This window comes from Ursus arctos, unplaced genomic scaffold (assembly GCF_023065955.2).
Source record: "Ursus arctos isolate Adak ecotype North America unplaced genomic scaffold, UrsArc2.0 scaffold_2, whole genome shotgun sequence".
NCBI lineage: Eukaryota > Metazoa > Chordata > Mammalia > Carnivora > Ursidae > Ursus > Ursus arctos.
In genome coordinates, this window is record NW_026622874.1 from 28111978 (window position 1) to 28256156 (window position 144179).

Genomic DNA, 144179 nt, shown 5'->3' on the forward strand with positions numbered 1-144179 from the left:
AGTATCTAGGACTGGCATTAATTACTTCATAGAACAATGACAGAGACGTCTCAGTCCTGACTCAGTTTCCATCTCACACTGGGGAGAGACTTGGCATTTCTTCAGCTAATGTCTTCTGTCTCCCAGCTCTTGTCCTCATTGTAGCCACACGTTTTCCGGGAGACATGCACTACAAGTGTGTCTTCAAATCTTTCCATATTACCATTTAGACTAGCAGCCTTTGCACATAATATTGGAGTATCGGCTGTCTTTGTTTCTGGTGCTGTGAAAGGTGAGTCCTGTCTAGCTGTGAGGAGGGGACCTGGGGGTGATCCCTGGAAGCATTTGATGAATCCAAAAGAAGGGTGGCATGGATGTCAAGCACATTATTGATGCTTCAGAGCCTTCACTATAACCCAGGAGTCTTACTTCTCCAGAAGCCCTGTAACTCCTTTTGAAATTGATTGCATTTATCTTTTTACTTGTTCTCTTACTTGGAGAGACATCCCTGCCCTTCCCTTACTCCTTCTCTGGTCTGACACTGCCTGGAGGGGGCAGAGGCCTGCTGGGAGCAAGGCCCCGGTGGCTCCTGTCAGTGTTTCCCTTGAGAAAAGCAGCAGGCCTCCAGGCAGCCTAGTTGTACCACTGCCAGCAGAGCAGGAGGCGGGCATCAACACACAGGCATGGGGGGGGGGGGTCCCGTTTCTTGGCAGAGTAGATGCTGTGATTTTTTTCAAGAGGCACGTGTCTTTAGGTGCTACCTGTCAGGTGAGGGGGTTGAGGACCTGGGGTATCAGGACTCTGTTTATCAGATGGAGCTGAGCTAACAAGTGAGGTCGGGGCAGGACGAGGGGTGGGTAAACCAGTTGCTGTATAGATTTGGTTGTTCACTTGAGGGTGTGAGGCAGGCACAGCCCTACAACTGCGCTAGGAGAGAGGGTCTGCCATGAGGGAGGCAGAGGGCCCTCACAGGATCAGTGAGGGAACAGAGCCTCAGGCTGTGACTTGATGACAGTTGGGGCAACTGTATTCCCTGAGTAGGCATGGAGATCCAGGGTCTTTCTCACTATGATGTCAGATGTCCCTAATGTTTGTTGATCGTGTGCTTATGGTATTCTTCAGAGCTTTGAGGAATCGGAGCTAAATCTTGACAGGAGTGAGGGTGAGGGCGGACCTCTCGCACGGTGGGTAGTAGCTCCTATGAGTCCTTTTCCAAAACTAAAATCTCAAAGATATTTGGCCGTTTCTCTTACCAGCTGTGTGAACTTTGAATCTACTTTAGTCCCTTTTGTACCTCAGTTTCCTCATCTGAATGTGATGATGACATTCATACCTGCTTCACAGAGCTGTTAGGATGAGGTAGACATGAGGTAGTTTATGTAAAAGAGCTTAGAATAGTGCTTGGTGCTTCGTAAGATCTTAGTGAAAGCCTGTGATTGTTTTTTATCATTCTTGGTGCACACGTGTGTGTGTGTGTGTGTGTGTGTGTGTATGGTTGTAATAACCAGCATCAAAGATTCCATAGTCCCTGCGTGAAGAACAAAGTCTTAATGCCTTGGATAGACAGAACGGAAGGAGAGAAATTGGCCCCTTGCTCTGAAATCCTCCATCCTGATGGGAAAAAGAGGTAGAAATTATCATATTTAAGGAAAGTGTTCCAAGAATGACAAACTCACACAGAAGCACAATCCTAGTCCCATATCATTCTTAAACTGTTGGCCCAGCTGGTCAATCACCAAGTGTCTATTGGGCTCTCACAGGGTATAGAGCTAAGGGCCTTGCACATTCATTCATCAATTCGGTCATTCATTTAACAAATATTTCTTGAGTGTCTACTATGTGCCAGACGCTAGGATAGGGCACCGAGCTAGCCAACAAAATCCTTGCCCTCAGAGAATTTAGATTCTTGTTGAAAGATAGTAAACACACCCGTGATTATATAATATGCTATCGTTTTGGTAAGCATATGAAATACAGCAGGGTGAAGGGATAAGTATTACCTGAGAATGGGATGGTCTGGGAAAGCCTTTCCAGAAGGGGCGATATGTGAATAGAGATGGGAATGAGTGGAGTGAGAGTGTTAGCAGAGGAAGTGGGATGTACAGAGGCCATGGTCTACATCTGAGTGAAGAAGGCAAAGGAGACAAAGGTAGAGTCTGGCAGAGGCCAGAAAATAGACAAGGTGAGGAGTTTAGATTTTGTTCTGGGTGTGATGGGAAGACACTGGAGGACTTGGAGAGGAGATGGTGGCATGACGCGACTAATGTTTTGGAAAGATCATGTGACTTCTGTCCAGAGAATAGATTATAGGGGGTCCACGAGGCAGAGCAGGAGCCAGGAGGGATGTCGTTACACCAATCTGGGCCACAGCCCCAGGAGGATCTGAGCGGGGGTGTGAGAAGGGAGCTAGCGCTAACTATAGCACGGGGGACAGAGAGAGGGAGTTCGACGACTGCACGGCTTTGATCCACACAATGGGAAGAGTGAAATTGTCCTGAGCAGAGACGGGGAAGACGGGAGAGGAGCCCACGTGTCAGGGGAAGCCCAGATCCCTGCTCTGAACTGCTTGGGTTCATTTTGAGATGCCAACTAGACACCGACGGGGAGGTGTCCAGTAGGCAGCTGGATAAGTGAATCCGGATCTCGAGGAGGTCAGGGGTGGAGTATTTGGGAGTTAGCACGGACATAACATTAAGTGCAACCATTGAAATAGCCATTTCATAGGTGAAAAGATTGAATATCTGATGTTTCTTATGATTCCACCTGATATTTAAATCTGTAAGTGAGAGAGATGGCAGGGAGAGGTGGAGTAATAGAGAAGAGGTCCAAAGGACTGAGCCCCAAGTTACGCCATCTATTAGGAATTAGAAGGAGAAGGATGACCCAGCAAAGGAGTGTCCTATAGAAAACCAGGAGCTTGTGGCCCTGGAAACCAAATAAAGAATGTGCTTCAAGCTTAGTCAGAGTATATATTGTGTCGGATGCTCCTGAGGGGTCCGGGGAGGGCACTGAGGGGATGATGAGACACTGGGTCCCCCAGTGAAAGTTCTTGACTTCAAGGCCCTGTCAGACCCACTTCCTGCAGCCAGCAGTTCATCGGTGCCTCAATGCAGCCTCAGTGCTTGGGTTCTGGAGAATGACAATTTATTAGGAGTGAGGCGGGAAACAAAGGCAGAAGAAAGTCATTACATTTCCTTACTGCCCACAGCCCACTGACAAGCCCTTGAAACAGGCACGGTGACCTTCCTCTAGGAACTCAGCTGCCTGGATGTCGATACTTCGCTAAGGGCAAAAGGCAACCTTAGCCCAACCCCCAGGACCCTATAAGTCCACTTGAACATATAAAAATTCCTTTGGAAATTTCCTTTATCTCTGCCCTCGCCCCCCAAGATAGATGTTGGCAATCATCCCCCAAGCATATGGCCCATGGATACTCATCTGTAGGGTCTCATGACTGAGTTTTTGAGAAACAGTAATAAACGCCCTTCACAACAATAGCTAGGCCCCTCAGGATCCTAGAAACCTTGTTTCCAAAAAACCTGGGACGCTTCCACTATCCCTAACCCCCTCTCAACTTGAAAGTATATAATCACTACTCCTCATGACCCCAGTGCAGCTCTTTCTGCCCACAGATCCTGTCCCCTGTGCTTTCATAAAACCACTATTTTGCACCAAAGACATTTCAGGAATTCTTTCTTGGCCATTGGCTTCGAAACCCAACGTCTTTCCTACATCAAGGAGCACTGCAAACCCATCATGAAGAGGCTTCTCCTCGAGGGACACTGAGTGCCTGTATCTATTTTTCCCAAATGAGTGTTACCATGAATGACGTTCTCCACTGACGGCAACCTCTCCCCAGCTCCTTGCTTTGAGTGCAGTGGCTGTCACCTCCATACCCGCCCACTCCTGTCTCCTGGAGCAGGGGCAGGTATGCATTTCCTGTTCTTGGACATTTTGCCTCCTAGGGGATGAACGATAAAGACAATGAGATCTGAGTGGCCCCGGGAACTGTGGCCTCACTAGCCTGCTGCCCTGGAAGTCTGAGCTGGGGGAGGAGGGTCTGGGGATGAGAAGCCAGAAGGGCAAGGTGTCTTCATAGGGTAGCAAGGCGCTGGTGACTGGCGCGGTTGTTTGGGTATGTGGGGGAAGGAGATTGCAGAGATGGACACAAGGAAGAAGGGGAGAAAATAAAGACGGAAACCTAGAGGCGGTCTCGAATGTTTTTACATAACAGACAGCAGATTTCCAGGCAAGTATGTGATTTTACCACATTGTCTGCCAACAGTTAGCGCAAACAAGAAATGCTACTATGGGGGGGGTTGGGGGGGAGCTTTGGGTAAAAGATTCACAGTCAGTGTTTTCTCTGCAGCGTCTGTTTCCTTCTGGGCTTCCTTAGGGGAAAGGAGGACTGGGACTGATGGGCCTGCTCCCCCTCACCCTCAGGGGTCCTCCCGGGCCATGGCTTTGCGTCCTTCATGCATCTGTCAGTCACTCCTCAGGCATGGATGGAGCCCAGGGTGTGCCCAGTACTGAGCTGGATTGCATGGGATTCAGAGAGGGAAAAAGTCCCAGGGAGCAGGTGACAAAGACAAATGAAGATCACCAAGGACAGCTGACTAAGAAGAACATTAAAGGGGGAGCATTCTGGAGAAAAAGTTAGAGCAAGATTGACCTCTGTTCCCTGTTCTTGCAGCCTTTTTCCCCATTGTGGTGCCCCTTCTGCCCATGGGGGATCCCAGGCGCTTGGGCCAGGGAGGAAGGCTAGGGATGAAGGTGTTGGGCCCGAACAGGAACAGTGGAGACAGAAATACTTGCTCCAGGGGACAGGGTTTGGGAGGAGGGGTTTCCAACGTCTGTCAGTTCCCACTAGGCAGGTAGCCGACGGCGTGGCTTGTGTACAAGGCGGCTCTCTGGAGTGATTTGCTCTCACCCCAAAATGCATTGAGGGATTCAAGTTTCCCAAGGAAGGGCCAAAGCATGACTCCTCTCACCTCGGCCTTGAGGGACACCTGCTCCCGTGCTCCTTGGTGTGGAAATGCTCAAGTTCCTCTCTCAGAGCACATTCCCCAAGAGGCCAGAACATACCCAAGATTGCCTGTGGGCTTCCTCCAGTCAGAAATTTGGTTTCATATGTCTTCTTGGCCAAAACCAAGTGTGGGAGGGAGGTGGCCTGGGAAAAATGACAGACTTCATGGAGGCTCTCCGATGAAGCTGAGCCCCTCAACCACAGGCAAGTAAGCCGTGTTGTCCTTGATGACACACAGTCACTCGTATTCCCCCGGGAGCCTCTGCGAAATTCTAAAAGGGAGGAGAGAGAGAGAATGAGAGAGGTCCACCACAGACCTTCTGTAGGACCTCTACTTTGTGCCATTTGTTTTCCTTCTGAGATTTGTTCTCCCTTTTCCCCCAGGGAGACCAGGGAAACAGCCCTAAGGCAACCTCAAGGCAGACTTTTTCCAGCAAGAAGCCAGAGGCCCCCTCCACCAAGCCAGGAGACCCGTTGGAGGCCGGCTCAGGTTCGGATACGCTTGCTTAAGGGCAGGGAGCATGGAGGGGTCAGGAGGACCCTGGGCATCACTGCGCAAGGGTTCTACCATCCTTGTCTACACCAGCGCTGTCTGCTGATGGTTTTTTGTACAGATCACATCAACTTAAAGCCAGTTCTCAGGAAGCCCCCCTTGGCTTATCTATCAACTGCCTGCCTTTCCCACCGTTAATCAGCGTCTGCTAATTAGAGAACAAACAGCCGCTTATCTACCAACACCCCACCCCACGGCAGCTAAATGAGTCACTCTTATTAATAAATGATTTGTTTATCAAATCCTATTTGTGTCTCTTTTATATCCCAATTTCCTATAGACTTGATGACTCCAAGTGGTAAGGTATTAGCTAGAGGAACTTATCCCTTGAGCAACGCAGAGCTTGGCTCTATTTCTGTGTTGAGACAACAGCAGCAGTAATGCTAATAATTCCAAACCTTACGGAGCGTGTTCTCTGTGCCAGGCACCATGCTCAGCACCTCGAATGTATCGTCTCATTGAATTCTCACAAAAATCCCTTCGAAGTAAATATTCTTATCTTCTTTTGCATTTAAGGAAACTAACAGTCAAGAAAGTTTAAGTCGAGCCACTGAGGTCACGCAGGTGGGGTAGGAGAGGCCTCTGCTGCCCGTCCTGTGTTCTTGTAGTCCAGCGTTCTTCATGGTGTGGCTTTGGACTTCTGAAATTAGAAGAAGCTGGGCACTTTTTAACCTTCAGATTCCAGGACCGTCTCTTAGACCCAGGGAATGGGAATCTCTGGATGTGGTCCTGGAATCCGCATTTTAAAACACATTCCCCAGGAGACTCATATAGACACCAAATTTTGAGAATGCCTACCTCTGGCTTTTGAGATGTTTTAAGCATCCTCGATGATGTCAGTGGCCAAGGAGTTGGACACTGGGGAGGGAGTGTGTGGCTAACCCTAGGAGCAGATCTGGCGTCCTCCAGCAGTGGGAACAACTGGAGGCAGACCTGAGTTTTATTCCTCAATTGAGCTTATGCTCTTTTTTCAATCTCTCTTGACTTCCAGTTCCTCATTTCTAAACCAGGCATGATACTCTTCTAGGTGGTGGTGAGCACTGAAGGAAAGGACGTACAGAAAGTAGAAGAAAACGTAGACATTGAAAGCTCCCTACAAACGCATGGGATGTTAATGGTGGGCTTGCAAGGGGCCTGGGGAGGCCACCAGGGTGCCGGGCACAGTGCTGGGTGCTTCGTGTGGAGATGGGGAAGGGGAGGGCAGAGAACTCTCCAGGAGCTGGATGATCTTAGGGATCTGTCCAACTGTCTTGGGAGGAACCACCTCCTCCACAACTCGGAAGACGTCACTCCTTTTTCGGCCAAGGAGGCACGTTTCTATCTGGTTCTGGCCCTCACTTACCGAGCTGTTTCACATGGGACCAAAGTGGGCTTTCTGCCTCAGTTTCCCCATCTGTTCAGGGAAGACAAAAGCACCTGCTCCTCCGGGTTGGTGCCATTTCCTTAAGCTGTAAGGATGCCCCGTTCGCTGCGTGCCAGGATTATCAGCATTTGTTCAATGCTCACAGTAGCGTTATGAAGTCTGTACCTCAGAGCCATTTATAGCCGAGGGGACGGACTCAGAGAGCTTGAGCGGTCTGCCCCAGCGAGTAAGTGGCGGAACCCCAGGACTCGTGTTCTCACCCTCTACACCAACCACACTCCCGGGAGAGGCGTGAGGAAAGGGTCGGGACTGCGAGCGTGTTCAGCTTTGAGCTGTTCTGAGGCCCCTGAAGGAACATGGGTGTTTGAAGCAAACTCCTTTCCCCTGCCCCTCTACAATGCTGCCGAAGTTATTCAATTAGGGAGCGGAATAATTGGCAGTGGAGAATGCCTCTAGCAGTGGTAATTACCTCCAGCGCCTTGTTGGAATAGTCAAGCTACATTTCAGTTTCTGCTGTAAAACCTTAATTATAATATAAACAGCTGCCCTTCAGCCCTCTGGGGCAGCCTCACCCCTCCCCCCTCCCTTCTCTGGCCTCCGAATGGTGCCTTTCTCATGAGTGGTCAGGGAGGGCCAGGAGTGGGAAGGGGCTTTCAGGAGGAGGGGGGCTAATACCTGTGTGTGTAATGGGGTTTGAAAGACTAAGCTACAGGGAGTCCCTATCAGGGCCTCATCTTCAAATGAGGAAACCAAAAACACATCCCCATCTCTGCATCGCTCCCTGAGAGTCTGCTCTGGACATGGGGCCCCAGAAGTTCGCAGATAGCTTAGTGCCATTTAGCTTGGATGGGGTTCAGCAAGACATGGTGGAGTTTGGAGGTCCTATTTCTTTCTGTTTACTCTCCTATAAGGGAAAGCAGTCTTCCCTTCTAGCTTCCGACTCCATGGCCACGGACAGAGCCATAGCAAGTGCCCAGAGCTCTCCAGGTATGGCGCTAGGCATGGTCAAAGTGATTCCCTATTTAAACTTCACAGAGGGATTAACATCCCTATTTAGCTGCTGGGGAAAATGAGCCTTTGAAAATTTAATCAGAGATAGGCTCGAAATGCAAATAACCCTGTGAAATACTTAAGTCCAGGTAGGTTGATGGAAATGAGGCATTTTTTGCTCAGGAAGGGAGAGGCAGAGGGAGGGGCGGTCACCACAGGGTATCTGAGAGAGCCCAGGAGCAGGGGGCTGCTGAGGGGAGGAGGGCACAGGAACAAGAGAGGCTGAAGGTGCTGCTTTGCTGGGCCCACAGGTTTGCCAATGACGGGTCCTGGTATCCCTCAAGGGGATGATTGGCTTTGGGGCTTAGCCTGCCAGGTAAGGAGTCAATGTGGTGAGGCAGGGTTGTCGGACAGGCTCACCAGGCACTTTAGTTTTTGTGGGCCACATGGAACCGTGTGAGTTCCAAAGTGGTCTTCAAAGTGGAGTTGACAAGACAACTCCATGAAGAGCAGGGATAATTATTTGAACTTCTGTTTTCTGTCATTCCTTCTTTGACATTTCTGATTTCCACATGTTTTATACTGGGCATATATACAATAGGACATTTATCTCAGTTATGCACAAATATACATATATATGTATATATATATGTATATATGTATCATCAGCTGTGTGACTTGGGGTGGATTACTCAGCCTTTCTGTGCCTCGGTGTCTTCATTTGTAGCATGCAGCTCACGGAGTCTTCACTGTAATGTGAAGATTACATGAGTGAATGCATGTTAAAGAGTTTCTGACCGTGCTTGACCCTGAGTAACCATCCAGTGACGTGGAGTAAGGAAAGATAAGGAAACAGAGATTCAGGGAGGTGAGTGCAAGAGCTGCCATCGTAGCTCCGTGTGGCTGATTCCAAAGCCCGGGTATGGGGACCCACGGTGGAAACTATTCTGAGTTTTTACCAACAACCAGATGGAGCTGAGAAGATATATCTGCTTGTGCTTCTGCGAATCTCTGACTGGGAACCTCCTAGCTGCCCCAGCCAGGGCAGAGGAAGGACAGTGGCACCTTTGAGTGCTGTCCTCTCGGGGCGGGGCGGGGGGGAGGAGCCCCGCAAGTCAGCCCTCACTGCCATCCACTCCAACGGGTGTGCTGCTCCATCTCTCTACACTCCTCCAGAACTCCCCAAATCGCTCCAGTGTCTTTGCTCCAAGGGTGGGATTCTAGAGCCTTCTGGAACAGCAGACAAGTAGGAGTGTTACTGAAAGGAAGGTGCTGCAAAGGAGTCGCGAAGAGTGTGCTCCCACTGGCACCCTGGGGAAGATGTCTGGGTGGAGGGACTGGTCTGGAACTCACATCAGTGCCTCTTCCTTCCACTGTTCCTTGACAATGCCTGAGTATGATGGCCATATGTTCGAATTCTGTATAAAATCCAGGAGCAGGATATTTTGCTATAAAGACCTTGAACAATTTGGGGAGGTTTTAGCGATTTAATGGGCATCTCAGGTGGCTCCAACCCTGGCCTCTTGCCCTGACAGCAGCTTCTGGGTGAGTCTGAGCTTCTTTCAACTTGTAAATCGCTTCAGATCCAGGGGAGAGGTGTTCATCATGGGGAGCAGAGGAGACTGTGGTGAGCTGGGCACCCTTTGCTTAGACGCCTAGAAACAAGCTTGCTGGGCACAGGCCAGCACTGCAGCCTCCCGTCCCTACCACCTTGGGGACTGGTTGTCCTGCTTCTTGCTTCCAGCATCATCTATTGCTCCTTCTCCCATAGACAGCGGAGAGCAGATTCCCTGCCTCCCTCCCCCTGAAGAACACAGACTTCAGGGGTCTTTCGAAGGGTGTTTAGTGTAAGTAGCCATCAGAAAGTAACAGTAAGTACAATTTTCAGAAATAAAGGGAAACTCGGAATGTTTCAAGACCCTGAAACGATGCACTTGAAACTAAAGTCTTGCATTAGGATTTAGATTAAACTCCTTGAGTGGCTTTTTGTAAATTTTTTTTTTAAATTTCATGTTAACTTGACTATAACTTTATCTTCTCCATCCACTTCTAAGAAGTCTTTTGTGCAGAGTGGAAGGAAGAAGCCTGTGCTCGCTTGGCGTGGGAAAGACTCGCCAGCTTCATCTCCCCGGTTATCTCTTGCGGCTGTTGGGACGAGGAAAGCCTTTCAAGAGACGATGAAAATGGTGTTTTAAGAAACCCTCCACCAATAAAAAGTTGCTTACAGACTTATAAAGCCTCTCTCTGTGTCAGTTTTTCTTAACCTCCTGATCTCAACTGTCCAATTATAGGTTTACAAACCCTCAGAGACTGCTGTATTAAGTAAATAGGAGAGGAACGGTTACATTCGGTGTGAACTAAAATCCCCAAGGCTAGTAGTAGGAAAAGGAGCTACCTATTAGGTCTTTCATAAAACCGGTCCCTAAAGTACAAAGAATAGTTCCCTCAAGACTTGCCCTCTGGACTCCCTTTCACGGGCTGGTTCATATCGATAAGCCAATTTGTCTGGAAATAAATCTCTTTAACACACTCAGCTAACTCTAAGAGGTGTGTCCCGGGAGGACCAATCTTCCTAAATGAACTGTCTCAGGAAGGCTTACAGCCGCTGCATTGTCAATAATGGAATTTCCAACTTCAGGGGGGAAAATAATATATATATATATATATATATATATAATTTATCTATGTATGTATATATGTATATCTACCAACCAGAGCCTGTTTGGAGACAGGGAACACACGGAGTTTAAGAAAGTGCCAAACTGAATCTGGACCCTAAAACAAACATCTTCATAGACCTGGGTAAGGAGATGGCAAGAACGCGATTTTTGTTACGTAAGCCTGAAGCTCAGTAATGGGCCATCTGACCTGAGATTCGTTTGGACAGACGTTCGCCCACCACAGCATCTTCCCATACGGCCAGAAAAGAGGGCGTCAAAATATGAGGTTTTCTTCCCTTCGTTCTCTCTTCCCTTCTCTTCTCTCCCTCTCTCCCTCCGCTCTACTCTCCCTCTCTTCCTCTCTCTCTCTCTCTCTGTTCACACGTGCGCGTGTGTGTGATTGAGTCTCTTTCTCTCTCTATCTCTAAGAATAAAAAAAGGGCATCCCACCAAAGTTAAAAATGAAGCTTCAGGAGAAAACAGTTTTTTGGATTTGGTTGGTTGTGTGTGTGTGTCTGTGTGTGTGTGTCTGTGTGTGTGTGTCTGTGTGTGTGTGTCTGTGTGTGTGTGTGTGTGTGTCTGTGTGTGTGTGTGTCTGTGTGTGGGTTTGAGCTTGTACAACCTCGCCTCAAAGCTGGACGTGTTTTTATTACCTATTTTTATTGAGATACATTAACATACATAAAGCTCTCTACTTTACAGGGTTGTTCTGAGTCTTAAGTGCCTTGTGCCAGGCTCAACATTGATTGGACTATAAATATGACACAACCACTGATGCCCCTTTTTTATTTAAAAACTCTCAATAGGGGCGCCCGAGTGGCTCAGTTGGTTAAGTGTCTGCCTTCAGCTCAGGTCATGATCCCAGGGTCCTGGATCGAGCCCCACATCAGGCTCCTTGCTCAACGGGGCGTCTGCTTCTCCCTCTGAGTCTGCCTGCCACTCCACCTGCTTGTGTTGTCTCTCGCTATCTCTCTCTCTGTCAAATAAATAAATAAATAAATAAAATCTTTAAAAAAGTCTCCCAATAACTCCTCATTTCCTACAGAACACCCTAAAATCTAAAGCTAAAAATTTACGGCTCCTAACAGCTCAGTTCCACTCTTCTTTCTAGTCTTGTTTGCTGCTACCAGCTCTGACACACACCACTCGTCCGATCAAACCAATGACAAGGAACTTCCCGGTCTCTCACATTTTCTCGTGCAGCCCCGTTCTGGCCTATCAATGCCCTGCCCATCCTTGGAGGTCAGAAGCCAGTTCTTCCATGGAGCCCTCCCGGAGCCCTCCCGACAGCCCCGCGGGTACTCATCTGCTTTGCTGGGTCCTATCTCCGTACACCGCGCTGTTTCTAAGGCAGTCGCTGCATGTTGCGTGCTCACGACTTGTGACTGGCTCCCCTCTCGCGTTGCGTGTGGATAAACAGTTATTCTTCAGCGTCTGTAATTCGTGGGCAGTGAGCTGGGCATGGGGAGGAGCTGGGCAGAGGCAGAGAGACGAGCGGCGCGGTATTTGCTCGGGGAAGAGTTCACGGCCAGGTGGGATCCTTGCGGCTGGAAGCCTCACCGTGCTCAGCTCCGTGCTGTGGTTCTAGCAGCGTCTAAAACATCCCATGCGTGCCAGATCCATTTGCTGGTAGAACCAAAGAGTGTTAAAGGTAAAAAAAAAGATGAGAGTGTTAAATGGAATTTCCTCATGTAGCTAAGGAGGAAATGAAGACTCGAGCAGGCTGAATAACGTGTCCCAGATCACCAATGACTCCAGAATTATGAGTAGAGGGCTGCAAAGAGGTACAACCAAACCGGGGCGAGTCCACGTGGGAAGATCAGGCATGCGGACTGGTGGTGGTGTTACCTTAAAATTTAGAAGAAATCTCTCGGTCACAAGAAGTCCATTTTTGCCCATGGAAATAAACATCATCTCCTTTGAGCTGCCACTGTTTGGCCAATACTCTCACATCAATACTCAGAAAGCAGCTATCTTCCAGACAAGCTAGCAGCTGATGTTTCTCTTCTTTTCTTTTTTAAATATTTTGTTTATTTATTTGACACAGAGAGAGAGAGAGAGAGAGTACACGTCGGCAGAGCGGCAGACAGAGGAAGAGAGAGAAGCAGGCTCTCCGCTGAGCAGGGAGCCCGACGCAAGGCTTAATCCCAGGACCCCGGGGATCATGACCTGAGCTGAACGCAGACGCTTAACCGGCTGAGCTACCCAGGCGCCGCTGGCAGCTGAAATTTCAAAACCACTTTCACCTCTACTTTTGTCAAGGGAGATGAAACAAACAAGGGAATATACTGGTAATGAGAATTTGTTAAGAAAGATTATTCTGGAGAATGTGTCAGGATGAAAGCAGATTCAGACCCGGCTTGTTTACCCTCCCTGTGCGCAGCCTTACTGTACCACGGTCTCTGGTGTATAGATTACTACGTTATAATGGAAAGATGGCCTAGATGCCTTCTGAATCCTCAAAACCACAAAAGATTATATTGCAGTGAGCATATTGAAAATCCAGCACTTATCTCTAGTTCCTTGAAAGTCAGTTATTTGTGAAGACACACAGCAACTTCAGCCGACTAGAATATTCAGTTGACCTGCATACTTGCACGATTCGAAGCTATGAGTTTATTGAGCTCTTCTATTTTATGCCAGCTCTTTGTTAGACAATCTGGGTAGCAATTTTTAACCTATGTCTGTGGAGTTCTGAGAGGGTTATGAAGAAGCTTCGGAAATATGTGAACCCCCTGAGCTCGTGTTTAAAATCCGGTATCTGTTCGTTTATGTTTCTTTTTCTACGAGAGTCCACAACCTCCATCAGCCCTGTGGTGAGTTATCAGTGGACCTTATGTCAGGACCCTAGATGAATAGATGTTTTCACCATGGCATGCGTCTCACGACCAGCCTGTCGCAGACTTTAAACATGGTCTGGAACATTAGCTACGTTTCTCCCAGAACATTATTAACCCCAGGGTGGATTTCTGGCTCCAACAACATCCCTCCAGAAGTGATTCTGTTCTTTTTGTTGTTGTTTTGTTTTATTTCGTGTGGAGAGAAAGCTCACTCAGACCCTGGAACGGTACAGCATCCCCATCCTCCCCCTCCCCCACCCCACAAATTCCTTTTCTCATTTTTTTCCTCCACCGCCTTAATTTTTTCCTTCCTCCTCTTTGACTCGTGTGGTCCAGATTCTCCCCGCCTACTCCCTCCCTTTGTTTCTCTCATTCCCTCTCAGTTCCTTCCCCCGCCCTTGGCTGCACCCCTGCTCTGTAATTCACAACAGAGCAGCTGGCGTTGGCTGGGCGAGCCAGGCTCCTTGGTTTTAGACGGCCGCGGAACAAGGCAAGGACTTTGGTCTCTGGGCTCCCCGGTAGACTGAAGAACAAAGCCGTGGTGAAAGAAGGTGTCTTCTAAGAAGTTCACATTACGGCCTGTAGTAAAAGAGAATGGTGATGTTGTTACAGCCGCCGGTTTCTTCCCATTGTCTTCCTTGTCAAAAACGTGCCCCCTCCAAAGGGATGGGATGCGTTTCAGTACAATTTGAGAATGTTCAGTAACCCAATATTATCTTCATTTCCCTCCTTGTTTCATGTTACTTTCTGATCCTTGAGTTCTCCCAAGTTCACAGCGGTCCATGACATTACGGTGACTCGCTAACTCTCCCATTATACTTACAGTCAATGGGAGAACAATAGATTGTGTTATTCTGTATTTCGCTTCCCTGTCACTCAGTGTTTTATCTCCGTTGATACCCCGGTACCAGACACAGAAACCAAAGTAGGTTGTCTTGTCTTCAGCGAATCTTGAATGCCTTTTGTTCAGAGAGGCGTTTTGTATTCATCAGTCAACTGAGGACTCATCCTGAGGAAGCTCTCGGTCAGCACACAGCCCCGAGTGAAAAAGGGATACTCGGGTTGTAAAATATTCATAGCAGAAAGTACCTCAATCAAGTTCACCTTTTGGCCCCCTGAGCCCTGAAGGATCGCCAACTGTAACCTGCAAATCTTGTGGACGTGAACATTTCCTGGATGAAAGAACCTGCCGCGTCTCATATCCACGTTTGATATTAAACCTATTCACACAGGCCCATTTATCTTCCTACTCGATCTGCCAACACGGCCGTGTCAAACAGTTTTAATAAAAGTCCAAAGGTGAAATGATAGTGATCAAAGTTTAGCCCGATTTCTTCCCCCTCACCTTCCAAAGAGGTAATAGCCTTTCTCCCCTCCCTTGACTGCCTCTTTAACTGCCTCTCTCGAGGTACTTAGAGACAGTACTGAGGCTGAGTTAAATGGCGTGTTGTTTATGTTTCTGAAGAAGAAAATCTTACCAAATCAATAAACTTATGTCCAAACAGAAAGTAACTGGAGAATATAATGGATGTTAATTGAATGCAATCACTTGATGACTATGAGGTGTTAAATTCAACCAGAAAATAGTCAAAAGAATCTATAGCAATGCCCAGAGACAGAGGGAAGAGAGGAGGCAGGGGGGCTGACGAGGCGGGGTCTGGGGGGTGGGTGGGACTTAAAATACCGCTTTCAATAAGATCTACTTTCTCAGCATTCCTGATAAAATAAGAGCTAAAATAGTCAAGATTCCAGGGAAGCTCTGTTTCTACGCAGATCTAGATTTCAATGGCGAGGAGGACCTACCTCCATGGTAAGGAATGTGGATGGGTTACAACAAGGAAAATAAAAGCTACCTATCCCATGCTCATCACTTTACTTAGTACCTGCTGTGGGCCACCTACTGCACGAGGCGTTCCACATGCAAACCCGCGAGGGTTCAACCAAGGTCCAAACCACGTATTCACAGATTGAACTTCAGGGCGCACTCGATCAACGCCTGCTCTCCGACGTATGAACATCCGAAGGAGACTCTGGTCAAGTCTTTCCGCACAGAAGACTTTACGAAATAGTTTGTTTCAACTTCCCAGTGTCTTTGGAAATGAGAAGGATTTAGAGGAAGAATGGCAAAGAGAATTCAACTCAGACCGACGCCCATGGCTGCCTTCAGCACCGTGATAAGAACGATTCTGAGACGGTGTCCAGACTCAGAAGGAAAAAACCAAACCAAACCAATCTATACTGACATCGCAACTTCTGCCAAGAGCACAGGTGGAAAAGCTGGTAGTCTTTGTCATCCTGAGCTTAGACCTGGCTGTTCTCTGTTTCTCAATCTGTTTAAACCACAGAGCACAAGAAAAGCTGCGAAGGATTACAAAGCAGTTGACTTTGTTAGGAAACGTTGATGCCAGCTTCGTCCTAGGCACCTAGAGCTCTCTAGAGAGAAGGCTTCTGCCAATGTAACGAATAGGTAAGATATAAATAAAGCTTCACCTAGTCCAAGCCTGTGAGCCCCAGAGAGACAGTGTGTTGGAACGCAGTGATGAAGATGCCTGGAGCTCTGGGCTGGACCCATCAGCGAGAGCGGGCTGCCTCAGTGCCCCGACTCCCAGGGCCTATCAGCAGCAAATCTGGCCCCAGAGAAGCAAATAATTAAGCAGGTCATTAGGAAGCCTATAAAAATACGGATGTGCAGCGACGCCCTGCCGTTAACTTCAAAAGGTGACCAAAAGGCAGAGATTCTTTGTAGCAAAGGAAAAAGCAATGGAAAAAGTGAAGTCTCGTGATATCCAAGAGCTACCCGGGTAGGACTTTATTCCACAAAAATCTACCGCCGCCCAAGCAGGCCAAGTGGCTTCCCTATTTGCTGGATCTGTGCTCTCAGAGCCCATCCAGGCTTCGGCTGGCACGGAGCTCTGCTCTGCCCCCTGCCTAGAGCAGGGCCTGGAGGTGGACAGGGTGCCGCGAGGAGGCCAGCAGCCCTGGGAGTCTCAGAGCGTGCCCTCTGGCCTTGGCCGAAGCAAAGCTGTGAAGTGCGCCTCTTTCATTTCCTTCCTTCGGGGCCCTTCCCACTTACATGCCCAGTGACCGAAAACTGCCTGGTGTCTCGTGTGGGCAGGAGGAGAATCAATTAAACTCCCTCACACTAGAATGTAGATGACCCAAATAGCCTCTCTAGGTTTATTCGCCATTTCAACAGTTCTCCAGAAAGAGGACAATCTTTAATGTTGGAATCGAAGGCTGCATGGCCCTTTTGTGGGGACAATGTTTGAGGCTCTTAGGAAGTCTATTTTTTCTCATCCCTCCAAATCATATTTCTCATTCAAACCGAGGTAAAGCTACTCTCATCTGCTCTGATGTAACATAGATGTACAGCCCAGGCCAGTGCCTGATTCTCTGGGCTTCTATGTTCTAGGCCGAAAATGGATTCTTCTGGTTAGGCTCTCGCACACTGGTCCCAGGACACCCTCTAGATTCTCTCAATTCTTATCTTGCCCCAGCTGGTTTGGAGATGGTAAAAAAAAAAAAAGAAAAAAGTAGAAGAAGAAGTTTCAAATATCAATAATTCAGAATGAATTTGGCTGGGGTAAGACTACTCTAAGTGTTCATTTGGGAATGTAGTCAGGATATTTTCATTAATTCTTCCTTCCCCTCTGTCCGCCCTCCTGCCATCAACTGGAAATAACATTTCATTGGGTACAGTTTTTCATTTTTAGAAGACGTGAGTTCCTTCACTACATTTATTTATCTAGTGGAGCCCTGATGTGATGTAATTTTGAGGAAGGACAACACCGAGTTGGTGTAATTATTTCTTAATATTTAAAAGCTCCCTTGGTTAATGTGTTTTCGGGAACAAGCTGTTAAATCATTAGGGATGGTGTTCTGTGGCCTTTTTCTAAGCAGCAGCTAATGTTGGCTGGATCTTCCGGGCTTCAAGACCACCCCGGCCTGAACTCCCCATTAGCACATTGGTAATGGGTTGGTCACCATCTAACAAGTCTGATTACTACGACTGTACTTGATGGATGTGATCATAATTGAAAATTTTTATTTAAAAAAAGAAAACTAAGGGAAGTTTTCCTGTCAGATTTTATGGTATGCTCCAGGAGCTGAGGGAAAGAGAGGCAACTTCTAGAAGCCCGAATCCATAGATGACCTAATCCATAGATGACATCTTTCAGATGTGCTCATTTGTTGCAAAGAAATAAATGGTGGCATGAGAGCAGTTTGAGGAAGAACAGGATAAAAATCATTCTATTGTGTTTTCAGAGAAAAGAACCAGGAGTAAGTTCTGATAAACATGGTAAGAGGACCTTCCACTCCATTTAAGGATACCATCTTTCTTTCTTTCTTTCTTTCTTTCTTTCTTTCTTTCTTTCTTTCTTTCTTTCTTTCTTTCTTTCTCTCTCTCTCTCTCTCTCTCTCTCTCTCTTTCCTTCCTTCCTTCCTTCCTTCCTTTCTTTCTTTCTTTCTTTCTTTCTTTCTTTCTTTCTTTCTTCTTCCTTTCTTTCTTTCTTTCTTTCTTTCTTTCTTTCTTTCTTTCTTTCCTTTTCTTTTTTTTTTTTTAGAGAGAGAGTGCACATGCACATGAGCCTGGGAGAGGGGCAGAGGGACAGGGAGAGAATCTTGAGCAGGCTCCCTGTCCAGTGCAGAGTCTGACACAGAACTCGATCTCATAATACTGAGATCATGACCTGAAATCAAAAGTGGGATGCTTAACTGTCTGAGCCAGCCAGGTGTCCCTAAGGATACCTTTCCTAATAGGACTACCAAAGGACAAAAGGAGGGGTCCTACAATAAGGAATTCCACACCATCAGTCATGTTCAAGAAGAGTCAGGAAGTGTATAGCTCTCGTGGAAGAAATTCCCATATCGAGTAGGAAGTGGGAATGGTTTATCTGCAAGTTCTTTTCCTCTCCTAATGGCCCCTTGAGTATTCTGTGATTCAATATGGGACTGGGAAAAATAGAAGCCATGGATTCAGGTTGAGTTATTGAGGAGGAAGGCTCACGATCATGGATGATGGACAAATCTGTGAATGGGAAAGGGGATCACAATCTCACTGTGCTATCCATATGTGGGTCATCTGGGTTCTGTGAGCAAAGACTAGTTCTCCTGGTGGGCTAGCGTGGCTGAAGAAGATGGGGACCACAAGCCCAGAAGAAACACTAGCCTGGTCATAAGTGTCTTCAGTCTTTCTTAACAGACAACTAAACCATTTCATAGTCTTCATTTTTTTTTCTTTTAATCGGGGAGCAGCAAATCTCCTTCAAAGATTCAGCCCCTGTGATGGTGGGAGGTAACGTCAACTTTTATTAAAGTTTTTCTTGTTTACCATCTCATTTTGATTAGAATTGAGCTAATGTCCTTCAAGACCAATGAGAGTGGACCTCAGCTGATGGGATATGGTGGTTTCATGAAACTCACAGTGAATCTCAGCCTGACTATTGCCCAAGGCTCTTCTCCCTCCCAGGTCTGGTATTCTGGCAGCCTCAGTCTCCACTCCCTTAATCTGAGGAACTAATGTGGGGGTGCAGGGGCTTCTGCTGAGTTGGGTCTCTCTCCATCACCTGGTTTCTCTCTTGAAATGGCTGTCATTTTGTCATCTTAGTGACATCTTAATGTAGCCCCATCTGAATGGACTGGTGACAATGATGTGCTTATGATATGCTTCCAAGAACTCAAATCATATCCACGGGACAAAGAAGGCAGCCTTAGTTTTAAAGAAATGTACACATACACAGCATAAGAAGCAAGTTTTTAAAATTTCAGTTTATTTTCCTTTTACCTCTTTTCTAAGACATGATTACAATTTTGCCTCCTCTTTCATATAATATTTTAAATGAAATCTTGATTATATTTATGACTTGATTATATTTATATATATAATATTACATATTATATATGTATCCAATATATATACATAATACATACAGATTACAAATTAAACATATGTAAATACACAGGAAGAAAGAAAAAAGCAAGGATGAAATTCACCAGAAATAACTTGCTTTGTTAAGGAACAGCAAAGGGCATGGGCATGTTGGTTAATCCTATGTGCTTGGGATTTTTGGAGCCCATCCTTGTATGGGACAGCCTTCTCTGAGCTGGGCCTGTAGGAAGACAATGGAACAAACTGGAGAGGGGAAAGGGCTTTTGGTTCAAGGCCACATGGTTAAGGTGCCATGTGTAAGGAAGTATGTCCTGAAGCCAACTGCCCAATAGATAACTTTTCCCAAATTCAATTTTCAAACAAGATATGTGACATGAACGAGAATGCTGCATGTGTTCAAGAGACAGTGAAGGAGGGAACACAAGCAGGGGGAGTGGGAGAGGGAGAAGCAGGCTTCCCGCTGAGCAGGGAGCCTGATGCGGGGCTAGATCCCAGGATCCTGGGATCATGACCTGAGCCGAAGGCTGATGCTTAACGACTGAGCCACCCGGGCTCCCCTGTGTTCAATGTCTTTTGTGATATTGCTGTCATAGTTATTTCGACAGACAGCACCAAGCTTCAAACTGGGAATTCGAATACAGAGTAACAAGAGGTGCTGCTTCTGCCTACAACTATTCTTAGCCTATAAAGCAGGACCCGTGGTACCCCTCCGACGTAGTCTAAGAAACACAAATAAGCAAATGAGTGGGAGAGATGAGTTGTGCACCAACTGTAGTGGGAATGGCCCCAATGGAACCGAGCATCCCAGGCATGGGGCAAGGAAACGCCAAATGAATTTAACTCCATTTAACGGCTGCCACTCTTTACATATTTTTAAATCATCTCCTACTGGAAAAAAGCAAACCCCATGCACTTAGAAAAAGAGTGCTAAGAAATCCAATCTGCTGTTGCTGAGTTGTGAAGCTAAACATAAGTGATTTTTAAACTACTTACTACTGAAGATGCCCTGTGCCGGGAAGCCCTCCAATGGTACTGGTGATAAAAAGTGGACTTGACCTCCTCGGTAGAGATACACCTTTCCCTATTGGGGAAAATGTGAGGGCTTGCCTCTCTGGCTGGCAGATCTGTTATCTCCTTTTTATGGCATAGATTTTTGTGTTCAGAGAGCATTCTTTGATATTTGTGAGGGGCAAATCTTTATCATGATGGTCTAGGAAAAGAAGGCATGTCCACAGTCTTCATAACAATGTAATACTTTCCCTCAAAAGATCTCAAAGATGTTTTGTTGATTCTACTTAAAAAACAGGATTTAGCCTCAGAAACATAGAATGTTGAGAGAGCATGCTGGCAACCTCCCCCACCCCCCGGATCTGTTTCCCGTGACGCTTGGAGTGTTAAGGGGTGGCCCAACCTCTGGTCTGCCATTCACTGCCATTATCTATGTCAGAAAGAGCTGGAGCGGTTTAGTTTGGTGAAGAGAGGATTCCAGAGAGACATGGTGACTGTCTCCACCGTGAGAGGAATTATGGAAGAGGGCAGTCAAGGGAGTTCACTTTTTCTGAGTAACTGCACGTGACAGGTGCTCTGTCAGGCATTTTGCCATATCTTACAGAGCCCTCACAACAACCTTCGGAGGCAAATCATTCAGATAAGGAAACTAAAAATCAGACTTGGTAATTGCCCAGCTAGTAGCTAAGTGGCAAAGCCAGACTTCATTCTGTAGGACTAAATCTCCTGAAGTCTGTCCATGACCTAAGATCATTCTGTACCATGTTATGGATAAAACTAGGACTGGTGGACAGAAATTGCAAAGCAGTGGATTTTAACCCATTCAGTATAAAGAGGCAATTCTGAATTTCAGAGTGGTCCAGAAATGGTAGGGTCAGGATGGTCGGGTGGAGGGCTGTCTTTCTAGAAGCTGTGCTGGATACCAGCTTGGTGTGGGTCATCATTCATTCCCCAATGTGTGTTCTGCAGAATACTCTGTTTGAGGAGTGCCAAAGGCATAGAGGAAGAATGGGCTAGAAAGAAGAAAGGGCCTGTGTGGTTGAATAAATGTTAAGTTAAAACCTGCCATTTCCCGGAGAATTTTTCTGAGGCTTTCACATGCTAATTGTGATTTTTGAAATCTACCAAATGAGATCTAGAAAATGTAGAACTTATTTCGCCTTGGAACTTGATTCTCCTGGAAAATCTTCAGGGACGAATGTTCCGAAGAGTGCAATCAGAAAACGCCATTGTGGAGTGTGCCAGAACACTGCACGAGAGTGGGGTCAAAGGACCTTCCAGCTTTCACCATTTCTTTCATGTCTGCATTCATTCTTTCGCAGACCAGGAATCACTGAGCATTTCCTGGGCGCCAGCCTCTGAGCCCGGCACGGGGGCACCAAGGTAAGAGCTCATCTTCAGTCTCTTCTATCTCCCAACCCTGGTGACCTCCCTCCGTTCCCCCCAAGCCATCACTTCACCCCAGCCACCGGGCCCCCTTCCTATTTATATCTATATAATATAGATATAAATTTTTAAGTTTTAAACATTATTTTGATATTCAACATATGTATCCAGGTACATACATATGTGTGTGTGTGTGTGTGTGTGTATGAATCTACTACTTGGATTGCTTGGAACATTATCTAAATTTTTGAAATTATTTTGATACTTAGATATGTACATATATTAACTTGGATATCGAAATAATTTCAAAAATTTAGATAATGTTCCAAGCAATCCAAGTAATAGATTCAAAAAATTTAAAAACTAGGTACTAAGGATCACTTGTGTGATATGGGGGCATTCCTGAACTTTCAATGTAATGCCCCTTTATGCCCAAACCTTGCTGACATTGTCACCAGAGTCTGGAAGATCCAAGTCTTTTCTAGAAGTGCATTTATCACCTATTTATACTTTAATAGTTGGGAGGTCAAAATCAGGTGGCAGTGAGTTCAGTCCTAAGAATTTCAGGATGCTCCTTACTCAAAGGTTTCAATTAAATATGTGAAAGATGCTATGACGTGACCATCATTTATATGCCTTTATATATGGACACGAGGCTTCTAGATCCATTCTCCCCAGGCAAAACAATCACATGCCACCTTCGAGGTACTGAAAGGACCCTAAAGGGTGTCATCAGAAGCAAATAAGACTTTACCCTGCCTTTTTGCCAACAGAGCCGTCTGCTTATACATTTCAGAAATCCACCCTTGGCATCAGACAGGCAAAAAAGGGGGGATTTTAAAACGGAATTTTTATTTAGACTAGTCTGGGTTTTGATACAGTAAAATTCCATTTCCCTTCTCTTCTAAGGAGGGGTAAAGCTGTGACTTGAGTTGCAAAATTGCTATTACACCTTGAACCCGTACCTGCTGAATGCCGACCGCCACCCAAAGCCCTTCTGGTTGAGCTGCCTGATTCCTGTCCTCTTAATGATTGTTCTCAGCTTCTGAGAAGAGAAAGGGCGGAGAGGTGAAGGTGTCATTCCAGATATGGGGGAAAGTCATGCATTGTGAGAAACAACACTCTCATTATTATTTTTACCTTTGTATTTATGGAACGCTTGTATTTTGTTTTATGTATACATGGCCATTTAAAAAAAAATGTTAAGGAACAGGCGTTGAGTGAATTAGAATACGTAATATGGGTTTTGAACTTCTGCCAGGAGTAGACTCCAAAGCCAGTTCTTCCTATTTGCATTGTTGCATTTATCCATTTCCAAACATTAGAAGATCCATCTATCAGATTCTGTGTAAATCCAGCACACAGATAATTTGTAAAAAAGCTTTCTTTCAAAATGTTCTGCGGTTTTTCTAATCTCGTCGCTTTTCTAATTTTCTGATCACATAACCTTGAAGTCGAAAGACACAGCCTGTGATAATCTGTGTACACTGTCTTCATTATTATCACAGACATTTCTGGAAAAAAAAAAAGAAAACACACACACACAACACACACACACACACACACAAACCCCTTTCCGTCCCCCACACATTCAAAGCCGCCTTTAAAGTCCCACTTTGGTCACAGTTCAATCAGATCCACATTAGTCCTACTCATCAGACAGAAAAGTGTTCATGAGCATAAGGGGGATATTGACTTTAAAAATTTACTGGCGAGGCGTTCAGAGCCTGCAGGAATGTCAAAACTCCAACCTGCATTTTGATGTTTTTGCCTCCGGTTAGTCTTGACTGACATGCTTGGAGCACTTTGGTCTGTGCTCTGGCATCCATTAACTGTCCTTGACTCAATGTTACACAGGCCGTTTCGGGCAGCTCGGCGCCTAATGGTTTCAGTGGATTAGACGCCCCAAGGTGTAAGGAAAACTCACGCCCCATTTTAAGGGATCACATTGGCTATTCTTGGCTTCATTAGGGGGGCATTGTTTGATCCTAAATAATGAGAGCCTGTTAATTATTATTCTGATAATTGGGCCTCATGTGGGAGCACGGCAGAGCGAGGTGTTTTACAAGGAAGCAAGTTTGGAAAAGGGAGAAAGAAATGTCAAGGTTGAGGTGTCTTTGAGAGGAGTTTGTTTATATGCAAAGTGTTTTCACCTAGGTGGGGACGCGGGTGGGTGGAGGAGAGGGAAGGAGGCTGCGTGGAACTCAGGTCTATACTTACTTCAGCTAGGGCGGATTACAAAATTACTACCTTGGGCGAGCCTTTCAAAAAGGCTCACCAATCCCAAGACCGAACCTGTAATTCCGCACAAAGAGATTGGGAATTGCTTTCTCTTGGAGGAGAGAGGTATCCCAGGGAGAAGAGGAGTCCTAGTTGAATCCCATCTGCTCTCTGGGGAGAACTGTGAGCTTGGTTTCTTTCTGTGCTGCTGGTTGTGGTTTTTTTCTCATCTATGAAATGACAACCAAGTCCATTAAGGGTGTCATGATAAGACTGAGGCCCGGTCAGACAGAAGGGGTGGCTGTCTGCCCAGGACGCACAAGTGTCAGGAGTGCCTGTGGTGGTGGGGAGCAGATGACCTCTGTATGGAAGGAGGTGGTGGTGATGGCGGGGGCGGGGGGGCAGGAATGACCCTGAGTAAGATGGTCTCAAATGAACCTCTAAGATGTTGTGAACATTTCGCTTTCTTCAGACAATCCATAAGTCAAAAGAAGCGCTTTACAGTATTAAATCTGGACTCGGTCTCTCTTTCCTTGGTGCGTGCTGGGTTATAGCAGGCACATTCATTTTTAATTATATTTATGTCACTCATGTGATTGTGGGAGAGAAAAATCCAGAATCTATGAATCCACACAATATTGTCTCTTTCCTGGAACCCAAATAAGAGCCCACATTGTTTCTGTTCACTTGAAGGAAGGGTGGGGTTTCAACCGGCGTCTCAATTTAAAAGGAGGCGGGAGAGTTTGGGGGAAGGTAAACTCGCATTGGAAGCTTTCACCTGGGTTTTTGTCAGACTTACACATACTTCAGGTAGAGCCGGCCAGCTGAGATGAGAGCTGGCCTGCCTGTCGACCAGGTGACGGTGACCGACAGGAAGAGAAGAAATAGAGAGAAGGACCATACTCATTTTGAGTTCCAGTGCTATGTTCACATGACTTCGCTTGGTTCTAAATCCCACTCTTCCAATTAAACTGGAGAGACTATCAGAAGTACGTGTTCAAAACAGTTACATAGCCTGGAGCTTTGGACTTGCCGGAGCCTTCTTCATACGGCTCTGTGATTCTCTTTTGTATGTGCGAATGTTCTTTGAGATGCACCATGGGAGTTAGAGCAGGAGGAAAGGGTGGGAGGGCCAGGGCCAGTGTTGGGGAATTGAAGAGTTAGTGGCCAAAACAGGTGATCCTGTCTGTGATCTCTCAGCTGTTCCTAACAGCTTCAATGCAGCTCATAGGTTCATCAAAATGACACTGCACTTCACTAGAACATGGCCTCCTAAGTGCACAGTTATTAGGAAGCAGAGCCATCTTGGATCCTGTACACAGGGAAGCATTAAAGTCAGACGTGGCCCATAGAGGTAGGCAGGTAGTGCCAACAAGCAAGTGGAGACCTAGACCTCCCTTGACCGCTCATTCATTAGGTGACCTTGAACTTAACGAATATTCTTGGTCTGATTCCTCACCTGTGAAATGAGGTTATTATATATGTCAGCCTTTGAAACTGATAGGGATGTAATGAAGCCGGAGTAAAGTTGTAATCACAAAGCAATTTGTAAAATACTATGGAAACATAAGGTATAACTTCCAGATAAGTTAGGACAGTAGGAACCCCTAACACCATCCTTTCCTTCCCTCTTTACCTCTCATCTTACTGCCTTTTTTTTTTTAAGTAGGCTCTATGCCCAACATGGGGCTCGAACTCAAGACCTCAAGATCAAGAGTTGCACGCTCTGCCCACTGAGCCAGCCAGGCACCCGCCTTCTTGCTGCTTTGCAGTCTCATCTTTTCATTGCTGAGAGGGTCAGGCCCCTATTGAAATGCCCATAAGAAGGTCAGAGATCCCGTCCATTGGAACGGACTACTGACATTTTAGAAATAGTACCTATTATAGTGGCCTACATACACATATCTGTTAGATTTAATGTAAATCATTGAAGCTAATGTTTTGTTGGTGTCTGAACACAGTGAGTTTGGCAGCAAAGAATATGCCACTTTTCTGTCCAAGATTTACCCTTCCAGGTGACGAACATAAGGCGGACTACACCAACTTTCCTTTAAACAAGGTTCTATGAGAGTTATTAAAGCTCTTTTTCTACCTCTTAAGATTTTCATCCCATATCATTTCTTGGAATTTCAAATTCTGGTTTTTATTTAGCCATTTTCTGTTTTTGCATATTTTATGTATTTATGAGAGAGAGAGAGAGAGAGAGCAAGTACATGAGCAGGGGAGCAACAGAGGGAGAAGCAGACTCTCCGCTGAGCAGGGAGTTCAAAGCAGAGCTCGATCCCAGGACCCTGAGATCATGACCTGAGCTGAAGGCAGATGCTTAACAGACTGAGCCACCCAGGTGCCCCTAGCCATTTTCTTTTTATCTGTCTTGGAAAAGTTGCTTCATGTTTCCATGAGGGACAATGAACCGTGTCTCCCTGAGATTGTTGATAGGTGTGACGTTATCCTAAATCTTTACATCTTATAGACTTACTACTGTGGTTCTCCAAGGCCTTGCCTTATCACATCTGAGGGCTCCTAAGCTCTTGGTTTGTTTTCCTGCAGAAGCTTCTCTCTCTCCTTTGCCTGAAGTTCCAATTGCCAGTTTTATGAGATGTTTTACTACCGTACAATTATTACAGAAACCACAGTGTCCCTCCGGAGAGCTCACAGTTTGCTAGAGTAGATGAATGATATACCATCGGGGGCCATGGGTCAGAGACACTCCTGGATGAAAACGCTATTTTTAAAAAGGAAGAAAGCTTGGTTTATCCCCAGAACTTTTCTATTCCAAATAGGAAATCTTCCTCGGGTTTACCAGTTTACAGTGATGTCATCTTCTGTCTTGACATTCACTAGGGCAGATGATTGCCAAGGTCTTTGGTGCCTTTGAACTTGTACAAATAGTTCCACTTCAGTGGCTGTGACTCAGAAGGCAATCTCACAGCTGCTGCCCTGTCCTCTGGATGGCAGGGCATTTGTGTTTCGTGGATGAACGCTGGATAGTGGATGTTATGGCAAAACATATATTCATATTCTCTCTCGTTCGCTCGCTTTCAAAATAATGCTTCCTCTACTTTTTAGTTGAGGTTACATTGGCAACTCTTCTAAACTTAGCATTTCCTGTCGCACAGAAAATATCTGTAGTTCAAAATAGCATGCTCTTTTCTGGCAGCGTGTTCCCTAAGAAAAGGACTTTGCCTTGTCTGTCAGGCCTCTCCTGCAGGTCCCTATGTCTTGCTCACTGATGATGATGGAGAGAAAGTCGTAAATACCATAGATCACAGCTTCTGTCGAGGTAAAGATCCCTCAACTGATCAAGTGACCATGGAGTGGAGTAAAATCTGAAGGAAGTATTTAGAATTAGGCATTTGAACTGAGTAGGAATCCAGGGTAAGTTAATGTGGAATGTGGTTTGGAACCACACCCAACCTCGCCTCACCTCTCCCATTGTCCATTTATGGGTTCACTGCTATGTAAATTATCTGCGGTGATTTGGGAATGCGGGGCGCTCATCCTTCCTAAACCCTTCTCCTCTCCTCTGCTTTGTATCCTGAGGAGCAGTGACGGAAGAACAAAGATTGTAGGTTACTGTGTTTTGGATTATTCATCGCATCAAGTTAATTGAAAGTTGTTAATTTAAGAGAAATTCACTTTTTTTTCCAACCAGGAACAAAGACACTTCTACTTGATAGTCACAAATAACAAAAGCCTATCTAGCCCAACTTGTTCAAAAACTTCTAGAAGGGAATGGCGTGGGAGGCTAATGTGGATGGTATTAGGCAAATTTGTGAAGACATTATCATAATTCATTTCTCATTTTTCTTGTCCCTGTTTTCTCATCATTGTTCTGGTAGGTATAAGACTTCAAGCAATTGGCCACACTGCACTATCAAATATACTTGACAGAACACCTTATTGTTTCAAGGGTAGTATTTTTAGCCAGTCATCTGGGTCAGGATGGTTTTCTAGAGCCTCTGTGACTGGTGCACGAATTTGCCACGATTGGGAAGGGCTAAACCGGCACGGCAGGCTACACCCACACCCGCTGACATAGACTAGTCAAGACAAATCACCCAAGTTATGGCTGCTAAACCCAGGTATAGGGCCTTTGGTTCAGTCTGAGTTTGAGTTACCTTGGTGGTTTATGGAATAGCACAGGCTTCCTTCTCCAGAATTCTCTAAACCTAAACTCTTTCAGAGGCTATGCTTACAAGCACAAACACTTTCATCAATTCAACTAATATTTCACATCACATTAGAATGTGCTAGGTACTATCCTAGCTGAGGCTAGGCTGATGGCTAGCTGAACAATAGAGACATAATCCTTGCTCTTTTTGGCTTTTATACTCAAGAAAGGAAGAAAGACATAATAAAGTACAACAGAAGGAAAAATATATACTTGCTATTGACTAAACTCAAACCTTCTTTTTTCAAGTAAACTACAACTAAATTCTACTTTTTCTCTCTTTCGTTCTTTACTTCCCCTCCCCATGGCTTCTTTTTCACTGGGTAAGGGCCAAGTGACTGTCCCAAAGGAGTCTGGTCAAGTCTCTGGCTTTCAGATTTCTATAGAGATGTGCTGTCAGCCCCTGCTACTTTCTTCCTCTCTACCTCCAAAAAGTTATTTGAGACAGAAAAGGTTTTAACATCTGTCCCCTAAAAAGGAAATTTCTATGTGTGTCTATATGTCTGTACATGGGGAATGGCAATCTTAGAGATTATCCATATGACTCTATTTTCCAAATTCATGCATCTCAGTGGTCCAGCTGAGACCAAGTTACCTACAACCCCAAACTCAGAAACTTCCTTAGCAGACTGGTTAGGGAGTCACAACCAGGAATGGAAGAGAGAATTTGAAGCTTGGGCCATCTGTGTGGTATCAGATGAATGACCAGAATGAGTGACTAGTCCTCTTTTGAGAACTTGTTCCCATTTGGCATGATTGACCCTAAATGTCCTGTAGCTCTCATTTCTGGCCCCATTGCTGCGTGGTTCTGGTAAGTGTGTGCACAGGGATGTGGGAATGGAATCGGGGGAGGAATGGAATTTTTGTGGCATTAGTTTTGGTTTGCTTTGTGATTTTTTTTTTAAAGATTTTATTTATTTATTTGACACAGAGAGAGACAGCCAGCGAGAGAGGGAACACAAGCAGGGGGAGTGGGAGGGGAAGAAGCAGGCTCCCAGTGGAGGAGCCTGATGTGGGGCTTGATCCCAGAGTCAGACGCTTAACGACTGAGCCACCCAGGCGCCCCTGCTTTGTGATTTTTAAACTCAGGAGAAGTGCACAATAAGAAATAGGTCAAGTTTAGGGGCGCCTTGGTGGCTCAGTTTGTTAAGCATCTGACTCTTGGTTTCAGCTCAGGTCATGATCTTGGGGCCGTGAGACTGAGCCCTGCGTTGGGCTCCATGCTGGGCGTGGAGCCTGTTCGAGATTCTCTCTCTCCCTCTCCCTCTGCCCCTCACCTCCCCCAACAAAGAAATAGGTCAAGTTTAGCAGAACTTTGTAGCAGATATAGAAGACCCTGATACACGTCTCAGTGGATGGCAAACAATAGCTTCTAACGCTGTTAGTTTGCCATAGCTAGTTGGTAAATGCAATCTTTGACATAGATTTACCGCACTACAGAAGAACAGAAACCATCTGTCTTTTGGTAGGATGCATTTTGCCCTGATTTAGATCAAGCATGTTCCCTAGTCTGCATCTGCATCATCACCGAGTGAAGGAAAGTTGGGTGGTCACTACACATCACTTTCATATCCCGAGCCAAACCAATGTCTTTGTGATTCATAAAGTGCTAAGTCATTCAATTCAAGAAGAAAGTAAAGACAATGTTTTTACAGAATGGATCATTTGATCTGGTAGTCCTCTATAAATGGCCCCTCTGTTTTGTACCATGCCGCATAAGGCAGACTGAATGCAGAATTGTAAGGCATTCAAGCCATGTCTTCAGTCTCCTCTTGCTTCTCCCTCCTAAACTTGATTCCCTTCTACCTGTGTCCTGGCCTCCACTGTCATCATTGTCTAATTTCTTGACTGTACAAGGACCTCCGTGTCCCACAACTTTATTTGACATTTCTGTTCATTGTTCCATACGAGTACAATTTATTGAGCAATTGCTTCACACCAGATTCCCTACCAGGCCCTTCGAATGATTATCTCAAACACCAATAGGTAGGTACTATAGTGATCTCCACTTGTCAGGTTTTCTAACTATTGCAAAAATTTTATACAGGTTCTGTCTACAGAAGAACTCTTGCCCCCCCCCACACACCCCAAATCCCATCTTCCTCATTCACCTTGCTTTCAAACCAACCCTCTGGAGTCATTTTTGACTCCTCTCCTTTCCTCATCCCCACATCTAGCCCAGCAAGAAGTATTGCTTTATATTCCCCAAATTTAAAGAAGACTTTGCATTGATATTTCCTCTCCCTTGAATATTTCTTCCTCAGACTTTCTCTCTGGCTCACACTATCTTTTCTTTAAGGTTTAAGTAAAATGTCATCTCCTCCAAGGGCTTTCCTTGCCTATCCTATGCCCCCTTCTCACATTCTCTTTATTTTGATTTAGTTGTTTTTACAGAGCTTTTACCACTGCTTCTTAGTGCTTACTCTACTATGTTTCTCTGTTTATATTCTGTCTTCCCTGATAAGATGTAAGCTTCATAAGGGTAAAAAATTTGTCTCTCTTACTACCTATAACAAGGTCTGACACAGAATAGACACTCAATAATACGTATGAGTGAGTCAACAGACAAGGAAACACAAGCCAACCGAAATTGAGTAAACTTGCCCAAGGTTACATAGCTGGTAAGTGTGGAAGCCTCTGTCAGCCTGTCTCTTAATTGCTATGCTGAGTTACACCCTCTTTTCCTCCCCATCAAATCACCCCTGCATGCTAGCGTCTTCATTCTGGTTTCCTAAACAATCCAACATCTAGCCTAATTCTCACCCAGTAAGCATCGTCCTTCTCATAGAAAAGTAGACTTCTTTAAAAAGATGCCTCAGGATGGTAATTCGGTTATGCGAAAGAAAGAATCTCTGCTTCCAATGAGAATTCCAATCACTAAGGAAAAAGAATTGGGAAACATTTTAGAAGGCTGTGTGTTTTTTGGGTGGATGGGTGGGAAACTTTGAGACAATGAATAATGTCCTTTCTTCAAACCACACCAAGAAGGTGGACCAATATATGCAAAGACTATGCTAGTATCATCATCCCCTTCACACACGCAACAAGTATACAGCAAATATAGCTGAAAAAGGTGTTTCATGCATAATTTCTTCTTGCCATCCTCAAAATAACCTTTTAAGTAAGCAAGTGAGGTTCCTTATTCTCACTTTACAAAAGAAGAAGCAGAGTCTTGGATGGCTATCTGACTCTAAGTGGCTAGTAGGGCAGAGCAGGATATGATGTCTGTATCTTCTGAGTCCTCTCGGCTCTCTGCTCACTGTCCCAGAACATGATTTCCTTTCCATGCTGTCCTTCTACAGCATGACGCATGGAGATAAACTACATATTAACAAAGGGGAACAGCTATGAAGTGTGCTTGATTGGGGGTGGGGTTATCTTTTTATCCAAAATAGAACAATTTTATTATAAACTTGAACGCTGATGCTATGATTCAAAAAAGTGTGTGGGGGGCGCGGGGGGGGGGTGACTTTTTATGCTTTTTATGCTTCAGAATTTCTGATACTTTGTCCCAGTCCTAGTCTCCCCACCAACTCTCTGCTCTCTCTGCCCATCTTTGATTCCATTGTTGAATCTTTCTTTCCTCCCTCCCTCCTTCACTCCTAGTCTCTTTCCCTCCTTCCTTCCTTCCTTTCTCATTCAATTGTTGGACAAAGTGGAGTAAAGGGTAGAAATACGTTCTTGGCTCAAAGTTCTTCGTCTCATCCCTTGTAGAATGATCCCAATTACTTGTATTTATCCATAGAGTCTCAAGCTAGTAGGTTTGTTCCCTCCATCATCATCATCACCATCACTTTAATTTTATTAAGCACTTACTATAGGGCATGCAGTGTGATGACGGCTTCACATTCATTGTGTCATTCAAATGTCGAAACACAAAATGAGGGCTCAGATAAAGGAAACTAACTCAGAGTATTTCGTCCAAGTGCACGTAGCTAGTGCGTGTAGAACTTGGTTCTAAAATCATGGATGATTTTAAGACTTGTTTTAAGCACTCTATCAGGTCTCGACATTACGTGCACATATATGTATCCTCATCCCTGACAGATACTGCTAAACATTCATGATGGCTTTACTGCTGCGCCTGGAGTCTCTCTTGATCCAGCCCTTGGGGCTACCGCACTTGTTTACACTTGGCATGGAGATACACTGTCCTCATCGCTGGTTTTACCTCCACAAAATAGTTCCGATCTGCAGGGCTAGAGAGCTCATGGTTTTGTTTTGGGTTTATTTTCTTGTTTTATAATGTTGTCATAGTCCCGTTATTTCCGAAGCAGACCTCCTGGTGGTCTCCCTTATTTTCAGACTTAAACCCCCCTTTCTATTTCGAAAGCTTCTATTTCTATTCCGAGGCTTCCAGGAGTTATTCCCTTTCTCCAGGTGTAAGCAGACCGCTCAGGATCATGGGTCAAAACCCCGAGCGACTTGGTAATCATCCACAGCCACGTCGACATAACTACCTTTATAAAAGGCGGGGCAAGGCATAGGACGTTCGACGCTGCCCCTGACAATGCTGAGTAATGAAGTTCCAGGCTGGGCCACTAGATCGTTAAAGAGAAGCAGATGGACAAATATATCTGACTGGTTTCGAGAAGGTGGTCTCGCACATCACACACAAGTGAAATGTTTTGCACTGGACCCCAACACATGAACAGCTCCACCTTTTTCATGTCGTTGATTTCCATGACGAATGTCAGGGATTCGCAGTTATTTCCTCCACACTAGTATCCCAAGGCCCTGAGGGGATGGGGGGAGGGTGGGTGAGAGAACCCATCACTACGTGGTATCAGGAAGTTTCAGTAGGAAGTCGGGGCTGGCTTCGATGCGAGAGCAGCCGGGAAGAAGGCCGGTGAGGCCAGCAGCAGGAATTTGCGGACCGTGACTTGCGTCTTGGGCAGCCAGGGCTCGCCCCTCCGTGCTGAGAAGCCCATTCACTTCTCACTCTTCAGCTTTTCCACCTGTGGGTCTGCCTCAGAGGGCTGAGCGCTGCCTGGGGCTCCCGTCACTGGGTCTCCGTCTGGCTGTGCCACACACTTGCTCTGCGACCTTTGACAAGTGACTGAGAAGTCCTCCAATACTCTGAAGGCTCATGACTGTAAGGACTGATTCTCAACCCTCTTTGGAAATCCGAATCATCTAGAAAACCTTTAAAAATACAGGCGTCCGAGCCCAGCCTCTGCATATTGGCTTTCGATGGTGTGGGAAAGGAACTCGGGGAAGCATCGAGATCTTTACAAAGGTCCTCTGGAGAGTCAAAACCACTGGACTGCGTGGTCTTACGGTCCCTTGTGGCTCTGACCAAGTTCATGTCTCTGAGGTTCCAAGCAGATAGCAGGGTTAATCAGCTGAGCTTGCTCGGGTGGACCCAGCTTTGAGGCACCCACGTAGGGGCCCGTGACGTCCCAAGGGTTTGGTTGGAAAGCTCAGAGCTGCCAGAACTTGGGAAAGAGCAGATCGTGGGACGACCTCATCCTTGGTAAGAGTTTGCGATGTTTATCTGGCTGTCAGCATCAAGTGGGTGCTCAAAGTATTAGAAAGTCAGTGAAAGTGAGCTGGTAATTAGCCGAGCGGCCGGGCTGGGAGAGGTCATTTCAACCCCTCCGTGACAGCAAAGCTTCCTCTTCTCCGCAGAGGAGCGAAGCCTTGTAAGCGGCCTGAGCTTTTTCCCTCCCCACCAGCCCTAACAACAAAAAGGAACTTCTCAAGGAAACTCTCCAGCGGAATTCAAAGGGAACAATAGACTCGGATTTGATTTGTTTAATTCTGAAATCAAGGTCACCAGAAAGTACTACAGCTCTTATTTGTGTGGATTGGGTGGGTTTTTTGTTTTGTTGTGTTTTTGTGTTTTTTTGTGTTTTTTGTGGGGGGGTTTTTTGGTTTTTGTTTTATTTTGTTTTGTTTTTTACAACATCTTTCTTTTCATTTGCTGGTCCTGTCATCTCTAGACCTGTGTATGTTACTGATCCTGCCTGTATTCAAAAGCTGTTATTAAGTGGAGTCTTTTAGATTTTAGAGAAATGATAATGGTTCCAAAGATGACAGAAAGTGGCAGCTGGTGACAAAAAAACCCCTTGATAAGACGACAACAGTAAATCAAACTACCGCCACTTTTTCGTTTCATGTTTGTTAATACCACCTCGCCTTTTGAAGTTTAAAGCAAGGTTCAAAAAAGCCAGGTGCTGAATCATAATATTAAAGCAAGTAAGGAGCTCCATGAAAGCGAGGAGATCTGAGGGGGGGAAGCAACAAACACAGCTTTCAACTGCCTTTTGTCGGCCTTTCTGCAGATGTCACCAGTGGTTATCCCAGCAGAGGGTTCGGCTTGTAGCGGCGCCTCTGGCTGATTCCCGCTCTGCGTTTCAAGTGTCAATCAAAAAGGAAGGACGCAGCTTAGGTCCTGGTCATTGTCCTGTGAAAAGAGCCAAGCATTTAACATTGATTTAGCTCCCTCAATATACAAAGATAGAGCCAGCTTTGTGCATCGAAAAGGGCCTTTGGCAAGGTTGCTTGTAGAGCAATTCCGCTGCATCCGACGCGCCTTGGTTAAGCTGTCACACTGCGGTGTCTGGAGCCCTCTGAAAAGTTATTCAGGACTGAGTGAGCAAATTAAAAAGAAATAACACGTTCCCCGCAAGAGCGGGGCCGGTTGGGGAAAAGGCCTGTTAGTGTCTCCTGGTCTTGAGAACATTTTAAATGACAACCATACCTATCCAGCCCTTCTGAAATGGAGAATCAGAGCAAGCGAGGAAGGAAGCCAGACGGGACCGAGAACGCAGGTGCGCCCTCAGAGGGGGAGGCTCGTGTCATGACATTCGTTCCCCCAACTTCATTCCAGTTTGTTCTTCCGGGCTGGAAGTTCAGACTAGCTCCTGTTGCGCCTTACCTTCATTTATGTATCCATTTCCTGGGAGCAGACTCCAGTTTGGCCACAGGGGCATGGGCGGGGTGTGCAGGGACGTGATTACAACAGCTGAGTTTTATCAAATGACCTTCTGGCAGCTGTTGCTCTTTTTCTTCTTTTTTTTTCTTTTTTACAATTAATTAGTTGACCAATTATTTTCTGGAGTAGAGTGGACACACCCTGCTACATTAGTTTCAGGTGTGCGACAGGGATTGGCCCAGTCTGTAAGGGATGCTGTGCTCACCACAGGTGTGGCTCCCACCTGTCACCGCACGGTGCTATTCCAATACCCTTGACCACATTCCCTCTAATCTCTATATTTGTTTTTCTCCTCCTCTTCTTCATTCTTCTTTTTGCCTTTGGTTTCCCACACACTATGTGATTGCAGGATTATAGTTTGGCTCGGGTTTTTACCTTTTGACTGCTTGGTTTGGTGCCCCGTGGACCCAGTCAGTCCCAGGTATTGTTACACTTCTCATCTTGCCTGTCTTTTCCTCCTGATCACGCGAGAGTCAAGCTCCCTGAAACTTACCAAGTGCAGGATTTGGGATACTTGGTGGTTGAGCCAGTTTAACATCTGTGATTGAAGCTTCCTGAACATTCAGGAGCTCTCCTGCATTTCCCAGCTTTCTTTGCAGTTGGGCTGGAGTACTGGGATGAGTTTGAGCTCATGGGAGCATGAACAAGGTGTTGTATCACTTCTACTTTGAGATACTAATCATCAGTATGCCTTGTCTATCCTTTCCTTTTTGAAAAGATTTATTTATTTTAGAGAAGGGGAGGAGCAAGTGGGGAGAGGGGCAGAGGGAGAGAGATTATCCTAAGCAGACTCCCCACTGAGTGCAGAGCCTGATGAGAGGCTCAATCTCATGACCCTGAGATCATGGCTTGAGCTGAAATCCAGAGTCCGACGCTTAACTGACTGAGCCTCCCAGACGCCCATCATCTACCCCTCCTACCCCTTCAAAGGCTGTGTGTTGAGATGGCAGAGCCCTAAACTAGAAGCAACTGTTGACTGAGTAAAGGCAAGCTACCCCGGAGAGTCACCTGCCCCCAGTGGATTTCACGGGAGCAAGAAGAAATAAACATTTTTTGGATTAAACCACTGAAGTGGTCTCGCCCGTCATGTCCGATATACCCAGTTTAGCTAGATCCCGAGTAGGCACTCATCGAAAAGGGGTGGTTCTGAAATTTTGGTTAGACCTAGAGCTTTTCCCAGCAGCTGATCTAGCCTGTGCAAATATAGCAAGATGATAAATGGAAACACAACAACACAAAAACGGTTCATCTTCCATTTAGTCAAAGTTCTGAGTCCTCAACGATGAATAGTCTGTCACGCTGAGGGATCACCTCTTCGCTCATGCCCACGCATACCCTCAATTCCTTTGCCAAATCGTCCTGTAGCCGCATCTGCCTGTCAACATCTTGACTAAGAATAAACCAAACCGTTTGCCTTTTTCACTCTTGAACCCAGTGTGACTTACAGGAAACAAATCAGCTATGCTGATGAGTGTCACTGCTGATTTTTGGTCTCCAGTCTCAGCTGCCCTCGATGCCAATTGGCAGTTCCATCATCTGCCCTTCGTTTCGTCCTTTTAGCAGGTTGTATTGCTTTCGATCTCACAGCAAAACAACAAGTAATTGACATGGTTTTCCTAAAATTTCCATCCTTACCTCACAAGCTTTTCTGTTCTTCCCTCCACTGTCTCAAAGGATTCCTCCTCTCATCCAAGGATGAGCCACACACCTGTCTTCTGGAGTTCATCTCCTAGGACTTTGCTCTATGAATTATTCTTTTATGACTGGAATTTCCAGCTCCAATGGCCCCATCTTCCCAGCACAGAAACGAAGCCCTCTCTGTCGGTTTTTGCATAGAATGACCTTCACCGATAGCTTCCTGTTTCTCATTTCCCAGCTATTTCCAGACCCACAACGATCTGCTTTCTGTCTTCTCTGTTTAAACCAACGACCTCCATGTTACTGCCCGGGAACATTTAGATGTTTGTCTTGCCTACACCCGTGCATTCCATGTAGACCTTTCCTCCACTGCCTTCTCACTGCTTTGCTTCCATCGTGTTATTTCTGCCCAGCTTGCCATCTTCTTCTCTGGCTTCTCTTTCCCACTTTCTTTGCTAGCTTCCTGTCCCTTTGAACAAGAGCTCTTTCCAAATGCCATCTCTTGAGCTCTGACTGTGGCCCTTTTTCTTTACAATTCATGGTTTTCGAAAGAGCCTTCCTGGTGCTGGCTGGAATGTGGAAAAGGACTGGGTTAAAAAACTCAAAATAATCTACTTATTAACAGAGGAGTCTTCTTGGCCCAGATTATGGCTCTGTAATAGACCGCTAATTCCCCCAATACAATTGGGTTGCAGTTTTGCAAGTAGCTATGACTCAGATTGCACCGACGACTGGGTCTCCTCCGGTTTGTATGGTGCTAGACCTCTGCACAGAGCTTCGGTAGGTGAAGTTTCTTAGGTTGGGGACATCCCCTTGTGCTATCTAGTGGTGATAGGGGACAGTTGGTCAACTGGTTGCTGTTTCTTGTCCCAGGGCTTCAGAAAATACACTTGTTCACCTGTGAACTTCTGAACTCAGGTACCTACCTGAAGACAAGGCTCCAGGCAAGTCTACGAGAAGTAAATGATACTCCTTTTCCTGCTCTGCTCCGGAGATGGAACTCTAAGACTATCTTGCTGGACTCTCCTTTCTGCTTTACATCTTTCCAATGGAAAAATTCTTTACTGCTATCTATCTATCTATCTATCTATCTATCTATCTATCTATCTATCATCTATCCAAAGTAGGCTCCACACCCAGCGTGGGGCTTGAACTCATGACTCTGGGATCGAGAGTCTCATGCCCTAACCACTGAGCCAGCTAGGCACCTTCAAAATTTTTTAATGGTTGCTACCGTTAGTCAGTAATTTTACATGTGAATGTTTTGCTTCAATTTGACTTTAAACTCCCTGAGTCAGAGAGCATGTCCTCTGTTCCTTATAGCCTTACACCCCATTCCTAGACAGCCTCATGCACATATACCCACACTTACACTGACTAAGACCTCATACTAAGGACACAGGGACAGTCTCCCCCTCCTTCTCACTGTAGACACAAAAGGCTTCTTTACTATAAGGATAATCTGCTTCTTTCTTTCTTTTTTTCTTTCTTTCTTTCTTTCTTTCTTTCTTTCTTTCTTTCTTTCTTTCTTGAGACAGCATGCACCACCTGGGGTTGGGGGCTGAGGGGCAGAGGGAGAGGGAGAGAGAGAATCTTAAGCAGGCACCATGCCCAGTGTGGAGCCTGACGTGTGGCTTGATCCCACGATCCTGAGATCATGACCCCAGCTGAAATCAAGAGTCAGACGCTTAACTGACTGAGCCACTCCGGTGCCCTTGATGCCTTTGCTCTTGAAAAAAATAAGCATGTTGGTTCTTTCAGAAGCTGAACTTCTCCAGGCATCCCCACGTAGCAACTAGTCCAACCCTTTTGACTGGAACTGTCACTCTGCTAAAGCAAGTCACCAACTCGAAGTGATTGGCTCTCATGGGTTACATACAAATACACACTGACTTTTTTGTGACTTCCTCCCAGCTTCCTAGCCATGGTGACAACTCAGCTTTGAGTCTTAGGCTGTGATTCATTTTCAACCTTTTACTAAGTTGTTAAACCACAACAGACATCAAAGGCAGTAAGCCTGTAGTCTGAAAAAGGTGAAGTCACGGGACCTTAAAAGGCAAAGAAGGAAAAATACTATGATTCCCCAGAGAAGCCAAGGCAAATGTCACATAACGTGAGACTTTGTTTACCCTGCCTGGTGCGTCAGCTCTGGGCACTGGGGGCCAGGCAGGCAGAAGGGGGAGGGAGACTTGTCTGAGACAGAAATCGTCTACACACTGAATTTATTAAAGATTTAAGGGACCCTTTGGGACTTTCCATCCAAAGACTATTGTCTCCCTCCAGCCGCTCAGTTGCTGTGTCTCCTTGGACACTCAGGGGCGCAGTGTAATGAGAGTCTGATTTCACCACACCTCTGGGCTTCGGCTACAACTTCTCACCCTTCACTGTGTTCCTGGAAGGAGGAATATTTCTTGCAATTTTTAGCAGCAATGGAGACATATCCCTACTCGTTCTCCCCCACACTCTTTCCGCAGGTGTCCAGGGTGAGACCTCTGAGTGGCCCAGGAATCGTAGATCAAGAAGAGAATGGAGATCACCACTCTCTTGCCCCCTCTGAACACCCAAACCAAACACTGGAGTGCCAGGGAACGTGCCTGGAGCCTGCTCGATGGGGTGTTGAAACTCATGCGGCAGGAGTAGGGCCAGCCCCACATGGATGCCCTCTGTACGGGCCTCTCAGCGACTGGAGAACGAATCTGACCCTGGCATCCTTCCCTCAGGACAATGATCCCTTTGCTCAGAAGACACCAAGCCACAGCAAAGAGATCACGGACACGGCTCGCCTTCTCATCCTTCACCCTCCCCTCGGTCTGCTCTGGTCTGAGCCACGCTTCGTGGATCTCTGCTACTGGGAGAGCTCACCTCACTCTCTGTCTCCAGCATGCAAAGGGGCCTTGTGCCCCTTTGACTCATGGACAGCCAGGAGGTTTGTGTTTACCTCCTGTCACCCAAACAGCCAAAGGAAAGTGCAAAATAGAGAGAGAGAGAGAGGAAAGAAAACAACAACAAAAAAGAACAAGATTACATAGTTGGAGACATGCAAATTAAAAAAAAAAGTCTTCCTCTAGCATTCTGACCGAATCCCATCTTCAGTGTCCTCTGAAGGGCAACCTGACGTGGGGGTGCAGAGCAGGGTGTGGAGAGGCGGGGAGCAAGCTGCCCTTCAGTACAAGCCCGTGTGGGCTGTGTCCGCTCGTGCCGAGACCTGGCCTTACTGTTATTTGATTTATTGCAATTCAACAGAGCAGTCAAAACCGGTATGAAATTCTGCATTCCACCTGGTCTGGAATAAACTAGCTACCAGGAAAGTGGGCAGATCAAATACTTCCATTCTGGTTCCACGGGGCCTTGGCTGTATCCATAGCAGATACGTCACTGGCAAAATACGCTTCGTAATTCAGGGATGGCTTCTTCTACACCCGCCTCTGAGAATCAAGTAAAATGAAGACTCTGGGGCTGCTAGCCTGGTCTTTCGGAGCGGGGGCAGCAGTGGCACAGGGGTCCGGACGGCCCGGGAGCAGCCCTGGCTCCAGGACCCACCAGCTGAGTGTTCGGGGGCAATCTTCACCCGCCCACCTCAGCCAGCTCAGCTGTAGAAGGACGATGGTAGTGAGGACGGCGCCCGCCCCACCCGCTGTTGTGCGGATGAAGTTAGATCATGGCAGAAAGCCCTCGAAACAGTACCTGGCTCATTCTGGATGGTCGTTTGCTATAGCCATTACCATTAGTTTACAGCAGCTGATAGTAAAAATCCCCCATTCTCAATAGACAACTATTTCATTTGGGAGATTAAGAAGGCAATGAGTATATGATTAAAAAAAATGCGAAGCAGATTTGCTATACAAAATGGGGGAGATGGAGATCAGAGAAGAAAATTCAATGATTAAGTTCACCTCTAAGCTCATTGCTCAGAGATAACTCATGTGAATATTTGGGTACTATTATATATATATGTTATATTTATATAGACAATGTATATATTTACATTTATATTTATAAATATTTTTATTGTGTACACACACAAACACACATACATATGTATTTTATCTCACAGGGACTATACAATATGTATTATTTATTAGGACCTGTCCTTGTCATTTAAGGAAAGAGGGTGCGCTGTGAAAACTGTTGGGGTCCCCAATTTTCTCAACTCCCTTCTCTCCAGTCTCTACTTGGATGGTCCCTGTGAGTAGGTTCTCTCTGGCTCCCCTCAATAAAACAATACTCCCCCAGAACCTTCTATCCCCTGGCCCTGCTTTATTTTATAAGAGGTGCTTCTGTAGTTTATCGTCTCTCTTCCCTGCAAGAGTGTGAGCTTTGGCCACCACGTTCCGTCCCGCTCCTAGTACAGCACTGGGTCATGGTCCTGTCTCCCTGGGTGTTGTGGAAGGAATGCATATTTAGCTCCAACTTCTCCCTCCACTGCTCACACTTGCCCAGCAACTTTGGAGCAAGTTTCTTTAGTCATCAACTAATGTGCTCCAAGGAGATGCAAACTAACGTTCATCCTTCCCCAGAGTATAAAAGAGAAGGTAACCCTGCTAGTGAATGCACACGCGGCATAGTTCACGGTGAAGTTCAAATGATTCTATAGTGCCCACAGTTTTGGAGTTCATCATACAAGGTGTATGAACTCCGTCACCCGTGAAAAGGTAAGCACTTGGTTTATATGTCTGTTTCACCACTTGTTTGTGTCTCCCTTGCCTGTCTGCTGTTCTGTTTACCTGCCCAGTCTACCATTGGAATTCCAGTCCTTAGGGACCGGCCCCAGAGCTCTTTCTGGGCCTTTCCCCAGGATCTAGTAGACAGCCTTATTTTGAGCCAAAGGGTGCATGGATGAGGGAACCATGTCAGCTCTTCCCTTTGTATTCTGAAAGCATGCTGAATCAGTCCTCAGATTGGACCAAGGAGGACTGGACACGGATGGAAAGTTGACATTTGGGAGTCAGGATTGATTGATTGATTGATTGATTGATTTTTAAAGTTTTTATTTATTTGAGAGAGAGAGAGAGCATGAGATGGAGGTGGAAGGCAGAGGCGGAGGGAGAAGCAGACCCCCCGCTAAGATGGGAGCCCGATGCAGGACATGATCCCAGGACCCTGGAACCATGACCTGAGCCAAAGGCAGATATTTAACCAACTGAGCCACCCAGGCGCCCCTGGAAGCAGGATTTAATTCCCTGACGAGTGATATCTGTCTTACCTCTAACCCCAAACCCCCTTCTCTCCAAGTAGAAAAAGAGCTACCCTGTAACTGATTTACCATAGCCAAGGTGACAAAGTATTGCTGAAAGGACAATGAATTGTTTCTGGGAGGTGAGATCCTGACATCACCTCCACAGGGCACAGTGGGGGGGGGATGCGGTCCGAAAGCCAAGATGTGTGCATCTGGAGGAAAAGCATGCAGGTAGAGAAAATACAGAGTGAGAGAAAAGGGAGAGAAAAGGAGTGAGCAGCTGCTCAGAAAATTTCACCCAAGAGGTGGGCTCAGGGAATCAGTCATGGAAGGGTGGTGTGATGGTTGGGCTTTATGTGAATTTGGCTAAGCCGTAGTCCCCAGTTATTTAATCAAATGTTAATACAAGTGTTGCTGGGAAGGTAAGTTTGCAATGTGATTAACATCTACAATCAGCTGACTTTAAGTGAAGGAAATTACCTTCAAGCACGTAGGTGGGCCTTACCTAAGCAGTCGAAGGCTTTAAGACAACCGCTTTTTCTAGGGAGCAGAAATTCTACCTCATGACTGCAGCATCAACTCCAGCCTTCTAGCATGCCTTATGGATTTTGGACTTGCCAGCCCCCTCAATCACGTGAGCCAATTCCCTAAAATAAATTCTGTTACTCTGTTTCTCTGGAGAACCATGAGTGATACAGTTGGGAAGCAGGGGCTACTCAGAAGATGGAGAGTTAGGTGGGGACCTCCAAGAAAAAAGGGAAAGGAACTCAAAGACATTCCTGTCGCTACTGTGAGAAAGGAAGGACGTGCTAAGTGAAAGAGTATTTGAGACATGGAACAGGCCTGGGATGCAATGTGAATAAAGAACAGTGCATTTGCCTTAGGACCCAGGCTGCTGACAGAAATCACTTAGACTTCAGTGGGTGCCAGGACGGGTGTCATGGTGACTAGCATGTGCTTTACACTTTCGCAAAGCTGTCCCCATGCTTCCCTGCAAGTTGGCAAGGGCAAGGATTCATAGACCCATTTCACAGATCAGAAAATAACGAGCCAAGGCTGGGGGCTCATGGACGCAACAGAGAAGTTTTACCTTGAAGAGACAGAATGGTCCTTCAAGCCTGAGGGGAGTCAGGAGGCTGGGGTCACTCCTTCGGCATCCATCTTGGACCGAGATGGCTCCCCACCCCGATAAAGGACATTTTGAACGTTAGAAATGATCTACTTGAGAATGGTCTTGAAGGCCGTCCCTGTTGATGAGGAGACATTTCAAAGGAGAACTGAAGCGGAAAGGCTTTGGAGGACAGTGTGTTTTCAAGGGGACGTTGAGTGGTGGCAACAAAAGTTACCCATCGGCAAAAACAGCTGGGGAGCCATCTGTCTGGGAGAAGCCTCCGGCCCATTTCATTACCCCCTTTCCCGCGTTTGTGAGAGGCCTGGCCGCCAACGGGAGGCGGTTTATAGCAGAGGGAACAGAAGGAAACCAGTTGGCCCTTGTATAACCTTGGCCTCATTAGCATCAAACCAAAGCCCACTGCGCTATTGACTTCTAGTAAATCTCCACCCATCAAGATTTCCCCCAGCCCTGCCTCAGGGGTGTTCAGACACCAGACAGGGCCTTCTTGTTCCTGCATCCCCCACCCACCACAATCCAGTGCTCAGAAACCATTCCAGGTTCCCGGAGGGGAAAGTGGGGGGGGGGGAGCGGGAAGGAGGGAAACCTCCCAGGTCCCCTCCCTGAAAGTCTCCCTTCTTGCACTCCAAAGGGCCAAACAAATAAACCCTAGAAAGGTGTCTCAGCAAGTGAAGTGTGCACAATTATATTTCCAACTGCTTTGCAAACTTTTATTTCTGTACAACAAATGACACATTATCTTTCCGGAGGTCAGAGAATAATGCAGTCAGATTCTTGCAACATTGTGAGAGTTAATGTTTCTATTTGCCATTGTGTCCTGTGCAAAGAAAGGCAGCCGGTCACCTAGGGTTACCACAACACAGCACAGAGATGGTCGAATCCACCAGAAGTGCTTTGATAATGTTGGGCACTATTGTGCAGACAGGCTCCTTCCTGGCCCACGCTGCATAATGGACCCCTGAGCACTAAGGAGATAAACGATCCTATCCTTGGGGTGTCAGAGGTAGAGCTCTCCAGAAGCTGCATTCATAATTTCCTCGAACTTAAGGACTTCGATTTTTTAATAGTAATTGAAACATATAATTCAATAGAAGTGTCACTCTAATGTAATAATTGCCAAGGAAATTGAACCACAAAGAAGTACCATAAATTGCAATTTACCTTTATTAGAGTACTTGGAGCTGGTAATGTTTTCTCATCAAGAAAGGCACACACCGCCCCCAGATGTAGTCCCCTTCCGTCTTTCGAATGTTCATCCTCATTCACGCTGCCCTCTTCAGCAATACCTTCGCTTCTTCTGAGATTTCCAATCGGTGGATTTGGCCCCTCTTAAAATGCTTATCATCGCAGAGTGTTTATATTAATTGCTCTGGTGAAAGCTTTATAATATAAACTTCAGCGAAACTATTGTCAAATGTCAGCTTCCTCACATTCTACCCAGAACATTTTCTGTGCTTTTGTGGATATAAGTGATATAATGGTGCTTTGTATATTTAAAGGACCGTGTGAGTATCCGTTGGTGTTACTGTGATTCTGCACATATTTTTGAAAATGAAACAATCTTCTCTTGGGTCGTATTCGAACCCCGCTGAACCAAATCCAGGACTTAGTGTAGAACAAAACACAGAGCCACTCCCCCTGCTCAGGAGGCGTTGCTTGGAGCCATCCCGAATTGTGACCATCATTATTCTTCCTGATTGTTAATAGGCAGTGAAGCACTTCACCTCCTAGCGCTGTGGAAATGCGCAATCTGCTCGCTTCCTAGCCCACCCCACGGTCCCCGAGCCCTTGTGTCCCCCTCCTGCATTGCCTGATTCGGACCCATGGTTGTAACACCCCTCTCCCCTTCTTCCACTCCCTTACCCCGAGTTACTTCTAAGAAGCATCTGGCCTGAGACCGACTCGAGACAGGGGGCTGTTTGGAACTTGACGCTGCTCCCTAGAAAAGAAAGCAGGTGTCAGAACTCAGTCAGAACCCAGCCAGGACTCAGAAGAAGTGTCTTCGTTCCCTTGACTCCCAGGAACCTGTGGCAAGCTTTAGGTTCGATGAAAGGAGGAAAACATAGAGGGGAGCGGGACGAAGTGACAAAGAAAGAATGGGGGTGGGGGGAGGTGAATAAAAGAAAGAAAGGAAAGAGAAGCATTAGGGAGGAAAACAGGCAAGCACACAGCTCCTGGAAAAAGTCTATGACACAGAGTTAAGTGGTGGGGGGTGGGTGAGATATAAAGTATGTGCCATTATGACTATAACTATTAAAACCTATATTTATGAAAATAGAGAATGGGAATAGAATTCGCCAAAATGGATATATACATATGCACACACTTGGAGCTGGTAATGTGTGTGTGTATATAGACGGTCAGAATCAGAAGTGTTATTTCTCCATTTTCTGGACTTTCTATTAGGCACCATCTTTACAATGGGAAAGCAGAGGCAAATGCGGTGTTAGGGAGCAGAGTGTAGGGGCCCAGCCACAGCCACCCTTCCAGGCCCCTCCAACTCCAGCCCCCAGCCTATGTTGTGTTGAAGTCCGTGGGCCTGGAGAGGAGAAGGGAAGTCTGAAGCTTTACCCACAGTTGGGTGTCTCCCGCTGTCTTTGCTCAGAGCCCACCAGGCTTGAAGGATGAGCCGACTAAAAGTGAAAGTCAGGGCTTTATGTAAGGACGTGCTCATCCCGAAGGACCTGTCTAGAATTCTTTCTATGGCAGGAGCAGTGCATGGCAATTAAGTGACTCTTTCTAGATGTTTGAATTCAACTTTTCTTTAATTGAAATGTTTTCTCATTATTTTCTCCTTTTTCTCTTTCCTTCCTCCCTCCCACCCTTCCTTCCTCCCTTCCTTCCTTCCTTTCCTCCTTTCTTCTTTCTTTCCTTCCTCCCTCCCTCTTTCTTCCTTCCTCCCTCCCTCTTTTCTCCTCCCTTCCCCCGTCCTCCCTTCCCCCTTCCTCCCTTCCTCCTTCCCTCCTACCCTTTCTTTCTTTCTTTCTTTCTTTCTTTCTTTCTTTCTTTCTTTCTATGTATAGCCATCCCCCACGGCCGTGCGTATATTGGAATTGGTACCAGAGGAAGTGAGTCTTCCTGCGAAACGATGGCATGAAAAGCCAGAAGTGTGGGTTCTGAAGTCACCCAGACCTGAGCTGTCATCCTCACTTGGCGATCTAGTTAGCAGTGCAGAGCTTCAGTCATCGCCGTGGCTAAGGGAGGGTCCTTATCCCACCTCACTGGGTTGCTGTAAGAGGGTCTAGCGAGAGCAGCGTGCGTTAACATAGTTTGAGCAGGAAGTAGTCAGCAGGCAGAGTTCCCACTTCCTTCAGACCCAAGGATTCCCGTCCCTTCCTCTGCACTTCACTGGACCTCTTCTCCTTCCAAAGAACTTTGAATATCACTCTGGGAGGACCTTACTCACTCTCAAGAGCATTTAGACATGCTACTGATTAAATCATAACCCCTAAAATGTTCCAACCAGATAGAACAACACACTTGTAAATCACACTTGCTTGACAAGTCCCAGTGTCTGAAGGGTGCAGCGAGGTGCTCTGGAGAAATGCTCACTGGACTAGGAACAAGGAGTTCCAGGCTTTGGTCCAAATCGCCACAAACGTGTGGAGCGACTTCGGCAAGACACTGCTTCTCAGACCTTCAGTTTCCTCATCTGTAAAATGAGGGGAAATGGTCAAAATCAGGAATTTTAGTATTTATTTATTTACCTTTACAGATTGATTTGTTTATTTTAGAAAGAGAGCATGAGTGGGGGGAGGGGCGGAGGAAGAGGGAGAGAGAATCCTCAAGTCGACTCCTTGCTGAGCACAGAGCCGTGGGGCTGGACCTCACAACCCTGAGATCATGACCTGAGCCGAAATCAAGAGTTGGACACTCAACCGACCAAGCCACCCAGGAGCCCCCCAAATCAGGAATTTTAAAACTCTCTTTAGCAGTACCTTTCTGTTCAAATTCAATCTCAGCCCAAACAGAGATACTCTGGTTGTGGGAGGGGACCATGCCTGGTGCCTCCCCCTCCCACGGCCCCACCAAGTCGGTGGCTTTCACTCTCCAGTGGTTGACCCTGAGGCCCATCTTCAAGGCCACAGAGCAGAGGGGCAAACCACAGATTTTCACACTCTCTTGAACCACGTAGCAATCCGCCCCATCCACAATTTCACATATTTCTATTCCACTTTATCAATACCTTGTCACAAGACACAACTACTTAGTTTGGTAAATATTGTCAACATACACCAGCGTCGTTACCACATGGCTTTGTTCACTCTTCCATTTCCGGACACTGAAAGAATATTCAGCTTGTGATTTCGCTTTCCTGCATGCCTGTCACTTCCTTTTTCTTCCTCTTCCTCTTCTGTCCCCCCCCATTGTTTTACTTTCTTTCCTTCCTGCCCTCTTCTAGAAGGAATTGTCCTTCTTGCCGATACTCTCCTGAATCCCTCAGCCGACTCCCTTCCTGGGATTGCCTTCTGCACTTGAGAGTGAGGACAGCGGGGCGGGAAAGCTAGCTGCCCGACACCTGTCATCTGGGATCACTTTTCTCTGCCTCTTTCCTAGGTGGTGTTTCTCTTTGAGCTTTCTGTTCCATGCCTTTCCTGTCGTCCTCCAGACATCCCCCGAATGGGCCCGAGGACCATCGGCGGCAGCGGCATTATCTCGAAGACTTTTTAAAATCCCAGATTCTCGGGTCTCACCCTCTATCTCCAAGGCATGAGTGGAGGAAACCAGATGATAAACTTCGTTCTCAAAGTGATTTTTCATATCCTCACAATTTGAAAACGAACTCCCTTTCACATTGCTTTCCCCGTGTCCCCCCATCTCCCCATCTCTTGCTCCTCGGCTTCTTTCCCCTCCGTTTTCATCCTAATTACCAGCTAACTGGTGGATGTCACTGCTCCTGCAACGCACTCCCCCACTCTGGATCCCTAATCACGCCCATTGTGCTCCTCAAAGCTAAGTCAAGAATTGCTGCCTTTTTATTTTGCTCTCTCTCTATATTGTAGAAGGAAAGCAGGTCCCTGCCGCTTTTGTTGTCCCTACTTCTGGGCTGAGCTCCATTTGCTCGTGAACGGGACTTATCTTCACTCCCCCCTCTAAATACTGTAACATTCAGCATCCTTTCATGTCTGTGCTTTTAAAGTAAATCTTTGGACAATTAAAGATATGAAATGGCTAAATAGAGTTTCTGCACGCGTTGTTCTCTGCTTTTTAAAGGTTTAATCACACTTAATGGCTCTCTTCAAAACTTGAATTTTCCATTTTGGTGTTTTGACTCCATTGAAAGAGTTTACTAATATTCTTTCAAAAGTATTCTCTGCTCAAATGAGCTATTCAATAAAGTTTTATGCCATGCTATAGGATTTATGCTAAATGGAAAATAATTTAAAGGGAAATCAGAGTTGGGGGTGCCATTCCTCTCTACAGGTTTTGTTAGTTAAACCGTAATCATCAATATAGAGTCCATTAAAAGTTGGTGTGAAGGAACTAGAATCATCATTTAGGTAGAAGGGAGACGATTTCAAGGGCCATCTTAATACCCCCTTTCCTTGAAGATAGTGCATTGCTCAGCCTTGTGATTCTATAAATAGGAACTTGTGATAAATTCTTCCTCTTCCCTCCCTCCCTTCTCCTCCTTTCTCTGTATATTTCTTCCTGAGGAGTAGTGAACAAAGGATTAGGGGAAAAGAAAAGGAATCTATTTGATGACCAGTCTTCTGTAACAGATTGTTTTCAGCCAATTGTCTTGACTCTTCCCAGTCTCGGTCCTGCTGCTCTAGCTTGTTCTTACTTGTCACCGTCAGGAGTAGGAAGCCAGCTGGACATGGAGTCCCCTCTGGGTCATACTCACAGTTCAAGGGATAGAGTTGGCCACTCGCAAGGGAAATTTAGTGGAAAATTAAAGCTGGTATTCCCTGACAGCATCTTTATTAACCCCGAGACTCTCTGGTGGGCTAAGGAATGTGGATACGCATATGACAGTAATGAGGTACATCGACTCAGAGAAGGAAAATGAATGCTATGGGTCCGTGACCGATAGGGACGACCCCACTTCTCCCTGACGCCTTCCTGCGTGCCTGCTCTCTGTTTTCCTTAATTCTTTCTTCCTACAGGTAAGCACTGAACACTTGCAAAACACCCAGTGGCATGCTAAGTAAGAGGACAAGTTCGAGAAAATTGTGATCTGACCTCGAGATGCTTCACAGCGGGCTAAAGAAACAGGAAGTAATGTAGGTAATGGAAAGAAAAACAGAAGTCATGAGCTATGATCCAGGCATCGTCATTCGCTAACGACATGATCTCTGAGAAGGCCTTTAACTTCTCTGTGATTCAGTGTTTCTCTTTCTTTCCTTTTTTTAAAGGTTTTTATTTTATTTCTTTGGCAGAGACACAGAGAGGGAGAGAGAGAGCACGAGCAGGGGGAGAGGCAGGCAGAGGGAGAAAGAGAAGCAGGCTCAATCCTGGGAACATGACCTGAGCCGAAGGTGGTGATTCTCTTTCATGAAGGGGGTTCTGAAGTCGAGTAATATTCATTGCTATCTGAAAATATAGCATTATTTATTTGTTGTTTTATGTCTCCCCTCTTCCTCAGGATAAGCTGCATGAGAACAGGGACCTGTGCTGATGATTCCTCTCAGTGCCTAGAACAGAGCCTGGGAGAGAGCAAATGCTCAATACACGTGCACCTCAGACGTGCCGCGGGCTGGCGTCCAGACCTCGGCCCTACAGCAAATGGCGCAATACAGTGAGTCCAGGGAATGTTTCGGTTTCCAGTGCATATAAAGTTATGTTTACACTATACCGTGGCTTATTAAATGTATACTAACATCATGTCTATGAAATCTACATACCTTAATTTTAAAACACTTTATTGCTAAAAAATGCTAACCATCATCTGAGCTTTAAGTCAGTTGTCATCTTTTTGCTGGTGGAGGGCCTGGCCTCGATGTTGACGGCTGCTGAGTGATCGGGGTGACGGTTGCTGAAGGCTGGGGTGGCTGTGCCATTTCTTAAAATAAGACAGCAGTGAAGTTTGTTGCCTCCACTTACTCTTGCTTTCATGAATGATTTCTCTGCAGCCTTTTTGTTCCTCATCTGTTCAAGTTTTATCGCGAGATTGCAGCCATTGACTCAAAAGCTCCAGACTCCACTTCTGATTCCAGTTCTCTGGCTATTTCCACCGCATCTGCTGTTACTTCCTCTACTGGAGTCTTGACCCCCTCAAAGTCATTCATGGGGGTTGGAATCGCTTCTTCCAAACTCCTGCTAATGTGGATATTTGGACCTCTTCCCATGAATCACAAATGTTCTTAATGGCCTCTAAAATGGTGAATCCTTTCCAGAAGGTTTTCATTTTTCTTTGCCCAGATCCATCCAAAGAAGCACTGTCTGTGGCAGCTCGAACCTTACAAAATGTATTTGTTACATAATAAGACTTGAAAGTCCGAACGACTCCTTGATCCATGGGCTGCAGTACGGATGCTGTGTTAGCAGGGATGACAACATTCCTCTCATCGTGCATCCCCACTGGAACTCCTGGGTGACCAGGTGCATTGTCATTAAGCAATAATCTTTTGAAAAAAATCTTTTTTTTCTGAGCTGTAGGTCTCAACAGTGGGCTTAAAATATTCAGTAAACCATGTTGTAAACAGATGTGCTGTCATCCAGGCTTTGCTGTTCCGTTTCTAGAGCACAAATTTAGCACCATTCTTAAGGGCCCTCGGATCCTCAGAATGGTAAATGAGCATTGGCTTTAAGAGAAAGTCACCAGCTGCATTGGCCCCTAAGAAGAATGTCAACCTGTCCTTTGAAGCTTTGAAGCCAGGCGTTTACTTCTCTCTCTAGCTATGAAACTTCTAGATGGCATCGTTGACAATGTTGTTGAGTACAGGCACTTTTTTAAAAAAGATCTTATTTATTTATCTGACAGAGAGAGCGAGAGAGCACACAAGCGGGGGAGCAGCAAAGGGAGAGGGGGAAGCAGGCTCCCCGCTGAACAGGGAGCCTGATGCGGAATTTGATCCCAGGACCCTGAGATCATGACCTGAACTGAAGGCAGATGCTTAACTGACTGAGCCACCCAGGCATCCCAAGCATAGCCACTTGCATGAATTCTCTTAGCTCGATCTTTTGGATAATTTGCTGCAGCTTCTCCACCAGCATCTGCTGCTTCACCTTGCGCTGTTATGCTACAGAGACGGCTTCTCTCCTTAAACCTCACGAACCAACCTCTGCTAGCGTCAGACTTTTCTTCTGAAGCCTCCTCACCTATCCCAGGCTGCATAGAATTGAAGAGTTGGAGCCTTGCTCTGGATCGGACTTTGGCTTCAGGGAATGCTGTGGCTGGTTGGTCTCCTTCCAGACCACTAACGCTTTCTCCACATCAGTAATAAGGCGTTTCCTTTTCTTATCATTTGTGTGTTCACGGGAGTAGCAGTTTTAATTTCCTCCAAGAACTTGTCCTTTGCATTCACAACTTGGCTAACTGGCACAAGAGGCCTAGATCTCAGCCTGCCTTGGCTTTCGACATGCTTTCCCCACTAAGGTTAATCATTTCTAGCTTTTGATTTAAAGTGAGAGATGTGTGACTCTTCCTTTTACTTCAAGACTTAGAGGCCATTATAGGGTTACTAACTGGCCTAATGTCAATTTTGTGTCTTAGGGAATAGGGAGGCTCAAGGAGAAGGAGAGAGATGGAGGAACAGTCAATTAGTGGAGCAGTCAGAACACACACATTTATCTGGTAAGTTGGGCACTGTTCGTGGTGCCCCCAAATAATTACAAAAGTAACATCAAAGATCACTGATCACAGATCACCATAACAGACAAAATAACAATGAAAAAGCCTGAAATATTATGAGAATTTCCAAAGTGGAACACAGAGACAGGAAGTGAACAAATGCTATTGGAAAAATGGCTTTTTGAGGACGAAACTACTAAACTCCAAGCAGGTAGACTTGGAAAGGTTTGCATCAGATGGAAGACAGGAGGAATATTTTACAAAGATAGTAACAGAAGGAGCAAATTAAGGTAAATCAAGTTCTGTTTCAAAGACACTGAAGAGGGGCACTTGGGTGGCTCATTCTATTAGGCATCTGACTTGATTTAAGCTCAGATCATGATCTCAGGGTCATGGGATGGAGCCCTGTGGGCTCCACACTGGATGTGGAGCCTGCTTAAGATTCTCTCTCCCTTTCCTCCCCACTGCTTATGTTCTCTATCACACACCTTCTCTCTCTCTAAAAAAAGGGAAGAAGAGGAAGAAGAGGAAGAAGGAGAAGAAGAAGAAGAAGAAGAAGAAGAAGAAGAAGAAGAAGAAGGAGGAGGAGGAGGAGAAGGAGAAGAAATGGAAGAGACCAGTTTGTACTCAGGGGTCATGGATTTGCTCTGGGAAAAGTAAATTTGTGCCAGCCTTTGGAAAGTTGTAAATGCCAGGGTTAGCCAATGAGGAGATCGGGAAGGTTTTGATCAGAAATGTTACTTCAAGAAAGTAATATTTTAGGGAGATTAATCAGGCAGCAATGTATGAGACTGAAGGCGGCAGAGAGATAAATTAAGAAGACAGTAGACTAACTGAAGCATTAGGTGATAAGGCCTGAGTTAGAACCATGGGAGGGGGAATCTAAAGGATAGGAGAATGAGGAACCCTTGCAAAGTAAGAACCCATAGAACTGGTCCCTGAGGAGCTCTGAAGAGATGGAGAAGAATGTATTTAAGGTGTATGAAGACTACCGTTCTGGTAGAATCAATAGAAATGGGGAAATAGGGAGGGAGGCCATTTTTGAGAGAAGTATAGTGAAGTTGTTTTCAGTTATTTTGAGGTGTTGGTGGAACACCCAGGTGGAAATGTCCAGCAGGCAGTGGAAAACGTGAGGCTGGAAAAAGGAACATGGGTGAGAACCAAAGATAATACATGTGAAAGTCATCCCCTTGGAGGTAATAGAAAATCACGGGAGGAGATGGCTGCTTTGAAGAAGAGAAGGAAGAGCAGAGACCCAACGACAGAGCCCAAGTGAATGAGTCCGTGAGTGGTGATAGGAGGAGGAGGAGGGCTAGGAACAGGAGTATTCAGGAAGGGCAGGACCCAGAACCAAGATAAGGGAAGGAAGACTCCGGTTGTTGCAGGCAAATGAGGTATGATGTTTGAAATGCCCGGCACCACGGCTAGGGCAGGATATAAAATGAGCACAGAGTTCATGATAAGGAACATTCTAATTAAGTATGAGGGAATAGTCATCAGATCAGGTGCTACAGAGGAGATGCCAAGGAAAATGAAAAATTGGAAGGGCCTTTAGATCTGCCCATTAGGAGGTCACTGAGGAGAACAGGAGGGAGACTGAAAGGTTGTCCTCCATGGGACCTTATTTCCCAAGGTAATTTCATACATTTTCAGCCTTTCTGTAAAAGCACATACTGCAAAATCCTACGTTCCCTTATCATCCCCAATCCACATGGAATGTCACGAGGGGAAGTCTTTCGAAGCCGTGTGATGGCAGCCCAGTTTGGGGTCTTGATCATGAGATGGTCAACAGTTACTGATTAATTTACCCAATAGAAGAGGAGTGACTGATTTCCTGTCCCTGCCACCTGTCATCAACACTTCTTTGTTTTGCCATCTTCTGGAACCAAGCTCTCACAAATAGCACGTGTTCGAGATTCGGCGGGGGGGGGGGGGGGGGGGGGCGGGGATGAAAAGTAACGAAACGTTAAACAAGGCTTGGTCAAGTCTTGGGTTTCTAGAGATTTAGTTCCATTCCCGAAAGCCACATTGGGAGACTGGATCTCATTAATGGCTGATCTGACACTTAAATGTGTGAGGTTGCTGGCTGTCCGCTTGCTAACGTTTTGGGTTGCATTTTAAAATACCCCCATCTCCAAGATACTTTCCCTAATCTGTCCCTTTAGATTTAGGATTGCTTTAAAGGGGACAAAGCCACGAATCCGCAAGGAGAGGTCAAGCTTAAAATACGGAAACGATACCCTGTCCCCACCCCTATCACCACTTGGTTTCAGCTAGCCCTAAAGAACAACTGACTTACAACAAAGAATTTTAAAAGCGCAATTTCACTTTATAAGATGTATCCTAGTGTCCCTAAAAACTGGCAATAGGGAATGGTTTCAAGTTGCTTAGAGCAGTTGACTTGGATTACCTGTTCTGATAAAGGTCAAGGCTGGGGTTGGGGGAGGCGGTTGGGTGTAAGTGCCCGAGGTTCATTCACTTGTTTAGTTAGGAAAGTTTCTTCAGTTCAACAAACAGCAAGGACAGGCTGTACTGGGGGCTGGGGATGCAGTGGTGAGAGCACTAGCTCTGTCCTTAAAAGACTCTAATCTGTGGTCTGGCCAGACTGGGGCAGATCATTACAAATCAGAGGGAAGTGCGGGGGCAGAGAATAGTAGCAGGAGCAGTACCCTCACATCAGAGGAATTCCTAGCCCTGACCTCACAAAGTCTTTATGAGGTGAGTTAAAGGGACCTTAGAAATGCAATTTCTCTTTCATCCTGAAGAGGGATTTGAGCAGAGATGCCTTGTCAGGGTCACTGCAGGAATGTTCTATCTTGGTCTCTCGTGCTCCCATTCTCTTCTCTCTCAGGGGAAGTGGAGAAAAGCCAGTCATTACCAGGGAAGCCTAACGAAGGTCCATGGTGCTTGTTAATACTTTCAGGCCAGCTCCCGCATCTAAACTAAACAGAGGACAGGTTAAGACCTTCCAGGGGTTGGAATCCACCCAACTCCCTGGTAGGGGCCTGGTGCGTCGGAATGACAACTCCCACAGCGTGACAGTGCAGGAGGGTGTTCAGGGGCTGGTGGCTTCGTGCCTGCCAAGGAGGCCTGGGGGCTTGCTGGAGGGGCCCAGAGGAAAGCAATGGAGAGCAGGGGCAGGAGGGACCCACTCCGGAGGGAACTTTCATGGAAGGAAATGGCCTACTTCTGATTGGTCTCTTGAGGAAAGCAAAAAAGCAGTGGGGAAGGACAGACACGACTTGACCAAGACTGGCAGGAAGACACTCCCCCCCTCCCCCCCCCCCCCCACCGTGATTTTCCACAGCCTTATTGGAGAGGCAAGCTTTTCAGCTTTGGGTTTGACTTGGCTCCCTTCCACTCTCCTGCTCGGGCGTGTGACCTTGGGAGAAACCAACACTCTCGCGTGCATCTGGGGTTGCAGCTTTACCACTGACGTCCCCATCCCCTGTCCCCCAAGCGTGTTCACAGCAACGCTGTCAGAGGGACCAACGCAATGGTCCAGGAGAGCTTGAGCAATATTGGACCAGAACGTGTGCATTTGCTGGAGACACTGGGGAAAGACAGGGATGGTCATTGGGCTCTTTTTGACTTAATCACCCTTCCACTTTTTTGCTCCTCACACTCTGAGAGCAGAGACTTGTCAAGGAGAGGGTTTGGCAGGACAGCAAGCAGGCTGATTCTGGACCCTTGCATTTTAGGGGAGGAGGCACCCCAGAATGGGAAGGAGAAGGACAAGCAAGGGAGGAGTGCTGGAAATAAACCTCCTTAGCCACACTGCGGTTTTTCCAGGTTAGTCCTTCCTGGCTCTGGGAGATTTGGAGCCGAAGACAGACGCCCCCCACCCCGCTCCAAAGTTTTCATTTCCAGGAGAAATAGCTTCTCTCTCTGCACGTTTCCCTCAACTCTCAGCAAGACCCGAACAAGCACATGAAGGTTGTAAACCTGCTACTTCACTGGGGCTGTTTATTTCCAGTTGACAAATATTGTGCCAACGTTCACTTCAATTAGGAGACACATTTGACAATTTGACTACTCCATCTGATGCCTCAAGGGCAAATTCCAGCTCTTTCAGGGAGGGATGGGCCAATAACGGATCCATATGAATAAAATATACAGACAAGGAACATTTGCAGCAGTTTGGGGAAACCACCTTCTGCAGCAAGGAGAGTAAAATGTCTACATGGAAAAAAAATTCCCATAAATAAAGCATGGGGCTTAAACCGGAGGGAGGCAGAGAATTCAGAGTGAAGGCTATGGTGCCTGCTTGCCCATCAGCTGCCCGGAGTTGGGAATTAAGGGCGAATCAGGACTAAGAAGGGTAAGCCATTTGTAATTCTGTAGGAGAAATCACTGCGGCGGACTTAAACTAAGACTCCTAGTAGTTTCTTCCAGCTTTTACAATCACCCTAGCAACGGGAAGTTCTTCTTGGTGTCTAATGTCAATCCTGTTTAATCCTTTTTCTTCTTTCTTACCCTGAGGACAAGCAGAAAAGTGGCTTAGTATCCTCCGTGTTACAGCTTTCCAAGTCCTGGATGGTGGAAGTCAAGGACCTGATCCCACGAATAAGACACGTCCTGCTCAGCACTGACACTGAGGGGATGGGTTGGACCCTCAGCTGCCCCGCCCAGCTGCCCAGGACAAGTGCCATGAACCCACCGGGCTCCTGTATCACCAGCAGGGAAGGGGAAAGTCAGTTTCTTCCCAATCTTACGAGGATCTCCTGGGAATAAAGTCAGGCGATAAGAGTGGCAGGAAGTGAAAGTTCAATTGAAACAGAGGGACCCTTGTTACTTTGTTCGTTTTCTGAGCTGACCTGATCTCAGGTGCAATGAACTCACAGGGAAGCCCAGTCACTGGGATGGGAAACCAAAACTGCTTTTAAGTCCACGTGTCTCAGACTCCACATTCATGTAGTTCCCTTGATGGTAAAGCCTGGGTTATCTTAGCTACTTGTCTGTATATTTATTTAAGAAAGGACATCACTCTGCTCGTAAATAAACTTAGTAATGAAATATGATCTATTTTACATTTTGATATTAATGACAGGTATGTTCTAATTTTAAAAGTGCATTATAAACAGTTCTTGTTAGAATAAAAAGAAATCTCTTGAAAGTCATCATCAATATCACTCTTTCACTTAATCTTTAAGACCTTTCTATTTCTCTTGTTAGCAAATGGTTATAATAGCATCTCCTTGAAACGAAATGTCTTTACCATAGGAGAGTTCTTGGATTTACACTAGTACTGGGTAAATCTCTAGTGATTCCTCAATTCTCTCATTTTCATTCATTCCTTCATTCTTTCATTCATTCAGCAAACATTTATGGAAAGCTAGGATCACCAGGATGCGTGGGAGGCTATGCAGTAGAGATGTTTCCTCCCTCTGGGAGACAGAAAGGCAGAGACAGCCTCGTGCATGAAGGGATGAAGCAGAGGGGAAAGAAGGCACTCAGCTGTGCACTGAGGAGCAGAATGGCTTGATCTAGACGCAGGACGTGGGTCATGAGTCGGAACTTATGGAGGACAGAAGGGTGAAAGGGGGTCAGGCGGAAGGCACAGAGGTCATTGAGACAGTACAGCCCTGGGTTTGAGAGCTGGCCTTGGTTTTCCTCTCTCTTCCCCCCTCTCCTCTTTCTCCCTCTCTCTCCTCCCCTTCTCCTCTCCCTTTCTCCCTGCCACCACTTTCCTCTTCATTTCCTTCCTCTCTTTCGTCCTCATTACTCTAATGATAATTCTGGTCTCATCTCCAATCCAGATATGTCTGATTAGAAATCAAGAAAACAACCAAATATCTAAACTTCAGGCAACTCCCCAAACTTGAGGAATGGTTGCATTCCCTCTATAACCACCGTGCTGAGAGGTGAGGACACAAATTGGCCACCTCACCACTGAGATTGGCTCTGGGACACCCCTTCTTCCCACTTGGTCTCCCTAGGCAGACCCATCATTCTTGCCTTCATTCCTGCCCCCTGGCTGCATTTTTTCCTACACGCTTGAAAAACTCATTTGAAGAACCTGGGGACCTGGCCGGACGTGGGGAGGATGCCTGAGTGAGCAAAGGGGCCACCGAGCCGTTGGAAGCTCAACAAGGACCCAAACACAGAGGTGTGTGGGCAGAAGTCCTTTACATGTTCACCATTCCCAGCTTTAACCAGAACGCGTGTGGACAGTCCAACCACCTTGATAGCCTTTACACGGATACAATGTCGACAGGAAAATTACCATGAAAGTCTTATTAGAACAAAATCCCATTTAAATTATTTGGATTCTTTCCTTCTGATCCATTTCACCTAAACAGACCCAGATAACAAGAGTATTAAAACTCTACCCTCCTGGTCTGATTGTTAAAAGTTTGTGAAAGAGAAATTGACCCGATATTGGCCATGCTGGCGTCGCAGCCGCCCCTCTCACCCAAATTTGTCTGGCTGTGCTTTTGAGCTAAACACCACACATCCTCAGACTTCATAAATTGTCATTCCTCTGCCCATCCGGAGAGGAGGAATTCATGACTTGATCTCAATCAAACAGTGTAAAAACCCAAACAAAAATACATCTGGACAGACAAACGGGATGCCAGGTTTTTGCTTGATGAGAAGGGAAATAGCTCAACCCTGGCCCCTTGAAATGAAGGCTTTATCTCAAAAAATGCTCATGGAACCTTAACAGAGTTGCCGAGACCAGCTTCCCTTATAATATACAACATAAACTAGATACGAAGCTCATTTTGTTCAGTGCTTTGTGACCTGGAAAACATTTTGTTGGAGCCTTAAAAAAAATTAGCCCATGTTCCTTTTTTTTCCCCCAAATGTGGTGATCATCATTTTATGTTCCTGTAGCCCAGGTGAACAGCAGCCAGTGAGCTGGGGCAAAAAAAAGAAAGAAAAAAAAAAAGTGGACTCGCAATTTTCTGACACAATTAACAGGCTGTTAAAATTCTGTCCTGCTCAAACTTAACGTCAGTGTTCAGGGACTCGGAAGGCTAGAACTACAAAAGGAAAATAGACGCTCATCACTCTGGCTGGTATCTATACACAAAGTAGACTGAAGAGCAAACAGCAAGAGAGCCCTGTGTACTGGTCAGTTAAATAACGCATTCCCCACAAAATGGTTACGAATGCAAAATTGGTCTGAAGGGACATATTCCTCAAGAAAAAATGATCTTGTGTTTTGTACTTAGAAGTGTAGCGTACTTTCTGATAGCAGGAGATCCATCTGGAATCTCCCCGTGGAAAGCAAATGCAGAAGCCCATGTTACTTGAGCTGAGATGCTCCCTGTTCCTCCCACCTTATGCCCCCTCCGCCCTCCCCCACCGCCAGTCCTCTCTCCAGGCTGACCCGGGGGAGGGTGTCTCTGGACAAGAACAGCAGCAGGCTATATGCAAATGTTTTCTTAATTGTGTCCTAGCCATTACCCCATTGTGGAGGCTTTTAAGATAATTTATTAATATTCTCTTTAACCACCGTGGATGAAGCAGAGGGCTGCTGTGGGTTTTTATGGTGTGAGTGTATGCATGTGTGTGTATGTGTGTGTGATTTTTTCCTGAGTTATTTATTTGATAATGATATTAAATATTAGAAACTCTAACAGCTGGTGTGTTTATCCTGACTTGAGTGTATTAACCTCTTTAGCCCTTTTTTCCAGAAGAAGGATTCGGCATCACAGATTTGACTGTCAGCTGTGGTGCCTGGCGGCCCAGCCGATTGGCATCCTGACAGAATCTAAAGTCCAGAGCAGCAAGTAAACATGGATGACATTGCAGTGAGAGGGGGGGAGAGGGAGCAGATGATGACTTGAGGCACCTGCAGCTGCTTGCACCCAAATCAAAGTAAAGGCTGAGCTCACTGGAATGGAAAAACACTGAATTTACCGGGAGAGAGTTGGCTCTGTGCTAGGTGAGGGAGGAGGGGGCTGGAGGGAGAGCATGGGAGGGAAGATGGAGCCCTGAGCATTGGCATTCTGCCCACTGACAATACTCAGCTAAAGTACCTTGGGGGAAACCCCTGGGTCCTAAGGCCCCTGTCTCCCACATGGCGGGTGAGGCTTGGCAGCAGCCAACGCTGGGCTGCTGGGTCAGCGGATTGGAGGACAGGTCTGGGTAGGCTGAACCTCTGGGTAGGACAAAGGTGACATTCACTTCCAAAACATGGCTCAAGCCCTAGAAATACCTTTTACTGGCTCTGTGACCTTCAGCAAGTTCTTTACTCCCTCGGCCTCAGTTTCCACATCCGTAACATGGACATAATTGTATGCGGTCATGGTCACAGTGAACCGTAGCCAAATGACATAATGGACAGACGAAACACAAATACACAAAATTAGTAATTTCTTGTCTCTAACCTACAATAATTTATTTTAGACCCTTCTCCACTGACAGTCCCCACATTTTCAGACACTGAGGCATTCCAGGCTTCTGCAGCTTCCTCTCCTCCTGGAGTCTGAGCTAACAGCGCACAATCCCATTCTGGAACACTGGAGCTCCTCACCCCACACCCTGGGCCAGAGTGTTTACAGAATGGTGAGCTGGGAAGGTGGGTAAATGGTAGCGTTCAGGTTTACAGGAAAGTTTTCTCCTTGGAAGAGACGCACCCTCTTCTCGGGCCACCCGCCACCTAGGGCCCTGTAGCCTGAGTTTTGTGGGCAACTCAACACTTTCGAGTAAAACTCGTGGGGTGATTGGTCCAAGTAGGTGGGGTGCGGCCTCAGGAGGGATCAGCCAGGGAGGCAGGCCGGGGTTGCTTTAAAATGGTAGACGAGGTGCTTCCATTGCTCCATAAAGACAGAGCTGTCCCTATTTATCACAGGGTTTGGCATACGCGGGGTGCCTGAATTGGTTGATGAAGGAAGGAAGAAATGAATTGTGGAGTAAAAATAAAGTCCATCGCTGCAAGAGAGCACACGTAGAAAGTACGTTCCGGGGAGTCCGCTGCTCAAGGCAGGGAGCTTCAGTATGTTGGACAACTCTTACGGCTCATCCGAGATCCTCCTGTGCTCACCGGTACCCCAGGCCTTGGGCCCCTTGTTCTGCTCTAGCTGCCACGCAGGGACCAACGACAGTCCAGCCTGACCACGGCCCCTGGGCCTGCACTGCACGCTCTCACCCTTCCACTGGGGTCCCTGTTGCCACTGCAGTGTGACTCACTGTGGGAACTTCTTGGGGCCACGGATGGGTGGCTGTTAAGTATGGAGCAGATAATGCCCCATTGGGTCATGATCCGGTGGGTACCTTCCTCTCCCTTTCTTCTGAGGTGGAGTCTTCTGAGACAGTAGTTCATGAGGTCTCCGGGAAGGGAGTCCTGAGACCTGGAATGTTCAGTTGTTCATGGCTCCGCGCAGTAACGAGTGTGTTAATGCCCCTCATTTAGGCTCTCCCTCCTTCCCTGCCTTACCCCACCCCTCCCCCCACTCCTCATCCCCACCCTTCCCCCCACAATCACCTCATACCGGTGATTGCACTCCTTCAGAAAGAAGTAGTCCGTAATAAAGCCTTTTGCCTTAAATGTAACGGAAGACTCCACCCCTTAACTTGGGTACAGGAAGGTTGATGCATTCTTCGCACACATTTGCTCCATGGATTGCAAAGCGAGGCTAAGCAAAAGACAGTTAAAGTAGGTTTGTGGAATCATTTCCATTTCTATTCAAACCAAATTCAAATGACAGATGGGCTTCTAAGCTCCATGGGCTAGGGGTAACCATCAGTGGAAAAGAAAAGGTGTGCGGAAGGATTTGGGCTCCCAGGAGGATGTTCCTCTTCCCAGCGGTCACCACCCTCACAGGGCACAGGGGTGGGGTGGGGCGGGGCAAGGAGACATGAATGGTTAGTATAGTCTTCTCCCCCTTTATTAACACCAGACAAGGTGGTCCTTCGTGTGATGTGAGCATAAGGTTGTCAATTGTGAATTAATTCTTACAAACATTAATTGAGCACCCATGAGTGTTTTGGTGTTGGGTAATATTCTGGGGGTGCTGGTGGTTGTGGTGAGGACAGATTCGTGGAGGTATATGTGCCCTCCAGTTGCTTTTGGCCCCTGGAGGGAGGCAGAGGCAAGTGCTGACAGGGCTCAGAGAAGCAGGGCCAGGTCGTCCTGGAAAGGTGAGTATGGAATAGGCGAAATAAATGACAAAGGCAAAGTAAAAACGTTTGCTTAAACTGTAGTTAAAAATAACTGAATATTCCAGTTAAAAGATAACAATATCTTAAGATGTGAACCTGGAAACTGAGGACCTCAGGTTTTAGGAATCGTTGAAAGCAGCTATCCACTGTCTGAGAAAGAGGCAATGAAGGACCCACTCTTTGGTCTGCTCTTCGTGATGAAGAAATCTTGGCTGGAGGTGCAGATGGAATGCAGAAGTGGAAGGAGTCTAAGAGGAGAGGTTTGATTGGGAAGACCCCAGAGAAAGCCCTAGTCAAATCTACTCCCTTTTTCCTTCCTTCTACCCTTTTTTAATTCTCCTCCCTCTGGTTGCTTGGTGACTCCCAGCAAAGTCAAAACCAGTCGGTTCAAGAGTCACACAATATTACAATTCAAATTAAAGCTTAATCTTTACTTATTATTTTTTTATTTCCATTTTGACAGGACCTCTCCGTTCTCTATGGATCAATGCTTAATTCAAAGGAATGACTTTCTAATAGTGGAATTTTGGCACGTTACGGGGGATGGTAGGGCAAAGAGCATGAAACTTTCTTCTGCTCTTCTCTTAATCATGCCTCATCAACAAGCACCCACGTGTGAGGTGAGCTCTGTGTATGTGTCTAAGTCAGGAGTCAGCAAACTATGTCCATGGGCTAAATTGGGCCAGCTGCCTATTTTTGTAAATCAAGTTTCATTGGATCACAACCACATTCATTTGTTTACATTTTTTTTATGGCTGCTTTCAGCCCTGCAAGGGTAGAGTTGGGGATTTGGGACAGAGACTGTAAGGCCCACAAAACCTAAAATATTTACACTCTTTGGCCCTTTACAGAGAAGATTGGCCAATCTCAGTTTAAGTTAACACATAGCTTAGATTCACCATAGTGTAGAGACTGGGGTATGGTCCAGGAGGAACCTGCTTTTGACCCCGTTGAGAGGTATTTTTCTCTAGAAATGTGAAGCATGAAAAGAGCCCTATGATCAGATATTTCCGAAAATAACACTAATGCTACCTCAAATTAAAGCCTTTTACTTACTTTAGCTGATCTTAAGACTCACGATAGCCTCAGTGGTAGATACATTTTTTTTTTAAAGATTTTATTTATTTATTTGACAGACAGAGCCTACGAGAGAGGGAACACAGGCAGGGGGAGTGGGAGAGGAAGAAGCAGGCTCCCAGCGGAGGAGCCTGATGCGGGGCTCGATCCCAGAACGCCGGGATCACGCCCTGAGCCGAAGGCAGAAGTTTAACGACTGAGCCACCCAGGCGCCCCAGTGGTAGATACTTTTGACCCAGGTTTAGAGGTAGTAAAACTGGTGGCTCTGGGGAGTTACTAACATGCCTTAGGTCTCAGAGCTGGTCTGGGGTAGAGCTGAGATTCAAATCTTGGTCTGAAGTGTGTACTCCTCAAATGATAAATATATACTATATATTAAGCATCTATTAAATACTAGGTACTATGTAGTGTGGCTTCCCCAGATTTTTTTTTAAGATTTTATTTATTTATTTATTTATTTGACAGAAAGAGAGCGAGAGAGCTCAAGCAGGGGGAGAGGCAGACGAGAGGGAGAAGCAGGCTCCCCGCCGAGCATGAAGTCCGATGCAGGGCTCGATCCCAAGACTCTGGTATCTTGACCTGAGCTGAAGGCACATGTTTAATCCACTGAGCCACCCAGGTGCCCCCCACATTTTCTTATTTAACCTCTAAACCAAGTTCATCAGAGATGGGAATTTGCAGCACTATGGCATTATATAAAGTCTTCATAGCTTTTATAAAGGGTTCCTCGAACGCATCGCCACCACCACAGCTGTGTCCAGTGACGACCTTTCATAAACCCTTTGGCTCTCTGAGGGGAAGGCAGTTCCCTTTTCCTCCCTAGAAGTGAATTCTGCTCACTTCTGGGGGACTCAGTTGCTCTTTTACCTTCTTCCAGGCTGGAGAGCTCAGCCTTCCTCCCCCCTCTCCCACCTCAGGGCAGCTGGAATTGTCTTGCAGAGTGGCAGGTGGTAGAGGGACTCCGGGTGTCTAATTGGGAGGTGGGAGTGACAGAACGGACCAAAGCATGGTTTGGCTGAAAAGACAAGAGAAGTGTGGTTTCTCAGCTGCCGGCGTGCTCTGGCTCAGGAAAGGAATCAACACTGGCGTTTCCAGCTTTCCAGCTTCCCAATACGTTGGAGCCACTGGGTCACAGAAGAGCACCACTCCGGGCAACTACACAACCAGCTCGGCGTGCTACGTGCTTGCCCTCTCGCCGGTCCAACCCATCCTCACTGCCAGGGTGATTTTATCATCTGTCAGATGACTCTGCTGTTAACTCATTATACCACCACAGGCACTTTGGGCCAGATGTACTATGATGATCTATTGTCTGTGTAGAAAATTCATGCTCATGTGGTAAGTTGCTAGAAATGCTATCTGCTTCTTCCAAGAACTTCAAGATACCCGGTTCTGCCAGAGGGTCAACCAGAAAAGCAAAGAGCTGTTCTGAGTGGCTTTGGTTCTCGGCAGTTCGGATTTGTTCTCACTTGCTTCCTCTACGTGCTTTGGTTCCTCCGGTTCCACATCATTTCTCAGTCTGTCTCCGCAGAAAAGACGAAAGGAGGGATTTGAGAAACAGACATCAAAATAAACATGTTTCCATGGTGTGGGTTGCAAACTCTTGTGTGACCTTGCAAACATTTTATTTTTAAGGGGGTGGGGGGAATTGGTTGGAACTCTACCACATATGGGTCTAAGTGCAGATGGAATCACTTCTTTGGCCCTGTCATTCTCCTGAATTCTAGACCTGCATACGCAGCTGGGTGTTAAATCTTCACCTGCACGTCCTGCACATATCTTCAAACAAACAGGTTCAAAAGAGCTGTTTTATTTTCCCCTCTTGTGTTGCTCTGGGCTTTACCCGGCACCTAGTCCCCCAAGCTAGCAAATTGGGGGGCACCCTGGGCATTCCCTTTTCCAGCCCACATATGCACCCCCACTCGGTGTCCTGGCTTGGGGCCTCACCAGCTCTCCTAGATTGTTACCATAAACTCCCAACATCCCTTCCAGCTTGTGTCAAACTGCAGACTCCCCACCAAGTAAGAACACACACACATAAAGATGTCAGTCAAGAAAATGAGTAAACAGGGAGAAGTAGAGTGCCAACGAAGAACCGAAAATGAAGATCCGCCCTCTGCCTGCTGGTAAAACAAACGTTTGAAAACCAGCGTATGAAGCAGAAGATCCCGAAGACATGGAAGTGTAAGACATTGCCCTTTTGGGGTTAGAAAGCGTACCAAGTAGCAGCTGTGCTACTTAGAGTGAAGACTGGTGCTTGCTGCAAAAGAGTCATTACTAATTGTCGCTAACCCCCCAAACAAAGTAAGCCCCAAACAGGAAACAGCCTCTTGAATTTAACAGAGTCTGTTGTCAAACTTCAAAAAATATTGACTGTGACTAAAAAGGCTATTTTCATTTGACGTGTGTCTTTACCCAGCCTTTCATGTTTGGAAAGATAAAGCAGGCTTTGTCTGTGCAGCTCCCAGAAAGAATTTTGAAGTTAGGTAAACAAATAAATAGTGACCATGGGGATGTCCCCCCTCGTTGTCCCCATGATTCAGTCCTCCAACATCAGATGCCGTCACTCATCTCTCCGGCTGATTGCGTTTGCTGTCCTCATAACACCATTACGATTCCAACGGCAAGTCTGGGATGCCCACAGAGCCCTCTCCCAAAGTTGCCCCTGAGTAGAGACGGTGACTGTGACAGCAGCGCTGACAGTAGATGCCACACGAGACACTGTATTGAAATGTTGTGCAAAGTGGGCAGGAGATGGGAGCTCGGGGGCTGATGGTGTCCCCAGAGAATGTGGGGTCCCTGGGCACCTGTAGCTCCTTCTTCACCATGGGGAGGGAGGGGGCTCAGATCCAACTCCAGTTTGCCTCAATCGTAACCTCTAATCTACAGAAAACCTGGCAAATGGGTAAAGATCCGAGAGGCAAACCCCTGCATGAACAGGGGCACACGCCTGGTCGTAGTAGCCTCCTATCTTTGGCTGCCTTTCCCTCTACCTAGAATTCCTGCTCCCCTCAATCACCAAGGCTTCCTTCCCATAATTCAGGACCCAGAAGTCTCCTGTTCACTATCCATGTCTCAACTCTAGGGCTTCTTCCCTGTTCTCACTCAGGGAGAATTGACCATAGGCTCCTTGGCTTTCCTGCCTCATCCATGCATATGGCGGCTCTGGCACCTCAAACGCACTCTTACAAATATTCAGTCTTGAGCCTGAGCACCTGCTTAGACCACCAGCCTCCACAGGGCTTGAGCTTCTATCCCAAAACACCTTACATAGTGCTCAGCATCTAGTAAGGATTTTCCTCTGATATAAATTGATTCTAAGGAATATCCCAGGAGCAGGGCACTGTAATATTTGTATTTTTCTAGGGAAGAAAGCAAATCTTGAAATTTTGCAGGTTGTCCAGCCTGGTGGATATTGTCATAACTGATATTGTGGAAGTTCAGGTTTATTCTCTGGACAGTAACTAAAGCCATTGCCTACGTGAGCTGTTCAAAGAGATTCTGTCAGGAGATCCAAAACCCAGCATGTTGTCAGTAAACATGTTATTTAGAAGGAAAAGGGGACATAGTTCTGCTCAGGCTGGTGTAAAGCATCGGTCTGAACGCTGAAACATCTCTCCTGCCTAGACCAGGCAGCGGAGCATTGTGATAATGTTATTAGGAAAATGGACATTTCTCCACTACTTCCTGAGCTGACCTCTGTACCACGGCATCATTATTTGGTTTGCTCTGTCTTATGATTCTGGAATAGCAAATAAACTAACTTTTTACCAAAAACCCTGAGACACATTTCAAGATCCAGTAGAAATAACGGACACCCACTCTTGGAATTACTTGTGCTTCTCTCCGTCAGGATTGTTCGTCAAGAATTTTCCATTACAATGGAGATATCAGAGGGCTGAAGAGAGTTGCAATTAAGTCACCAGTTACAGAACCATTCTGGCCAACGTGGCTTATAATGCAAAGGCATCCCAAGTATACTGGATAATGTCTAATAGACCCCATGCCAGTCCAACCCTTCGTAAGCCCTCAAAAATATGCTCCTTTGTATTACTTCTTCACTAAGTTGAGTTGTGTCTAGACACAAGATGAAAAGGGGAAAGAGACCCTGGAAACACCATGGTACTTTTGGGGATGCCTTTCTCAGGTTAACGCAGGAGAGACGACAGGAAGAAAGGTCTGACTGTGCGCTGGGATGAGGAGGAAGGGCGTGGGAGGCCAGTTCCTCCTGTCCTGGGTCCCCCAGCTCTGTGAGTTCCCCTCGGTTCCCCACTTCCAGCATCCCAGATACCCTTGCCTTGCTTCTAGGCCATAAAAGGAAGAGAAGATTTAGGCATCTTTGTAACTCGCGGGGCTCCTCACACACAGTACATGCTCAGAAAGTGGATCAGAATTCATTAGTATCTTATCACATGGATAATCGACATGTGTACAGAACCATGAAAGCTCTCCGATGAGGTTGCAATATTATCCATAATGTAACTAAGTGTTTGCCGTATACCAGCCCCTGGGTCTGGGATATATAAATACATCCCAGGAACACGCAAATAAAGAAGATTCAGTGTATGCCTTCTAGGAGCTCAGAGGCTAGCAAGGCAGTCAGCCAGGTAAATGGATCATTTCACTATGATATTGTCAATTTCAAAAAAAAAGTAGTTAATAGACAAATGTTTAGTATGTTCTTAGCACTTGCCTTATCCCCTACAATTGTTATCTCCATTTTAGAGTTCACACAGGTTGGGTAGACTGAGGCAGGCCCCAATGCGGCAGAGCTGGTGAGGCAGTCTGATGCCGATGTGAGCCCCTCGTGCACTCCTATGACAGATGTGCAGATGACAGATACTGATTTCCTTTCCTTCCTACATGGCCTAGAGAATGAGGCACACTGTTAGACACTTTGTAGTTGATAAACATTTTCCACTGAATTTGACCATTGTCTCCATTCTCCCTTTGTTCTGAGCTCCCACGTTAGTCACCAGAGTCTATACACCACCTACTTTCACTCCTATCTATGGACCTCTCTACTGGGTACATCAACAGCTCCCTGATTTTCTTTTCGAAATGATTTATACCCCTAACTTGGCTGTAACACCCTTGAAGACAAGGATCTTGTTTGTATTTCTACTTCTCCTTCAGCACCTGGCACAATGTTGGTAGATGGCAAATATTTCGTATGTTGGCTCGTTGACTGACAATTGCTCTATTTTCCCATGGCAAGACCAAGGCAAACCCACTCTAGTTCTTCGAAGCATTATTCACAATAGACAAGAAGTGGAAAAAACCCAGATATCAAGCGACAGATAAAAGGATAAAAAAAAAAAGTGGCATATACATAGAATGGAATATTATTCAGTCCTAAAAAAGAAGGAAATTGTATAATATGTGACAACAAGGAAGAGAGTTGAGGATATGGTGCTGACTGAAATAAGCCAGGCACAGAAGGACAAATGCTGCAGGATGCCACTTACATATCAAAGTTCACAGTACAGTCAAGTTCATAGGCACAAAGAGTAAAATGGTGCTCACCAGGAGCTGGGGGTATGGGGATGTGGCGAGTTGCTGGTCAGGAGGTATACCAATTTAGTTATGCAAGATGAGTAAGTTCTAGAGGTCTGTTGTACAGCATTGTACGTGCAGATGACAAGCTCACATTGTACACCTACGAAGTTAAGGAGATAGATTTCATGCTAAGTGTTCTTACCACACACACACACTCACTCTCTCTCTCCTCCCTCTCTCACTCGTATAATCTCTAGTGCCTTTGAATAAGAAATGAACAACTAACTAAATTAAACCAAACCAAACCAAAACTTACCTTGGCCCTATTTCTGTTGTTCGTTCCTATTCCATTTCTCTGTCCCTTTCAGCAAAACCCTTTAAAGGAGCATTTTTCTCCCAGTTCCATTGAGATATAATTGACATCCAATATTGTATTAGATTAAGAAGTACAACATAATGATTTGATATATGTGTATATTACGAAAGGATCACCACAATACGTTAATATCCATCACCTCAAATAGTTACATTTTTTTCTTGTGATGACAACTTTAAAGATCTACCCTTTCAGCAATTTTCAAATACACAGTACACTGTTATTCACTATAACCACCATGCTGTACATTACACCCCCAGAACCCATCACTCTCACCCATTTCCACCAGCCCTCACCCTCCACTTCTGACAAACATGAATCTGTTCTGTTTCCAGGTTTGGCTTTTTGAGATTCCACATATAAGTGAAATCATAGGATATTCATCTTTCTCTGTCTGATTGATTTCATTTACCGTAATGCCCTCGAGGTCCATCCATATTGTCACAAATGGCAAGATTTCCTCATGTTTTATGGCTGAATCATATTGTATGTATATGCTACAACTTCTTTATCCATTATCCGTCAATGGACACTTAGGTAGTTCTCATGGCCTGGCTATTGTAGGTAATGCTGCGGTGAACACGGGGAATGCAGATAGCTCTTTGAGATAGGGATTTCGTTTCCTTCAGGTGTTTGCTCAGAAGTGGGATTGTGGGATCATATAGGAGTTCTATTTTTAATTACTTGAGGAATCTCCATACTGTTTTCCAGAATGGTTGTGCCAGTTTACATTCCCACGCACACAAGGGGTCCCTTTTCTCCCTATCTTTACCAACACTTATGTCTTGTCTCTTAGATGATGGCCATTCTAACAGGTGGGAGGTAGTATCTCCTTGTGGTTTTGATTTGCATTTCCCTGGTGACTAGTGAGGTCAAGCACCTTCTCATGTGCCTGTTGGCCATTTGTATGCTTTCTTTGGAAAAATGTCTATTCAGTTCCTCTGACCATCTTTTAAATTAAATTGTTTGGTTTTTTAAACTGTTGCGTTGTATGAGTTCTTTATGTATTTTAGATATTAATCCCTTATCAGACATAAGATTTGCAAATATTCTCTCCTATTCCATAGGTTACCTTTTCATTTTGTTGATGGTTTCTTTTGCTTCCAGTGGAGAAACTTTTTAGTTCTGCGTAGTCCCACTTACTTATTTTTGCTTTTGTTGTCAAATCCTAAAACTCATTGTCAAGACAGATGTCAAGGAGTTTATCCCCCCTGTTTTCTTCCAGGATTTTTACAGTTTCAGGTCTCATGTTCAAGTCAAATCAAGTTGATTTTGGTGCAAAGGAATGTTCTGTATTGTTAACAATTCCTCTTCTCTCCTTTTCTCTTAGACCTGATCCAGTTGAGTGGTTGCCTCCACTACTTTTCTAAAACAGCTGTTGTCCAGGTCACCAGTGACCTCCAAGTAGCTAAAAAAATTGACAACATCTCAGTCTTCATCTTTCTTGACCTCCCCACCGCACTAGAACCACTTGATTCTGATATGTTCCTCTCCCTGGCTCCAAGAACCCCACATACTCCTACTTCTCAAGTTCTCTCTCAGATCCTTTGCTGTTCTTTGCCTCGCCCCAACCTCTTAATATTGGAGTATCCCAAGGTCCTGTTCCCAAGAGTGTCCTTGGTCCATTTCCCTTCTTCCTTGGTGATCACATCCAGTCTCACGTCATTTAAACATCAGATGTATGCAAATAATCTCCAGATTTACATTTAAAGCTCAGGTATCTCCCACCAGGATGACTTCGGACTTATACTCAGCATTTCCACTTGGATATCTGCTAACAGATATCCCAGCCTCAACATGCATAACACAGAACTCGCAAAACCTTCCTTCCATCTGAGTAGGGAGGAACTACGTTCTTTCAGTGCTCAAGCCAAAAACCTTAGGCTACCACCAAATCTATCAGGAAATCTCCAAATTTATATTTGGAAACAGAACACTTCTTATTACCTCCACCTCTGCTGCTTCTATTCTCTCTCTCCTCCTATCCATCTCTCTGATCTACCCTTGCCTTCTATTCTCAATACAGCAACCAGAGTGATCTTTAGAAAATCTAATTCAGATCATGCCATTTCTCTGCTTAAATTTCTCAAGTGGCTTTCCATTTATCTTAAAATAAAAGGCAAAGATCTTACAATGGCCAATAATATCCTCTAGGGTTTTGGACCCCTCTGACCTTACCCATCACCCAGTATTGGCCACCCACGTGCAGTACACCCTGTTCTAGTCACACCAGCTTCCTCGTTGTTCCTCAGACACCCAGGTAGTCCACCCCCTGGGGCCACTGCACTTAGCAATTCCTCTGCCTGGAAGCTCTAGCTCTGGATATCTGCACAGCTTGAGTCCCTCCCCTCCCTGTAGTCTTTACTCAAGAGTCACCTTCTCATAGTTCTCACTCTGACCAGCTGAGAGCACCCCCTACTCTGTTCTTCTAATTTTTTCTACTCAACTGTACTTTGCCTGTTCCATAGCATTTATCACCTTAGAACATATGATAATTTGCTATTTCTTATTTTCCTTATTGTTTCTTTCTTATTCCTTATTTTTTATTATCCACCTTCCCCCACTGGCATGGAAGCTTCATGAGGGCAAAGATCTCTGTCTATTTTGTTCACTGAGTCATCCCAAGCTCCTGGCACATAGTAGACGCTCAAGGCATATTTGCTGAATGGATTAATAATTCATTAGCCTATCATTCTGGAGTCAGGTAGGCAGAGTGAGTGCCTAGAGTGAGTCTTCTTAGACCAAGAAACCTAAGGGGTACAGGGTTCTGGGTATAGGAGGGAAGGAGGATTAATCATTTATCCACACGCCCCTCTCCTGGTGGTGGTGTAAATAGAGATTTAACCCCAAAGTCCTTCAAAGCGCTGAGCCTTCCCAGGAGAAAAGTGTTGACAAAGTACAGGGGGTGGGAGTTGCTGAGGGAGAGACTTTGATTTGCAGAATTTTAGTTTATTGGGAGAGCATGTTGGGGTCCTTCCCTCCTCATGGGACTGGTCCTCTTTGTCCTTCCTCTTCCATCCAGGCTTCATAGCTACATCTTGTGATCAATCCCCTTCCCCTGGGGGACAAGGAGGGGCTTGGAGCTCAGACGCCATCAGCAACACAACCCCAATCAATGCTGAGATCAATGCTGGTGTTTGAAATCCGAATCCGTGGCATTCACTTCATCCAGCAGCATTTTCCTCAGCCGAGTGGGGACTCCAGGAGCTGTAGCCTTTTTCCCTCTAAATTGAAAGTGGTTTTTTTTAGTCACAGTAGTGGTTTTCAGAACTGCAAACCAGAGAGGCGTTTTGATTCCACAAACAGCCCCCAGAGGAAACCATTTCAAGCCTGACATTTTTCTTCTTTAGCCAAGGGACCCAATAGCATCATCTCAAAACTCTCCTTCCCCCAGGCCTCCCCCATCTCTTGCACGTACACACACACACACACACACACACACACACACACACACAGAAAAAATTTACCTCCCATTGAACTAACTTAAATGGGAAATAAAATCACTTCCTTCAGCCTATTTTTACTCCATCAGAATGAAGAGGAAAAAAATGTATTCTAAAGAAGGGTTCTAATGACCTTACCTGCTTAGAGCTACAGACACCAGAGGATCTTATTAGCTGAAAAGTCTCTTTTGTGTTCGCATCTGTCTAGGTAGGGACACTACTGCCTTCGTGTTTGTGTTTGGACAGGGCCGCCCAGCCTCCCGATGTCCTGTGGAGAGGGACACCTTGAAGTGCCTCATGCCAACATCACAGAGCCCCGGGTCTGCTTATCTGGGTCAGCAGAGAGCCTGCTCCCCACAGGCAGCCAGGCACTTCTGGGGAAATAGAGGATTTGTTAAGAACTGCGTGTTTGTTCCTGTGCTTTTGTGAAGCCTCCACACTGACAAGCAGCTCTCACCTTCCCTTCCCCAGAAAGACAGAGAAATCTATGTGGAAAGGAGAAGGGTACCTTCTAGAAAGCCCGAAGCTTCAGGAGTGTGAAGACGTGAAGCCATGCCTCTCACCTTGTCCTTGCCTGGCTTTCAGCTGTCTTGCCTGATGAAAACTGGGGGTGTCTCCAAACATTCCTCACCTTTGGAGAGCATACAATCCTGGAATGTCAGAGCTGGAAGGGATACTAGGGGTCAATCAACTCATGCTCTACCCCAGTCCCAATTTACAGATGGATGAACTAAGGAACAAAGAGAAAGCCTGTACAGCAAATGTGAAGCAAAGCTAGGCCTAGCTAGAGTGGTAATTCGTTTCAGAGTTTCCACGTAGGGAAGGCTCATGGTGGGGGACAGTATTCTGGAGGGGGCAACCGAGAGACATATTTTGAAGCTGCTTTTGCATTCAAGGTTTTTTGGGGTTTTTGTTTTGTTTTGTTTTTAATTTAAGATGCACGTTTGTTTTGGGGGACTTGCTAGAGGCTGGTATACCAGAGACACCAAAGACTCTCTCTCCCCAAGAACACTGTGGTCCCCAGAGAAATCAGAAAGTCTGATTCCTAATCTAGAGCTGTGTCCACCACTCTTCACTGCCTTTCCAGGGACACTGTCGTAGAAGATAGCCATCAGAATCTCTGTCAGAACATCCCCTGGAGCCATGGTCACCGACTCCACCTTCGCATAGGCTGAGTGATGCCTCTCCGATCATAATGTGCTTGGTTTCGGGTGCCTCACGGACCTTCAGGCGGCTAGGCTTCAAGGAAATAAATGGCATCAGATTTGTCTTACCTAGAAATTTCAAATCTCTTGCCTCAGAGAGTTCTCATTTTTTTCTGCTCACTCTGACTCAACCCATCTTGGCATTTTCTGGGCATACAGTGCTTCTGGTGTCTTGTTATCACGGAGTCCTTTGCGTGAGTGTCTCCCCTTAGAGCTCACCTCATAAACAAGAGCCTGTACGGGCCTGGTAGTTTTGCTCCAACCTCTACCACATACCCGTACCCGCAGTGTTAGCGAGATGAGCCATCAAGGGCATGCCCGTAAGTCCGTGTTACCCACCCTTTCTCCTGAGAAAAGAGCCATACGTTCTTAACTCCGTGATGGGAAGTCAAGAATCTGGATCATCAAACCAAAGGTATTCATTATCGTGGTTTTTTTCAGCTAGAATGCTCTTCCCCCTTCCCCCCTGCCCAAGAGAATGATGTACATTCACAAATTCTAGACCAAAGCAAATAATACTTAACCTCTAATGAAGAACAAAACTATCTGTGGACCGGTCTTGGCCCCACCAGACTCAGAATTTCTCAATGCTCATTGAACTGTAGGGATGGGATAAGAGCAATTTTTTTTTCAGAGTTCATTACTTTTTCTTTCTATCACATTAACATGTGCATTTGGTTCAAATAAAACAATTAAATAATCGAGAAAGGCTTACGAAGAAAAGCAACAGTAACTTAATTGCCTCCCTCTTAGCCATCCCTCTAGGCTTTTTATCCCAAAACCAACTCTATTTCCTCCTTCTAGTTATTTTGATGGTTACCATCCTGTGTCTTATAACACATTTCTGTTATTTTTATGGGTACTGTCTTTAACCGATGAGGCTTTGGCTCATTTATACCACTTCCTCCCTTCCATTCCTCCCAAACTGAGCAGAATGTTCTTCTCGGTCACCCCAGCTCTGCATCAGGGAACAGCAAGCTCAAACCTCCACTTCCTGCCCATCCCCCAGACTCCATCTGCAGACTCTGGTCTTAGGACGAAGGTGGTGCTGGCTGGAAGGGTGGGGGCACCACGCTTGTCAATAGGCTGGTTCTAAAAGTTACAGACCAATAAACAGTACTTATACTATTATGCTCATGTCACTGTTGTTCTCTGCAGAGCCAGGAACAGTTTGTTCTGGTGCGTGCACAACTGGTAAATAGGGGACCATGTCAGGACACAGAAACTGTATTGGTTCGTGGACAGTTTTTGCTTCTCGGGCATGTTAATAGTTGAAGCAATCGAGTACAAATTTTGTCACAATTAGGGAGAAACCCTCGACATTATATAAAGATCTTAAGGAAACACACGTTGTGGAGTGGCGCCTTCCATCCATTCAAGAAGCGGGTTTGGTAGCTTCTGTGTTAAGTAATCGAGGGAGAAGCTACAGATGTCTTGCTGCAAAGATATTGCCCCTGTGTTAGATAAAAAAGAAGAAAAAAGCAAGCGGCTTAATGAAGAAGGCTGTCCCTGGATTGTACGTTTTCATTTTGGTGACCCTGACCTGTACGCAATGCAAATGTCTTTAAGGACCAACAATATCCAAAGAGAAACAGAACCCTAATGTTTAAAGAGAAACGCACTGTGATTCTAGCTGCAGATGCCAGCGAAGAGTTAACTGTGCTAATATTTTTCTTAGGATTGCTAGTGTTTTTGTTAGTGCTTTAGTTACAAAGTTCCACAAGTTTTGAGTCATCAGCCAAACCCTGTTTTTCCCGTAAGCCCTATTATTTTTATTGTGCGATTTTGTAGTTCATGAAATAGTTCAGGGATGCCTATAGATGTTATAGCAGAAATGCCTGCCTGTGTTGGGTTTATGTTTCCTTCTCAGTGAGAGTGAGAACTTAGCAAAGCTTTGATATGACTACTGTGATAGAAATATATCTATATTCCTATAGAGACAGCTTTGAATGAATTATTCCTTTCTACGTTTCACTGTGAGAATTTCCTCAGTTTTTTTCAAGCTCTTAATCATCATCTCTGGTCTATTAATTGCCCTTATTTCTAGAAACTTATTTCCTCATTTTGCTCCAGCCTACACCGGTTGTTCTTTCGTGGGTTTGTTCATAGCTGTTTGCCCTCAGATACGATCCATTTTTGGGGGGGGGGGGGGGGTTCCTCATTTTCCTTTCCCTTGGTTTAACCATTTTATTTACTGGCGTGTATTCTTCTCAAACATCCTATGGAAAGATGCAAAAGGCATACTATTGAATACTTGCATATCTGAAAAAGCTCTATTTCTAGCACTTAACTGAAGATATGCCTGGGTATCGAAATCTACATTCAAAATATTTTGCCTCTGAATTTTAAAGGCATTGACCCATTGTCTTCTAGTATCCAGTGTTTCTGATAAGAGGTGTGATACCACTATAATTCTTATTTCTGATTTTTTTCTGAAAGGTTTAAGGATCTTTTCTTTATTCTCACTGTTCTAAAATTTTACATATGTGTCTAGTTGAAACTCTTCTTACTCATTATGCTTGGTACTTGTTGTCTTTGTATTTAAAGAATCTAAGGAAATTCTCTTGTTTAATTCTTTAATAAAGTCTCACTTCTGTTTTTACTGTTCCCTATTTTGATAACTCTTATTAATGGGATGTTGGACCTCCTGAATTAGTACTTGATATCTCTTATATTTTATCCTATTTTATCTTATTTCTTCAATTATAAAATCTTTTCCAAGATAATTTCTCCAACTTTATCCGTTGAGGCTTCTATAGAGATTTTTTAAATTTTAACAATCATATTTTTATATTCCAAGAGCTTTCTCTTGTTCTCCGGTCATTTCTTTTATGTATCACCTTTTTCTCATGTACAGAGGCAATACATTCTCTAATTTCTCTGATTGTGTTTACACATATTTAAGTTTCTCTTCTGCTCCCTGAAATACGTGTTGCCTTCTGGAGAGATACTAGGCTCCCTCTGCCTTCCCCAGCTGCTCTGGGCTTTGATGGGCCCATTGTCTCTTTCTTCACGCCACACCTAGTCAGGGGCTTCCTAAATTCTGTTTCATCAATTGTCCCTCCTACACCCACTTTTCTCTTCCAATAAACCAATTTGTGGAAAACCTTTGTCTATTTCTGCTTCTCCTTTGCCTTTTCTTTGTCCATGTGGGTTTATACTTGGGTTGTATTGTTTATTTAAATGAGATCTCCTTATGGAGACTGGGCATCTGTGATCAGTTCAGCATCTTTTGAGAGAAGTTGGCACCTAGAGTTTTTAAAAGATCTGTCGAATACCATATGACCCAGCAATTACACTTCCAGGGGTTTATCCTAGAAAAATAAAAATTTTTGTTCGTATAAAAATATGCACATGCATTTCGTATGAACTTGATGTGTAATAGAGCCAAAAAACTGGAGACAACCCAAATAGCCTTCAACTGATGACTGGATAAACAAATCGTGGTATATCTATACCATGGAAAACTACTGAGCAATAAAAAGGCATAAATCATTGATAAGCAACAACTTGGATGGATCTCAAGGTCATAGTCCTAAGTGAAAAAAGCCAATCTGGAAAGATTATTTACCACCTGATTCCATTTATAGAACATTCTCAAGGTGACAGAATTCTACAGGTGTAGAAGAGATCTGTGGTTGCCAGAGATTAGGGTTGGGGGAATAGTGACGCTAGTAAGGAATGATGTGAGGGAGTTCCTTTGTGGTGAAGGAACAGTTCTATAACCTGATTGTGGTGTTGGTTACTCGAATACACTCATGTGATAAAATTTTGTAGAACTATATACACATACCGAAAAAAGAAAGTGTATGTAAAAACTCAAGAAATCCAAATAAAATATGTAGCTGAACTGGGTGTTTACCCCAAAGAGACAGACGTAGTGAAGAGAAGGGCCATATGCACCCCAATGTTCGTAGCAGCAATGTCCACAATAGCTAAATCATGGAAGGAGCCGAGATGCCCTTCAACAGATGACTGGATTAAGAAGTTGTGGTCCATATATACAATGGAATATTACTCAGCTATCAGAAAGAACGCGTTCTCAACATTTGCTGCAACATGGACGGCACTGGAGGAGATAATGCAAAGTGAAATAAGTCAAGCAGAGAAAGACAACTAACATATGATTTCTCTCATCTATGGAACATAAGAACTAGGATGATCGATAGGGGAAGAAAGGGATAAAGAAAGGGGGGGTAATCAGAAAGGGGAATGAAACATGAGAGACTATGGACTATGAGAAACAAACTGAGGGCCTCAGACGGGAGGGGGGTGGGGGAATGGGATAGGCTGGTGATGGGTAGTAAGGAGGGCATGTATTGCATGGTGCACTGGGTGTTATACACAACTAATGAATCATCGAGCCTTACATCGGAAACCCGGGATGTACTGTATAGTGACTAACATAATATAATAAAAAATCATTAAAAAAAATATGTAGCTGAGTTGTTAGTATTGTTTATAACCATTGTTTTGACAACGTAAAATGTCCGTGTAGAATATTTCATGGGGGGAAGCTGGGTGAAGAGTATACGGAATTCTGTACTATTTAATGTGAGTTTATACCTGTTTTTTACTTTTCAAACCCACTGTACTAGTGAGTCTTAATAATTACAAAATAAAAAGCTATTTAAGAAAAAAGCAATTTCCCATGAAACAAACATGTAAAAAACTCTGTAGGTGATTCCAATTATAAATCAGTATTGAGTTTTGCTACATTTAACTAGGCTCTGAAAAGCTCTAACACAAATTCATCCCCCTGAGTTCTGTTTAATCCCGCATTTACCAAATTCACTTGGCTGAGGAACCTTTGTCACATGTTTGGGAACAGGTTATGGAAAACTCAGTGGAAAATGGTGACAATAGAAATGCCAATATTTTTGCAAAGCATTTCCTTGAAAGTTTATAAAAGAGAATGCAGAGTCTCCCATCCCTACCGGCCACCTATACAGCTGGTTTCCTGATGTCTTTTTTACTCGAACAAAATTTTTTGACCGAGCTCCCAGAGCTGTTCTGACCATGGTGGCTGTTCTTAGGACCCACAAACGGGTCAAGAACTTCAGGGACATGAGGTCCTATCACAAAACTCTTTGGATGAATAACCTTGGACAAATAATGTCACACCCCTGCAGGTGTTGTGTCTGTCACCCCATTTAGAATACCCCTGCTTCAGTTTGGGTCAAGGAGGAAATAGGGCTAGAGTGAATCAAACTGCTCTGAGATGATCATTCCAAGATATAAGACCCATTCATCAGCCAACCGAGACTGTGGTTTCCAATGACAGAAACCTGCCTGGTTGAGCAGATGGGAAAATAGATCGGACCTTCTTCTTGTCTGCAGGTACAGAGTTCCTGCTTGATTTTATTGGTTTATACGACAGGGGCTGGCTGCAGCAGCACAGTAGTAAATTGACCACCTTCCTTAATGCGGTCTGAAGCCACCACTCTCCTTGCCCACGTTAACCTTGCCTTAAACTTTTCAGGACTTCCATAATCCTGCCTCCACTCAGCCTTTATGAACTCTGTTTGCAGCAGGTCAATTTGCACTGGCTTGTGTTTTACATTGAAAAGACCAGAAAGTCCTTGCCATGGGCACAAGCTGTGTGTTCGACCTTGGGGATTCACACTTAACCTGTGTTGTTTTGAGATAACATGCAATTTCAGGCTACATCTACCTGTTTCCGGGAAGTTGAAACCCCCCACTTTGACTTCTTAGTAACTACTCAAGTCAGATAAAGCCGTCAAGCTGAGTAGGTCTGAGCCCCAGTCTAGATCTCCACTAATGTGAGTGAAAACTCCCTATGGGTAGGATTTAGTCTGTTCTTAAGAAAACAAACCGAACAAACAACAGAAACAAAATTCTTCTCCCCAGCCTCGCACATAGCAGATGGCCAAGAAATGCTTCGCTCGCCAGCATGTTGCTGTGGCTTACAAGTCAAGAGGCTGGATCTCAGGATGCCTCTACCCACCCTGGAGACCTGGAGTGTTCATATGTGAGATGAGTGTTAAGGCATCAACATTTGGCCATAGAAACCACACTTTACCCAGCAAATCACACAGAGTCCGACCTCTATGAGCAAGTGGAGTGCTGGTTTACTTGGTGGTAGAATGCTGGGCAAGGGCCAAAAAACCCACCCAATCGCATCACCTTGCCACCTCCTTCAACTTAGTGGACCTCCAAGGGCTGCTTGGAGAACAGTTTGACCACCTGTGGATGAAACCTTTTTGGTTTCACTTTCGCCCTTGATAGTGGTCAAAAAGAAATTAAAGAGGGTCCACTATCTGCTTAGCGTGACCAGCTGTCCAGCTTTCCTGAGCCTGAGAGGTTACCCAGAACGCAGGACTGTGGGTGCTAAAATTAGGACAGTCCTGAGCAAACTGGGATGGTTGTTCACCCTACTGAAGAACATTCAAGGACATAGGAGAGAATGCCAATAAGGTCAGAGCGATGATCAAGGTGGGAAGAGGCTCCAAGCCTATGGCAGGAAAACGCTAAAAGGATCCCCAAAGATCCCCACCTCCTTGTGTGCGTACTTTTGTGTAACGTCCTCCTTTGTAGTGTGAGTGGGATCTGTGACTTCCTTCCAACCAATGGAATATGGCAAAGGTGGTGGCTATCACCCCTGTGACTACGCCATGTTGTAAAAGACCCGGTCTTAGCACACCGGAGCTAGAACTCTCCTTCCAGGCTCGATGAAGTAAGTAATGGTGGAGAAGCCCTCGCACAAGGAATTGTGGGAGGCCTCAGGGCCAGAGCCAGCAAAGAGTCAGAGCTCTCAGTCATCCTGGGCTTGGAAACAGATTCTTCACCAGGGGAGCCTCCAGATGAGGCCACAGCCTGGATGAAACCTTAATTGCTGCCTTGTGAGACCCCGACCAGAGAACCCCCAGTTAAGTTGAACCTGGACTCCTGACCCATGGAAACGGAGATAATTACTGCACGTTTCTCAAGCTGCTAGGTTTGTCCTAATTTGTTCCATAGCCAAAGAAAATGAATACAAGATGTTTTCAAGCACGTCCCTATGCTTGTGAAAATGCGTTCACATGGGAAAGAGTTAATGTCCCCATCATTCTGTGATGCAGTCCTCTCGTGGCACTCCTTCTGAGAAGAGGCCACACCCAGGTGGGCAGGAAGGTCTCACTCTGGCCTTGATGCCCTGTGTCCCGAGTTACCGCCTTCCTGATCCATGTTCAGTGCTCCGTGGAGTAATGACATAGAGCCTGCGAGTGCCTTCCTTGTTCACGTGCTTAAGAGCTGCAAAATCAGAGAACCAGGGTTTTAAAAATGGATCACTTCTGACTAGAATCACCGTCCTGTACAATGGTGACCAGCTCTCTTTATGATGGAATATTCACTTTTAACAAATTGTCAAGTTAGGAGTTAAAAATCAACCTTCAAAGCGATTCTCTTCCTTCCTTCCTTTCTGTCTCCTTTTCGTCCTCTCCTCTCTCCCTGTCCTCCTCCCCCTTCATTTGCACTCATTTCTCTTGTTCAGAGAAGGTGGTAAAAGGATTAGAACACACTGCATTGCACCAAAGTGGTCTCATGGAAATGAGGATCTTGCTACTAGAAACGTACGTAGGACATAAAATAGAATAATGGACAGTTTCCGAGTTGCAGGTTTCTTTGTCTGACCGGCCTGCCCCCCATCTCGGTGTGATTACCCATTTGACAACTTCAGGGAAGAAACAGAAGGGCAGTACTTAAGGCTCACGTGCCCCTGACGAAGCAGCAGCACGTGGGAGCTGGCCAAGCCCTTTCTGGCACCTTGTCACCATCTACCTAAGACTGAACATCCGCAGGCTCTGGACTTGGTCCCAGATTAGTGTATATTATCAGTCGCTGTCCTGGATATCCTGAGCTTTGGAGCAAGGCTGCCAGCGACTCAAGGCTGTTTTCGGTTGGAGAGGACCGGGGAGGCATTCTCCCAGGAGGGCATGTGCAGAGACTTGCTGACTTGCTTTCTTAGAAGAATTCACCTGACTTCTCAATGACAGGGCAGCCAGTGCCACAGGCAGTAGGATGAAGATAGCTTCAACACCATGACATTTGTGCTGCCAATGCCAAGGATGCCGGGCAAAGTAGCTCTCGAACTTCAGTATTCATTGTTTACTTTGAAAACTGATAGGCTGACTTATACCTTCTATTATCTAAAAATTATTTGAGGTGAGCATTCCAGGATGTTCCTCCGTGGGCCTGACCACACAGAGGAGCAGTTTCTTGCATGTATCACGTGGTTCAATGTTTTTACCCAGCTGCGTGAGATACGTCACCCGTGCTCAGCTGAAAAAGAAGCCACACATAGGAACACACACTCACATGGTGAAAAATCTCATGAGTCCAACTGTTCTATGACCCACTGACAATAGAAACCGCATGGGCTCTCAATTTCCTTTTCTCCTGTGTTTTTGACTTGAAACATGTTAGTAAAAGCAGAGACGAGACTATGGCAATATGGGAAATATTGCCCTTTTCTCCTTCCCCATCAGGGATTGCTCAGAAAATGGTGCCACCTTGATTTGGGAGAAGAAACCTAAACAATTCTAACCTATGGTAGGTTTTTCTACAAACTCCGTTACCAGTTTCTTGGACGTGGCCATTCTGACCACTTGGACAAATCACTGGCTTAAGTAATATCAGTGGAAATCAAACTTACAGGACATCTAATGAAGCTATTTCGTGGAGGGGAAGTTCAGCCAGAAAGCCTCCCTAAGAGAGGGCTTGGTCTCTCGTCACCTGGTCAACAACTTCATTAATCTTCAGCCTCTTTGAATGGGATGCACAAAGCTAATTTCTGAAGGGAATTGTAAATCAGCAATGATCACTTTTGTCACATGCTGAAGCCTGGACTATATATAAATAACTGACAGTCATTTTTCCTGTGTGTTCTTTTTTTTTTTTTTTTCCATTAGGAAGATGGGTTTCTTCAAAGCGCTCTGCTATTTTAAGGCCTCGAACATTTCCAGCACTTGCACGGGGTCGCTCTGAGCCTTGACTTATTTACAGAGAGATGTGGAACTGAGATAAGGCCACTTAATAATCCACCGATTCTTGCTAAACACGGTTTCTTTCCATATCCTGGGTGGAAGCTGGGAGCCAGCACTCTCAGATAGAGCCTGAGACGCGCTGTTTTTACTCTAGAAAAGGCTACTTGAAACTTGAGTTATGCAGGATGGCTTCAATGGGTGGATTTTAACACTGGTCAATGGCTAAACAGTTTTAAAGGCTTAAAGGTAAAATACACAAGAAGGGGTTTCAAAGAAGAGGATTCACTAGTTCTCATCCTTAAAATAATTTTGCAAGATCCATCATAGTATCGTTCTTATATTACAGAAACGGAACTAGCGGATCAAATGGCTCACATAATCCAGGTCAGCCTGATTTATCACATCCACCAGTCGCACTGTCCCTGCCATGCCATTGACCTACAGAAGTCATGACCTTCCAGATAGAAGAGAAACAGTCGCTTTGCCAGTAGGTGCTACAAATACGTGAGGCTCAAAAGTCAGTTCATATGTCAAATATGAATGAAGCACTTACTATGTGTCAGGCACTGGGTTAGGACCTGGGCATAAAAAGTTAAGTTACCGTCTACCTTGAAGGGCCCTTAGTCTAAATGCTTAGACTAGGAACATCAATCGTGATGATCTATATTTATTAAATAAGGCCAAGGGATTAATTCTTCCTATTTTAGGCTTATTTTCTCTCTCTCTCTCACTCTCTCTCTCTTTCTCCTTCTCATATACACATACTGTTCAGGCTAAATCTTTGTGACAACTTTTCTGCTTCAAAAAGACACTTGGATTCACTGCAATCTATGTAAAGTAAAATTAATAAACGGAAATATTGCCCCTTTCTCCTTCCCCATCAGGGATTGCTCAGAAAATGGTGCCACCCTTGATTTGGGAGAAGAAACCTGAACAATTCTAAACAGTGAGATTTGTTTTTAAATGTGTTTTTTTTTTAATCCTATTCATTATAGAAAAAACTAGAAGATAAAGAAGAAATGATGTCACACCTTCCCATCCCCGTAACACAATCAATATTGACATCTCGCTATTTATTGTTACAAAGTTTTTCTAGGCACGTGTATGTAAACACAGGATTGTTTTTTAAAACAGTTACTGTTTTATAACTCGCTTTTCTCTTAGAATACTATAAACATCTCACCACGTAGCTATATAAAAATATCATCTGAAGCATATACATAGTCCACTGTTGACTCTTACATCTTATTTAATCAATTGCTATTGTGGGACATTTTAGGTCGTCCCAATATATGACGTTCTACTGAACGTTCTTGCCCGTTCGTTTTTGTGCAATGATTCGATTTCCTTAGGATATATTTCTAGACATGGAAGTGCTGGGTTCAAACTCAAGCATGTATGTTAAGGATTTTTGTTCTCCCAGAAAGTCTGTAATATCTCACGTCTACCGCGTGGAAGAAGGAGGGGTCCGTGTTCCATCCTTTCCTAACAAGCACGGGTGACTTTAGACCACATGTGAAAGTTAATCACAATGGCAGCTCCTGGGTGGACCAGGCCCTGGAGCGGGCTTGGAATAAAAGTCATTCCCTGGAGACAGGGCCTGGACTTCCGGATCTGCTCTTTTTTCTCTTGGTTCGAGGATTCTGTGAAATGAGTGATTTTCAGAGACAAACAGGCTTCCAGAAAGCCTTCCCTCCTCCTGCTCCTTTGATGGTAACAAAAACATGACAAATCAGAGAATCTTGGCCAGTTCAAGCCCAAGGAAGCTATTTTTGCACCAAGACACAATAAACGGTGCTGCATTTGGAAGCCCAGGTACATTTCTTGATCCCTTATTACAAAGGACCATCGCAGCCATAAATGGAAGGTGTAATAGGGAAACAAGCAGAAGGATGCACTGACCCCAGGAGACCTAGGGTGTTGCGCTGAAATTATAGAAGCTTGTTCTGGGTTACCAGAGGGAAATACTGCAAGGTTTCAAACCCTCAGAGTTAAGAATGAGGACAGCGGAAGGGATAAGCAGGGTCACCTGCTCGCTTCTAGAAGTCCAGAGTCCTACTGACTACCTTCCCTGGCCCCTCAGAACAGCGGTGGATTGGTGTGAAAACACCGCAGGGCTGGGACCTCTGCATGGAAGGAACTGTCCTTTTGCCACTGTAAAAACCTAATCGCTGTCTTGTAAACTTTTGCCTGTCACTCAGCACTCCTGGGCCTGTTGGCTGATCTCCATGGTCTCTGTACTGATCTTTGCCCTGGTGCTTTAAAATGCAGAGTGACAGGATGGTGGAAAGGCTTCATTTGCTTTTTTATTCTCAGAATCTGGTGTAAATAAATCGTTTCAAATGCAAAATAAATGAATAAATAAATAGAAATAAAATGCGGTCACCCCCACCTGGCTATTCAGCGGGGTCCCCTGGTAAAAACACCCTCCCCGCCTGAGGAATCAGGACGCCAGAGTTCTCTTTCTGTTGGTGTGACTGTCAGCCAGCCCGGGAATTTCACTGGGATCCCTGATGCCTGAGGCCCAGCTGAGGACGGGTGACCTGTCGGGCAAAGCAGGGGACAGAAGAGGGATGCGTCTAGACGGAGTGGCAGACCCACGTCGGCATCCCCTACCCGTCTCCCAAGTCTCCCCTGTCTGCCTCTTCTTTGTCCTCACGTGTAGAGATCCTTCCAACAAAGCCAAGGAGAAGGGATGGCCCTGCCGGCAGGAGGTGAGTTCTTGCCTCCCTTTACCTATTAAATGCCCTTAAATATCTGTGCCGCGGCTCCTTCCCTTCCTGGATTTATAGCCAAAGAAATAGAGGCACAGAACGCACGGGGAAGAGAGAGCCAGCAGGGAACTTAAATGAGTCGTCCCGTGTCAGGCTTCTAGAACACGGGCTGGCACGGAGCACGCTCTGCACGCGAGCTGTTATTTACTATTTGTGGTCTCTCCAACGTTTATCCCCGTGGGCTCAGCGAGATGCGCGCGGAGTGCGGCTGGGGCCGCGTTCCCCGCCGAGCAAGGACACGGTGAATGGTGGCCGCTTTGTGACCAGCAGAGCCTGGGATGCGGATTGTTTGATACCAGCCACACATCTTTTTTTTTGCACCCCCCCCCAAGTTTGGAGTCGCAAGCCTCCCCAAAGACTCGGGCCTCTCAGATAATTTCCTCCCAGAACTCTTGGCCTCTGCTGGAGACTTTTTTATGGGGGATTTATCTCACCCTTCCCTGTTTTTTTTCCCTCTTCACTGTGCATCGCTTATCGCTTGGCTTTGCTCTTCTGCTCTCCACTTCCATCTATTATCTCTTCGGTTGCCCACAATGGCTCCCACTTTGCATACAGCCACTGCATTCTGGCTCCTTCTCCCCTGTGACTTGCTTCCCTTTGTCTCCATCCTCCTGAGTCTGATACATGCATTGCCGGAAGGTCAGGCATACCTCTCAGATATGCATTTTATCTCCTGCAGTTAGAAAACAATTATTGCTCTCCTCTCTGTACTTTCCGTCACTGGGAACTTTTCCTCTTTCTCCCTACAACTTTTTTTTTTTTTCTAAAAATCACCAGTGGTTTATTTCCACGTGTGTGTGTGTGTGTGTGTGTGTGTGTGTCCCAAATACCAACTTACGGATAGTTTTTACAGAATGCATAAAGACATGGGGGTTGGATCATCCCTTCTAGTTTTCTTTCATATATCTTTGTCATTGAGAAAATAGCATGTGTATTTCTGGGCTGGCCCCCTCCTCTTTTTTTTTTTTTTTTTTTTGAGAGTGCATCCTTACAAAGAAGTATTTTAATGCTGTCAGCAATACCTTCTAGCCTGTCAATAAATCACTCTTGTGGCTTCTCAGCAAACAGCTTCTTCACAGACCTTGAGTTCCATTCACACTCGAAACATTTATTATTTGTCGTCAACTTCTTGGAAATCCTCTCATTGTCTTGCTTTACTTTGCTTCTCCACGTTGACCCCCTCCCACGTACAAATGACAATCAGCTTAACCTAAGCCATTGCTGACATTTAATGCGTTCTCTCCCATATGTCTGATGACTTGTGCATTCTTGACTTCCTCCCTGTCCCCTCATCTCAAAAGACATATTTTCCTAGTTAGCATTTGCAAGCAGAGTATCCTGACCTGTGAGTTTTAAGCAGAACTCAAAAATATCATCTATGGCCACAGCTAATGCTCCATCATATAGGTACAAATTTTATGGATGGTCTATTAATCTCAGGCTGGCCTCCTGTGATGCCTACCGAATAGTCCATCTGCTCCCTCACATTGCCAGCCCACACGAGGTTAGGAGGGGTCACGTGACAGGGGCTGGCCAATGAGCTGCCAGCGGAAGTGATGTGCCTCACTTGCAGGCCAAAGCATAGAAAAGCCAGAGCAATTCTCCAGCTGTTCCTTCCCCAGCGACTGAGCAGACCTGGTGTTGAGATGGTGGAGTCCTAAGACCGAAGCAGCCTGGTGTGTTCCGGGCCCCTGCTAAGAGCAGGAATGAACTTGAGTTAAGTCCCTGGACTTGCAGTTGCGCATTTTAACCTAACACATTCTAATGCTCTAACATTCTGTGTTACAAAAACAGGGTTGCCTTTTGTGCGTTAGCTTCACCAGGTTCTGAAAACTTACATTAATTTTGATATTGTTCCATACAAGGCAGAGGCACCAAAACCAACCAACCAACCAAACAAACAAAAACCCAATCAGTTATCAAGACATACACATAATGTATGACAATATCATAACCTAAGTAGGTAAATAGGTAAATAGACCAATAGATTTGCCAAGCATCAGGGAGGGAAAAATGATGGAAAAGGTTTTGGTGTTCTTAGGTACTTAAACAATTGCAATTTTAATCACTTAGTAGAGTGAGAGGGGAAAGACACAGATTGCCCCACAAGTGAGATCTAGCTGAATTCCAGAATTAGAGATATGTTCCGCAACACAACACAAGCACCACCACCATCAGGACGGAGAAATCTCATTCTTACAGAACACCGTCATGTGCTCCAAAGGCAGATCATTCTTTATTACGACAGCTAATGTCATTTGCCCTTTGAAAAATATGTTTAAAACAACAAATAACAAAATCTAGAACAAAACTTTAAGAAAAAAGTACGGATAATTTTTGTCAATGGAGTATGAAATACGAAATGCAGTCCGTAAATAATCTTTAAGGCATCAAAAGCACATAAAAGTGGATAAATCCAAATCTAAAATTAAAACACTTATATGATAAAGTAAAAAGATGAGTCACAAATCGGGAAAAATAGATTTGCTGGCATACTCTTAGCAAGGGATTAGTACTGAGAATATATAAAGAACTCCTTAAAATAAATAAGGAAAACATCCAAAAAAGTAAAAAAAAAAAAAGGGCAAAGGATATAAACCCATAGATGTGGCAACCAAATGTCTAAAACCATATGAAATATGCTCAGTGTATATAATAAACAGAGTTATCTACCAACATTAGACTTTTAATTAAACTCTGGTCACATTTAGCAAAAGAGGTCATTGTCCCCAAAGCAAAGATTTACTTTGAGACAAAAGAAGAGGCTCTGGATTTCTGTGGCTGAAATAGCATTCATAGCAGCAAGCCCAGGACTCAAAGCATTGACCAAGAGTTCTTTGAGAGATCTTGGAATGCCTTTGAGCAAGCAAACATCTCAAAGAAAAACTTCTCCTACATATGTGAATGAACTACTTGCTCCTGGGTGGCCCTGAAATACCAGGAGGACTATATGTTAAATCTCCTTGCAAGAGAGGCGCTCAAGAAGACTTCGTTGTAATTGGGACAGCCAGCGAAACTTCTGGAACTGTTGTAAAATATTTCATGCTGCTGTCAAAGACCGTGTTGCTGGGTTCATGCCCAGTGTTTTCCTCATCACTGTGGACAGACTGCAGTAGTTCATGCCTTGTATTGAAGTAATGAGTTACAATAGTTGGGAAAATTTATGTTGCAAATTTTTGCATGTTTTAAGGTTGGCAGTCGCTTATTGGAAATAAGATTTATTAGTCCCTTGGGAAGATGTTATGCTGGCAGCTTTAATGGAGGACAAAAGTGTTAGGAAGCCAATGGAACTTGCATCTCCAGCTCCATCAGTGACCCACCCCCCCCCCCCCCCAGACAGCTCAGCACAGGGGCTAAGGGAGGCTACAACTCTGATGCCTCAGATGGATTGGGGGCGAGTTACATAACCTTTCTGAGCTTCAGTTTCCTAATCTGTAAATGCTAAAAAAAAAAAAAAAAAAATAGTGCTCTTTGGGCTTTGGGAGGATGAATGAGAAGAGGCGGCGCACAATGCCCGGCACATAACCAGCCTGCAATTGATGGCTGCACTCATTAGTAAGGCGATTCAAGGATTGGCAGGTTTTCATCCACGGGGATGACTGTGCTTTCATCTCCCAAGCCAGAGGGTGAGTGCCTTGGACTGTTTCTCCATCAGTGGCCCTTGTTTGCAGAGAGCCAGCCACGGCCTTGCTCGCAGAGCCCCTTGTGACCTTGTGCTTGTATTAGTGAGACAGATGACCAGGGCAGGGAGGGAAAAGAGCATACTTGTGCCTGTGAAAAAAGCAGGAGTTAAGACTCACAAAGGGAGAATTTCTGGTCTCATCCTTCCCCACTGCATTCTGCTACCCTTCCTCAATTTGTCAGGAATCTGTACTCCACTGTTCCTGGAGGTGGCGGGTGAATTAGCGGACACCCCCAGTGCCCCAACCTTCTTTTAATTTCCTCGACAGCCTGTATGATCATTCAACATGCAGTATAGTTTTCTTATTGTCTCTCTGCATCAGAATGTCTGTTGTGTTCACTGCTGGATCCCCAGCATCTGAATAGAGCCTGGTGCCCTGCAGGGGCTCAACATCTTGTTGAAGGAACTGAATACAATTCAGTTGAGTAAAATCCAACATGGCCCAGAGTCACTGTTACGGGTTAAATTGTGTCCTCTGAAATTTGTATGGTGAAGACTGAACCCCAGTTTCTTAGAATCTGACTGTATTTGGACATGGGGTCTTTACAGAGGTAATTATGGTAAAATGAGATCGTAGGCGTGAACTCTAATTCAATATGACTGGTGTCCTTATAAGAAGAGATTAGAGGAAGACAGCCACCTACAAGCCAAGGAGAGAAAACTAAGAATGAAACCAACCCTTTGACACCTTGACCTTGGACTTCAAGCCTCCAGAAGTGTGAGGAAATCAATTTCTGTGGTTTAAGCCACCCAACCTGTGGTACTTTGTTAGGGCAGCCCAAGAAAAGTAATATAGTCTCTGAGCAAGATTTCTGTACGAGCTGGACCTAAGGTCTGGATTTCATGAGCTCAAAGCACTAACGCTTTAATAGCCAGCCCTTTGGAAACAGAGTACCCTTAAAAGCTGAGCAAATCCCTAGAGGATCTAAGAACTTGAAAGAGTTTTCTGAGGATCCAGTCACAGCTCTTCTCTTCCTTTACTGGAAATGCCAGAGCATACAGCTGAGCCTTCGGACTTGCCCTCTGGGAAGTCCTCCTTACTCCTGTCCCCAGTGGAGCAGACACCTTGCACAGCTACTGAGGCCTCGTGTGGGATTGTTTATTGCACGGATGGTTGGTATCCCTTGTCTGCTCTGGCTCGTGTTCCCCTAGAGAAAGGAGGTGATAATCATCTGATTTACCTCCTTATTTCCCAGTCCAGAGAGGTCAGCAGTGCTCTTAACACTCTCTGTGTGTAGGACACTGGCTAGGCACTGGGAGGAGATAGGGGATATGGTCCAGCTCACCTCCCTAGGGAAACCTAGACTCTAAAAAGAATAACACAATTTACAAACTTGAAACAAATAGAGGCACAAACACACCTCAGGCAGGATCTAGTAATCCCTATCCTATACCGTAGTTAAAAAGATGGTCTAGTAATTCAGAAATGAGGGAAGACTCTGAGAGCTGGAGTGGGGGGAAAGAGAGGCCAGGGGCACAGTCTCCTTGAATTGTCATATAGAGACCCGTAGCTGTCATGAAACATTGCAATGTTGGGACGGACCGTGGGGGAGGAATAGGCTGAAACGTGACAAGCCTGGAGAATAGCAGAAGTCAATGGCAGGAAAATGTTTGGGCATGAGGTATGTTTGTCACGTCTTGGAGAAGAGATCAGAAGTATGGCAAGGTCAGCTACTTCTCTTTAAGCTAGAGTCCTGGAGGAAATGAGCAAACCATCTGAGTGAGGTTCAGTTACTTTGTTTCTGACTACAGGTCTTTGCCCAAATCCTCAGGTAGCCTCCTGGTGAGTTAGGGGAGAGCACGTGGACCTGTCTCTCCATGTCCTACATGCAGACCCCAGTTCCACCACCGTAGCGCCACATCCAAATCTTGGCCTTCAAGATCTCACCACCTGGTGGCATGCGCAGGGAAAGCAAACAGAAGGAAGTGTGCATGGATTGAGAAACTTCTCATTTGAGGGTGAAGTAGCAAAAGCTACTCAGTCACTCATCCTAAGTCTTCCTAAGCAGAATATAGCCTCAAGCTTGCCTTTCAATACCCATTGTATGGACAGACAGAAAGAGAGACAGAGACAGACAGAGAGAGAGAGAGAGAAAATGAATAAGAGTGAATCCCAAAAGATAACACATAGCATAGATTTGGAAGCACCACGAATAATGTCCCTGGATCTCTCCTAGCCTTATCAAAACCCTTCTCCTGCAGGTGCGATAGGAGGAAAGAGGGTAGGCATAGATCTTTATGATGCCCCTTAGATGTGGCAGGCTGTGACAGGCTGGTCTTCTCGGAGTAGAAGGAAGAGCCACATTAAGGGGTGACACGATGAAGAAGAAGGCACAGGAGGACAAATCAAATTTTAATTTTTTCCCATACCTACAGCTAACTTTCACCGTCAGTACCTGTCACCTGCCTTCTTCTCCCCAGCCATGCACCAGTCTAGCAGACTGGACAGGAACTGAGATAGGGTTTGCTTTTTCAATAGATAGAGTTCCACTACCCACAATTCCTTTGCCCCACTACTATGGAAAAATATTACTATGGTTACCACTTGTTCAACTATTTGCCCAGAAGCTTTATAGAATTTTCTTCCCTGAAAACAGAGGTAAATCAACCCATTTATGTATATACTTTGGAGCTGCATTGGAAGATTGCCCTGTGCTTTGATGCATTATATTCTCTTTCCTCGTGATGGCAATGGAGGGCGAGACAGACCATCTCACTTTTGTACGATTATATAGCGATGCGATGTGGCATCAAAACACAGGACCTGTAGTAGTCATCTCTTAATTTTTCTTTTGCAAAAGGGTTTTGAGATATAAGAAGGTGCAACTATAAACTGAAAATAAAGGCATCGTAATAGCCCTTAGCCATTTCAGACAAAATATTTCTGTGGGTCACCATCTCTACAAACCCATCTCCCAGTCCTCTATACCTATAATGAGCTCTCTGGCAGTTTATTCTTTATTGCTGTGCTAGACAGCTGAAAACGCGAATTTATTTGAGTTACTTCCATCTTTCTAGCTGTAATCAAGCTGCACGATATGTGTTAAAATTCCAATCAAGAACCTTTGGAACTTTTTTTTTAATTCCCTTAAGCCAATTTTTCCAACGTCAAGAAAAATTTGTGATGAGCCTCCAGGCTATCCTCTGTTGAGCTCTTCAATTCTAATGATAGATGGTGTTACTAGATCTTAAACACTCCCCGACTTCTCTTAATTGACTGGATTTGGCTTGGTTCCTAGAATCAGCTCCTTGGTAGCCTCTGACCATGTAGACTGTTCAAAATAGTGGAACGAAGGTGGTAATTTCATGTGACTTTGAGCACCACATTTCCTCCTTATTGCCCACTTTGTACCAGCTTGAGCAACATAACTAGGAAACAAGATCCCCCATGACTCTTGTTTGAACTCTTGAACATCAAATCCTCCCACTACCCTTTTACTAAAAATTAGGCTCACGCTTCTTCCTCCAGTACGGTCCTTCTCAGTCATTTGCATTTCTCAGCTTTTACAGACTTGTCAATGTTTGGAAGTGAAGATTGGGGTGGAGATGTGGGCAGATGAAATGTACCGGTGGAAAAAGAGAAGATAGAGAAGTGAGAAGTGAAGAGAAAAGCAGGGAGAACAAAAGAGAAGTAGAGAGAGAGAGACAGAGTAAGAAAGAGAGAACAAAAATGAAGACTTCTGGCACAAACCTGTCTCCCAACACTCCTTATAAGAAACCCAAATGTCTATAAGCTTAGCGCTGCTTGATTTCTCACCAAAGGGCTTCGAGTGACAGCCATGGATATTTCCCAATCTATCTCTGAGACTCCTTGACCAAGGGTGTTCAGTCACAGAAGACAGCTTTAGCAAACAGAGCATCTCAATATGAAAATGCTTTGGGCTTTCTCTGAAATTATCCTCCAGACAGTTCTGAGGGAAGGTGCAGCAGCTTGGTCTTCTGTGTTTAACTTGACTTTAAATAATTATTGGCATTTACCTGGGTTGCCTCAGCAACTCTCAGGTCAATGTTTTATGTTTCCGGATTGTGCTCTTGACAATGAATATCCATTTTCAAAGCAAATACTTACTGAATATGGTATGTACCCAGAAATAGAAGAAGAGAAGATGGGCTCAAGGGTAAGTAAGAGCCAGGCTGGCCTTTGCACTCCTGTGGGAGTGAGGCAGACCACTCAGTCCTCAGTCAGCTTTGTTCCAGCCTAACTGATGGAGGACTCAGGTGTTAGGAAGCTTCCTTAGCGTTCCAGTCTTGTGCCCTCAGTACTCTGCTTGTACTTTGTGCTGGGCAGCACACAAGCTCCTACAGCAGGTGACATCTCCACACCCTCCATACACTCAAAGGCTCTGCCATTTGCCTTCTCACATTGTTTGTCTTCCTTGATTTTTCTTTTTAACCAATGATCACTGTAGGTGCTAGCTTTTTTCTCCAATACCTGACAAAATGAGTTTTATAGGGAGTTTCCTTCCTCTCCCCCTTTCCCGTCCCAACTGCTCTTCCTCTCTATGTGGTTTCCTCATTTCAGCACCCCTGCCAAGCAGGCTGCTCAGGGAACGCTTCCTCGACTGCTCAGAGAATGAAGCACACTGTCTGAGAGCCCTGCTTTTCCCAGTTCTCTAGGTGGCCGATATCTCTAGCCCTCCTTCCACCTCAGGGAGTCCGCAGTGGTACACAACTTTCACTGGGGTGAGGGCAGGACCGGACCCCGGAGGATGCTCAGGAGTACCTCCTTGAATTAAAACACACTGCCCATGTGGTCTCAACATCACCTGGGTTAGGCTGACCCTATGGAGAATACGTGGTCAGAGCTTGCTTCACAAAGAAGCTGACCGTCTGTGGGTTTATCACTCACCTGCCATTGTGGTGCCACAGGAACTTCCTGTGGGTCTGGCCCTACTCTGACGTGTGCACATTGAGGTCTACAATGACTCTCTGCTGGGGAACTCCACTCGACATCCCTAAATCTCACTGAGAACTAGTTTCCAGTTTTTGATTCTGAGTACTGATACCTGGATAGAACTTTGAGTCACTGAAATCCCTGTAGTGTTTCTGAAAAATCTCTATTTTGCCTGCCACACCTGGCCTGTACCGAAAAGATGTAGGGATATGTCCATCTCTCCCAACTTTATGACAAACTCTTAGATCATTCACCAATAATTGGCAAATAATTCTGCCATAATAAAAACTGGCAAATAATTGCCATGTGGATTGCCACTTACTACTTCTAAACTGATTGCAGGCCTGATTAATAGATCACTTTTCTTTGCCAACAAGCCTAGATCCTATCTCAGAATCTTTTTGAACATAGCGTTCCATGTTATCATTGCCAATCGATCAAAGCTCGATCCAAGATCAACTGCATTTGCCTTATTTATTCCATAGCAGTGTGTTTGAAACTGCAAGTTACAGCCCATTGATGAATATATTAATTTAGGAAGGAAGGAAACTCTCCAGGTGATTCACATGCAAACGCAAGCCAGAATGTTACCTCTCCAAAGTCCAGCTCATGCTGGATGAGGACTCCGTGCCCAAGAAATGAGAGTTTGATTAACCAAGTAGCTTTTGAGACTGAAGAAGATAGTTATCAGCAGATGGTGTAAGTAGAGAATGGAACCCTAGGGGCCCCTGCTTCCCTGAGGCTTTGGAGAAATGGAGAAAATTGTCATTGCTTCCCAATGGCATCTCTCTCATCTAGTCAGCCTCTTATGGTAATCAAAATGGAGACTGAAAGGTCCTCATGGTAGGGACTACTATGTTTCCTGCAGTGCAGGTGAAGAGGGCATTGTGTAACCAGAAGGAGACCAGACCAGTACCAGAAGAAACCAAAGTGACTCACCCTCACAGGGCCCAGTTTTCTTATCTGTAAAAGAGGGATAGTAAGTGCTATCCTGACCACTTGTGGCGATCCAGGAAAGTCCCAGGTGTGAGGGGCAGCTCACATGATCTGGGCGGTCATGCTACTGGGCTGCATGAGGTTGGAGCTGTTCTACCGTCTTGCCACAAGTAACTGCAAATGCAACGAATGGCTTCTAAAGGCCTTTCTAACATTTTAAAGTTTATCTTAAAGGGAGAACTAGGTAATTAAGCTCATTAGCAGAAGATAATTTGCTCAGCTTGCTGGAGGTCAGTGGCTCTACTGTGCCTGTGGAGCTCGGAAGGCAACAGAGAAAGAAGTGCAGTTGGAGCGGGGAGGTGATCCCTGCCCGGCCTCGGTTTTCTGTTTTCCTAGGCACTCCGGAGTCCAGCGAGGGTGAAAAGATGACAGTGGGAAAATAATGGTGGATGAGGAGGGTCTCTGGGGAATCTGTCCAAATGACCGTTAACAGAGGGGAAGGCGGGATCTGATGCTCTCTGGTGGAGTTTCACATCCAGGCAGAATCTGGTCTACGAACTATTTTTGCAAATAAAAAGACTGATCCTGAGAAAACACCTCTCTCTAAAATCTTCAGTCAGTATTTACTGAGTGCCTACTCTGTGCCATGTATCACCAGTCAGAAAATATAATACAGAAAAAACACATTTCTTGCCTTCAAGGACGATATCTGATTACATCCGTTCTCTTAGACTCTCAGTGACTCCCACAGCATAGAAGAGGATGTCTATGTCAAACGATGAGTGGTCGTCAGGGGCTGGGAGGGAGAAGGGATGGATGAATTGGGGGAACACAGAGAATTTTAGGGCAGGGAAACTGTTCTGTGCGATACTGGAATGGTGGGTCTGTGTCGTTATAAATTTGTCCAAACCTGTAGAATGTACAGCATCAAGAGTGAACCTGATGTAAACTGTGGGCTTTGGACGATAATGATTTGTCAGTGTAAGTTCATCAATTGGAACAAATGGACCACTCCGGTGGGGAATGTTGAAGATCGGTGAGGCTGTGCATGTGTGTGGAGGGAAGAGGTATAAGGGATACCACTGTACCTTCCTTTCAATTTTGTGTGAACACAAAACTGCTTTAAAAATAAAGTCTATTAAGTAGGAAAAAAAAAAAAGAACAAGTATGACCATTCTCACCAGCTTTATTCACTGTAGTTCCACAAATCCTAGCTAGAACAATTAGGCAAGAAAAAAAAAGCGTCTAAATTGGAAAGGAGGAAGTAAAATTGTCTCTGTTTGTAGATGATATGATAGTACATATAAAAAATTCTAAAGACTCCAGGAAAAAAAAATGTTAGAACTAATAAACAAATTTAGTAAAGGTGCAGGATACAAAATCAATATACATAAAATCAGTTGCATTTCTATACATTAACAATGAACTATTAGGAAGAGAAATTGAGAAAACAATCCCATTTACAATTGCATTGAAAATGATAGAATACTTAGGACTAAATTTAACCAAGGAGGTGAATGACCTGTACAGTGAAAACTATAAAACACGGATGAAAGAAATTGAAGAAGAAGCAAATAAGTGAAAAGATATTCTGTATTTGTGGATTGGAAGAATGAATATTGTTAAAATGTCCATACTACTCAAATTGATCAACAGATTCAATGCAATCCTTATCAAGATACCAATGGCATTTTTCACAGAAATGGAAAAATAAAATCCTAAAATTCGTATGGAACCACAAAAGACCCCCAAAAGCCAAAGCAATCTTGAGAAAGAACGATACTGGAAGCATACACTTCCTGGTTTCAAACCATATTACAAAGTTACAGTATTCAAGATAGTGTGGCATTGGCTGAAGAATGACAAATCAGTGGAACAGAATAGAGAGTTCAAAAATAAACCCACCCAAAGACGGTCAATTAATTTTTCACAAAGGAGCCAAGAATATACAATGGGAAAAGGAGAGTCTCTTCAGTAAATGATGTTGGGGAAACTGGACAGCAAAGAATGAAACTGAACCTCTGTTGTCTACAATACACACACACAAAAACTCAAAATGAATTAAAGACTTGAACAGAAGACCTGATACTATACAATTTCTAGAAGAAAACATAATGGGTAAGCTCCTTGACACTGGTCTTGGCACTGATTTTTTGGATTTGACACTAAAAGCATGACAGCAAAAGCAAATATAATTAAGTGGGACCACATGAAACTAAAAAGATTCTTCATAGCAAAGGAAACTATCAACCAAATGAAAAGGAAAGCTATGGGATGGGAGAAAATATTTGCAAACCACGTATCTGACAAGGGGTTAATAGCTAAAATACACAAAGAACTCATGTAACTCAATAGCAAAAACCCAAATAACCCGATTAAAAAATAGGTAAAGGACCTGAATAGAAATTTTCCAAAAAAGACATCTTGTGGAGCAAGTCTTTCTCATGGGGATGTTATAAATATTAGCTAAATGTTTAATAAGCACCTATTGAACTCCTGTTGTGTAAAACCTGGTATGAAATTTTATTCAGGGGTAAAATAGATGAAAAGTCATAAGTAATTTATCATATCATAGATAAGAAAAAATGTGTACCTTAATGGCAATAATTAAATATAGACAATGTTGAATACTATAAGAGAAGTACAAATTAGGTGCTATGGAAGCGTGAAGAAGAAAATTATAGAAGTGCTATTTAAATACATCTTTGGTCATATTTTAGAAAGTGAGATTGTTGAAATTGCCAAATGATGTTAAAATATTTTTTAATAAGATCTTCTTAAAAACATGAGATACTTTATTCACAGAAGGCTTGGAGAATTCTGAAGGAGATTGTCCACTTCCCTAAGAATAGCAAGGGAAACTGGTGTCCGTTACCAGCATATCAGTTCCATGGTAAACAGCCACTGGGCTGAGATGGAATGGTCTGGAGCAAGTCTTCAGGGGCATCAGGAAAGTGTCTCTCAGAATTAGGCAGACAGCCCGGGAATCCTGACCCACAGAGGCCAGCTGCGGTCCTCGGCAGCATCCAAGTGGGTGCTTGGACCAGAGCCATGGGCTCTAGAGTAAAAAGCCTTTCCTATGTGCAATCCGGGGCTGCTAGGAAGTGTATAGAAAAAAAGAGCTCATATTTGGGAAACTCCTATTTAAACAACTTAAATAGACTTCTAAATTGTCATTCTCAGATTCTTTAGCATATTAATGTGCTTTAGAAATTTCAAAGAGGAAAATAAAAAAAGCCCTATTTCCCAAATATATTACATTTTATAAAACATTTCATGGAATTTGTGTTGCACAGAATATTTTTGAAAACTCTGAAGAAAAACAAAGGGTTTTAAAACTTACCAGCTACCTCTCACATAAGTTTACGTATGTATCATAAGCACGTAAGCATTTGAAAGAGGAGTTTGGACACAATGGACCCTCCCTACCCACACCTTACTGATTCATCAGAGCAAAGAGAAAAAGGGCTCATGGGGAGAATGAATGACTGATTTTTAAATCTCAAATGTCTTGCCTGGCTTTATTATATTTTTCCTTCTTACAAATGCCAACAATGATGAAAACAGATGATGGACTAATCTTTCTGATCCAATTGCATTACGGGGTCTAGGCTGGTTTCGAACAATTCAAGAAAAATACACACTTCCCAGAGTTTACCTCTTAGAGGGAGATTTCTTTGTTTCTAAAGCCCTCTGTGAATTTTCAAACAGCTAAGATCCGACCCAGGAGTGGCAACTAGAATTCTCTGGGGCTCAGTTTTTATCTTATTCTGTTGGCTTCTCATTTACCTGGAAGACCTGAACCAAATGCAAGGTAAGAATGTGCTGTGCCTGGGGGCCCACTAATAAAGGGTATTTTAGACCTTTAACCATCTCTCCATTCAGCCAAAATGTATAGAGGACCATCTGGGACCCAACATTGTTCCAGAGGGAGAGAAACATGGTCTTGTCCACACATGAAGATCGTAGATATACAAGTGTGCAGCCTCTTGGCTGCTCTAAGCTCCCGGATCTGCCTCTGATTCCTCCCCAAATCAGAGACAGCTCCTCGTAAAAATAAAACATGAGCTTCTGACACTTTTATAACATTTATAGCCACGTTTGCAAACCACCACACATGCTGCTTTCAACTTCCTTCCAATTGTCTGTACTTCTGACCTCCCCGATCTTCCCTCTCTCAATCTTGCCTCATAGCTTAGACCTAAATGAGAGTCCCAGTTCCCCAGCGTCGGCCCTTTCCTTCTCTCCTTGGCCATGATCTGAACAATCCCTCTGGTTCTTCTGCTCTCCCCATCCCACTTTGGGGCCCCTGCTGACTCCGAGAGACTCCTCTCTGCACCCCCTTGCCCTCCTGTTCCCTCCCTAAAGGGCAGCCTGCAGAGTGACGGCCCCGCCCTCTCACTAACACAGAGCCTGTAGTCAGACCTGCTTGCGAGGGCTGATTGGCAAACAGCCTGTGAATGGCTGCCCTGTTGGCCTCCTCCGCCCTCAGCAGCAGCGGCAATGTTTATCTCCAGGTTGAATGGTGGAATACAGGAAATGCTCTCTGAAGAAATCAAGCCAATCTGCATAGAAGGGCCTAGAGTTCCCAGAGTGGAAGCTGACGCCTGAGAATAGGGCCCTCCTTGTTTTGACATTGGTCAGAGAATGGATTCAAATTTCTGAGAGAAACGATTTCAACCTAGACTTGCACAGCTCAGAATGCGCCGTGAAGGGAAGCCCACAGGAGGCCCTGCCCTGCACACCTGCGCAGACAGGTCGTCAGGGTTCTCAGGACAGAGAAACGCCTGAAATGGCAGAAGAAACCCACGTGAGCCATCCATATTAGTCACCTGAATCTTTCATTCCTAAGTGCGAATGGACAACGAAGGATCAATAGATATTGAAGAAAATGAACAGGAGAAAAGGGAAGGATAATGTGTGAAGGTAGCTAAGTCAGCACTTTCTTCTTCCCAGAAATCATCCCAAAGCACAAAGAAAAATTTTAAAAATCCAACATGACCTTTTTGGTGACAATAATCATAACAACAATAATCACAGCCAACACTATATAACAATTACTACGTACCCAAGATTTTTTTTAAAAAAAGCAATTTCGAGCATGCAAGCACTGAAGGAGTGCTGTCCCAGTGAGCTCTTCTTAAGGAAACTACTGGGAATGAACTTTGGCCAAGCAAGTGATAACCGAGAACAGAATGGGAAAGTGATATTCTGTGAGAATACCCATAAAATCAAGATAAAATCACAGGTGGGAATTACAGTGACAAGCCAGACGTATGTACGATTAGTCTGGCCATGTAGAAATGTTCAGACTGACAAAATTAGAAAAGGAAGAAAGAAAGAAAATGAAGGCAAACTAATTTCATTGATTAAAAGAGGCAAGTTAAAGTTTCTGTCATAGCTGGGAGTCAAATATATTGTTTAATAGTACAAAGGCAAATACTAAAAAAGATAATGCTATTGACTAATATCAGGTAATAATGGAGAAAGGAGGGAGAGAGGGAAGAGGAGGAGATATGTTAATTTTGTCATTGCTCATAAGGAATTAAAAAATAGAGAACCAAAGGTATTACCCAAAGTTAAAATTTTAAAGGTAACCACTATAGTGTAAAGCAAACCTTTCTAAATATCAGAGGAACAATATAGAAAAAGCAAAGAGAACAAATCACATAAATAGAACGTGTGTGTGTGTGTGTACACACATACATAAACAAAATTGAAAGTAATATGACCAGACTGAAACTAAACATATTCCTTGTGCTAAAACTATGTGTGCCTAATTTATCGTTCTAAAGAAAAAGAATTTAAAATTTTAAAACTTCTTTGGAAAAAGAATAAAGCAAAACCTAACTTTATGCGGAGATACAGTCAGCAAATAAAAACAAAAAAGGAGTAGATGTTCAGACAAGGGGGAGTGAAAGCCAAAATCAGTTAAATAAAAATAAAGAGTGGGGTGACATTCAGTACAAAAATAACAGTATTATCATCCAGAAAGTAGACATTCCGGAATATAATCATCCCATAGAAGACTTGAGCTCGCTTCTTGTCCATCTATGACAGCTCAAGTAGAAGATAATACAGGGAAGCGGCGTAAAGGATGCATTCAGGAAGGCCAATCGTCTTCAAAATGGGAAGGAGAAATTAAACAGAGAAATAATCGAGGAAAACTTTCTAAAGCCAAATATAAGGAAACAACTAGTACAAGCATGACTAACGAAACAAGGCAAATCCTCGTGGACTCTCAGGACTTCGGTGATCACAAACAATTACTCAGAGTTTCCAGAGAGAAAACTCATATCTGATCTGTGGTGGTGGGCAGGCTTTGAGAGGGCTCACAATGACCTCCATGTCCTGGAACTCATACCCTTGTGTAATTCCCTCCCTCCGAGTACGGGCAGGACCTGTGACTTGCTTCTCCCCAGCAGAACATCTCAAAGGTGATGAGATAGAACTTACGTGATTATGTTGCATAGGATCGTGACTTCTCTCTGCAAGCAGGCTGTCTCTGTTGCCTTCTCGGTTTGCCTGCTTTGGTAAAAGCAAGCCTCCATATTAGAGGGGCCCGTGTGGGAAAAAAGGCAGAAGCGAAGGTGTACTTAAGCAACATGAAAATATGGGATCCAAAAAATAGAGTGGAAGTAGCCCCAGGGTGTTCTTTAAAAGGTAATCTCAGGTGGCCAGGCATGCAGCAGCTCCAGAAAGCAGCCTTTCAAAACTGATTATTCAATAAGTAGTATGATGAAGGAATTGAATGAGCGCGCTGATAAGGGGCCAAAGAAGCAAGAATGCGTCCAAGATGCCCCAGGTTAATAGAGCCCCAGAACCTTTACTGAGATGGCAGCTCTCTATACTTTTATGGGATTTATTTTTCACTCCTCTGGCACACAAATGTCTTAACAAGGAAACTAGGGTACGTGGTACTTCCTGCTCTCAGGGTCTTATCAGCATAATATTTTTAATTTGGAATACTGTGGGATGGTGAACCAGAGAGGTTGTCCACAGATTAAATCACAGCACAGCTGACGTATCCCTGAGGTTTTAGAGGTTCTGTTAACTCCTTCAGGAAAGACCAACTATTCTGATATTTCGGGGGGGTTGGGAAAGGAAAAAACAGTTTGTACTAGATGACTGGTCTTAGTAATACCAGGTTTCAGGGACTGAAGTGATTTGTTCCGGGTGCGGGGCGGGGGTGGGGGTGGGGACAACATCCAGATTATCATTCACATTTGAAGTCAACTGGTTGAGCTTGTCATAATCCAATGGCAGATGTGTTAGAAATAACCAGTCTAGCATTTAACATATTGATGGTGGGGCGCCTGGGCGGCTCAGTCATTACGCGTCTGCCTTTGGCTCAGGTCCTGATCCCAGGGTCCTGGGATCAAGCCCGGCATCAGGCTCCTTGCTCAGCGGGAAGCCTGCTTCTCCCTCTCGCACTCCTCCTGCCTGTGTTCCCTCTCTCGCTGCCTCTCTGTCAAATAAATAAATTAAATCTTAAAAAAAAAAACATATTGATGGTGGTACTGATCTCTGTGATCCCCCCAAGGTTATGATATTTGATTGACTATTTTGGGGAGAAGGAGGAGAGCCTGGGGCTTCTGCTTGACTTTCCCTACTAAAATAGGTTTGTTCTATTTTCTCTTATACGTCAGGGAGGTAATGTGGGTTTCTCATGACACGCATTTAAACTGAATATTCAAGAGCTGGAAAATAATCAGTGTTTTATCTTGAGGCAGACTCAGCACAAAATTCTGTTTTTTATCTGACCTCAGAAATCCCTACTTTGACCAGAAGGATATTCTGGATCCCAAAAAATTAATGGGGCTCAGAGTCGTTGTCTAATAATTTAAGTATATCAGAGCATTTACTTTCCATGTTTTGGGCACATCTTGTGCTTTTCTTTGGTTCTCTTGGCCTCATCTCTATCCTGGTCCCTTAGCCCTTTTCACGTAGTTCAACTGGGCTAGCCAGACCAATGTATGGGCCTACATAGTTCTTAGGAGGACTTAGGACTACATCTAGAATCCAAGTCTCCTCCAACTGCTTCCAGACTCTGGTGAGGCCTCACTCCACAGATTGGAAGATTCCAGTTCCCGAACAGCTACAGAAGAAGCCAAGGGATACAGCCCGGAAGTGCAAGGGAGTTAACTTTCCAATGGACTAACAGACAGAGGCAGGAGACAGGAGATACATTTCCTTTCTAATCTTCCTTCTGATCGCCTGTCCCAGGGCACAGTTCTTGCACACAACCTTTCCGGAGGATCCCCTTTGTGTGAGTGGGTACACCTGTTGGGTTTCAGCCCCCTTAGCACCACGTCATGAAGCAGGAATGCATCACGCTGCATTTTTTTGTCATCTTTCCCTCTTTGCTTCCCTTTTACCTCACTCCCATTACCCTGGGATTTTAATTCCCCCCAGAAAGACCTTACCTCACGCTCTCTTTTCAAAAGATTCTGGTTTAAGGCAATTGGGTACAGTTGCTTTAGTAAATGACAGTCTCTTTGGGGAGGACTAGGAGGAAACTGTACAGAAGTTCCTTGTAACATTATTGTAGAATCCCAGCCAGCCTTTCCTCCATTCAACAGACTCTGGGTCTGTGAATTAATCGAAGTCTAGGAATGGGTCATTCTAGGCCTTTGTTCATTGGATTTAGAGTTTTTGTTTGTTCTTTTTTTGTTTTTTGTTTTCTGTTGCTTTTCTTAACTTTCTGATCATTCTTATCAAGTTGGACCTTTATGAGTTTCTCATCTGTTTTGGTCCTAGAGCACTATGAAAACTTTATTCTAGTTTTAGTGATTTAATTCCTCCATGCCATATGAAGATCTCCATCTCTGAATATTCGGAGTGCTGCTTTCTTCAAGTGCTAGGCCAGATAACCAACGCCATATTCCTTCTACTTCCCTTCTGTTAGTAACTGTTGCTCACTGATAATCCACTATCAGTACCAATTGTCTGTATAATTGTAGATTCTTGGTTGTAAACAATGGATACCAACTTTGCTGACTTTAAAAAAAAAAGGAATTTACTGGAAGAATATTGGGCTATACCAAGAAAAGGTGAAAAATTTGAGAGCTCTAGGCTTAGAATAAAGGGCAAAATCCAAGGGGGGCAAGACCCAGCTGAGGCCACAGAGATGCCATCACTACTCAACACTTGCTATGGTATCATTGGTCTTTGTCACCTCTGTACTCTCCCCACTGCGTGTCACACTGTTAGACTCTCAGAGCTGCCACAAATGATCAGACCATCTCATTTGTATCACTCCATCAAGATTCAAACCCTCAGGTCCATCCAAAAGGCCTAGCTTCTACCTAATGTTCATTCCTAGCTGTTAGGATTCTGGGAAGAAAATATATGACCCCTTTCAGCGTTGAACAACCTAAAAAACAAACATCTCCTATGGAGAATGAAAAAGCATATTTCTCTTTTCAACAGGAAAAATAACAGGTAATTGGAAACTCTAAAAGTTACAGAAGAAAATCATGACCCAATATGAACTCTAAAATAGATAAGTATGGTTTGCTTTTTGGCTATCAGATTCAAACTTTGAATAAATCCTAGAAAACTGAAGTATAATTATACCCATAATGTACACATAATGAACCTTGATAGGGCCAAAGAAATATTACCAAGATATTTGTGAGGTTCAAGGAGGGGAAGAAGTGGAGGGAACTAGAGAGGTTATTAGCATCTTCAGCTTACTAAAGAGTCAAGATATGTCATCTAAAATTAATGTATCCAGAAACAAAGTATTATGCATATTATTAAAATTTATAAACAAAATCAATAGAATACATGAAAAAAGTATCATAATATTAGCAAGAGAAAGGTGTACAAGATGGTAAGTAGAAATAAGGTTGTTTCTTTTTTTTTTTTTTTTTTGAAGATTTTATTTATTTATTTGACAGGATAGAGACAGCCAGCGAGAGAGGGAACACAAGCAGGGGGAGTGGGAGAGGAAGAAGCAGGCTCATAGCGGAGGAGCCTGATGTGGGGCTTGATCCCACAACGCCGGGATCATGCCCTGAGCCGAAGGCAGACGCTTAACCGCTGTGCCACCCAGGTGCCCCAGAAATAAGGTTGTTTCTTAAATACGGTCAAAAGTTGAGAAGTCAAAACACTGGGGGGTGAGCACATTAATCAGAATTATGGAGGAAGCCACTAGAATCAACAAAAATGGGAAGAATAGGGCTGTGAGGCGGGGGAAAGATTTTACTTTCCGTGTTATACCGTCCTGCTTTGGTCAAGATGGGCAGCATGGAACTAAGCTATGAATTATCACAGTCCCAACAGGCAATGTTAGACTCAGTCTTAGCCCTCAGGCAAGACTCAAGCAAGGGTACAGAACTCAGGAATATGAGGTGGTGGAGGCTGAGTGACGGAGAGACAGGGGTTCTTAGAGCCCAAAGGAAATAAAACACCGAGCCTGCTGATCACAGCCTGCCTGGGGCTTGAGGGAGACGCTGTTCCTGTTGAGAGTGATGAATGCCATATTGGGTCAGAGGGACCCCATCCTATCTTGTTGGGTTTCTCACCAGAGGACTACAATTTGCTGCATTGAGATGTACCGGCCTGTTTGGGCTCTTCTGAGCCTGAGGTCAACCATTAGCCTCACATTTCTGTCCCCAAACTACATAATTGCCAGTCTGCACAAGAACTAAAAAAAAAAAAAAAAAAAAAAGAGTTGAAAATCAAGAATTTAAATCTACACAATTATTCATTCCCATGAAGATGAGGGCTTCCCCAGGGCTGGCCCTCTGCTGGATACTGACCTCTGTCTTAGGCTTGTCTGCAGAGCTTGTGAGAAATACTGCATCCGGGGGCCCACCTCTTAGTATTCTGAAATCAGCAGGTGTCAGTTGGAGACCGAGATTCTGCATTTTAAATAAATCCCTAGGTAATTATGATACGCAGCCAGGTTTGGGAATTTTTGATCTAAAACGGTATAGCCTTTAAGTTGCTTAAATCCTACCATGAAAGATAAGCTGAAGTCAGACATACAGCTTCTCCCAAATGGAGCAACTTAATCTCCGTTTGTAGTCTAGCCTGTATGCTCTGACTGTGTGTATGGTGTGTGGTACCGACCTTTTATTCTGATTTAGGGGGAAAATTCTAATAATTGTGGAGATGAAGGGAAAGAGAGAGCCCGATTTGCTTCTTGATGTCATACCTTAAACAATATTAAAATAACCAGATGGCTATACTTTGCTTAACCACACCTTAACCACACAGGGAACTCTGGGTCATACAAAAGGCTCTAACCTTGGGCACGCCTTTTACGTCCTGGTCTCAGGTCCCAAGACTCAGATTATTATTCATTTGCTCTGGTCCTGTGGGCACAAAGACCAGCAGCCAGTTGTAGTGAAATCAATACACACACCTGATGTAGCCAGGCCTAATTATAAATAACTATAACTATGCATATAGTTTTATGTACATACGGCTATTTATTTATTTACTAATAACACCAAAATTTCTATTTATTTATTTGTTTACTTATTTATTTATTAAAGATTTTATTTATTTGTCAGAGAGAGAGAGAGAGAGCACAAGCAGGGGAGTGGCAGGCAGAGGGAGAAGCAGACTCCCCACTCAACAGGGAGCCTGACACGGGGCTTGATCCCAGGACCCTGAGACCATGACCTAAGCCAAAGGCAGATGCTTAATCGACTGAGCCACCCAGGCATCCCCCAAATTTCTATTTAGACTATATTCTAAAAATAACTGGATACATGGTTGTTTGTCTAAAAGAGACAGTTTTAGAAGAGTTTCCAACATAATACTGAACTGTCCATGATTCCTAGTCTTTATGATAGTTTCTGGTTAATTGAAGAATAATTGTATCTGTTAAAGATGATCAGATCACACTCCGCTGAGGAAGGTGTGAAAATATCAGGTTGAGAAAAGTACTCAATTGGAAAAAGAGAAAATGTTCAAGTTTTAAATACGTCACGGACTGGACAGTTCCACTTGCTCTTTCCCTCAACTCCTTTCTTAAGAAGAGAATTACACGGAGAACGGTGAGCAGGAATTACTTCCTCGGCAACTTAAGGGGCAGGCGATATCCAAAGTCACTTCTTACGCTGATGAGATAGTCAACAACCACGGGCTGTTGCAGGATGACTTCCGTTCTAGGCAGAAGACTTGAAGAATGTACGAGGGGTCCGAGTCAAAGCTGCAGGATGATGCAAAGGACCAGCTTTCTCATTTTTAAGGTTAAAATAAGAATTCTAATGAAGTTACTGACAGCAGTTTAAGAGGCTGTGTGTTTTATTTAAACAGATGTACACTTTGGACTTTCTACTCTACCCTTTGATGAATGTCCTTAACTGTTTTAATAAGCCGTTCTTTTCAGTAGTCTTGAAAGGAACTGCAGGCAGGTAGAAAAGAATGCTGATGTCTGTCCCAGAACGGGAGGAGAAAACAATACCAATCACCTGATGGCCACCCATTTGGGGAAGGCGAACCCCCAAAAGGGAAGGCCAGCCTGTTGATGGCTGGACTTGCAGTCCTGATCCTATAAGTCCCCCTAATAGAATGCTGGTCGCACTGAGAACATGGAGAACAGGGGAGATAAAACCTCTTTTTGCAACGGGGTCCTCACAGCTCCCAGGATAGATGCCATTGTCCTTTTTCATTTTCATCTCCTGAAACTCCTTCAGTGCATTTAGAGTCAGACCAATGCTTACTTCTTGAAGTCCAGCGTCTGGCTTTGTCTTCTGACCTGCCGTCAGGTTGCCTTCTGCCTCTCCGCCTCTCCTGCAGGGACCCCTCTCCCAGAATTGCATCTACTCACCTACTATGCTGTCAAATCTTATTTCGATGTTGGCGTCATGGAGGAATAGCTATCATCTCTCATGCCCAAGACGTTTGGAAGATGTCACTGCCCGCCGTACATGGGCCTACACCGTTAGCCTTCTTCACTGTGATTCTTCTTACTCATCTTTCCAGATTCAGCTCAGGTGTCACTAACATTCACTGAACAAATATTTATTGAGTGCCTACTCTGTGGCAGGCATTATGACAGACTTTAAGAATGCAGCAATGAATACATCGGACAAAGCGCCCAGCCTCATGGAATGTACCTTTAGTGGGGGGAGGAGTCACCTCTTCTGGGAGGCCCCGTTTGAGTCAGCCGCTCCAACTCTGGGTTCCCCCAGAACTCTCTGGGCCTCTATTGGGCTGTTCTCACCTTATTAGGGGGCATCTATGTCTGTATCTCCATAGGTTCGTGCAGCTTTTAGGAGGTGGAACTCACCTTGTTGTGTTTCCTGCCACTCTAACGCCTAGAATGCAGTAGATGTTCACCAAATGCTCATTGAACGTACGAATGGTCAATGTTAAAGAATATGGTGCAGAATACTATTGGCTCTCTCCCCAGCGTTCATTCCCTTTATTCTTCCTCCTTCCTAATGAAACAAAACAAAATTCCTATTGTTCAGGGGAATCTACCCTCCTTCATATGGTCATGCGTTGCCTTCATCCCAAATCATCCAATTGATACAGAGTTTGTACCAGGACCTGGGTGCGCTGCAGGAGACAGACCCTACAGTTAGGTTGCGTGGAGGAAGGAAGGGTAGAAAGCAGGGAGGACCCCAGCCTTCCTCGTGGGGAAGGCTGTGACTCTTATTTGAGGATGGTGGATAGACAGACTGTCACCTGCCCAAGTCAGGACACCAACCATGAGCTTGCAGAGACTACAGCATTAAGGGAAATGCTAGGAGAAATACAGAATATTGGCATCTCTTCTTTTTTTTTTTTGGCAGTCTTCAGTCAGGTTATACATGAATGAGATCAGCTCAGACTAAAGGTGACCTATCTTAAAACAGAGAGGGGGAAAAAAGACAGCTTTGCTAAGAGAGATGCTTTCTGTCTGTCTGCACTCTGAGATCTAAATTGATTGACTGGGAGTCCAATAACTTGAAGCCTTTCAGGGTTGAAAAAGCAGAATTCTCTACTCTTAGATAAAGTCAGTGGGAGCAGAGGCAAAGAGGTAGGAGATTGAGCAGGAGATAAGATTGAGCCAAACTATAATCCGGATCCCCAGGCTTCCCAGCACCTCCTGGGAAGCATTCTCCCTTAGACAAAGAAGACACTCAGGCTTATTGTGGAGACGGTGGCTGGGAAAAATCAGATTGTGGGTGGTATCTCCCCACCAAGCTATTGTTTCAAGTTGCCTCAAGGCAGAGGCCATTGAAGTGGGGGCAGGGTGATGGACAGAACCCAGAGGCCAGATCGGGGGTAGGAATTCTCAGACTCAAGGACATGACTAGACAAAATCTTTGCCCCGTGGAATGGACTGGGCACTAACAGATGACAAGCCAACCTAGCTTTTTTTTAAAGAAATATAGTATCGGCTGTTTAACACATAAAGCTATACCCAGGCCCCAAACTCATGCCAACAGGAAGTGCGCAGCTAAGTTTCTGTAGCACCCCTCCCCCACCCCGAAAGGGTTTTCTTCTCCATGCCCTCCTCTGATTGGCTTCGAAGGACACTGCGTGACTGTGATTCTCCAAAAAGCAGGACCAAGGGCTGCCTGACACCACCAGGTTCCATCCTCAGCCAGGAGGAAGATTTCTGCTCTGAGGCCCAGTGACCACTTGGTGTTTTTTCCCATTCTTCCGGCGTCTGAATGAGTGGTTTGATGGCAGCTGTTGGGTTCCTTACCAACCCCTGAATGTTGGACGTTGGGTGCTAGGAACACATTCTTAACAAAACAAAGTCCGGTCTTCAGGGGGTTTGTAGTCTGGATCGGGAAGCTGACTGTTGTTGGGAAGCAGGGCTGTTGTCATACTGCACACACAGGGTGAACCACAAGCTTGGCACGAGAGGAGGGCGGGAGGGGGCTGGCACTCTGGCTTCTTGAATAACAAGCATCCGAAATTGAGATCTGAAGGACTGAATACAAAGTAGTCAGAATGGCAGCTGGGAGTCAAGAGTGGGCTGGGACCCAGGAGGGTATGGCCAGGGCATACTGGTAGAAAGGCCTCTCTTGCTGATGAGCACGGAGTGGAGGAAGGCAGGAGGGGAGGGGAGCTAGAGAACAGTTGGGAGGCAGTTGACAAAATCCAGCCTTCAATGCCGGCCTTTGGATTTTATGCTTATCTGCCTTTGTTGGTGTATCCTGACGTCCTTACTAAGACCCCCAGGGCAGGGTTTTTGGTCTACACCAGGAACTACAGCCTCGGGGAAAGTGAAAGCTGGTCTTCGGCAGATATCCAGTCCCCTTCTGTGTCACTTGTCCCCGAGCCTTCCTGCCCCTCTAGGGAAGCTCTCCAACCAGAAGGTCAGTGCCTCCTGCTTGCGGAAGATTCATTCTGATAAGGACTCCGGTCCTGATAAGCCTTCTTCCTCGCACCTCTGATGAAACAGGCCTGAGAAACTCCTTCCCAGGTGCGCGCGCAGGACCCAGCTACCTCCCCGATTAATATCTCCGCTAGCCAAAAAGTACAAGAAAACACAGTTTCCCTGAGGCCATTTTGTTCCTTGAATCTTTTCCCTCGTTAGAACGGAGAGTAATTTAATTTGGGCTCCTGGGTCAACCACACTGTTTAGAAGGTACTTTGGAAGCAGAGGCACTTCTCTGAGACTGTGATTTCAGCTGAAAGGAAGTATATCCTTGAAAAACCCACTATCCAGATAGCAGCAGAAGTTTCTAAAAGATGGAATCTAATAGAAAATCCTGCTTGAAATATTTATAAAATCTGTTTTAAGGGCACTTACCAATCCACTAAGGAGTCCCTTTGCACAAATTCGTAATGTACGATTGCAAAGAGGCCTCTTTACTGGGACCCCAAGGTCTCACAAGAGGAGTTTGCTTCAGACAGGAAAGAAAAGCATGAGATAAGAGGACCGCACGTCCGCTCAAGTATTTGCGTTTGGAGGTTTACATTAAAAAGAGAATCTTTTTCTACTGTCCTGATTGGGGATTTTCAATTACAAAGTGAGTCTCTCAGTTTTAATTTGGCTCTGTGGGACAGAGGACGGGATGAGTCCGGGGTGGCCCTGAGCCCAGGAGGCTTCCAGTGGCCGAGCTGACCAGCGGGAGGGAAGGGGAGGTGTCTGTTTCCTGGAGCTTGCAGGCTTGGCTTGTAAGGAAAGGCAGCGGGCAGCTCTTGGAGAGGGGCCGCGCCAAGGGGACATGAGGGGTTCCCCTCACACTCTCTCCTGCTCTTTGGATTATGTCCATCAACAGATAGGGGAGGGAGTAAAGCAGTCAAGGGGGAGGTGGAGTGCTAATAAAGCAGGCAGCTGTGGGGAGAGCCTTGGACTTTCACGAAAGCGGAAAGCCTTTATCGTGCTCCTTCGATGGCTGATAATTTTGGAGTGTCTACTCTGCAAGTCACTGGGTAAAGTGTCTCAACTGTATGATTTCATTTATTTATTTATTCCAACCCCCCTCCCCCACCAACAAACCTGTGAGATAGATGCTTTATTTTTATCCCCATTTTCCAGCTGAGAAAACTGAGGATCGTGGAGATTGAGAAGTTCATGAAAAGACAGCTGACAATATATAGAACCAAAATCGGAATTGACATCCGTCTGACTTCAAAGCCCGGGCTCTAAGCCCCTCATGCAGACAGCCTCCCCTTCCAAGAAGAGTAAGATCACTTTGTCTTATAGCTCAGTCCTCCCTACTCCCAATGTGAGGAGATCAACATGGAAACCCTTTGACTGGCCAGTCATTAAACTTGGTGGCCACATTCCTGAGAGGATTTTCCTAGACACCTGTCTGGTGACTGACTGATGGGATGGGACATTCTAGAGGGAACTGGGGGGACATGAAGCATCTGGTTCTCTGCCCGCTCCCTCTCTCCCTTCCTTCCAGAAAATCTACTCATTTACCTGCCATCAGGAAAATGGCACCTGCTAGGTAGAAGTAGGTGTCATTAGCTAGTGGACAGACAAACAAATAGAAAGTACCTTCCCCGAGCATTGCACTGAGCACTGAGGGAAGGAACAAAAGGAAAGAAATAGAAGTCTTCAAGGACCTTGCTGCCTGATTGGAGAGACAAGATAAATATACAGGGTGGGGTACCCAAGGGACTTTCAAAGCAACAGACAAACATGAGCCATTTCAACCAGCACAAAGGAAACACAGGAAGAACACAGCACAAGAGCGTGCGCGCGCATGTGTGTGTGTGTGTGTGTGTGTGTGTGTGTGTGTGTGTGGTGGGGCGAAAGAAGTGAGAGGCCAGAGGGCATGCCGGGAGAGGATCCCTTGCAGGATAGCTGCTTGGAAATGGCAACCTGGAGCAGAGGAAGGAGAACCCTTCAGGAAAGTCTAAAGGTAACTATGCTCCATGAGACTGTTCTCCTGTCCGTGGACCACACAGCAACAAGTGATGGGACTTAAAAAGGCTCCACTTTGGAAACCTGAGGAGGCTGCCTACCTCCGGACTCAGCAACCCCTCAGTCCTTGGCTGGCTTGACTCTTTGTTCTACATGTCTCTCAACACTGCGCTTTTGCAGACCAAAATCTGTGGCTCCCCTGAGTCCCGCACATTTGTCACTGACTATGTATTGTCAACGTTCTCCCCTCCCCCCAGCCCCCCAAAATGCAACTTTTGGCTTCTATCAGAGCTGTTCAGTTACTATTGGTTAATAACATATTCCAGGAGAAATTGAATCAAAATCTGAGGATTCTGGAAGCATTCAAAACTCAGAGGTTTAATCTATAAAAATATTTGTGGGAAGAGACCAGCTATCATCAGCGCACAGAACTTCTCACGCGCTGGCAGCCACCTACTCTTTCCGTGCATGAAGTTCGTCCTCCACACTGACTCTCCCCTTCGAGGGAAAATGCCTAAATGTAAACCCCAACCCCTTTTTCCTGTAGGGCTAATTCATAGTCAGGCTTCTGCCTTCTAGGGGGTTCTGCCCTGGTGGTCACAGGAGGGTCTCCTGTAGGTTGATTGATAGACATTGAGCTTGGGGACCACTTCCCCCATTGTTTCTCAAAAGGTGTTCTCCAGACGCTCTGCACCAAAATGAGGTTTGTTTTTAAAGTGCAGACTCCTGGACCTTGCTACCAAAATATGGCAGTAGGATCCCTGGGATCTGAGATGTGCAGCAGCTTTTGAAAAACTCTCCAGCAATTCTCATATGCAGAGGAATTTGAGGACCTCTGATCTCATCCATAATTTGCAAGCAAGGAAATCAAAGCTCTGAGAAGTTAGGTTCTTGCCTTACACAGCCCAGCATTATTCGGACCCAATAAATGCCATCCTGGCCTTCATAGGATGGAATTGCACTGAACCGTGGAATCATGGCAGCCCGATGTGAGAAGTGAGAACTTCAAAGACCCTACATAGGGAGGAGACCTAAAAGGCAGAAAACCACTTCATGGTAGCACCAGGTGTATGGTTGGAGCCCGCCCTTCCAGCCAGCGGGCAGGTCCTGTGAGAGCACCACCAGACCGAGTCCTGGGGCTGAGGGTGGAGGGGACTGAGGAAGCACTGAACATGAAAGGGAGGCAAAAAAAAGGAAGGGACTTGGGGATACCCAGAGACTGATCATTCCTCCATCCTAGCCCAGTACCCAGCTGGGACAACCATGCAGGAGGTTGTCCCAGCTCCACCTCTAAAATCTAGACAGAGGGAGGAGAGGAGCTTCAAGTTAGTGGGGGATCCCTCCTCGGACTGTTGCCAGGAGCCTAGAAGAGGAAGATGAACATCCAGTGGGGAGTCTTCGCCACACTATGCCACATTTCTGTGAAATAGTACTTCGATTCAACCGCAAAATGATGACTCCCACTGTAATCCCCTTCTCTCCAGCGTTCCTATTTCTATCTCTTCCCCCCAAAATGAAACAAAAACAAAAACAAAAACCAAGGAACATTAGTTAGAGGGAAAGTAGACCATAGCGCTGGAAAAATTCCCAGCTTTCTGAAAGTGTGTTTTCTCTAACCAGCCGGGGAGGCTCGCTCCAGAGCAGGTGGCGATCGTGACGTGGTGCCTGGATCATTGCATGTGCAAAATGGGGAGGCAAGGGGCCACCGAGAAAACCCGACTCACTTCACAGTTATGCCGGGGCTGGATCCTGAATCGACATGTAACACACACATACCTTCGAAAAAGAGAGAGGGACAGACATATCATCAGTTTGGGGGAGTATAATCTAAGGAGTAGTTGAGATAGTTCTCTGAGGAGAGGGCAACACCACAGTGAGTCAATCGTCAGCCAACAGGTCTGGCAACTTCCCCATTTTCCAGGAAGTTTTGGGAACACAAGCAGCTAAGCTATTCCTTCCTGCTTGCTCCTTATCTGGGAGAGGTAAAAGCAAATTGATTTACCTCTGAGCACGCTAGAAGCGCAAACCAGGAGGTTCCCAGCTGTGGAGACCGAAAGATCAGAGAATCAGAGATAGTGCAAGGAGGGTGGGGACCAAGGAAGAAGTTCAGTCAGGCCAATAAAATGAAAGAAGTGATATGAGTGATATTTATGATACCTGGGAGTTTGAGGACTGTTTCAGGTAGGATACAGCCAAGACAACTAGAGGTGGCCTTGAACTGAGATTGGGGAGGGGGAAGTAGGAGGGAACTGGGCAATCAGACTTAGGCAGAGGGAGAACTACTTCCTCTCTGTGTCCTCCATATTCCATAGGGTGTCTTCCAAAAGGGTGGGAACCGGCAAACTATTTCTTAGAAGCAGCAAGCGCTTGCTTTTCCTGGGAGAAGCTGAAGAAAGAGGGAAGCTAATTAAATGAAAATTGAGGAAGCTGAGGGCCACACACGGGCTGAGAGTAATCTGGGAGTGGTCATCAATCATCATAAACTAGCACTTACCCAGCATCTTCCCCTCAAGGGCCCATGTTACAGGAACTGAATGCAACTGAAGCCACTACTTCCCAGAGACTCCCTGGGAGCCTGAGCAGAAGGAACGAACTGGGGTGTCAGAGCCCCAAAATGCAGATAGCGATATCCCAGTGTGAACCAGCCCAAAGACAGCTATCTCTCTGTGAGAATGAACACTTAATGAGTTTATCATTCACCTGTCAATAATCATGACTATACTAGGAACTTTCTTATTATAAATTTTAGTTTTCCATAAATGCTTTGTCTCTCATGCTAATTGTCAAGTCCTTGAGGCCAGAGACCCTCTAGTACATTTCTATTTCCACATGGCTCCACTCACCCACCTCCTACCATTGTGTGGCTTATTTCCCTGTGGTTTTCATCCGTGAGACATGGAGGAAAATAGTGCTCAGTTCCTAACGTCAATGAGTTTATGGTATTAGATATGTACACATACATGGTGTCATACACGATTCAGTGAACTGCTAGGTGTTTGGGAAGAGGCATAGGCACCATAGATACTCAAAATAGATGGGGGGGGGGTAGCCAAGAAGAACTCAGACCCTAGAATGAAATAACTTGGGCTTAAGACCCAGCTTTACCACTTGCTAGCAAGGAGAACTTCTGTGAGTTATGTAAGCCTCTCCATAATGGGGGAATAATAGAAACTCTCTCAGAGAGATAAGTTGAGAATTAAATGATACGGCACGTTATGTGCTCATTATGGGGTCTACCAGAGACAAGTGCTCAAAAGTAGTAGCAAAAGAAAAAAAAATAAGGAAGTTCATGACATGATGCCAAGTTCAGACATTCACTTCTCTTGATTCTCCACACCAAATGATTTAACAAACAACTATTTCCTCAGGGCATTTTCAAATTCTCTGGGTGAAGTTCACCTGGGTGAGTGGCCAGGAATCTAAAAAGGTCAAGGTTGCCAGGAGCTTGCTTTTGAACTTCACTGACCTCAGTTTCCAACCCAGGAGTTCTCTCTCAGCTGGAACGAATAAGGAGCTAAAGCTACATACTTTCCCTCAGATGAGTGTGCAAACGCTTCGTGGCCTCCAGAGAAGGTCTGCAAAAATGGCTCTTGAAACCCATCGGTGTCTTCCAGAGGGCAGTGTCCCAAGCTGATCTCACTTCTCTGAACTTTTTCTTGATGGAGAGAGCTGACAAATGATTGAAGCTGGGGGGCTGGAGTGAGCTGCTATGGACTAAGATGGTAGACACCTCCTAGTGTGCCTCCCCTCCAGCATGGACTCCTACTCTGAGACGGTGCTTGAGCCAGCCTTGTGTGTGGTCTCAGCGCAAACGAAAGATGAACAAATGAAGAAATGTCCTGTCTTCTTACCTCCCCCTGAGGCTACACCTTCTCCCCCTGGTGATGGATGCCCCCCATTGACGACCTCTAGTGACAGCTTTGCAAAAAAAATTTAAAAATCGCTAGAGCATCCAAATGCTTTGTTTCCAATTTGCCATCAACCTGCTCATAAAGCAGAGAATCCAAGCAGTGGATGGCAACACACGAAAGCTGTGTTCAATAATTATTTTTATTTATTTTTTAATTTACCAGATGCTTTCATGGTATTTATGACATGCCAGACACTGTTCTACATAATTTCTTATGTTGGAACAGCATTTTATTTTTAAAAAGTTTGAGAAAGACTTTTACATACATTACCTCATTTGATCCTCATTACAAGCCTGAAAGGGATGGGGTTTTTTGTTGTTGTTGTTTTAACTCTTACAGATTAAAAAAAATAATAAGTTTCAGGAAAATGAAGTTATCCATTCAATACCATTCAGCTTGTAGTGAAGGCAGGACTCATACCGGGTTTTCTGATTCCAAAGCCTGTGCTCTTTCCACTGCATAAGTAAAAGAAAAGAAACTTTCCTGTCCTCCAACTGCTTGTAATAAAGTGGAAGAAAGACTTAAACATATAAAATCAACAACATTTTAATCCAGAATAACAGATAAGCAGACTATATAAGGGGATGCAGAAGCAAGAAATAAATGGCGGATTTCCCAAGAGGGTGGGTAAATTAGTCAAGGCCGTTTTTTAATACAGGTGACAGAAACCCAACTGAAACCAGCTTCGGGCAACTAGCTCCGACTGGCTTTAGGCAGGATACAATCCTATGACTTGAGCAATGTCTTCAGGACTGGGCTCCCCCAGACCCTGCCTTGCTTTGCCTTCCTCTTGGTCAGCTTGATTCTCAGGCAGGCATCTCCAAGTGGTGGCCCCACAACTCCATGCTTATGTTCCACAGATTTAGAAATCTCAGCAGGAAGTGTCTCTTCTCAGACAACTCCAGTGGAAGACCTGGCTTTGTCACACTGTGCTCTCTTTGGTCACACATTCTTCTCTGAACCAATCTCTATGGTCAGGGGGAAACACTGCTTGGATTGGCCAGCTCTGCTCATGGTTCACCAATAGACCCAAGGGATGAGGTCCATCCCACCAAAAATCACATGATCTGAGGGGGTGGTGACTGGGGAAAATCGGGGTGTGATAACCCAGGCAAAAGTTACCCCAGAGGCTGAGTTGGGGGCAGCTCCCAGAGGAGGCATCCCTAGGTGGGAGTTTTAGTGGTGAAAGGGACACAGCATGGGACAGTGAAGAAGCCCCAGGAAGGAGGAGTCATGGAGTCCTTGTTCTAATCCCAGCTCTTGATGTAACTACTGATGTGCTTTGAACAAGTCATTGAGCCTCTCTGGGCCTCAGTTCCTCAAATATAGCAGGGAATAATAATTTAAATAATAGTAATAACAAACCCTCTGGGTTGCTGTGAGGATCATGATAGGGTCCAATTGGATGAGATCACAGACATGAAAGCCTTTTGAAATGCTAAGTGAAAAAGATTTATAAATATCAGAGTGTGTTTGAGGCAAGGGACTACCATCAGCAGAGACAGGAGACAGGAATAAGTATCGTGTGTACAGAGAATGGTAACTAGATTGGACAGCTAGGTCCGAAAAGCCAGGGTGATGAATGTACAGTCTTACATACAGCGACCCCACACACATCAAGGCTGAAACTTAGTCTCAGTAAGTGGGTATTTTCCTTGAATGGAAATTTGTTTTCTTTGAATTGGGAAGAGGACTCTTATGGCTATCAGTTAGTGCCTGGAAAGCAGGGAGGGAGGACTTGCCCGCACAGGACTAGCTTTCCCAGGTGGGGGAGGGAAGCTGGCTCTGCCCCCTGGCCAGTGTTTAGTTTCTGGGAGGCCCTTTCCCCTGCCCACCACCAAAGAAATCACAGCAACAGGTGGGGAATGGAGAGTTGGGGAGGGCCGGGCCAAGGTCCTCAGAGGGTGGGAAGAGGGGTGGGGCGAGGAGGGTTAGAAAGTAGCAGGTGGAACTCAGTACAGTTCCAGCTCTCTCGGGTGACCAGCCCTGATTAAGATAAATCACTTTTGTTTACTAACCAGTTCTCTGGGCCCTTCCAAGCCGAGCTCAACTGCCAGTTTATAATTGCTGCGTTTTTCTCAGCCCACGAGGACCTGGTCGAGATAGAGATTTCTCATCACAGTTGGGGTTCATCTGCTCCACCTCCAACATCCTTAGGATAAAGAAAAAACAATGGGGGGCAGTGCTCACCCAGGACACATGGACGGTGGGTGGGGGTAGACTGTGTCCCTGGCCTAGCTTGAAGACAAACTGGAGAGACTCCTGACCCCTGTGATCCCAGGCTGACTCAAATAAGATTCCAGAAAGAAATACGAATGAAGATAAATAACTACCTACTTGCTTGGAGCACTTAACAATTCACAGAGGAATTTCAAATAATTTACCTTATTCAGTTTTCCCTACAATGCAGGCAGACAGGTTTTATTACAGAAGAAGTTCAGAAAGGTTATGTCATTTGTTCAAGATCCCAACTGCTGGTACCCGGGAGAGTCAGAGTCAACTTCTAACGACCAAGTTCAGTGTTCTGCTGCTATTGGGTCTGTCACCTTATGAGGCTGCACTCTTCTCCAGCCTGGCTGTCCTTGCCCTGGAAAATGTGTTTGGGGTCTTCTGACTCTCCCTACAGGACCTCTGCAATGGTGGACAGGGTGAAGGGTAAGAAGTCTGAAGGCGTGTGTTATAATCTTGGCTCTGCCCAACCCAAAATTGCTCCGGTGACCTGCTCCCGGTGTTAGCCTTGTCATCTGCACCAGGGAGGCCACATCACACCCCCCCCCACCCTGGGCCACCCCCGCAGAGGCTACACGCTTCTGTGGCAGTGTTGCAAGTGCTTTGAAGAGTTCCCTGTGCTGTTCACAGGTGAGCAAGAACCTTCCAGTTTCTGTTATCTGACTCTTCTGCCCATAGCTGTGGATGCCTCCCGAAGCCCCAAGCCGGGGGAGGGGGCTGTGTCAGTCTATGATCTGGGCTGCAGCTAGCTCCTTGTTCTCCTCTCCGAAGCACTCTTGGGCAGCCTGTTTTCACTGACTCTGTCCTGGGCAAGTTGCCCAGGGGCCCGTTTTGCTGGAAGGATGAGCCGTAGGGGGAAGAGCAGCTCCACAGGTGAGCAAAAGAGACAGCCAGCTCTGAGCCTTTAAAATGTAAAATGTTCTCTTGGGAGTGTGCAAAGACCTGATTTGTGAGAGATCAAAGTCAGAAGCACCGCTCCTCCAGAATCAAAGCCTCCTTGCTCTCAGGAACAGACAGCAAAGATTCCCCCGGCAAGAAGAGCCAAGCATAACAATGGAGAATGAGTGCCTTCCACCCTCCCCCAGGCTGGGATGGGGGCCTGGCTGTGTTTGCAAACATCTGCACCTGGGCTGCACCTGCCAGGCGAGGACTGACCTGGAAGTGGCGGAGTGCACCTGCTCTTCTGATTTCCCCTCGTTTGTGGTGGGGATGGTCCCACTGAATCATGCAGATCCCTTCCTCCCTCCTGCTTTTCAGTTGGCTGAGGGATGGGGCAGGGAGAGCAGCTTCCAGTTCCAGGACATCTATTCACTCCCTCTTGACCTTGGGCAGGTCCCTAGCTTAGCCAGGTTTACTCAACAGTATTGTGGATTCTAACCTTCCGCACTATTCAGTCTCAGGAAGCTGTGGGGCTCAGTCAGGACAATGGACGGAGCCTTGCTCTGCGGTCAGGAAGGAGCAAATCGTGTGTAACCATTGGCAGCTTGGACCGAGAAGCACAGAGAAGGAGGGAGAAAATCCGAGGCTTCCACAACACTCCATTCCAACCAGATTTTTTAAAAATTGATTCATTAAGAAAATTGAGGCTAGCAAGGGTGATGGCCCTCAACTTTCCACCCCCAACCCCTACCTATACACATATCTTTAAGCACACCCATCCTAGTATCAAAGGGTAGGGAGTCCCTCTTCTTCCTCAAGGTTTACCTGAATGCTCTTGACTCCACCCTCTCCCACATCTTTAAGACCTTGTCGCATTGGCCATTTCAACCTCTTCCTCTGTGGGCAAGCCTTCCTTTCAGCCTGTGGGCACGCTCAACATAGCCCATCCTATTAAAAAAAAAAAAAGGCAAAATAAAACCCTCCAAAGATGTCCACAACCCAGTCTCTTTCCTCCCTCTCTCATCCACTTCTTGAAAGACTTGTCTATACTCTGAGCCTCTATTTCTGTAGCTCCTTCTCTTTCTCAAACTGATTTCAGCGTGGAGGCCACATTTACACTACCGAGATTGCTCTTGTCAAAGTCATTAGAAAATATTAATTGTCAAATTCAAATCTTTATCATACCTCTTAACTGAAGTAACACATTAAAAATGCCATTTTTCTCGAAATTTTAGATTGCCTTAGCAGCTTCTTTAGCACAGACCCATCTGGCCATCATCATAGCCCTCTGATTTGTTACTCCTTACCTCCCAAGTGGGAGCCTCTTCTTCTAATGACCCATGAAATATAGGTATTCTTGAGTTTTATCCTAATCTCTGTCTTTTGACCTTATCCAGTCTGAGAGTTTCAACTACCACATGTAAACCAGTAACTCCCAAATCAATATTTACAGCCCAAAACCTTCCCCTCAGCTTCATACTCATATAGTCAACAGTGGGCTACATCCTTTGACCCAGAAGGACCACTCAACATATCCAATGATAAACTCATCATCTCATCCCCAAACAGCATTCCTTTGACCATTTCCAATCTCAGTTGCCAATCTCATTTCCATTCACCCCATTACCAGGCCAGAAACTTGAGAATCCCTGCCCCTCCAACCGGATGCCATCAAACTTGAAGTCCTGTCAGTTGTACCTTCTAAAAAAAGCTCTCAAATCTGCCCCATCCTCTCTGTCTTTCCTACCCCAGTTCTAGCTCAGGTCCTTTATCCCCTTTCCCAACAACATGAAACATGGGGGGCATGTTTCCCTGCCTCTCCCTGCCTCTAATCTCCCTGCCTCTAATCTCCCTGCCTCTAATCTTATCCCTCACAAATCCGTCCTCTACAGAGCCACCAAATTTTTTTAAGAATCCATTTAAACGCAGATCTGACCATGGCGTTGAAGCCTTTCATTATCTTAGATCTTATCATAACCCCAGCCAGTTTCCTGTGGACCTCCAAGACCATTCTCTTGAATACAACTTCAGTTACATTTCCTGATTTTCGCCCTCGCACTTCTAGGGGACTTTGCTCCTTCTAACTTCTCTACCTAGAATATTTCCATCATGATGTTAGAACCTGGACGTCAACAACGCCAGAGAGAGTTTGGGGTTAGGTTGTGCTATGAAATCTCAAGAGGCTACCCAAATTCCAGGCTATACCCTTCTTTCTCTTCTGTCTGTTTACTTCTTTAAAACAGAAAATTAGAGAATTTTCATTTTCTAAGATGCAATATTTCATATCCCACCAGCACCCAGCTGTGTGGCACAGAGGAAAGACTCTCCCTTGGAAAGACTATCTCCACAAGGAATCAGTCAACTCACATACGCTGGACTGAGTGGGGCAGGTCTCCAAACTCATAATCATTCTTCTAAAAGGGACCCTACTGAAAACTCATCAGTGACTCCGAGCCAGTTTCTATATGATGGGACAAAACAACTCCAAATAGAATGTGTTGCCTGCCTTTCCTCTGGCTGAGCCCATTCATTTTTTTTCCCCTCTCCTACCTTTTAAAACAGATGGGCAAGGGCCAGGGATGGAGTTTGAGGTAAAAATTCCAGGAGGAGCTCTTGTAACTGGGGAAGTGGATGAGAGGGGAGAAAAGGGGGGGGATGGGGATAAACTTGTATGGTCAATGTATTTATTCATTTAACAAGAAAATACTGTGTGTTCAGTGCATGTCAATTATTATCTTAGATGTTGGGGATATAATAGTGAATGAGAAAGACAAAATGTTCGAAAATACAAGTAGAAAACAAGTTATTTTGAAACACTTTTTCTTGTTGATTTTTTAAAAGATTTTATTTATTTATTTTTGAGAGAGAGAGAGCGAGCACGAGTAGGGAGAGCAGCAAAGGGAAAGGGAGAAGCAGACTCTCTGCTTAGCAGGGAACCCGATGTGGGGCTGGATCCCAGGATCCCAGGATCATGACCTGAATCAAAGGCAGATGCTTAACTAACTGAGCCACCTTGGCAACACCCCACCTTTTTTTTTTTTTTTTTAGACAGCAATAACCCAATGGGACTAGAGCACATGTCTCATAGTTACATAAAATTAGAATCTGGGAAAATGTCATCTAGAGTTCTGGACTTACATATCATATAAATTTACAAAATCTAAGAGGGGAAAAAAGATCTCCCTAGGAAATAATAGGTCAGAACTGACTTTTATCTGGACTCTACAGATATTCGATTTCTTAGTAAGTCTTTTCATTTTGAAAGAGGATATTGGTGGGGGTGCTTGAGTGACTCAGTTGGTTAAGTGTCTGACTCTTGATTTTGGCTCAGGTCATGATCTCAGGGTTGTAAGATCAAGCCCCGTGTCGGGCTCCACGTTCAGCAGGAGTCTGCTTGAGATTCTCTGCCCCGGCCCCTGCTCCTGCACACTCTCTCTCTCTCTTTCAAAAAAATAAATAAATCTTAAAAAAAAAAAAAAAAGAGGATATTGGCATCAGTTATGCTCAGACCAGTTCAATGCATTATTTTATTCCCCTGGTTGCCACTAGACCAGGTTCCTTGGACACTAGTCTGGGTCAGCCAAGCATTCGGGCTGTGGAAATACTGATGTAAACAAAACATAGTCTCTTCCATCAAATCCTAGAGAAACCTGCTAGAACGCAGTACCAGGATGTGTGAGCGTTACCTCCACAGCAACTACACAGGGATGAGCAGACTCTGGGCCCAGAGACAGAGAGAGTTACACATGAGAGAGCCTGCAAGGCTTCACACTAAGAATTTTTCACGGGCCCAAAGCCATAAAAGACGGAAGTTTCCATGTGATTCTGATTTAGAAGCTCTTGTGCAGGGTTGACAGCCGCTGGGATTCATATGCTAGATTCATAACCATGGATCAGTGGCCCAGTGAGATGTCCTGCGCTGTTATTCCTGATTAGAAAAATTGCTTTGAATTCCCGTCTGCCAGGGGACTATAGAATAAGGCAGGAGTAGTGAAGTCAAGTTTTCTCTGGGGAACACACAGTCAGACAATGTGGGTCTAAAACACCCTGGATTCTGAACAACACTGGGTTCCATTGCTTCTCGAGAAGCCACTTCGATTTTCACTGTTGGTAGATCTAATCGTGCCGAAAAGAAAGGAGAGGTGAATCTGTCAGCCAGCCAAGAACAAGACAAACTAACAACACTCAGACTAGAGAAACTGCAGTGGATGTTAGAAGCTGGAAATGATTAAGGTTTGTGCAATTTGAAGATATATCCCTGGTAGGTGTGGTCCCTGAGCATGAAACGGGCATGTCCCCCAGTCAAGGTCAGGCACTCTTATAAGCACCATCTATAGAAATTCTGACCAGGGTGTCTTACCCCATGACCAGACCTAGAAGCTCAAGGAGAGGGAAAGATTCTTAGTACGAAGAGAAACTAGCTCCCTATGTTGCATGATTTCAGGATGCCCTGGAAAAACATCTCCCTCTTTGGCCATTAGAGTAGCTCTCTACCTTTTAGTGTGAAATAGGCTTATTTTTTCCTTTCACCAATCATCTTTCTTTCTGATGCATCTTGTTTATTGCTCCTGAAGTGATCTTTCTAAAATATATGTTTAATTGTATATTCTTCTCTGAAGCCTTTCAATGGCCTCTTTTAACTGTCAGATAAATTTCTAACTCAACTAAACCTACACCATCTTTTGTGATCTGGCTCCTGTCTTCCTCTGTAGCTTCCCTTCCACTTTTCTTCCAGCCATATTGAAATACATGCAATTCTCTAAATGGAACATGCAAAACTGGGACCTCCATACCTGTGTGCATGCTGTTCTCTTTTTCCTCCTTCCTAATGTAAAACTCAGCTTAAGCATCCCTCTTCACTCTCCAGGTTGGTGAGTGCTCTATGCCCCCAATGCCCCAAGTTCCCTCCCCTTAGCACTGGCCACGTGCGACTCTACTTTTTGGTTACCATTCTGTCTCCTAGAGTCCTTAGAGTCCTTGGGAGAGTACCGATTGTTCATCTTTGTGCCCCCAGTGCTCAGGATGATGCCTGTTCTATTGTAGGAACTCCACAAATATCTTACTTCAGTTTTGTCTGAAGAATGGAGAAGAAAGAAAGGAAGTGCATTTGTGGAAAGACCGGTCTTCATGTGGGAGGCATGGGAAGACATTGAGAATACTTTGCTTGAAGTTGTGTTGAGGGCTGAGCTCTAAATCAGCAATGGACAGATGCTCACAGTCTCTGCCCCATTGGCCCTTAGGTCCCCTCTGTCACCACTCAGAGTCACCTCCTCATTGCTCGGCCTTCCATTTTACTTTGCTCTTTTGGATGAGGGCATTGGGTTTGAACTGTTTGGAGCTGCCTTCTAAACCAACAGTGGAGTCATGTTGCTCCTCCAGCTTTTCTGTACATCCTACCCCATCCCTGCCCCCGTACACCTGTTCATTTCTCTGTGATCAAGTTTTAAAATGCATCAGTACAATATCCTCCAACCTGAGCTGATCCTTCTGCTAATACAAAGTGGCAGGTTTTAAATAGGGTAGACTTCAATTGTCACTTTCAATCATAGACTCTGCTGAGGGAGACTTAGAAAGACTTCATCGTCTTAAGATAACAAACAGAGGCCCTCTGCCGTGGAATAGTATGCCAACAGATAGACAGATAGGAGAGAGGACAGATGCTGGCATGCCCAAGATCCTTCCTGTGATCCGCTAGTGTTGCTCCAGCACTCACAGACCAGGTCGCCGCGAGTGAAACTGACAACTCGACATGTCCCTTATCCTTTCCAATTAGCATCCGGCTCCTGTTCTTTCCCTCTTGCTGTCTGCCTCCCTCTGTGCATCTGGCCCTTATAAAGAAACAAGGTCTCTGCTGGTATTCCCTACCCAACCCTCCCTCTTCATCTGAGCTGACCCCAGACCATTAAAACATAGAATGCAATGGCTGAAAATAGAGAGACTAGTCCACGAGAAATCTAGTTCAGCATCCTCCTTGTACAGGAGTTAGGAAGCTCAGCCAGGGACAGACATGAGCAAATGGTCACATAGGCTACAGATAATGACATCCTCCCAATTCCTAGTACTGTCCTTCTCTGCCATGGCAGTGCTTTTCAATGGGCTACGTAGTAGAATCACCTGGGGATCTTTTAAAAAAAAAATTTGAGGGCGCCCAGGTGGCTCAGTCGGTTAAGCATCCGATTCTGGATTTTTGGCTCGGGTCATGATCTCAGGGTTGTGAGAGCAAGTCCGTATCAGGCTCCACACTGAGTGTGGAGTCGGTTTAAGATTCTTTCTCTCACTCTCCCTCTGCCCCTCCCACTCTAAAAATAAATAAATAAATAAATAAATAAATAAATAAATAAATAACAGAACAAAACACCTTTGCCCATATCCCACCTGCAGAGTTTTCATTTCACTCGACTTCGGGGGATGCAGGCATCGGTGTATCGTAGGAACTCCCTACTGATGTTAGCGCAGAGCTAGGGGTCAGAGCCAGCGCAGTCCACGCTGCTCCTCAGCCGCATTCCCAGCCTCTGTCCAAATTCGTTGGGTCTAAGCATGGGATGGGGTTGCGAGGGAAAATTAGGAAGAAGAAGGCTGGGCTGCTGCATATTAAGAGATAGAAAAACTCCAGTAAGAACCCCCATGCGCCAGACCAGAGATCCCCAACTAGCGACTGCTTAACTCCTCCCGAAGAAGACATTGTCCATTTTGTTCAAACCCACGCTAACGACCATTTTTACTAACCACAGGGTCAGGTTTTATGGCGTCATTAATTTGTATGGGGTGTTGTGAAAACACAGACAAAAGCGACTGGCCCTTGATGTCTGGGACAACAGGTCATGCAAGAGACACATGCAAAAACTTACAACCTTTACAAAGAAACATGCTTCCAGAAGCTTGCACGCACACCCACCTCTGGGCTGTGAACACAGCTATCCCAGGGGCCATAAGTTAGTGGTCTCTTAGAACCAGTGTGTCCTGCTCACAGTAGGCATTCCATAAACATTTGATGCGTGGAGTGAAACGCTGGGCCTGAAGGTGAAAACGGCACCAGAAATAAAAGTGGCTTCAAAGGACAAGGAAGTAATGAATTAAGCCATCTGTAAGGTCGGACACTCCGGAGGGCAGCTGGGCATGTGTCCTAAAGCTGACTTCCCCACACCTGGTTGATGACAAGATCAGCTGAGGATTTAAAAAATACGGATTTTTGGTCTCAGCTAGACCTACTGAATCAGTCTCCAAGAGCGGGACTTAGGAATCTGCATTATTTTATAAGCACCTTGGGCAATTCTGATATCAGTCAGGTTTGGTCATTTCTGTGTGAGGGAATCTTAAACCTGAACTTGATTCACCACATGGTGAAATGATTCAAAGTCGTACTTGGGGTCAGACGGACTTAACTAATTGATTTCAGTCCTGATGTTACAACTTGCTAGCGTCTCCCTGGAACAAGTCACTCTACCTCTCTGAGCCTGCTCCATCATTTGTAAGATCCAGAAAGGTCAGCACTCACGTGAGTAAAACATTTAGCAAGATCCCAGGCAGAAAGCAAGCCCTCGGTAACTGGAAGCTGTTACCATTTCAGCTTCCTTTCTGCGTACAAGAAGAGGCAGGAGTAGCCTCGATCTCAGAGGCCTGACATCTAGGGCGTGGGACCCTGACTGCTTCGCTCTCCAGCCCCCATCAGTTCAGGCCGAATAACTGAGTGCTGGGGAAGGAAGTGAGGACTTTCACTCCATGCCATGTTGCCCCCTCAGGAGCGAGGTAAAGGGCTGCAGTGTTTGAGTTCTTGGAACTCACTGGACTTTATTCCTGTGTCCCTCATTAGATGATTGGCAAGGCCTCCTAGAATCTCTCTGGGTTCCAATGTTCTCTTTGCAAAATGGGGATGGTGATGTCCCATGTCACTGAGAGGCTGGGAATCTCCAAACACACTGGATCCCAGCCTACCCTGTTTAAGCTGATAGCTCGCGGATGGTGTGCTGATCCGACACCACACTAAGGGGCCTATGTGCATTATCGAACCCTCGGGAAGGGCATTATAGGTAAGCTTTATTTTATACCCATTTTACAGTTAGGAAAGGAAGGCTTGGTAAAGACAGGTAGCTCAAAGTCCCACAGCTGCTACAAGGTGGAGTGGGCAATCAAACACAGGCCAGAAGGACTTCCCAGTACAGAGTCATAGTCACGATAGTCCCTCACGTTGCTTCCATCTGTCCTTCTCATCTCTTATCTAAGGCAGTCCTCTCACTGGCCAAAAGTGTTACATAAGCTTTCCCTCAGAGTGTCTGAGTGTCATATTTGAGCCTAGTTTTTGACTCAGAGGCCTGAGTCTTTCCACTATCCCACTGCTTTCTCCTATGGCAGGACCTCAAAACCAAACATGGTAGATAAACGAAATCTTATGATATCCAACTGTACTTTTAAGAATCTATTCACCATAGAAAATCAAACTTGCTGAATTTAGCTCTGTATATTCATTAAAAAAATAAAACCAGCCAGCTATTTTAAGGTACTTTATGGTAGATGGACCTCTATTTAGGAAAACTTGGCGTATAAAAATCCACAGTGACAAAATAGATATATTAAGGGTGAATATTCACACATCGTAAAAGGATTTGTTTTAGCGTTCTTTTCAACTGCTCTTTTCTAAATGTGTTTCTTTTTCTCTTGCTATGTATTTGGCAAAGTGACTGGGGAGGAGGGAGAGGGAGGCAGAAAAAAGTTCCCATGTTAAAGAAAGAGCAACCTGGAATGTCTCTAAATGAGTCACTGGGAACACAGGATCACGTTTACCCACGGAAATGATTATCTACAACTTGTCAGGAACACGACAGTTGCACAAAGCGGACACCTGAAGCTTCTTGATGTTTCATCGGAGGTTACAGCTAAGACTCAGAGGGCTGGATTTGTGCCTAGTCAGTGAAAAACGGCACGAGATGTGAGTCAGTCGACATCCCTCTCGTGCCGAATGCTTCCTTCTGAGTCCCGGTCTGGCTCCCCTGGTCCAGAGATCTGTTTCCCGGGAACCTGAAAACCTGCCAAATCCATCACCCGTGATGAGCAGGTGAGCTGAGGAGCCCCTGATTTATGTCAGACCGTCCTAGGGGCAGAGCCGCCTGGCAAAGGACTGTCAGAACTGATCAATGAATAAACGAAGTCGCTGACCAGGGGGGGCCGCTCACTCTCTTCGTTTTTAGGGATTTTGTAATGAGAGAAATCACTAAGATTCGTTTTGGGGCATGACGGTATTACCATAAAACCATTTCCTATACTTTTTCGTGGGGCTAGGGAGGAGAGAAAGGGGGGGGATGTAAGGCAAGGGAGTTTTTCCAAGGGAAAATGTGTTCACCCAACCGGGGGGGGGGGTGAGTTTGAGACGCTGCGCAGGGACTTTTCGAAGTTGCGAGGCCCTGATCTGCACGGGAAAAGACCAGACGTGTTGCACAGATACTCATTTGTCAACTTCCTCCGTGACTGGGCTCAAAATGGCTGTGTAAATAACTCAGCCAGGGACGATGGCAGCGCAAAGCTCTGGCGGTTATTGTGCTATGAAATATGCATTAATTGCATTAAACATTCAGTCTGAAACTCAGCAGTGAGGCCCCTTTTGTCAGTTTTTACTGTGCACAGACAGAGAGACCAGGAGGCGGATGGCAATGGCCTTCTGCGTAGACCCTGATGCCGCCCCAGGCCGCACTTCTCCTCAGACGTCCTGGGAGTGGCGGGGGGCTCCCTGCTCGGTGCAGAGGAGGCCAGGGTCACCAGCTCGCACTCCCCAGGAGCTCCCCACCTCTGCTCTGCTCCCTGGATGCTGCCCACCATGTCTTGAATCCCAGCCAGTGAGTCATCTCCTCCGTGTGGCCAGTTACAGGGGGGCAGGGGGTGCAAATGGAGGGCTCAGTGGAGTCCGTCCCCACCAGCGGTCAAGGTCTTCCCTCTAGCAAGCGAAAGCAGATCTCACTGGCATTTGATGACTACATTTGAAAATCCGAGGTGTGCTTTATAAGGGGGGAAAAATCATGTCAAGACAAAAGAGCCAAAAGTGTAACAGATGCTTTTGAGAAGAGATTTTGGAGACAGAGGGAGAGAGGTTTAACACGAGCTGGAGGAGTCAAGCCTTAGGATTTAAAGAGTCTTTGGTTTTACTGCTCACACGAAATGAAGTACAAGAGTCTCACTCGGCATTCAAGGCCCTCTTCAGTGAGGCCTAATGCCGCCTTCCTGGCCTTCCTGTCCGCAGTTTCCCTACGCTTAAGCCATACTCTAACCAAACCGGATGACATGGTTCTCCACTTGGCATTCTCTTTTCCTGCCATTATACTGTTATATATTATACTGTTCCCCCACGTAACCAGCCAATCCCCAGTCGATCCCGGCTTGCCAAGGATGGTTAGGGCTTTAACACTGTCCCAGGAAAACCCTCAGTGCAAAGCCACCAGGTCAGTTGGCCCCCTGCTCTTCCCCCTGCCTGGAATTGGTAGCTTTCCTCTCCGCATTTTCGCCTGGATAAATCCTTCCAAGTCATGTCAAAGACCCTCTTCTCCATAATCCATTCCACACTTTTCCACAGTGATTTTCTCTTTCTCCATAAACCTCTCACAAACATACGTCATGAACACCTGTAACTCTGTCCGAGCATTCATTCCCCAACAGTTAGAGGGACCCCCTACACGCCACGTCCTGTCAGGTGCCTGCCCACAAGGAGCTCACAGTCTCTGGGGGAAACAGAGAAGTCAGCACCGACAACACAGCGGAATAAACCTTTAACAAGTGTGTGTGCAAAGTCCATTGTCTAAGGATTCAAAAGGGAGCAAAAACTGTCCAAGACAGATCAGAGATCCAGGACTAGGGAAACTGAGGAAAGTGACACAAAGTTCTGAAGATTCTACAGATTCACTTCCAGAACAGTTAATTCCTGGGAGAGCTAAGGTCTTCGTTAATTATTTCTCCTCACCAGAGTTCTTGGTACAGTGAAGAGAGATTCTTTTGTGTTTATATATTTGATCTTTATGGGAAAAAATAGAATCTCATAATTCCATATTTAAAGAAAAATACATTTTTTCTTGTTTTTTTTTGTTTTTAGAGTGGGGGAGGGGCAGAGGGGGAGAGAGAATCTTTTTTGTTTGTTTGTTTAAAGATTTATTTATTTATTTATTTGACACAGAGAGAGACAGCCAGCAAGAGAGGGAACACAAGCAGGGGGAGTGGGAGAGGAAGAAGCAGGCTTCCCGCTGAGAGGGGAGCCTGATGTGGGGCTTGATCCTAGGTCCCTGGGATCAGTCAGATGCTTAACGACTGAGCCACCCAGGCACCCCAGGGAGAGTGAGAATCTTAAGCAGGCTCCAGGCCCAGCTCAAAGACCGACTCAATCTCACGACCTTGAGATCATGACCTGAGCAGAAATCAAGAGTCAGACGCTTAACCGACTGAACCACCCAGGTGGCCCTACATGTTTCTTTCTTTCTTTCTTTCTTTCTTTCTTTCTTTCTTTCTTTCTTTCTTTCTTTCTTTCTTTCTTTCTTTCTTTCTAAATATTTTATTTGTTTATTTAACAGAGAGAGAGAGTACAAGCAGGGCGAGGGCAGGCAGAGGGAGAGGGAGAAGCAGGCTCTGCAGGGAGCCCAAGGTAGGGCTCCATCCCAGGACCCTGGGATCATGACCTGAACAGAAGGCAGACGCTTAACTGACTGAGCCACCCAGGTGTCCCTACATGTTTATTTCTTAAGTGCAGTCATAATATATGGTCATTTGGTAAAATTTAGGAGATATATATATTCGTGTATGTGTATGTATGTGTTTCTCCTACATCATCATTCAAGGATAACCACTGTGCATATGTTCGTATATAATCTTCCAGTCTTCACATAGAAGTAAGATAGAGATTTTTAAAGCAAAATGAGATTTTACTACAATATTGTTTTATAACCCAATTTTAACAACAAAATACCTCTCCATACATCTGTGTATGTGCGTGTGCGTGAATGAATACACACATCTGACACATCATTTGTAATACTTGTATTTATTTTACTTTGTAGATGTGCTTTCATTTATTTAATTAATCCCCTATTATTGGACAATGAGATCATTTCTTATTTTTACCATTATAAATAATACTGCAATAAACCTCCTTAAAAACACATATTTTCATAGTTACCCAACATTATATGACAGCTAAACCCCTCACAATGGAATTATGGAGACAAAGTATGGACATAATTTAAGGCATTTGATACATATTGATATTTACCCATCTACTTATTTTTCATAAAAATCTGTTTTTCTGTACATTTTGCCAGCCAACATATATTTTTTGTCAAGTTACAATATCTAGAGTTCCCAAGGAACATTTTTCTAAGTGAATGCCAACTTACATGATCACCAAACACACAGAAGCAGGAGAAATAAATCCAGGGGTGGCATAAACTAAGGAAAAACCAAAACAAGCCTACTCTCACAGTAAAGTAGTTAAGCTGTCTTCTTAAGCTCACTCTATCAGAGTTATTGCCACTTATTCATAAGGGCACCCAGCAACAGCTGTTCACCTGGCCAAGCAACCTCTCCAAAGAAAGATCCCCATATGTTGCAGGGAGAGGCACGTGAGCTGGTTCTTAGAGAGGAAATGACCTTGTTTCCTGATTCTGTGTGATGATGCTTCAGTCAGAGAGATGGGGGGAAAAGAGCCCAGATTGAAGTCTTGTGGAGGAGAAACTTGTCATCTTCATTATTTTATTGGGTTCAAAGGGCTCACCCATACATTGTTTCATCTGGAGAGAGACAAATAAAGCAGGTCTGTTAGGGACACTTTTATCACTGGGCTTGTCCAGAGCCCACAAGGAGCAAGTGTCAGAACAAGGCCTGGGATCTAGGGCCTCTCAAATAATCTTGTCACTGTAAATATTGAGTAAAATACAAAAAGAAAAGAAAAGAAGAAAAGAAAAGAAAAGAAAGAAAAGAAAAGAAAAGAAAAGAAAAGAAAAAAGAAAAGAAAAGAAAAGAAAGGAGGGAGGGAGGAAGGAAGGAAAGAAAGAAAGAAAGAAAGAAAGAAAGAAAGAAAGAGAAAAAGGAAAAAAAAAGTTCTGTGAAGTTACAGCAGAGAGAAAATAGGAGTAGAATTCTAATATTTTTGCAAATTTTTATATATGAATTCAGAATATGTTAATTTTTTTTTTTTTTTTTTTTTTTTTGCACGTCAGAGATGGTGATGGGCCTCCACTGCAAGGGACAGGTGGGTGTGGAAGTTGTGAAATTCTGGTTGTCTAAGGACAATGGGGAAATGATTGGTCACATACTTAGCACCACCTTGTGTTTCTGGATCAGTCTCAGTTTGGTCATCTGAGAAATGGGGATCTATATCTACTTCTCAGGGTTTCTAGGAACATGCAAATGTTTCAGAACCAACAAGTATGCCCAAACACTCTATGCTACGCTTTTTATTCTTGCTGCCCCTTTCATCCCCTCCCCTGGGCTGTGAGCTCTTTAGAGCGGGAATAACGTGCCTCTGCCCGCATTGCCGCTGCGGAGAGGGCGTTCTGGATAACATTCCTCCTACACACCCACAAACAGATGCAGAATACATGCTGTCTTACAAAAGTGTACTAGAACATTATTTTATGTGATACACAATATTTAATAGATATTAAGTAACAAATATTTATAGTAATATATAGAAGTTTTTATATAAATGGGTTCATAATACAGACGTTTTCCCTGAACGTTTTTTTTCCATTTAACAGTGTAACCTGGACATCTTTCTACATAGGGGCATATAGAGCTTCCCTCATTTTGTATTGGCTACATAATATTTCATCGAATGGACTAAAATATCATAAATTTACTCAACTTTTCTTCTGTTTGCTGTCGGGTATTTCCAATTTGTCTCCTTTACAAACGATATTATAATGGGGCGTTCTATACATATGCCATTCTTCACATATATAAGTGCTTCTTGGAGTCAAACCTAGAAGTAAAAATTTAGGGTCAGAGCTCTTGTATTTTCACAACTTGATCAATATTGTCAAATTAACCTTCAAAAGGCTTTCCAAAAATCCTCCGAAGCATATGAATGTTCCCTATCCCTGGGTTTATAGACCAGCCCTGGGTTTTCTCATTCTTTTGCACCTTTGCCAATTTGGAGAAAAATTATATCTGTTGTCATTTTAATTTCTCTTTTAAATAGTGAAGCTGAACATTTTACTGGCAATTTGTAACTCTTTTGTGTTAATTGTCTACTCATGCCTGTTGTCAATTTTCCTATTGATTTTTTTTTCTTATTGATTTATTTGAGTGCTTTGTGTATTAAGGATATTAACTCTTTTATCTACAAGTTTTAGGTACTTTTGTTAGATTTTAAAGTTCTCTTTAATTTTGACACAGAGATATGTGTGTAGTGGGTTTTTTTGTTTTGTTTTGGTAGTTTTATTTAGGTCGTCTCTTTACTCTTTCTGACTTTGGCATTATGCAGTAATCGCCCTATTTTGTCCTAACCTAATTCATGCATTCTGCATTTATAAAATGATATGACTTGAAGAAGATAATTTCTAAAGTATGTTCTACAAAGCCATGATTTTACATGATCTAAAGCCCATTGATTTAGACAGATGTATGACACCCGGCCTAAATTTCTGAAAATAATGTATACAAAAGGGTAGATCATAACACAACATTTAGTCCTTCCATATGTAAAGTGTAACCATAACTTTGGCAAGAAAATATTTCTAACTAGGGGTCTCCATGGACATTTTTAATTTAAAAAATCAAATTAATTCATTCAAAATTCAATATATTTGCTGAGCTCTAAACTAGTGACGTTCATCATTGTTTCCTTCCCATGATGCCGGGAAGCCGTGTTTTAAGTGACAAGACTTTGCCCTCAAGGCTCCAAATGATTGGACCCTGAATGGACACCTGACCCAAAAAGCAACCAATACATTGGCTAGACAGCAACCAATGACCCATGTGGGTATTTTTTTCTCGTGCTTTGTTTTGTTTTGTTTTGTTTTGAGTAAAGAAAAGAGCTAGGCCAATCAGATTTCTTTTTTTTTGTAATTTAATTTTTGGAAACTGAAAAGATAAACCAGCTAGCATAGAAGATGCAACCAGAAGAGTCATAATACAGAGCTATGCTCTTCCATATGTATGTTGCCCTTTTAAAACTCTGAAAAGGGCCAGCTTCATGGGCAGGTGGCCGGCGGGCGGCCAGGGCCCCATGCTTGGATTTAGTGCTGAGTTTTATTTTTGAGTTTGGGTTTTGTTGTGGGGGGGATGGGACACAGGCGCTCCAGGTACCATCCCCTTTCGTTGTGAAGGGAGCAGGTACCAGGCGCTCCAGACTCATCTCACACAATTCTGCTTCTCGCGGCTGCCTCCCCGCCCTGAAGTTCTCAGACCTGCCCCCCTCACCATCTCACCCTCTCCTTCCTTCCTCCTCTGCACACTGTCCAGCTGCGAACTGAGCATGGGCGGGGGAGGGTCAGGCTCCTGCACCCTGTGGCATCTAGAAACGGGGTGTGGTGAGAGGCGTCCCTGCCCCAGGTTCACTTGGCGAGAGATTCAGTGGAGCAAATCTATCAGCCTGCCCTGATCCAGGTACTTCGTGCATCGTCACAGGCAGACGTTGCAATATCACTGGGCCTTGGGGATTGCCTGTCGGCCTTGGATTGGGGGGCTGGACTCGGGAGAAGGGGTGATGCCTGGCTCAACTTCACCCCTTCCTGGGCACAGTGCTCCCATCTGGTGGAACAGCAGGGAAGGGGAACCCAGCTGTGGGTGCCAGGTTGCAGGCCTGGGCCCCTAGACCCCAGTGGGGTGTGTGCTGCCCTGCAAGTGTCTCCTTGCCTGAGGGAGGCCAGTGTCTAAACAGCAAATATGAAACACCGTGCCGGGGGAGACAGAAAGAGACAGAGAAGGCAGAGAAAGGGCCTCTGAAGAAAGCAGAAATTGTATAACTTAGTCCACATTTAACAGCACCTTTTTTCCTCCTTTTCAAACAAGGGACCCCACATTTATTTTGCAGGGGGCCCAGCAAATTCTGTAGTAGTTCCGGACTCAGAAGCCGCAGAAGCTGGGGGAGAGAGAGCAGAATAGGCGTCGAGAAAGGAGCTGACAGATGGAGAGAGGGAGAGCCCTGTCAGGAATCGGAGGAGTCCTCAGTTCCAGTCCAGACACTTCAAATCAATCCTCCTTTCGTGAGGTAACAGAAGAGGCTCTCTGCATCAAATGATGAAAGCAAACTCTCCCCGAAAGGTTCTAGAAAGGATACAGAGGTTCCTAAGTCACAGCCCTAGTCTCAAAGAATAAATGCAGTATAATAACACAAGAAAGAATAACAGTAAGGACAAAAACGGCTCACCCCAAGGGCACTGACGCTGTGCAAAGCACTGTGCTCACATCACCACGTTTAATCCCCACAACCCAGCTCCCATATGAGGAAGGAACTATTAGTTCACAGAAGGGGGAACAGAGGTGTAGACAGTCCAGGTGGCTGACTTGCAGCCTGTGAGAAGTCAGAGTGGCCTACAGCACCAAAATATCAGGAAGAGGGACCAGGCTACTTCCCACTGGGGAAATCAGGGAATGCTTTCCAGAGGGTGGACCCAACATCTTGTGGGTACTTCGTAAAGGTTTGCTAAATGAACACGGTTGAGTAAACGACTAACTGAACGAATGAACATGGATTGGATTTAAAAGGAAAGCTTTGGGGGTGGGGGCCAAACACAGAGGCAGATCATTAGCAAAAGGGCTGGGATGGGGAAAGGCAGTGAGCTTGCACATTGGCAAGCGGGCCAGCTTGGCTGGAGCTGAGGGCACTTAAAGGGAGCAGAAGGGTGGTTGGACTGGACTCTGAGATCTCCAGGCTGAGAGGTCGATGCTGTATTTGGTAGGTAATCTTGAGCCACTGGAGATGTATAAGCAGGAGAGATATGATCGAAGTCACGCTGTAGGGAAGTTAATTAGTTGATAGTGAGTAGAGTGAAATCAGAGGAAGCAGAAACAGGGAGCAAGGAGATATCAGCAAGCCGCTAGGATAGGCCAGGCAGGAGGTGAGAAAGGCTCCAAGAAGGTGGAGGGAAAGGATCTGATAAGACACACATCACAGCAACAAACGGGGGTTGTTATGTAGGCGTGGGAGCAGGGTACAAGGTGAATAATAAAGCGGGTTCTCAGGTGTCTAGTCTGTGTGCCTGGGGGAAAGAAAAAAGGGAGCCATACCAGCGATACCAAAGTCAGATGGCGGTTCTATTTCTGATGTTGGCAAGGAGAGAAGGGAGTGAAAGGGATTCTGGAAAAGATCTTGAAAACACTGGGTTCTCCCTGCATTTCACTTTACTCTAGAAATGGATTTGATAAATGCTTTCTTCAAAATGCCAGTCTAGTTCCCACCACGTGAATATCAATTCAGTAGGATCTATAGTTTGGAGTTGTATCAATATAGACAGTCAGAATTGTAACATGAAAACAGTGGTAGCACATTAATTTGAGCTCCCTAATTTAGAATTTGTGATTCTTCTAACTGGCTAGGCAAACGTTTACCTTTATTTAAGCCAATTCATGCTTCATAAAGTGGGACAAATTGCAAGTTGAAATATTTCAGGGGGCTATCTACCACATTTGAGAGAGTAAAGTATTTTCCTGTTACTCTCCCATATCCTGACAAGCATCCTTTCCATAAAATGGCTGATGCGATGTTCCTTATACATCCCTCTTGTTGTTTCATGCAAGAGGATCCTTTCACTATTACACAAGACTTGGTCCATGTGCTCGAGTTATCATATGCTCTCGTAAGTAATAAAAGTGCATTTCTTAAACGCCTCCTCCATTCCAGACGCCTTCCTGATTCAGACTGACCTTTACCATACATCACTGTAAAGAAATCCCCGTGGGGTTGGTTATCATGGTGAGCTGCCAGTCATCTGAAAGGCGAGGTCAGTGGCTCTTTGTAAGGTCTGCTCACACTCTGAAAAGGGCCATTGGAGGCATGACAAGGAGGCTCGCCCAGGCCGTTCCACCCCGCCGACTTCCAGATCGGCCCAGCACACGGCCTAGTCTACTGCTTTTCATTTCCCTGTACCTGAGATCCTGCCATCACATTGGCCTCCCTGACACCAGCCCCGGGTTTCCATACAAGGCCACGGCTCAGACTCACCCGGTTCACGCACCAGTAATTGGGTCAGTCCTGTAGTTATCGACTTATTTGTAATTTCAAAAAGGCTGCATGTCTGGGAAAGGATTCCCCATTTGCTAGGGTAAAGAAGGGGGTAGCCTAAGCTCTTGGATCTGGAAACAGGAACAAAATTCACCAGTTGTCTGAGTGACTTCAACCATACATAAAGAATTTCCTTAAGATGAAAATGTTCCAGACGAGAATAGACTCCCAGGGAAGGCTGTGAAAAGTGCCCTCAAGGTTCAAAATATAGAACAGAGCCTCACAGCTCAGAGTTAGCTTCTAAAGGCAGAATGACCTCTGAAATCTTGCCGCAGGACTTAAAGGCTAATTTGCACAATGGGTAAATATGCCATATGACCATAATCAATAAGAACGATTTCTTCCAGCCCTCAACGAAAGCCAGTTGTGTTGACGCATCGCCCTACTGTGTATGCGGCGGAGGATGGTGCTGCTTGCCCTACAGTTACTCCCTGATTTGGGGGTACAGCTATGACACGAGAGGGGTGTACCACACAATGACGTGTCAATAAAGGGATAAATAAACCACGATCAGAGGACGCGATTTTTCATTCCATTCTTTTATTATATTCACTATTCCAGCCTCCTAAGCATTTGAGTTATTTGCATATGCACCCGTCTTCCTAAGCACCTTAATACGAACCACTTAGAATCTTCGATAATGTTTCCTGGCTAGCTTTGCACACAGGAGGTATTCAGTAAACGCGCAACTTACTAAATTGAGTCAGTGAGCCACGACTGGTTTTGTTTCATTTTTGTTTTGTTTTTTTCTAAATGGACCTTCTTTCTCTAAATGGAAATCCTGGGGCTGCACTTGAGGTGAAGATCGCTTTCTTCCCTTCCGCATTCCAGACTTGTGCCCAGAGGCCTTTGGTGGGCGAGGGAGGGTAGAGTCCAAAATGAGCTCACTGGCATCAAAATCCCCTAAGGCTTCTGAACATGGACCTTGACATTTTTCACATTCTCTAGAGATATTGGCTTACATTTAAACTTCATTCCCTTCTCTGTCAGTCCAACGAGATGAATTATCTTAGCATGTCCCTCACATGTTCAGCCATTTCAAAATAAACTCACCTCCTGGACGGACGGTAGCTTTAGAGACCCCTGTAGCCAGGCCGACCAGAGCTAATGTTAAACCAATGACCCCGGATCGCCCACAGAGCACCTGGGGGCCACCACACCTGAGACAGCTTGCTCTTCGAGCCAAGACACACACCTGCTGTAGGTATCAAGTGGATTTCCCATGTGAAATTGTCCCTGACGCCCCAATTGGAATTGACCCCTTTGCAACCTGACCTTAAAGAAATAAGTTAAATGCTTAATTGGTGGATGTATTATCAGGTGTAAACAAGGGATGGAGGAGATAGCTTCGCTGAAGTCAGATAAACTACTTCCCTTTTCCCTATCATTTTCTTTTTTTAAAACTTGATTGACTCCAAGGTATCCAAAGGTGTTTCTTTCTGAGCGATGTGAACGATGCACCTTTACAGGCGTGTGTCTCTGGCATATTTATTCGTAAGTCCTGTTTTGAGAATAAGTGTTAAGAAAGCTTCATTGTGAGTGGAAACGTGAACACTTGTGTCAGTGAGACGTTAAACCCCCGCCCCCAATAAACGCAAGACTCTTAAATCAATAAAGGGATTTGTTTCTGTTTGAATTTAAAGATCGTAGCAACTTTCCTTTGGACCATTAAGTAATACGGTTGTACCTGGTTATGACTAGCTTCTTTCTGAGAAAATATTCTTTGGGACCTAGTCGTCATAGAAGATACTCTGAGAGGAAGAAATGAATAATTGGTTTTCTGAATCTCTATTTTATATCGTTGGAAAGGGATTTAAAAGGAGGATTCGCAGGCAGTGTGGGGCCCCTGCTTTGCTCTTAGCAAAGCATATCAGGACCACAAAGGTTGGAGGAGGATTAAAATGATACAGGTTCCCCCACAAACCATTCTCAGGCCAGGCCTGCCTGTGTGTGAGAGTACCAGCTGGCTGGGCAACTGTTACTAATACACCTTTGTTCTCAACGTGTAGGGCTGGGAACAACACAGAGAACCACAGTCAAGGTGAAATGTAGTGAACATAAGCCACCGGAAGAGCGGGATGGGAAGAGACAGGGAATGGAGAGATCTTAGCATCTATTTCCCCCAGTCGCCTTGGTCAAACACCCACCATTCCCTTTTACAACTGAGTTGATCACCTTTGACTTCTTCATAATCCTGTTTATGCAATCCACAATAACGTTTGACTTCTTTTACTCCGGATCCAGGTGCCAAAGGCATTACAATTTTATCTGCCTCGGCACCAGGTTACTCCTGCAAAGTCTCCTGCCTGTGGCCGTGGAGGATCCGTTTTACCCCTGAATTTCTTGTCCCTGGTCTCATTACCTTATGTGTTACTACACTGAATTGGATAATCAAATTACCCACCTCTCCTGGTCGAACACTTAAGTGTTATTGTCCTTCCTGACCACCTTTGTTCCTGCCTCAGACATTATGTGCTTCAGCTCCCGCTGGGGCTTTCCTCACTCTGTGTGGGGGGACTGGGGGGTCTCCTGAGACGTGTATGCTCAGCTCAGCCCCTATACCTTCTCCCTGTGGGCTGAACACTCACCCCTGCCCTAGAGCTCAGCTTCAGCGACACAGTCATCACTCCCCAGCCTCATCCACGAGCAGATTACCCCAAGCTTTTGCAGACATCACCCCATATAATGTGATGGAAGGGGTTCCTAGAATATCTCCCCACAGATAACCCATAACACTAACACCAGACTTTATAGGAACCTTTTAACACTCTACAAAACCAAGTAAGCCCCAAAACTCTGGGGCCACTGTTCTTTATTGTGATTCTAACAAGTATTAATATTATTCATGTCCTCCCAAAGGTGGAATTTGAGGGTCTCAATCCAAAATGACCACCCAAATCTCTTTTCCTACACCATCCTTCTAGCTTATCAGTCCTAGCGTATGGCTGCACCCTAGAACTGCTCACAGAGCTGGTCCACTCCGGCGAAGTGCAAACTCGCTGAGGCTCGGACGACAGACCTCATCTTATTCATCTATATACCTCCCCATAGAGCATATGCTGAGCATGTAGCAGATTTTCAAAATATATGAAAGTTTCTTCCCTGTGGAAGAACCATAGGAAGGGAGAAGAGAGACAAAGCAGGGATGAGGTGGGTCTAGTCACGTAAGACAGCTGGGAGGCATCACTGATCATTGACTCATGGGATCCCCTCGCCTCCCAAACCTTTTGCTTTTCAGAGGCTCACTTCTTCAGTTCCTGTTATTTATTATTCAGGTGTGTTTGCACATGTTCTTCCTTGGAAAGAAGTCTCTCCGTTTTTTTTTCTGTTTTCCATGCTTAATTTCTGAATCTCTCCAAGTGGCATGTTTTTGCTAGTCTTCAATATTCCTTTGGTTTCCCCTAGGAAACGTATGTCCATTTCTAACATTTGTTCCCCATCTTCCTGAAAGTTCCAAGGCAAAAAAATTTATTTAAACATTTTTAGCCACATCTACTTCTTTTTTCAATAAATTACCCTTCCCGTGTCTTCGCCATCCAGCTGTCTAGTTCAATGACCCCTGTGTTCCTTACGCACTAGGAAAATTTTCCCATGATTTCTCTTAACCTTCAGTGCAATCTCTTTTTCATTTGCTACCTTTGCCTTTCTTATCTTTTTTTACACTCTCTGGACTTTGTTCGGTAATCCTCCCCGGCCGCCGCTATACCTGATGCTTAATGCCTCGCATTCGCCTCTTTCTTACCTTTGATTACTTTTTTTCAACTTGTTCATCCGCATTGTGGATCCTCTTATTACCAGGACTGCATGCAAGATGACCCCTGGGTTTATATTAATTTATGTTTGAATACTTTTCATTTCCAAGCATGTTCTCCATTTCTTCCCTCACCTCAGCCCCTGCGCTTTTTACCTGGCCCCTCTGATGCCCCTCAGAAATGCTCGGCATCGTTCCGAGTCGGGATGGTGACAATGAACTCTGCTTCTGGTCTCGGCTGCATCACCTGCTCCCCAAAAGTAACTCGAGGGAGAGAATAGGGTGCTCAAAGGAAATGTGTCCCAAAGGAAATAATCCTTGTAAACAGTAGAACGAAAATTCTCCTCCATGTGTCATTGTCTACTCCTATGCCACCCAGGGAGCACACATTTCAGAAGGAGAACCACACACAGGGAAAGGCTCCTTTGTGCTGAGCTTCCTCCAGTCCCCTCAGTGATGTGGGGCCCACACGGTTGCTTTCAGAGGGGAGGGCCCCAGATCTAGAAGAAGGGCAAGGTGCCCCAGTCCTGGCTTTGCCCCTGATGGGCTGTGAAGTCTCAGCCCCTTCCTCAGTCTGCTCTCCCAGCCTCCATCTCCCTTGGCTGTACAATGAGGGATTGAACTCCATCATTAAGGGTCCTGCCTGCAGTTCCAGGGGTGTCCATTGTGACAACTCTCTCTCAGCTGCCACCATAATGAAGACATAAGCCGACTTTGTCCTCATTATTCACAGCCTCCCTTTGGTTCTTTTAGGCTTCTCTTCCTCCCCAGCCCACTTGATTCTCACCAGGGCTACCACATTCTGTAAGATGTAACTCCACTCACCCTCCCCACCCTTTCCATAAGGAGCGAGGCTTCTAAAGTATGCAGACCAAGGGGCCGAGGAGGCAGTCTGGTGCAGAGGAAAGCCAGCTCTGGAGTCCGATTTCCCGATTTCACACATGGCTCTGTGACCTCTGACGTGTGACACGGCCTCTCTGTGCCTCTGGTCCTCAACTGCAAAATGGGGACAACATCCACATCTAAGTCCGAAGGTTCCAGAGAGGATTCAGTAAATCACTACTCATAAAGCATTAGAAGAATACCTCACAGGAAGTAAGCACCCTCTGGTTGTGAGCCAAAGAGAAAAGAAACATTTGTGTTGCAGAAGTCTCCAAATCTTAAAATAAAAGACTGACTTCTAATGCGTCAGTTTCAGGAAACAGTAAACCGAATGAGAGGTTTCGAGGCTAGAAAGGACTATTGTGTTACCGTAAAATCACAGCACACAGGTCGGCCTCCCCAGCAAGCTCGCATGCCGGTTCTCTGGGGACCGATTTCAGAGCTCAGATTTTAGATTTCAACCGAGCTGTATTATTTTATATCAAAACTCCAGTTTCCACGGAGCTACTCAGTATATTTTTTATTTTGAATGTAACAAACCAATTAAAGAATGTTTCACAGTAGGTCCCTTTTGGGCTCCCAACCAAAGAATGCGTATGATCTCTGAGACCTTTTAGTTTCTGTTATAGATACAACTTGTAACCATGAGGTGACCTAATTTTAAATTTCTCTCTGCCACTAGAACCTGAAATGTGTCTTCTCCAGCAGGTAAACTCAGTCAACTCACATAATCTAACACGTTTTAGAATATCCTTCTCTACAGGTAAGGGGATAATGGATGAGGGAGATACCTTCAAATAATAAAAACCTCATGACTCCCAGAGATTTTATTGTTGGATGGCGACACAGGAGGGGTCCAGCAACCATTGGGGTCTTGGTGTCATGCATCTAGATTTAAGGGATACTTGGGAACATACCACGGTCTTCAAAGGCAAGTCGCACTATTCCGCAAGGCTGCAAGACTCGGGCAGTTTGTTGGCGATTTTGCCCCATGAAAAGTGATCTTTTTTTTTTTTTTTTAAGATTTTATTTATTTATTCAACAGAGATAGAGACAGCCAGCGAGAGAGGGAACACAAGCAGGGGGAGTGGGAGAGGAAGAAGCAGGCTCCCAGCGGAGGAGCCTGATGCTGGGCTCTATCCCATAACGCCCGGATCACGCCCTGAGCCGAAGGCAGACGCTTAACGACTGAGCCACGCAGGCGCCCCGAAAAGTGATCTTTAGTAGGACTTGGTTATAACTTAGAGGGTAAAAATTGTCTCTTGAAGTTGAGGGGAATATCAAAGTTGTAGTGAAGGTACCTCAATGACCTTGTGTTTCTAATATCTAAATACTATTGTTTGGAAACCTACAGGCTGATAATTGGAAGACTAGAGCTGTTACTTAAAGAAACAATAATGGGAAAGATGAGAGAGGCAGCAAAGATTGAGGACACATTTTAAGGCTCGCTGTTATTAGAAATATGACTTTTCTCAAATATTAAAAATGAATCTTTAATTCCCCTCACGCTATCCAGTCTTTTCTACAAACATCTGGATAAAGGAATCACAACAAATCCATGGTGTTTTGAGACATTCCTGGAGCATAGATGTTCTTGCGATTATGCCTTTGGATTACTTGAATAGAAATAATAAATACTTTCAGTACTTAAAGCTGTAATGCTTTGGGTTGGATTTGGATTTTTGTTTCATTTTAGTAAAAGGTGGAGATTCAAAGTCAGCTCCTTAACCGGAGTGATATATTGGGTGAGAATATAGTTTATTGCTTTCTGACCTACATTTCCCCCTTTTTTCATCATTTGAAAAGTTACTTGACAAGTTGAACGCCTGCAGCTCAGCATTTCCAAACATCTGCCTTGAAGGAAGCACTTTGCTTCAGATTTTCACATGATGATCAAAAGTGGGTTTAACTTTCTCAGGTTAAATGGGAACAAGGGGGATGGTCTGGCGGCGATAGAAATATATTTGAGAGCAACATGAAAGAGGAAAAAAAAATACTTGGAGCTGGCAGAAGCTTAACCCGAGAGTCAGCCTGGACTCACGAAGACAGATTTCAGCTGAGAGATGAGTCATCTGTGGTCTGGCGCTGGCTCTGCCCCAGTTTGCCCATCTGTACGATGGGGACTCCAGAGTCTGTCTACCCTTTGGAGGAAGGTAAAGTTAGTGGATGATGAAGATGTGACCTGACATCCTGACTCTGCTGTAAACTAGCCGTGTGACAATGGGACAACCTGCTATCCTTTGAATGTCCTTTCCCTATAAAAGAGGTCCCAACCACTCCCTGGCTTTCTATAATTCAGAATTTGAAAAGGAAAACTCAAAAATGCAGATGAGACCTTAATGCCAG